Source organism: Channa argus, chromosome 11 (genome assembly GCF_033026475.1).
Source record: "Channa argus isolate prfri chromosome 11, Channa argus male v1.0, whole genome shotgun sequence".
Lineage (NCBI taxonomy): Eukaryota > Metazoa > Chordata > Actinopteri > Anabantiformes > Channidae > Channa > Channa argus.
Window position 1 is genome coordinate 10,133,566 of NC_090207.1, and position 144,179 is coordinate 10,277,744.

General features: G+C 40.2%; 1 protein-coding gene and 1 long non-coding RNA gene across 3 annotated transcripts; one reads left to right on the forward strand and one right to left on the reverse strand.

Annotated features, from left to right (window-relative positions):
* Positions 1 to 18,940: 18,940 nt before the first annotated feature.
* On the reverse strand, positions 18,941 to 20,446 carry LOC137136290 (uncharacterized). The gene is made up of 3 exons (XR_010915571.1): positions 20,266 to 20,446; positions 19,420 to 20,128; positions 18,941 to 19,243 (listed from the first exon to the last, which is right to left on the reverse strand). It is a non-coding gene; the product is annotated as an uncharacterized lncRNA (long non-coding RNA).
* A 185-nt stretch (positions 20,447 to 20,631) lies between these two features.
* efna5b (ephrin-A5b) lies at positions 20,632 to 110,095 on the forward strand. Of its 2 annotated transcripts, XM_067521514.1 has the most exons (5): positions 20,639 to 21,779; positions 90,919 to 91,211; positions 103,634 to 103,699; positions 104,113 to 104,193; positions 105,594 to 110,095. In XM_067521514.1, exons 1-5 carry the CDS (start codon positions 21,655 to 21,657, stop codon positions 105,716 to 105,718), a joined length of 690 nt encoding a protein of 229 aa, XP_067377615.1. In that variant the 5' UTR covers positions 20,639 to 21,654; the 3' UTR covers positions 105,719 to 110,095. The 2 variants fall into 2 exon arrangements, with proteins under 2 accessions (XP_067377616.1, XP_067377615.1); XM_067521515.1 differs by lacking the exon at positions 104,113 to 104,193 and having other exon boundaries at positions 20,632 to 21,779.
* Positions 110,096 to 144,179: the final 34,084 nt, after the last annotated feature.

The window sequence follows — 144,179 nt, forward strand, 5'->3', positions numbered from 1 at the left end:
CTCCTGACTCAGTGTATTTCTCAGTTCATAAAGAAGCTCCCGTTTGGCTCACTGTGGGTTTGCTTGTCCCTCTATTTTTGTGGATAAATGACTGATATATCCATTACAACACCTACCACTTAATTTGTTTCTTTCTTTTTTATTGTTCGTTTTACAAATATTACCCACCTTCCATATAGCTGGCATAAGCTCGTGGCTTCTCTTTTACTGGCTTGTGAGAACATGCTTTCAAACCAATAGAAGGTGTGGACACAGCTTGGCTCGCCTGGAAGCACTCAGCAGCCAGGTTGCTACATCAGCTTAGTTGAATTTAAAGATATTTATTGTTGTTTAGTTCAGATCTGAATATATGCTTATGATATTTACTGTAAGGCTGTGATATTTCTCCTGTGGTGGCGTATAATCAATACCTTCTAAATAAACCTGAGTAGTGTTTCGGCTCAGGCGGCTGTTTGTTACGATGTCGTTCAGTTGGGTCTGTGAGTGTTTAAAAGGTCTGATGGAGAGTCATTTATCCAGCCATTTTAGACAGCCACCAACTCGCCTATATGAAATAGCATCTCAATAGCTTGTTATCGACTCTCACGGTGTTTTATCATTTATTTTGATAAGTGGAATAAAATTTTGGATGCCGGCCACGCTGCCATTACCCACTGAGCTATAGTGGAGTAGACCAATGTGAGTGTATGTGCACACTCAGGCTTGTGTAGGATATATCTGTGCATAAAGGTCGGAAACAAGAGAAAGATGGCATTAATGTTCACATGTTATCTTTCTGCTTGGGGGGACAAACAGACTGGAAGCCTATGAGGTAAGTGGTATGCAGCCTGTGACGGGGCACAGAAGACAGCGAGGCCTGACTGGATCCTTTAAAGATGTTATTAATGGCCATGGGCACACACACACACACACACACACACACACACACTGTTTGCAATGCATAACTCAATAGTAAGCCTCTTTCTGTGTTCTGTCAGAAGAGATGGGGAGCAGAAAGCAGAACAGGGTGACTTTATAATCCCTGCTGTATTTATACTCCACCCTACTGATTTCTGCACTTCCCACCCTTTCTTCTTTTTTTCCTTCTACTTCTTCATCATGTCTCCTTACCCATCTCCTATATACACAAATCTGATCTTAGCTTCAAAACCCTAACCATTTTTTAATGTTCTTATTTCACAATCTGATTTTATTATTCCATCATATCTCCTCCTTTTCCATCATCTTCTTCTAGAGACTGTCGTTTCTTGTTTTTATTCCATTGTTTCCTTCTTCCTTTTTTTGCCCCTTGCCTTTCTCAAAGTTTTAGGGGAAGCAAAGAGCAGTGACCTCTTTCCTTTTCTCTGCCTGGTAGGTTTCTAACTAAACACAATACTTGTTTTTTCCATCTGGCCTTGTTCTGTCTTCCATTGTTTCTTGTTTGTTTAAAATGTAGTATTTTTTCATATATTACAGTTCACCAGTAGCCAAGAACATATTCACACACATACTGTATGTCTGCTTGCATGCAATTATACTATACTTGCACTGACCAACGTGCAGATAAAAGGAGCAAGAAAAAGGAAAGGCGATGCAAGCAGTCCCAGCTGGAGTGTATGAATGCTGACTGGGAAGGTGAAGGGAGGTCTTTTCTCAGAGTAGCCTGTGCCAATTCCTCCACTGCAGAGGACACACCCCCTAAACTTTAGGGATGAGGAAGAAAAAACAGAAAAAAAGTGCAAATAAAAGAAATCATTGATTTAGACACAGAAATCCCCCCCAAAAGTTTCAAGACGCCTCTACACAAAACACTGGTTTGTGTGCATGTTTAAAAAGAAATGATTTCATGTTGCAATCCATGCAATCCTCACCATCGCCATGTCACAGTACTCTGCGCTGTGTTTTGGAGTTCACGCCATCTTTGATTTTGATCAGCTCTGAAGCTGTCCCAGTAGACATGAGTGTAAATCAGTGGTGAGGAACACCCTGAGGCTCAGGTGTACCTTAAAACCAGTGACAAAGAAACATTTTGAAAACATTGAATACGTTTTTCAGAGGCCTATAATTATTTTTATACTGCCTTAGTGTATTCATTTTAAGCTGAACACAGAAGTCTGTTTTTTTTCTCTTTCTCCTCTGAGACCCTGGATACTTCTGGTTATTTTGCTTTACATCTTATGGTACAGTAGCATTGTGTTTCTGCTAGATTAGAGGGTTTTATTCTTTCATTTGGCAAATATATTTACATTTTATGAATCTGGACACAAGTCTAAACTTCCAGAGTCTGAGCTGTTCTTTTCGCTCCACATGAGTAGAGACCCATCTGGAATTCAAGATGGGCTAAGGTACGTTCATGATTACAATGAATGTAACACCATTTGTTTTTATAGCCTGCACCACTGTACTCTCTTCATTAAAAAAACAAGTTTAACAAATTCCTCCTGGTATACACTTAATTACTGGCTTTGAAAGTGGCTATAAAACCACCTGAAAGCATCAAAGCACCACAGTAGCACTGCGTTGTTGTTACAACTTGGAGAATATTAGCACGATATTAAACTGACATGCTGGCTTAGAGACAACAGATAGAAGTCCCAGAACCACTGTACTTTGTGAAACAGTACATCCTCTCCTATTTGTGTGATTTAGACTATAATGATTCGTGTACATGCACATGCACTATGAGTACATGATGGCACACCAACACGTTTTAAGACACTTCAGAGTTTCTTCAGCCCAATGAATCCGGACAACCATTGACTGTCATTAGTCATCAACAAGTTCAATGCTGGCATTGGGTGAGAAAGAAAAATATGCATCAATGGCAATAGACACATTACTCTTTGTCCCTTATCATTTTTTACGATCTCATTTTCTGCCTTATTGATTTCTCATGTCTCTCGCTCTCTTACAGTCTCTCACGCTGTCTCCCTCCTCCTCCTAACACCACACAGAGGCACAGACAACTTAGACAACTTGTAAACTCAGATAAGGAGGCTGAAAGCACATCTCACTTTGACATATATAGGGTCATTTTTACAACCGGTTTATACAATCTTCGCCCTTTTGCTCCTTTTCTTTATTTCTTCTCCCAACAGGCTCGCAAATGGGATGGCAACTTTTAAATGTGGAGTTACATGTGATAGAGATAGGTCACACGCGAGTCCATCACGGCAATTTGACATTTGTGTGTGTGCATGTGTGTGAATGTAAAGTTAGGAGGTGTTTAAAGTTGGGCAAGCTGCTGTCATAAACATCGCAGAAGACACAAATGCCCTGTGGATCCCAGAACACCCCACTCAACACACGGTTTTATTGAACAGTCCTCTCTCCAGTTTGCACTTTCTCGTCTCAGTATGTGCAAGGGCAAGAAGAAAAGAGACAGACGATGAGAAAGAGAAGCAGGGAGATTTACACATCTGTAGAGTAACGGTGTAACAAGCACTTAAGCTTGGGCATGCAGGCGTGGCCTTCTCTCATTAACTTTAATAAAACACTCCCCTAGTCAATGCCCCAGGTTGTAAAACTCGTTCAGTTAATACTCTGCAGCTCCAGTGTTGTAGTATATCTCCTAACTTTTCCCCCCAAAACACAAATTCCCATGCCCTAATGATGTTTACTCATTTTTTGGTCCAAGCATGATCCATTAACCAATTTGATATTAAAGTGATTTCAAATGGTATTTTATTGTATGGCAGCATTTGTTTTGCACGTGTATTCAAAAACATTAAAAAAAAAGACAAACAACAAGAACTTACAGTTCAGACATTAAGCTGACTTTTTCAAACATGTCTGTGCCCAGCATGTTGTCTGGTATGATGAAGAAGGAGGTAAAGATCGGAAATTGAAAAGTTACAAAGGAAATGGGGAGATATAGAAGGTAAAAAGGAGAGGACGACATAAGTAATGACATAAGAGGAAGGTAGATAATGGATTAAGCAGGCTGAAAATGAAAGGCAGAGGTACAATAAGAAAAAGGAAATTATGTTTGAAGTTTTGTCTAACCAGTATGTATATGTATAGTGGAATAGTAGAAATTTAGTGAAACAATGCTAAACACATAATTAATAAAAAAAAGCACGGGAGTATTTTTAGAGGCAAGGTAAAATACCACAGTGTTCTCAACATGCCAGTATTAATGAATGTGAACAACCTCAGGCTACTTACTGCTTAAACAGATGTTAATCACTTAATCAGATAAGAGACTTTGCTTTATAAAGTTTAATATATGGAGACACACACGTTCACATGCAGACATGCTGAGTGATGCAGTGGGGGAATAGCTGATTAAAATGCTGGGATGCGATGCAATCTCAATCTTTATTAAGATGTTGAAAGACACAAGACGTTAATCCACACACACACACTCTCAGTCACACATACAGTAGGGCCTGGCACAGGGATTTTGCTTAATGAAAGACTTCACCCAAATACCAGAATGGGGGAAGATAATACATCATAACAAGACACAAGGAAAGAATGACTGTGCACAAACATGTCTTTACAAAAAAGTACAAGCCTTAAAAGAAAAATATTATAAAGGACTTGTGGGTCTTTGGTGAGAATATGGTGGTGGGGATTTTTTGGCCCAAGAATAATGAACAAAATTCTTGCAGATGGAAGAGGCAGATGGTTTCATTTGTGATGGGCAGCCCAGGGCTGCCACAGTGCTTGATGGGGAATGGATATTACTCCATGGAGCCCAAGGCCCTTCCTGAGGATCGTGGCACAATGTCAGTCACATGCTGATAGACGGCCAGTTTAGCATGTGATCCTTTAATTGTTCTGGTTAGAATTCAGTGAGAGTCACTTGATCCGTCTTCTGTGTCTGAGGGGGTCAACCTGGCCACCTGCACTTGAAAACCTGTCACCACATGTGTTTAATACACGAAACCACTGCTCTTTTTATGTATAAATTAAACTTTTTAAAAATATATTTAATTTAACTTCATTTCATTTAACTTACCTATAACCATGTCTCATTGAATGTACACCTGTATACAAATAAACTGCAACACCAAAAGGCTCCTAGGAAATGCGACCAGATTCGATCTTCTATTAGCAAAATGGGAATATGTTGACAAGTGGCAATACGAAACATATCTGTAAAATGTTTATAAATTAAGTATGTTTATGCTACAATATCAGATTTTGCAGTAGAACTTGTGGTGACCACAGCATCATGGTTATGCCTTTAGGCATTCATCACTTGGTTGGGGTTAGGTATACGCCGTGGTCTGACCTAACACAGAAATCTGAAAGTCGCACACACTCAGACAGGATTTGCACGGAAACCATGGTCTCCAGTGTGACAGTATCTATTTATCTATGTCTAACAGTGTGTAATTTATTTCTTGTCATTGACTGAGTGTGGAAAACATGTGGGTCCCACTGGGTAAACCTCTGATTTTCCAGATCTGTTTAAATGCATTTGAATGTTCTGTGGGTTTAATCTGGGTAAGAGTGATGGGAAAACTGCAACAATAACAGGATCCATAAGGATATAACTGTACATGGCAGCACTAGCCAAGACAAACAAGCTAGAAATACTCTCTAAGATACTTGGATATGTGGGCAAAATGAGCAAAGTCATACAGTTGAGTGAAAAAGTTTGCATCCCTTTAGGTTGAAATCGCAAAAAGAGTTAATCAAAAACATAGTGATTAAGTCGTATTCAGTTTCCTCATCAACAGAAGTAACAGAAATTGTCAAGGTCTGTATAAAACAATATAATTTTTATTATTTTACAATAACTTTGTATCATTGCAAAAGGTTGCATTCCTTTTGATAAACCCTCTTGGTAATTAACTTTAATATGTAAAATCAGATGTGTACTTAATAAATGTAATGCTTGATGAGTGGCACCAGGTGTGTTACATTGGTCTTGCACTAACTTTGCAAGTGGGTCGATGTCTAGGGGTGGTTTAAAGCAGTTTGCCGAGAGCAACAGAAACAATGGGATCAGAAAAATCGCTTCATGAAGACCTTATAATGAAACTGGAAAGGGATATAAAAATATTTCAAAGCGTTTAGGGACACTAACTGTGAAGACCATAATCCAGAAATACAAGAAATGTGGATGCGCTAAGACTACGAAAAATTACTGAATGAGGCACTAGGAAACTTGTTTAGGAGCTAAATATGAAGCCAATGCAAAAAGTGTAGGACCTGAAAAATGACCTGAAAACAAACCCAATGGGTTTTTGAACAAGATTATGTGGTCTGATAAGTCCAAAGCACAGTTACGTGTGGCGAAAACAAGTTGCCTAAAAGGAAAAGAACTCCAACAGGAAAACATGGTGGAACTTTGTTGATATTTTGGGGTGTATGTCTGCATCAGGCACTGGAGTTCTGCATAAAGTGGAATTTAGGAGGAAGGAATAGTTGAAGCCCAATATCAGAAGATTATAAGGGAAAGGCTCCTACCATCAGTCAAAAAGTAAAAACTGAAGATGCAGTGGATCCTCGGGGGGGAACAAGGTGAATGTTTTACCATTGCCTCCCCAGTGCCCAGACGTAAATATCATTGAAAACCTGTAGATAGATTTGCAGAAGGCTGTCCGTGGCAGAGCAATCTGGTAGACCAGATACAATTATACCATGAAGGATGGGCTACAATTACAGCCTGAAAGGATACAAACACTCCTCAGTGGGTACCCAAAGAGGTTGGAGGATGTTATAAAAGCAAGCACATTTAATAAAGGGGATGTACACTTTTGCACTGATAACATTTCCATTGTTTAACTATAACTTTTTTATACATTCTTGACAATTTAGTTGAAGGAACATTTGCAGCTAAATAAGAATTCCAAATTATGTTTATGCAAAAGTTTGAAACTTACGAATGAACTAGATATGATCAGACAGATTTCACTTTCTGCCCCTTAAATATGCAGTGATTTTTCGGGAAAAAACTGTAAGCAACATTAGACTACCTGATAGAAGTAACTAAGTCCATTTATCACCTCTGTAAATACCACAACAGGACAGTGGAAACAGAGCTGCAGAAGTTCTCTAAAGGAGGGTGATTGTGTATTCACGGCCAGGTTAGAATTATCTTCATTCCCAAATCGCAGGATTATAGGGCCACATCTGGTGGCCATTCACTGGCTGCATATGTTCTAATCATGATGTGAAGAGTAATTACCATCATGGAGCTTTGTGAATGTGTGAAGAAAAGACAGCAGGGGCACGTTATTTTTTTTCATAACGCTCCACATTCCGGAGGGGCAGTTTAAAGAGTTAAGAATGACAGAATTTTGGAAATGTCACTTGATAAATGTCTCACAATGCCCAGATAATAAAAAGCAGCAGTTTTGTTATTTAGTTCTTTTTTTTGGGGGTGGGGGGGGTCTTTTTAGGTATATGTGACCGTGTGGAGCTGTATTTATAATGTGCGTATTGTTTTAATCAAGCATGAGTGTGGGGATTGTTTGGGGTGTTTGTGCCGGTGCAGATGTTTTTACGGTGCATAAGGGTGCACAGGTGTCAGGGTAATGGATTGACTGTGACAACCTTTTTCTGATACATGTGCATTGACTTAAGTTACAGAGTGTGTTTGCATATGTAAGATTTTGCCCCTTTACTTATGCTCCATTGTATTAATAAGTGTTTGGATCTAGGTCCACCTTAAGGTATCACAGTTAAAATCGAAGCCCCTAAAACTCCTCTTCCCTTCTCTCGTCTAATCTCCTTGACCTAACAGGGTCCAAAGCTGAGGATTTACTCTGACCACATCCTATCCCAAAAACCTGATTTAGCTTCTTTTTCTTGCTACGCCTGAGGAACACAGAGACAGACAGGCAGTGAAGTAGACACTGCGATAGAGCAAAGTATGTGTACATGAGTTAAGCTTTTCACTAGCAGTTTTTGACACGATGAATGAGACAAAGATGTAAAGTCAGGCCCAGTGGTTCCCTGGGAATCCTACAGCCAAGCCATAAAAATCTCCTCTCTTTTCACAACCAATCGTTAGCTTCATACACGCAGGCCCATCTATGCAACCAGACACATATATTTTAACAGCAGGTTCGATTGTGGAACAGAGGGAGGGTGGAGCTGGTGCAAAGTCGACTACATGGGACAGGTGAAAGTGTTTCGCTGACTGAAGTCAGTGTAGATTTTGTCTGTGTACGTTTGCAGGCAGAAATGTGTGTGTATGAGTGTGCGTACATTTACTGTTTGCTCATGTCTATTTGTGCATTTTCTGGAGGGGGGATATGTAAATGCATGTGTATGTTTGTGCATTTGCAGATTGTACGTGGGTGTACGCTCTGAGTATTTCATTTGTATAGGTTGTACCACCAGCTGGGTCAATTTCTATCTCTTTGCTTAATTAATGGTTTGCCTCAGGCACCACTGTGCAGGGAGCTCCGATCTGTCTGCTTCTGTCTGCAGCTTTTGCATTAGCCACACTGTGTGTACACACAAACAGTGTATTCCTCTGACATACACACATACCCCAACAGGTGCACAGATACTTTAGGAAGACAAGAAGAGCACAAAGAACAGCATCCCTAACATAGGATTATATGGTGACAGCAGTGAAACATCAGAAGGCATTTGTGTGAATTAATTGTCGGTTTGTGTCTTGCCTGGTTTCCTGCAGTTGCAGAATCCTCAGTAAACATCAGTCTCACAAACCAACATAGTTGCATAGCAAAAGTAGTTTGTAAGAAAAGATCAGAATTTAATGACATTTTTGGGGACTTAGATCACATCCTTCCATGTGACTTTGTGCTTTCCCATTAATGACCCTCCCTCATTGTCTAACCTTTCACCATTACTTGTTGGCCTGCCAAAACAATGACCTCTACCCCTCCATTTTCCCATTGCCACAAAACTCTCCTCAATCTGTCCTCTCCTATTCATCCATAGCTCTGTGATGCGGATGGAGCCCTTGTTGGGGTATTCATACATTCTGCCCTTGTAGGAGCCAGGCATTTGCTTCAGCATGAATGCAAAAAGCACCGGAGATCCCGGCTAAAGCACTCACACACACACACCGGAGATCCCATTGGTGTTCTTTTCCTAGCACAGTGTCACATGTATACAGACACATATGTTTAATTTATGATCAGAGAATTTCAAAGATGATCTGTTGACTCAGAATCAAGCTTTGTCCATTTCTTCCATGTATTTTGCCCCATTCTCTGTCTCTCTCCATTTTCTTATCCCCTTTATCTTACAAGTGCTGTCATGCCTACATGGTAGACCCTGAAAGAGTGAATACCCACACACACACGCAGCACACCCTCCTATACAGCAAGCACTTACAAACTGAACCATCACACAACGATTGCAGGACCCTCAGAGCACCAGGAAAATCCCCAGCTGATTCCAGTTAATACCACAAAAACAACATTAGACGTGGTGTGTTTGATGTGCCATTGTTTCACAGGCACAGAGAGCCTATCTGAAATATATTCTGTGTCAAGTCTGTAATGAAACAGGAGATAAATCCCTCTCAGGTTTGTCAGCATGCGATCTGTCTTGGCCTGGCCAAGAAATAGTGAGAGGAGAGCAGACAATTTGTGAAACAACTGATAAGCAATTGTAATAGATAGTGGTAATATTGTAGCAGGGTATTAGTGCTAGGCAATAATGAAAATATATGTGTTTTAATAAAATAGCTCATTGTATCTGTAACTGAGTAAAAAAGAGGTCAAAAAGTTCCTTCCTATGTGCCTTTGTGGAACAAGCCATTGGAATGAAACAGTAAACCAGGCTGTTTGTCATGCCCTTCCCAAACAACCCGTGAGCATTTTCTGATTCCAAAACACATTTGACCATTACAAAAATGTTTCTTATGGGCCTTTTCCAATCCCACAGTTAACATTTGGCTAAGGTTAAGCCACCTAATGCCATTGAGCTGAGCCTTGAGCAACAGCAACCACCCAAGCTGTGCTGTCCAGGTGCAGCTGTTTTCACCCAGAACTTGACGTCGAGGTAAAAGATTTGCTTTTTGCCAAAATAGCTCAAAATATGTCCGTATTTTACTGTGTATTTTTATTGATGAATATCCCTGCTAATAGAATTCTGACAACTGTGTGATAGTTTCTCAAAGCTGCTTCACAATGTTGGAAAACTCTTTTTTTTTTTTTTTCGCTTTTGAAAAAAAAAAAAAGCAGCAACTCAACACACTTCCAACGAGGCTATAAAGGATTCAGTAAACGGAGAAAAAAGAAAAGGCTGACACATGTAGTATGAAGTAGGAATCTAACTAAACTCCAAACCACAGACATTTGATGGCAGGCTGTTAGGAGCTGAACTCCGAGAACCTTTGGAAAACTGCACTTTTTCTGTAGGTGTAACCTGTGATAAGCTGATGGCTTGGTTTGAGGGTTGGCTCTGGTCAACTCTGCTACCAGCAAGGTCCAAAGCAGCAGTTCTTTGTGTGTTTTTTACTGTAATAGCAGAAACGAATGTACACGGGCATGTCATACAACTGAACCGGGAAGTGATCCCATTACTGTATCATATATGTTGCTGTAAATTATCAATTACCACGCACTATTGCGCTATTTGCATAATTAATTAGCGTTTTTCCTGAGGTAAGCTCTTTGTCTGTGTGTGTCTCACGCACCTTTCTCTTGCTTTCCTGCTCTTCCCTGTCTCCCTTTCACCACACGGCCTCGAGGCCTGCAGCGGCGTGCAAATCCATTGGAGAGCTGTCATTGTAGACTATGTTCCCACCTCACCAGTGGCAGGTGGTCCCATGTCCCGCCTGGGGCAAGAAAGAGCGTGAGAGAGAGACCAGTGAGATATTGCTGAGATAAGTTAACATACTTAATGGGTAGCTGACACTTAACAAGCAACTTGTGCTCTTTTATCTTGATTTATCTGTCTCCTTTCATTACGGCGTTTCTTTAAGATGTGAGAATGATTGACATGACAGGAGCCCTCAGACATGAAACATGCCACACAAATGTGTGATGTGAGGGTCCTTTACTCAATATATATTTAATGTAATGCATGTTACATTTATGCCTTGAGGAAAACATGATGGGATACAAAAAATGTTTGCTATTTGGTCCTGCATGAACTTGCAAACTACGTGAAACCCCCCTTTTTTTTTTTTTACAAAATGTATTATCTGGATTCTCACAATGTTTCATGGTCTAAAACATTTTCTTCTATAGATCATAAGAAACCAAATGAATACATGTATTTAATGATCTTGGATCTCTGTGCAAGGCTTTGTCACATGGATTCTTTGATGGAAATGTTAAATATCCTGTGGCCCCTGACCTAAGCATGAGTTTCTGATGGACACCAGATGTGTTGTTATGGAAGTATGCTAGCCTTTATGTGCATGCTGTGAATCATAAAGAGGTCTTCTTTTTTTCCTCTGTCTCCTGTTTTTGCAGCCATCATTCCCAGACAGGGTCATCAGTGTATTTTTAATCAGACCACCAAGTTTCCTCTTTAACACTGCTCTCATACTTGTCCACCCATGGTGATGTTAGCATTTGATTAGGCAGGGGAAAAAGGTAAATATTTAAAACAGAGAGGAGCAGGGTTGCACTATCATCTCTGTTTCCCCAGGGGGTTGATAATTAGCGGGCACTGCAACTTTTGATAACTGTCGCTGGAGTCACCAGCTGCAGTAGCACTTGAATCATCGCTTTTAACTGTTATGGGAGTCAAAAGGGCTAAAAACCAATCACACTATTTTTTTTGTTTTGTTTTTAATGGTGTGCGATTGAAATAAATAAGCCAATCAAAATTAATTTTATAACTACAAGAAAAAAGTGTGCTATATGTTTGGGTGTTTCTCGTTGTGTTTGGGAAAATGTCTAAAACCCTGTAATTATAACACCAATTTCTGATTTGAGCTCATTTTTGTTACAAACTCTTTAAACAATTTTTCATCCCACTTTTTAAATGAACAACAAATTAATTCAAAGTGCATCATGAAAGACTGTTTATGATGCAAATGATTTGGTGGGAAAGTTGCTGATTGGCACGGCAGCCCATTAGGCAATGGCATCCATTTGAGAGGTGAGTGAAAGACCTCTCTCTATCTGACAGATCTCTCTCCCCCCTCTCTCGCTCTCCTTCTGTACGCAACAGCATCTCAGCAGAGGCCAGGCTGGCTTGGCCTCTCTGTCAGCAAATGTCACTGCTAATTATGACAAGATCGTTGTTTCCTAACATGTCAGCGTTGGTGCTCTTAGGTGTGTTTGACTAGGTCGTACAGATGAATTGGGCTCCAACAACTCCGATGCTCGTAGGGGGTGCTGCATGAAGGTAATTGCTCCAATATCAAGAGCTGCAGGGATACATAGTGCTGACAAGTTGGTATTAGTCAAACATGGCAGTTCAGAGGGCGGCTCTCTGTTCTACTGACCCGCTGGCCAGCAGGTGTGGGAGTCTGGTGGGTGGATGTGTAACACTGATACTTATCACACATGGATAATCAGATTTTGTAATATGACAGTTGTGCCTTACTCAGCCTTTGGGAATGATTCAGAGTTTAGGGCTTGGTTGGGCCAAATCAAAACAGATTTTTCTTCCTGTGTCTGTGGTATGAACGTGCAGATAGCTTTTAAATTTTTTTGTCCACATTAGAAGAATACATTTCTTCCTCTACTCAATGCAGGCAAACACAGCTGTCTTGTTTTAATAATAACAAATACATTGAAAACATCACGTAAGAACAAACAATCAAAAAGTGCTACACATTCTGCTGAAGCATATGTCATAACCTGGACACATAAAATTTAAAGTTCAATTATAAAACGCTGACTAATTTTTCCCATTTTGAACAGATGTTTTTCGGTGAGAGCTCTGACTGCTTTGTGAGTGTTGTCCTGACTCCTCTGCTAACTTGGTTTTGCTGCCATAAAGCTTGAGGACAACAAATACGTATGTTCCACTGGTACTAATCATTGTAATTAAAGTGTCACACTGCAGTATTATAATGCCCACGCTATGATTAAATCCAAACACCAGTGACATTATTTTCCTGATGCATGTGTTTTGGAGGCCAGTTTGCTTGGACAGAACTTTAGTTTTTTGGAAGTCATTGAGATGGATGTGACATCTGGGGAGAAAGGGGAGTGACCTCATCATTTCCCTGGCTCATGTCATTTGGACAGGACTGATCAATGATGATGACATAATATTTCATAATGGACTGCAGAGAAAGTTGATGATGTCACAACACAGGTGTGATGGGCGAAACAGAAATTTGTAAGTCACAGCAAGAGGCCAAAACTTGGTGTGTACATTTAAAGTATGTGAACTGAATTGAGTCATATTTGCTTATAATACTGTATCTTCACTATTCCAAACAGTGTGCCAACACCATTCACTTCTCTATCAGATGAGATTCCACTAAACATTTTCCCTGAAGGAAAACACACCCTGAAGGTTTCCAACCCATAATTTTCAGAGGCTATATTTTCACGTCTCTGTGTCTATGATTATGCATGTGAAAATGGGAGCCCTTTTACTTCTACATGTGTTTCAGTGCGCACAAGCATTTAAACATGAATCTGTTCGGCATTGTAATGGGTTTGTGTGCATGCGTGTGCAAATGTGTAAGTGTGTTTGTGTGTGTTTCCTTCAGTTGTGTGAAATTATGTGCAAACACCACTGGCTGGAAATCAGATGTGAGTTTATCCTGAGATGTCTGTCATTCCTTCCATTAAAAAAAAAAAAGAAAAAAGAAAAACACTAAGAACATGAGAAGGAAATGGTCTATCTCAGTGACTGAGTGATATCTGGAGAGGGAGGATTACTGTGGCGTCAGGGGGATATGAAATATTTTCATATTCTTACAATGAAGAATTTATGACTGACATAATGGGGCCAAGATTCCCTAATAAATACACATAAAATGACATAATTTTGTTAAAGCTTGATGTTTGTAATAACACCTCTGGAAAGAAAAGTGGTCGCCCTGTAGTTGGAGACATTCTTGTATATGAACTGTGCATAACAAATACCTACTCATAAATACCTCAGGGCAAATCTCTTTGTTAATAGCCTGTCAGTGATATTCTCCGTGGCAATTGTATTTCTCATTATCAGGTATTCCTGTTGGGAGAAAATGATCTTAATTTGATCAGCGTCATAAGCCCTCTTGCAAGCTTGGATCTCAGCTTATCCTTTTATGCGCGGAATTACAAATGGCCCGATTAGAAAACTTTCCATAATGGCAGTGAGAATTAGTAGGCTAAGCATACACTAATACTATTGTACCCTCATCAATGATGTATAGCTGAACTCTTCAATGGTGGCCTTTTCCGCAGAGCAACACCCGCTGGAGAATGAGAAAGGAGGAACGACCGAAGAAGAGCAAGTACAATTTGAAAAGAAAATCAACCGGTATTATTATGAGATTAATGTTCTTTGGCTTGAACTGACACACAGCACTAGTATTGTGCTCCTTTGCTTTGAACAGGTCTGGTTATTAGCTTTGTCCTGGGCCTATGAATCTATATTTCCTTTCGACAGAAGACTCATAAAGGGACAGTGGAACATCAATTTCTTCCTGGGACTTCAAAGAGAGATGTGAGGCCCCGTAGAGCCGAATGACTGCTGTGTCGCACACTGTACCGAGGGATATCAAAGGCTTTTTTACATTCATTGCTATAATGAAAGACCAGAGAGCGTACAAAAGAGAACGCAATAGTTGCCCACCCTCTCTCCTCCCAGTGTTTTGGTCATGATTGTATGTAAGTATTACTTAGAGTTGAGGATAGCCTCTCCAAATTGAGGCCCTTATTGCAGAAGCCAGCTGAAGCACCATTCACATTAGGGAAGGGACAATGTGCTCATAATAACTATATCAGCGGAGTCCTGTCTTAATTCACTTTTATTACATCCATTCATAATGCTCTCATAATGATGAGATGGATCCCAGCCAAGGGATTTTCACAGTGTCACCTTTATTATCACATACTGTGATTTGTCATTTGCTCCTCTACAGGTCCCTGTAATGAGGATAAGTTATACTTCTCTGAATTAGATGTAAGGATAAAATGCCACCATGCTATGTATTCTTTATTATTATACCTCTATTCACCTATGGGACATATTACACTTAAGGGTAATAAACGGAAGGCGTTTGGTTTCAAACAGTAACAAGAAAAAAGTAACCCAACACAGCAGAAAATAGAATGTACACACACTGGTAGCACACAACTGGAGCTGATGTCATAAGTGCACAATGGGATAAAATATCACACAACATAATGCATCGAACATAGAGAAACGAAAAAACAAACCACATTAGTGCAGGCCAAATAAACATTTATACTACTGGGGCAGGGGGCTGTTTGTGGCTTTTGTCTGTGTTTCCGTGCAAGCCTTCCTTTATTTAACTGTGGACAGAATGGAAGGAGGAAAAAAAACAGACGACATGACTGTAACGCTGCTGAAAAACTGGGTGTAGGTCAGACATAAAACAGCTGTTTTCACACTAGATTTTCACACCCAGGGCTGATAACACCCAGCTAAAGAATGAAGAATGTTCTTATTAATACTTTATCAGCTAAGGGTATGTCCCCAGAACCTGGAAAAACAAGAGCATGTTGACGTTTTCCTTCATCCAAAAAAGTAAAACTGCATTTTGGAATATTAGTTTGTGATATATACTTAAGCCTTTTAAAGCAAAACTCTCTGAGACATATATGACAGGATACATGACCAGCACGAGTGTTATGTGTGTACACTGAGGCTTCCATATACATCACACACATGCATTCTTGCTCTTTGTAGTTTTGCGGACCTCTAATAGACTTTAGCTAAGTTAGAGGACACAAATGTCCACAAAGTTGGACATGTTGCTCGTTGTCATCACCAAACAATCGATGGTCCGGACATTCTGCTGTTCCTGCTGTTTTGCACCTCTTAGGACAACAGTCTCGTAAATGGATATGTCCCAGGCCCAGGTATCCTTGCTGTTGAGCACGTATAGGGATACCTGAACCTGAGGTGGTAGACCAGGGGTACTCATTTCAGGATCTGTTCAGGATATGCTCTGCTGTTTACCTGGATGAGGTGTGTTTAGTCTACTGCATGAAAATTCCTATACGAAATGAAATAGCTCCAATATAATGATCACATGATCAAGTTTACATGACTTGGTGTGATCTGGGAAAAACCTCAATGCTTTTTGCAGAAGCACAGTGACTTGTTTTTACGCTTCTCTACAGACTCAACAAAATAAATGTAACGTGTCAGTTGTCTAAATATATTAAGTATATCAATTTTAAACTTCTCCAAACCAAGACTGTTTTGAACAGGTCAAAAGCCATTAACAACTAAGTTTCATTTGCTTTTATGTAACCAAATCTTAACCGTGAAGGTCCTAGAATAATTTTCCTAATTGTAACATGGGTTTGGGTGATACTGTATATTTTGTTTTCTATCTTTTCCAGATCTCAACAGTCCTTTTCTGATGGTCTAAATAGACCTCATTTTCCAGTCCTTGTAAGTACATGTGCTACTCACAAGTGTAACTGCACAAGAACAAATGCATCTACAATCTCTTTCTGTTTGCTTCCTTGCACCTGCATGACCAAAGGCAAAGCCATCCTCACTGTATGTTCCTTCTTTCCCTCTGTGAATAGAAGGACCTTGGCTGTCCCCATTGAAAACAGGATTCCTCACTGAATAGGAAGCCCTTGTCCCTACGTCGCTCTGTCTACAGCACTGATGGTGTACTAATGGCAACATCAGTCCCCATCTGGTGTCCATCATTTGGATTCAGGGCAGGGCTTGTCCCAGCAGATACATCTGATTAGTCCCTCTCATCGATTTGTGCTGCCTCGTCATGACTTAGTCAACCCAAGGTGTCTCTTCTATGATATGCTGTCTCCCCGTGATTTCGTTTGCCAACGCTCTAAGTGCATTGAGTGTGACAATAAAATCTTTAATCTAATATGCATCCTAAAGAGGGAGGCAGGGGAGAATAAAGACTGAGTGAGGGAGCAAGACAGAGACGGGAGGTAACGTCCTCCACGAGCTCGGATGTAATAGTTTGTTTCAAGTTCATAGATATACAGGAGACATACGTACGCTGCCACACTTGCTTTTAGATTCAGGCTAATTAAAGGGAACAGCTGAAAGGAAAAGAACATGAAGATGTAGCATTGAATGCTTTGTTTGACAGTCCCCTTGTCAAATGATGAATATAGACGGGTACAGGTGCTTATATGTCCTTTTGCATAAAGAAGAATTATGATTATTATCCACGGACGTTTCTCGTCTGTGCTCCAAAGAGGTGAAATCCCATTTTTTCTTCATATGTAACCCAGTCTAATCTGTGTTTGCAGTTGGAAGCATGTGATAGTGTGAGTGGCGTTACAGGGCACAATGTATGCACTGTGCTCTCAGTAATTCTAACTGACAGGGATCCTGTTGCCTGGCTTATGAGTGAGCATCACATTTATGAATGTGTGAGCTGTATATCAATGCTATTTGTAGCTACATTGTCTGAATAGATCATTACACAGATCTCCAGAACACTGCCTGATCTACTGTATCCCAGTGCTGCTCTGTATCTCTGTAAACAGACACACTATTAGGGAAATGCTGTATCTTGCAGTGAATAGTAATGTGCTGTAAAAGTCTAAGGATACTTTATAGAAATCTGATGATGACGGAGGATGATTTTAAAGGTGTCTTGAGAGCAGATTTAATGTTTCCTTTTTATGGTTTATGGTATTAAAAGCAACCCATTATACCTGTATGGTGCCACTTTGTCTGTATCTATCCAGCGGTTTAGTTTTATATGTCTTTTGATGTAGGAGCCGATCATGATTTATTAATGAAGATCACACATGTAAAGGCAATGGATTCAAATTCAGAAAATATGATTGTACACATAGGTTTAATTAATACTTGGTGGAACGCACAGATATTTCCATGGGAATCGTTCAAAGTGTCCCTTTTGCTTTTCATGTCCATAATTGGCTGTTTGCATGCCTGACCTGCCATGTTGACACCAGACACACTGAGCCACATTCTCACATCTTTTTAATGAGTCCGTGTTATGATGCGGTCTCTAATTGTCCTGTTGGCAAAAGAACAATAACATAAAAGGTGTGAAGCCCCTACCCGGTAAGTGAGTCAGTCAGTCAGCCTTCCAATTTAACCCTGCTGTGACCCTGACTGTTTGGTGTAAGAGGAGGGAAATCTTGGGCTTGAAGCCAGACACTTGTCATTTTGGCCAGAATGACTTCTATATATCAAACTGAATCTCCTGATGGAACCAGTTTTCCTGCATCAAAAAGGCATTACTAGAATCATGACCAAAATTGAACTGGACAATAAAAGCTCAAAGTTAAATAGTTTTTCGGGAGAATGATGAGGCTGCAATTAAATTAGTTATTTATGTGCACTTTTGAGGGAGTAGAAAAGATGGAAGGGGATGAAAAATAGGAGAAATTAGAGTGTGAGAGTCACAATTTTCATCCCTGATCACTGATGGTATTCTTTCCTCCTCTCTAATCAGCCAAATAGAGAAACAAACCCAGCATTTTGGAAATAGAGTTCAAGCCATCTTTGCACCCCTCCGCTGGAACATGTGGATGGGGTGAGGGAGAAAATAGCCCCACATGAGAAGTAATCAAGGCAGCCCGCTATGATGGTGACAGCAGGTTAAGAAGGGGATGGGGAGAGAGAGCTCTGTTTCTATGCCAGAGAAAATGAAAGCAGCTGGGGATATACGGTGTGCGCACTAGTCAGTCAAATATACTTGTTACCAAATGTGTTTTTGTATGGAGTGTGTGTGTGAGAGAGAGAGAGAGAGAGAGAGAGAGAGACCAAGAGACAGATGGAACGCAGCAGGAGAAAAATGCAGTCAGGCTGTACACTGAGTGTGAAAACAGTCATGTTCACTGACCTCCAGGCTGACCTCCAGGCTGACCCCCCCCCCCCCCCCCCCACACACACACACACACACACACACACACACACACACACACACACACACACTCCGGGTATTTGATAGCGTCCTTTCTGTATTTGTGGGTGCCCACCACACACACACACAAACACACACGCACAAATAAAACCTGAGAAATTGTGTTTATATGATAAAGCCAGCTTGTGTGATTGCAGCTAAATTGCCCTTCTGTCTGTTTGTGACAGCTGTAAGAGAATGGCCCTGAGTTAACACTAGTGGAAGGGGAGAGGCCAAGAGGATTATCTTAAAATATTAGCTGCCCTCTCACCCCCTCCTCACTCCTTGTGTCTTCCCTCTTTCTTTCTTCTCTCCTCCTGTATCCTTGAAGACAAACAGCACCTGTTGCAAACACACAGCGGGCAATTAACTGCATCTGATTTGTTGACATTACAAGGATAAAAACATTAATGCAACAGTTCAAGTCTTTCTTGCTATATGTGCTAAATGCATTTATGGCTCAGACACATTACAGATAAAACAACATTATTAAATCATACAAAAATGTCTTCACTTACCTCTTTAGTATTGCCAGTGTTTAGGTTTGATTTATACATTTATATTACATGTCGTATCATTATCAGATTGCTCTTTCATGGCCAACTGCTTCTATTTACACTGCCATTAGGAAGTTTTCTTCTTCAGATTTTGGGAAATGTCTCTCAGTACTGTTGCTGTACATGGCATGTGAGCACAGGAGACACCCCTCACTTTAGCACAGACACTTCTAACAGGCCTAAATATATAGAAATAATTCGACATACTATATGGGCAGGACACTGCAAGTTCCCCGCCAGGCGATCTGTGTCCAAATGAATTCATGCCACAGTTCTTTTCTTCAGGGAGTTCCCACCTGAATTTGGGCCTGCTGCTCATTTCCTAAAGTTTCATAAATCCTCGTTGAGGGCACTTGTCTGATTTAAGGCGACGACAGACGCGGTTCCTTTGGCGCACTCGAACTTGGATTTGTCCCCGGTTGAGTCAGCTATCCCGCCTGCTCGCCACAGCGGGGCGTCCGGGCGCTGGAGCGGCGCCTTGAACCCCTTTCAGTCCGCTCCCCGCCACAGGCTGTCCTGTCTAATTTCTCCGGAGCCTGCATGGCCATCATCTCTCAGCATTACGCTATCACACAGAGGGCTGTGAGGCATCACCATCCTCCGCCTCTCACTACTCCTACGGCTGTGGGATAGATGTGACCTTTCTGCAGTTGGATTCCTTACACTTAGGCTATACATTAAATAAGAAAATCAAGAAAAATGCAATATTGTAATAAACATGAACCACACACAACTTTAACAATTTAGTGGAAAAACGTTTTTTCATTCCTGTATTTAGATTAATAATATTTTTATGTAGCCTGTTACCTCATGCAGGCCTCTTTCCTGTTACTAGAGAAAGAACACATTCACAAATGAGTTGAACTGAACCAAGAGAGTAACTGGAGCCACGGTCTTCTTTGGTCCGCTGCGCCCGTTTGCATGTAATTAAATAGCGCTGCGCGCACTTATCAAACAGATCTGATAGTAGAGCACCTAAAAGCCGTCCCTGTCCTGTGCACCTCTTCCCCGTCCCTTTCCACTTCTACCTCTGTAATTGAATTAGCTCTGTTTTAGGCTGGGGAGGGGCTTGGCTTTGTTCGAGTGACGCCCATTCAAATAATTTCAAACCAATGGGACTATCCCCCGCTCCTCCGTAACCAAACCCACTCTCTCAGTCGGCGTCTGAAGCTGCCTGCCTGCCTTTGCCCTCACCTTCCTGCGAGTCCCGGCGTTTTGAAACCCCAAACACAACAAAAGAGGAAGACTACATATTGCGCGCATAGGAGAACGCAAGGTTTTTTCAATTACTGCACGTTGCACGATGGCGCATATATGAGGAGGACACTTTGGGATGCGGACATAAACACTCTCTACGGAGAGAAGCGCATGAGAACACACAACGCTGTCCGTCCTCTCCGACACCGAGAAGGACTCCTCCCCACCACCACCGCCGTGACACCCCCGGTAAATCGCTGAGAAAGGATAAGAATTTTTTTTTGTTTACGCTGGAGATGAAAGAACGAGACTAACGTTGCCTTTCATCTACCAGCGTCTTACTGACTGTGCGGCTTTAAAAAGTTGCCAGGAGAACATGGATATCTGACGTGCGCCACACGGCGTCATTGGACACATTGAGTCTCTCTCTCTTTTCACCATCACATCTTGGACTGACTAATCCCCCCGTGCTTTGGGTTTGTAGTAAGAAGTGTGCAGCAGTTGTCATTTGCCCTGTCACAGCCCAGATGCGGTAGCTCCGTGCCGAAGGGGAACACTATCACACGACTGTGTTGCGCATTTGTATGTGCTGATCTCACTGCTTGTGCATTAGAGGGCGAGATATATTGTGTCAGTCCATCGCGGATTTTTCCACCAGATCTGACATCTGACATGAAAAAGACTATGATTCATCTGGAGCATCGCCCTGCATCGGAGAGAAAACACAGTGACGCCTTGGTTTTGTAACTTTACATTTCAGTCAGCCTGAACAAGTGCCATCTCAAATATCCACTTGCCTGGTCACACTTTCGCTTTTCCCCCCCGAGTGTTCTATGTTGTGCGCATTTGTATTTGTTTAGCATTGACAAACTGCGCCAGAAACACGCGGCCACATGTGAATGAGACTGCTCACCTGTCCCGGTTGAAGCGCCCGTAGAACTCGACTGACTGACCGACACCGAAGAGGAATAGCCTGCGTGCCGAAGTTTTGCTGTAGTGATGCTGCAAGTGGAAATGGTCCTCTTTGTCTGCCTGGTGCTGTTGATGTGTGTTTTTAGCCAGGAGCCCAGCTCCAAAGTGGTAGCCGACCGCTACGCCGTCTTCTGGAACCGGACCAACACCAAGTAAGTGGCCTCACACCGGGCGGGTTTACCGCGGCGATGCTCCGTCTCCCCGCGTTTGCATTAACACGGGCTTCGCAGGTTTGCTGGACCACGTCGGTGTTTATGCTCCGCAGTGAGGGCATAATGCCAGTAGCCTACCTGTAGGTACAGGGAACCGTGGTGTGACAGGTTACTGTGTTTAATTTTCTTTAAATAGGTACGTTGTTAGACCCGAGGACACCATCGATCAAAACCGTGACAAACAAGGCCCGGACCTAAATTAATCATATGGTGGTTGCATCGCCTTTACCTGCTGTCAGTAGGCTGTTGCCCAGATAACTTATTTCTCAGTTTTTATAGGAAATTATTCAGCTGTAGATACAGAAACACAACTGTAGAAGGTTACAAAACCTGTTGTATTATCCTGTGGTGTTTCTCTGTCCGGCGGGCTCAGACGGGGTATTTGCACGACCCCACTGGATCCATTAGATCCTGTATCTAACTCATCTAAAGAATAAAGAAATCCACATCAGCACAAAGTCCATTTGCCTACCAAATGTGGCCGATCGTTTCCTCACTTTAGTCACTGCTGCGTAAAGACTTGATTTGGAGAAGTTGTGTGCAGGCCAAACGGCTCAGACCTGTGTAGGTGAGGAGGGCAGCGTATGTGTGTTTAGGGTTCGTACTGTGGGGCTTCATCACCAGAGACTGGCGATATGAAATGTAGCCAGTAACAGTATAAGGTATCAGTCAATACTAAACAACTGCTCCGCGAAATTCAGTACAGTTACCATAATGTAATTTATGGGCATAAAGCGGCCTCAGCACTTTTAAAAGTACCTAAAGGAGTACTTCAGGAGTACTTCAGGAGTATTACAGAAGAGCAGTGAAAGAGGAATTGTAGAAAATGACAAAGTGACTTTTCAGGGACAGTTTTAAGTTTTGTTTTTTTTTAACGTTGAATATTATGGTGAGGTTTAACTCAGTTTGTTAGCATTTATGACACAAAGTTTTTTTTAATAATTCTTCAAATACTCGGTTTCTGAAATGTTTTAAATTAAATGTTTTTTTTAATTTAATGTAATTTGGATACTTGACATTTGAAGAAAACTGTTCTAAAGTTAAAACAAAAACAAAAAACAAGTATAAATGTATTTTTTGTAAATGAATTCTTGAACATAAAAGCTACTGTAACTGTGAAAGCACTAAATTCCACAAAAGTGTAGTGGTTGTGCAGTATACATCACACCAATTTACTCTTTCAAAACTTTTAAACTTTGTTTTAAAAAATATGGATGTTTCATATTCTAAAATTTGGTAGTCAAATGGACTTTGTGCTGATGTTTTCTTAAATGAAATTTTCCTATTTGTCTTAGATGGGTGTAAACTCGCTCAAACGTTTCGAGACACGTTGTCCTGACCTCATTGAACAAAAACATGTAAATTCATCCAGTTAATTTAAATATTTCTGGATTAAATACAAGTTGTAGGAATAAGCCGTGTAAAGTCTAGGCTTTTCACTTTTTATTTATAATAATACAAAAACACTTTGCAATGATCTCTTGTGAAGAGAGGATTTTATGTGCTGTAGGCTCATATGGGCCACGCTAGGACTTCAGCAAAGTTACTATAGAAGTTTCTCAGATGTGCAACAATCCTGCATGCAAACTCATCCCTGCCTGGACAACTTCGAGTCAACCTGATTTTTCTGTGCTCATGTTTGTCGAGACAGCATTTTCCACTAAAAGTCCCTTATGGAGTTGGACTGTACAGCTTTGTGTGGAGCTTATTAAGTCTAAAGACTGCTGGTGGAGTTTACAGAGATCTTTCACTCAACTGGTAACGGCATTTAGTATTTGTTGAATAAAATCCTCGGCTTACCCTCTGAGTGAACACAAAGCCATTAATAGCAAATGCTGAATTTGTTTCACAACTATTTATGTTCAGTTTGTAGTTTGGGAAAACATGATTTATTGCTTGAAGCAATTAGTGGTCAGGGAACCAAACAGGAGGGCTGACTGTAAGCTGTCTGCTGAAGTCAGGGCCAGGCTAGCAGGGTGCAGAGATTCTCAGTCTGATATACAGTAGACCATGACTGTCGTGGTCTTGGTCTTTACTCTGATTTGCCCTGGCTGTTTGTTTATGGACCGCTTTCTTCAGTAGAGGAAAACACAATTTTGAGTTAAATCTAGATTTTGGCTGTTGATAGACATACTTTCATTAGACTGTGCTTTTTTTTCTTTTTTTCAACAAAAAAGTTTTGACTTGACTGGCTGCTCAGTTAACTTGATATCTTCCAGATGTGCTGACAAGTTTTCTCAGTTTCAGTGGAGAAGAAAAAAAAGTAGTGTTAGAAAAAAAAAAGGTGGATATTTAAGAAAAATCTACTGTTAATCTCAGATCTAACGCTGTAGGAGAAACAGAGAGGGAGCAAACAGGAGCTTTATGATTTACTAGTGTACATCTCTCTTTGGGTCCCCCGGTAAAAGCTGAGAAATAGATAGTTTCCCGAGCCTCATCTGTTTTTTGCAGCTCTGACTTGCCCGAGGAAAGGAAACAGGTTTTCACTGAGGCTGTAATGCTGCTAACACCAGTCAGTCTGTTCTACTTACTCTAAATAGAGTTTGTTTGACTCTCACCCCTGCAGGGCTGAGGCAGAAAGCCAGAAAGGTAACATAGCAGCAGAGTGGGTGAGGTAGCAAACTCATCTTATTGATGACTCAGTTAATAAATATTGAGTCCCTTTCTTCATGCATTACTGTAGAAAGCTGGTGGTTACTGAAATGTAACTTGCCCACGTCTGCCTTTGTTCTGAGGCTTCACAGTCGCACCGAAAGCACGGCTGTGTCAAGAATCCACTCCGTCAGTTTCCCGTGCACACTAACAGTCATCTTTTAGCCAACGTTACTAAAGTGTTACTTCATGACGGCAATAAATGTGAACTGGTAATGTAATTTGTTAAACATATTAGCAGTTATTTTCCTCTGTTTTGACTCTACTTTTTTTTCCCGTTTTGATCTGAAGACATTTATTCAGGACTAGTTTGCCTTTTTCACCGTAGTAAAGCGCAGCTTCCACAGTGTTGAAAAAAATTCCACAGCTAGATAATCCCCCACTATAAAACTGTAGTTTGAGTTTGATTTAGTCCCAAAATCTGCATGGTTTATGATTCTTTAGTTAGATGTTTTATATCAGTGTTTGCTGTATATTATTCCTCGCTCACTTCATCACAGAAAGAAATGAAAGCTTTGACACGAAACTCCTAAAACTAAACTAAAATCAGTTTTACTTACAAAATTTGTCCCTTTTTGCGGGTTGTATAATTGCAATGAATTAGAAGTTGAAAAAACAAAAAATGGCTTTTAGTGATGTGGAGAAGTTGCCAGCAGTGAAACGCATAAAAAGGACAATGGCTAGAAACTCAAGGACACGCTTCTGCTGTTTGAGACACTGGTAGACACAACATCGTTGTGTAAACACTTTCATAGATTAGACTGTCTGTTCTATCAAATAGATTATTTCAGATATGTTTTTTAGTGTTTGAAATTGAACTTTTTGATGGCAATAATGTTAATGTAGGATAGAGTTTCTCCTATCTGGTTTTCCAGTAGTAAGAAATAAAAGCAAATGGTAGATTAGCGTGGAATCGGTTTCCCGTATCTTAATTTTATCTTAGTGGTGCCACAGTTGTTTCTGCTGGGTGTTTGTGTTGTTGGTGATTTGGAGTGGGGCTGAGGGGGATTTCCTGCCTGTTTGTTGGCTTCAAACTGCTGCTGTGTCTAAAACTTACAGTTTGAGATTAGAAACTTACTGATTTCTTTCTGTCTTTCTTTTTTAATTCTTAAAACCACTTTTATCTTCTCTTTTGTTTACCTGTGGTTCTGTCTCTTCAACAAATGCACACATCCTTTAATTTTTTTTTTCTGCCCCTGCTTCAATTTTCTCAGAGTGCTTTCTTCATGGTGCTTAAATTTACATTTAGCATTTTATGCAATAAAAAGTTCTTTTGAGTGCCAGTTTGAGCAGTGTAGTGAGTCTTTGAGTTGCATATGTCCTTAGAGGGTTCTTGAACTTGAAATGGCTCAAAATACAGGGACATTTCTCGCTGCCCTCTGCTATCTCCTGACTGTCTTTGCTTGTGAGTATTTATTCTAATGAGGGGACAGACTGCAGCTCTAATGATGTCTCAGCTGTAATGCCCGAGACGGCCCTTCCCTTCCTTTTTCCCCCCTCTGCCCTTTCTTCTTCCCCATATCCCTCCCTGCCTCCGTTCCGTGTTGCCTCTCAGCGCGCTGTCTCTCCCCGTCTGTTTCTCTCTCCCTCCCTCCCCTCCCGTTCTCCCGCTTGCTCCCTCTCTGTCTCTCCTTGCTGGGCACAGAAAATGAATGAATACAATTAGATATTTCAGGAGTCCCTCCACGGTTGATGGTGGAGAAAGACGCGCAGAGGTCGGGCACACTGTGAGAGGAGCTCAGGGAGAGGTCACACACATACTGCGAGGAATAACGAAGCAGAAAGTTGGCCTGTGAATGACAAACTAGTAACTAGAACTCTCCTTGAAGTGTTATTAACATAAACAGTTTGATGCGGTTGTGGTCATGCAAGTTGTTCAAGGTGATTTGTATTTAGCTGCATAATTTGTAGCTCAACAAACGTCCTGGAAAACATTTTCCTCACATTCTGCTTCGCGTTTTAGTTTTAAAATTTTTATTCTTACACTGTTCTGTAACCGGAGGAACACATACAGAATTTTTCTTGGTGGTATTTCTTTCTTTTGTTGCAGCCATGTCTGGCTTGTCTTTGTCTGGGCATGTTGTTGTATTTGGATGCAAAGTAAAAAATGAGGTCACCCTCGTTCAGACTTATAGATACCAGAATAATTAATAACCTTCTCTCTTGGACTCCACATTACCTGTCACAGACCAGTAGGGCATGAATAAAAGTCTCGTGTGTGCATGTAAGGGCTATGTGTGTGTGTGCGCAAATGTTGGTTGTACACTAACAAAGACACATGCATGGAGGTGGAAAGTTCGTCCAAACGCCCATCTGTCTCTAATAGATGTGAAAATTATATGTTACTATGTGAACATTTATTTATAATTAAGATTATGAAAACCTGTAATTTTTAAAATCACATTTATATTGCCTTTGATTGCTAAAGTGGGTAATTTTTAACCCCATGCTAGTTGTTCCTGTCCATGTAGTTGTTTTTACTGAGGGCTGATTAGTTCCCGTTAATGACCCCTTGCTCTGTCATTCTTTTATGCCTGTGGCACTGGCAAGCACGAGCACCAGCTAAGCTATACGAACAGCAAGGGTAGAGAGCACAAAGACAGGGCCCATGTTTGTGGGACCTGACGGAAAACCAGCAAACTGTAATCATGGTGTTGCGCGATGTAATACTTGCATTAGGCTTAAATAGCACTCTGTATTTTCTCAGCAGACCTGTAAATGCACTTTCCATTTAAATTAGATTTTTTTTTCGCTATTAAGTAGAAAATGAGCCCAGCAGGCAGTAGTCAATGCTTAGTCAATGTGCTTGGCAGAGCAGCTGTTTTTCAGCGTGCGTAGGAAGAGGGGGAGGACTCTTGGCTGTGACCCTTGTGGAGCTGCTATGTGGCGGACAGAAGCAGCCCTGTCGCTGGGGGTGCCTGGTGGTCAGGCTGTATTTGAATATGCTAATTCCACAGAAATAAAGGCAGCCTAAAACTGAGAAAAAATATTTATTGATTATAAAAATATGCATTATTGATTTAATTATGTTTTTATTAATATAATACATTTTGTATTGAGTTTGTTTTTGTAAAAAAAAATGCATTCAAAACTTTTAAAAAAATCTGCCTTAATCTGCTTAATTTTGAATAATTAATTCAGTTTTTTGACCTTGCGTTCGGGTGATTTGTTCACCCAACATAAGAAACCCTGTGTTTGCTCATGATTAGATTAATATTACTTGGTCTCACAAAGGTTGGCAGTGTTAAGTTCATACTAAGAACCTTAAAAATACCACCATCAATTTAAATGTTACGTTATCCAGCAAAGACCGGACAGGATCTTTGATTACGCTGACCGAATTGCACGATATTGAACTGCAGCCCAATTTCAGTTATACATGATTCCCTGCCTTGCCTGGGGAACCAGATTTTGATGTCCAGGTTTTTGTTTTCAGAGTAGTCACTCCAAGGTCAGATGGAGCGCTGAAAAACTGCTATCAGTAGAGCGATCTGTCTTTTAGCCCTCATTCAACCCGTGACTTTCAAGGGAACACTCTTTCCAGCTCTGCTCCAAAGCAATAAAGTATTAACCTGCTTATGCAACACCCACATTTGCAGAGCTTGACATTACACTTATATTTTACTCTGAAATGACACAAATAATGTTTCCTTTTTTTTTGCTAGCTAGTTGCCTTTTTACCAGATGCATGTGTTTGTTTTTTCAGGGACCAATTTCTTTCTCTATCCCTGTTCTCACTGTCTCAGTTTCCCTTAAAAATTCAAAGCCGTGGAAAGTTTTTCCCCAACTGTTTCTTTATTTTTCCTAAAGTTACTTTATGCCACCCCAGAGAAACTCTGGGAACATATCTGGTGGCCCAAATTTGTATTTTTACTGGGAACACCTGAGTAAATTTGTAGTTAATATGAACACAGGCAGAGAAAAATGTTGTTGTTAATTTAGCTTCTTACAAGGAAAAGCTTCTGTTTCTTTTTAAGGTCCCAAAAAGAAGTGACTAACAGAAATATAGGTTTGTTGGGGGTTCAATACGTTTCGAAACACCACGTCAGCCTTATAGGTCCTCGTACTTGGCTGAAAATGGCGCTTCCATATCCTACTTCAGCTCTTCTGCTCTCCTCTGTAAGATGGAGGCTTAGAAGCAGCTGTTACTGTAGTAACGCTTGGTTAATCTATCACCCCTCACCAGACAGGGGCGCTACTGAGAGAGCTCTGATAACCTCTTGTGCCCTCTGTCCTCAAATGAAAGCATTACCAATGTACAGATGGAGTGAAGGCTACACACCTTTGCTTGTTTTAAACCGGCTCTTTCTGTCCTGGTTGATTTGACCTCGTTAAACTCATTTACTGTTCAGGTCATATTCTATTTACAGGAACTACACCAGGATGTGAAGCTAAAACAACTGATGCGTATAATTTTTCTTTCTTCACTTTCGGTCGCTGCTGTTGTACTGGAAAATGTGACGGGAATGATTGAGACTGTTCGCATTTTAGCAGACACATTTTCCACAGATAATTTCTTTCATGGTAGGCTGGCTTCGGACCTTCGACCACTGTTATTCCTTATTTAACTTGGGGGGCTGTGGGGGAGTGACTGGATGTTTTTCTAGCTGGGCAGCAGTGTGGAGAATAGATCCCAGAAGAGAACACATCTCCAGCTTGTGAATAAAGACCTAATTGATGGGTTGTAGCCAGTTGTAAATGACTCATGAGGTAATTCGTCTTCGTAGACAGACTGAGAAACGCTCAGAGGGACTCTACATTTATGTGGTCTGTTTTCCCTTTGAAACTGAGGTTAATCTGCTTGGTTTATTTCCAACATCCCCATCCCAAGATACAAATATTAGTTACAAAAAGTGGCTTTTAGCCAGATTGCTATCACTTCCTCACCTGCAAGTGACCTCCGCGTGGCTTACATGGTTTCTCATACTTCCGTTTGGTGTTTCTTTGCCTGCATTTGCACATGAATAAGTGGGGTGAAAAGCACTAATTGATTCTCGCGCCTCATTTTTAATTTGAACACCTCTGTAAAGTCCACTGCTGTGACAGTTTAACACAAACATAAATAGAAATAAACAAACGGTCCAACAATTTTGCTTTCATGTCTTCAGTCTACTGCTGTGGTAAGATGTGCCAATAATAAGCTAGCCACATTACTCTGTTTCAACTGAGAGTAGACAAAAATACTAGCAGCCCCCCCAAAAAGCTGGCCGGTGAGTCTGAAAGACGGCCATTGTTCTGCTCTGTCTGTCCACCCCACATAGCCGGGGCTGAAAGTAATGCATGGGCTTTAAACAGAGGGAGAAAAAAAATGGAGGGCAAAGGAGAGGAGCGAAAGAGAATGTGTGAATGGCTGGAGGGAAGGGGAGCGTGCACCGCTGAAGTTGTACTGCGCTTTCAGCAAAAGAGAAAAAAGTGAGGAGGAGAGAAGTATAGTGCAAGCGCTAGACACCAAGGGAGAGGCTTATAGTAGCCAGGAGTGACACAGGGTGTGGAAAAGGAGAGGTGACAGCTTCCCTCATTTCCAACTAGCCTTAACCTCGCTCTCTCATCTGTCTCCCTCCATGCCGTCCAGCTCATCAGCCCCTCCCCTTCGTGTCTGTTCTAGCTGAGGTTTAAAGATGCATGTGGCTTGCTGTCTGTCACTCTCTGGACTGGCTAGTAATAGTTCTCTAGGGGAAAGGCTCCAGGTCTTCACCCTAAGGAGGTGTCGTATTTGCGGTCCGGGCTTAGTGACACCATGTTTATTTTCTACAGCGGCAGAAGTAAACCTGCTCAGGTTTAGACCCCTGCTTTTTTTTAATTTTTTTTTTCCTGTGACACTGAAGACCCCCACACACAGCGCTATGTTTGCTCGAGGTTGATGGTGTGCATCTTAGTCTTAACTATGGTGACATTTCACACTGTGCCCTTGAAAGTGCATTTTCCACTCATATACATGTATGACAGTTGGAATATCAGAGGAGTTGTGTAATGTTGCAGCTTAATGAAGGGTTTTATTCCAAAATGTTATATAGTATCTGCTGTAAAGACACATTTCTACAATTGTTTTGAGAAGTAGATCTACTTTGTAAAATGATGTGTTCATTTGACAGATTTTGTGGATAATTATGCATGATTGTATTTCAATCGGTGGAAATTTCATTTTGCAACAAATCTCTTCATATTTGTCTTTGACTCAGCTTGTCTCTCTGGCTGCATCACTTTGAAGAATTGGGATCTAATAAGGCTAAGTGAACAAAAATGTAACGTACAATGAAAATGAAGTTCAGATCTATCGTACTGTAAATTAAAGAAAAGTCTCAGGTTAAAAGGGAAAAATAACTGATCCCAACTTCAAAATCTACTACGGCATGAAACGCTCTTTTTCAGATCTACTCTCCTGGCTCCAAGTCTTTTATTAGGTAACAGATGTTTGTCTGATCTGAGCTCTAAAGAAATCGAAAATTAAGCAGATAATAAATCATGATTAAAAATGTGTAACACATAACTAAATCTGACATCTTCAGTCAATGTGGGTTTGATGTTAAGATAAGTAAGTGTTATGTGTTTGTGAGTATCCATGTACGTGTGGGCATGTCTGTGTTTGTTGGCAACTCATCCACATATACGTACGTGTGTGTGTGTGTGTGTGTGTGTGTGCGCTCTCACGGTTATCCTGAGCCGACCTCTGCTTTAATGAAGCAGCAGAAACACACAGCCTTTACTATAGCGAAGCACAGCACCATTCTTGACCCAATTCTCTGAGCCTGCTCCTTTGAGAACTGCTTGATAGTTTTCCCATTTTGTGAAGTTGCGTTGTGTTTGTGTGTACGTGCATGTATGTGAATGTCCGTCTTTGTTTATGTGTAGTGCTTGGCATTTCTATGTGAAACTGCAGACAGTATTTTTTTATTTTTTTCGTTCTCCCCTGAAGGGAAAATGATTGATCCTGGAATGTGTGATAAATCCCATCTTCAACCTCTGCTCTCATCTGAGTCCAGCTTCGACTAGTCTGGCCTGCTCCAAACATTATCCCACATAACCAAATATGACACCGCAAAGAACCTAGATGGACAAATGCACGCAGACACACATACACACCCCTCTTGTTTGGAAGGGCAGTTCATTATTTCTTTAGTGAGGTTCAAGTTGCCTGAGATGTGATATTTATTCTACGTGTTTATTTTCTTCCTCTAAATCAGTGAAACGTCCAGCCTTGGAGAGCAGCAGCCTTTGAACCACTGCCTATCCCATGACTGCGGCCCTGGGTATTAACCCAGAGCCACTGAGAGGCTTAAAAAGCCATCAGCTCATTGTCCAGAGACACAAAAACCCCCTTCCTCTAAAATCCCCCTCATCCTTCTCTTTTTTTTCTCCTTCCCTTCTTTCTTAAGAATGCCTTGAGCTGGCCTCTGCTGGCATTCATATTAATCAGTTTTAAGGGTCTAATGAGATAAGTGAGACTGAAGGGGAGTCCCCAAAGTGGCCTAAGCCCCCTGGATAAACAGAGGTGATGAGCGCTGCCTATGGCTACATCCTTAGGAGTGTGTGTTTTCCTCCAGCATAGTCATGCATACAAAAGTTTCTAATGCCCTTAATCTTATTGATGAGCTTTAAGAACCAAAACATCAAAAAACTGGATTTATTGAAGAGAAAGTCCTCACCTCGCCTTGCAAATGGGGAGGGGATGATGAAATGATGTGTTGATTTTGCTTTAGTTTTTTTAGCTCGGTAAACTATTGCATCTTTTCCTTAATAGCTTGACATTGTCTTTTGTCTTAATCCCGTCACCCAGCTCATGCCCTGGAATATAGGCCAGTCAGTTACCTCCCACTCCCCTCCTGCTGTATTGTCCTCTCTTTCTTTATCCTCCCTCCTGTCTCTGGGAATAACATACCTTAGACTGTACTGTCCCTGTCCTCAGCTAAAGGGGTCCTGCTGAGGTGACCCGGCATGCCCGCTGGCAGCATTAAGCTCAATGTTGTGGCTGCAGCACATGATTGACAGTTGCCTAAACTCAATTTCTCTATGCCTATTTTCCCTTTGTTATAAAACATGAACCATCCTGACTCCTTTTCATTTCTTCACATGCTCTCAACTGCTAGATGAAGTGTGTGTTGAAACGTAGCAGCCAAGCCAAGCACAGGTGGCACCAGCCAGAACCCAAGAAGGAAATGGTAGCAGCGTCTGTATAATATTTTTGTTTCTAAATGTCTAGTATTAGACATTTAAAAAAACCCCATTAATAATTAAGTCAACTGTGATTAAAGCTCACAAGGAAATGTAAAAGGTGTCTGTAGTTTTTTTTTACTTGAATAAAGTAAAAGCGAGGCAGGATGGGAACAATACAAAAAATTGAATCTTTTGTCAAAGATTATACTAAAAAAGTGGGAAAATCTAAACTTTCTAATTAATTTTTTTTCTGGTCTCATTAAAAAAACGCATTCTTGGATCAGAGAAAGCCTTAAAATGTATTTCCCACACTGAGGGTCCGGTTGAACTTTACAGCAGAACTACTGGAGTAGCTGTGAGGCGGGACAAGTCCTCAGAGAGTTGAGTTTCACCTGCTGTTCTGTTCCTCAGGGCCGCGGGACTCCACGACCGGAGACATTCCAGCCAGGATTAGAGCGGGCATGGCAAACGGAAGCACAAATAAGAGGGGGTGAAGGAGCGTGTTGTTTTGTTTTTTTTTTCCCCAGAAAGGGAACAGAATTTGGCCTGGGTCTTTTACAATGAATATTCATTGGCCTGTTTAAAGTGGAACCAGTATTTTGGAAAAAATTCTGTTAATTAATTTTGGATTCCTTTTTGCATTGAAAACAAATTTTTTGATAGTATATAAACATACATACATTTATACAAACATTAATTGAAAATGAAAAAAAATCATAATTATAGAATTATAATATTACAAGAATAACTGCTGTTTTGACATTTGATTATTGTGCATAATTTATAGATTAGAGCAAAAGCTCTCTAAAATTAATTTATTTTTGTGCGCAAGTATTTCTTTTTCATAGAATACTTACATCACACTTTCATGTTTATTCTTTCTTTAATTCAATATTCATTCATAAGGATTTGACAATTTCCAGACTTTAAATTGTATCTTAGCTAATGATGAAGACTTGACTTCTGTTCAACTTTACCTTCTAAGGAAAAGCCTGACAATTTGCAGATGTTTTTGCGGTAATATTTTTTATGAGATACAGTGCTGAAGTAGATTATTAGCCTGTGGGAAAACAGATGCATCACATTTCTCGTATTGGATTAGACGCTGTGCTTGGCTTTGGGTGGAGTGATGAAATATTCATTACGGTTTGTGATCTCAAAGTACTGTAGAGTAGCACTTGCAAACCTTTGCACGCAATTCATGAAAAATGAAGTCAAGGTAGACATGTTTTGTGCATGAAGGTGATGGAAAGTTGTCTGCTTGCCTGGTTTTCTACAACCTTAATCAAAAACATTCTTGATGGCTGGTATGACTACACATTTCCTACACGTGAGTTTGTTGTTTTTGTCCACTTTGTCAAGATTTATGATTTTTCTTTTGTACTTTTCGAAGTTGTTTAAATGAATGAGTCCCGGAGTTTTCGTGTTCACACACTGACAGGTGCCAGTTGTCGTGTCTGTGACAGTCTGTGAGTGACATTAGCTTCATAGTTGCTTTAATAATGCAGTAGCCACACGTTTTATGTCCTCTCCAGCTCTCCATCCCCTCATTTCTCTGGGATGTAGAGTGCTGTCCTTACATCAAGACCAGGTTAGATTGTGTCTGCCGTCATATATTAGCAGCAAAGCCTTCCTGCCTGTATCACTGCTAAGAGGAACATGGCACGAAGATGGCTGAATTATTCACACTCATAATCGGCCTTTATGTCCCGCTGCCAAGCCTGGCCCCACTGTTATTCTAGTGCATAATTGATAGTGCTCAGAAGTGGAAAAGTTAGAATAGCAGAAGTAATGCGAAGCGAAAGTGTAGTGAGGCAGCGCAAGACGGGGAGAAGGGAAATGGTGGGGTAGTGAGGGGGACAGAGGGATGGAGGTGGGGCTCTATAGGAGTTTTTACACTGAGCTTGTGTTAGCCTTTACGGGGCTTAGTCCGAGCTAGCGTGAGGATCGCGTGTGTAGGCCAGCCAGACTAGTCTGGAGGGGGAGAGGAGAGGGGGGATAAGAGAGGGATGAAAGAAGGTGGGAGGGAGAGGAGATGGGGATCCAGCGTAACAAGGCCCGACGCTGAGCTGGTCTAGAATGTGGTCTGTTTCCCCCCTCAATGTTCCTCTGGGGCTCCACTGTGGGCAAATGTATTTAAAAATCGAACAGAATCTGATTATGGAATGAAAACTTTTAGTTTTGTCTTTTAATGTACTGGGAATGAGTAATAATACTGCTCTGTTATCTTAACAGTACTTGTCTTCATCAGTTTGGTTTTGGTTTGGACCTAATCCAGCAAGTTCTTTTTCCACTACCTGCTTGCTCAGTAAAAAAGGCACTGCCATCACATTACAACCATATGATACGGTAATCAATAAGCAGGAACCTCCACAGAAGACCAGAGGCTGGCTCTAGTCCAGTAGTTAAGAGGGTATCTACTGAGAAATGAGTTTGTTGGCCTTAAAATGTTTCACAACAAGAATCCACTTTTGGAAATAAGAAAAATGTTCTGTTGTTCAGTATTTATCTTAATGAACTTGCTATTGCACATCTTCACTTTACCTAACCACTTACATTTTTTGGTTTGATCTGGTTTGATTTCTGTCAGAAATTTATTTTTGCTTTCTCACAGTTCCTGTTCTGTTTTCTGCCCTGTCCTTGGTGAGCATTGTGAATTGAATGAAACACTGTTCCATGGAAGTTTGAAAGTCTCAGGTGAAGGTGTTAACACAGCCCCCAGGTGTAGTCTATTTAACACCTCTCTGACCCCTAACAAAGCCTTGCTAACTGCTGCCTAGCTCTGCCTTTTGTGTTCCTTAACAAAGCCCTTTAGCTGCTAATAACACTACAGCACTGCTAGTGTCAAGTGAAACCTGAGATAAGGTCCACATCAGAGAGTTGGTGGGAACTGTTTAATCCACTTCTCGAAACCAAACCAACACACAACAGGCAGGGATCATGTTTGGCAAAGTTGGCCCGCTTTGATGAATGGATCGGATGGTGTGAGCAGGAGGAACCGGGATGATGGAAAATACAAAGGCGGCTGAATGCTGGTAGTTTGTTTTACAAAGTTATGAAAGAGAACATCTGGAGAATAAGACAGGGAGTTGTACACATTGTGCATTAATGCACACAGACACACACAATAGCATTTTTATATTTCCTTATTATGATGATGCATTCTCCTCTAATCAAGAGTAAAGAAAAATAAATTATGAGCTCCATTAGTACAATTTTGGATGCCTGTTAATATCCTAGCCATGCTTGATCGCAAAAAAACAAATATTTACAGATTTTTTTTTGTTTTTGAAAACATATTTCTTTTTCACTCTCCACCTCTTTTATTTTCGCAAAGATGGTCTGATACATCTTTCAGCAATAGACACATCTATCATTTCAGCAAAAGCTCTACATCCAAGCTATATATTTTTTTTGTCAACATCGCTTTTGCAATATATTAGAAAGTATCTTTCACTGGAGTCGCTACAATGTGGCCATAAAGCCGCCGAGTGGAAACATTAGCAGCGATATGTCTCAGAAACTCATAAACCCAATTTACGAGTGCACTTAAGGCCCATACACCTACTGGAGCCATTCTATAAAGATGCAGACAGAGATTGCACCAAACCTTTCCCAATTACCCACATTTAAAAGTAATAAATGTGGATCGATAAGTGATAGAGAGCCTGTTAATCTCAGCCTTACCCAGTTATTTCCAATTTAGACCCTCCATTTCAAACTAAAATTGCAGCATTTACAAGCTTACTATTGATTTGTTTTATTGTTTTCTTCCTACAGGATAAATGATGCATTGAGCTGTTTGCACACCTAGTTCCCCAGAATGGAAGTTTTTATCTTTTTTTTTTGTAGTGTGTAAATTCTTAAGAGACTTGCCTTTATCTTGTTAAAAGAGAAATTGCGAGGAGCAGAATGCTTTTTTTGTTGCAATTATTCTTTTTACAACAATTCATTTTTAGATATCCCATATGAGAAAAGAGTTTTAATTAAAGGAAAACCAATAATCAACACTTCAGTACTACTTAACAACGCTGCTTCTCTGGCGCATGGAAAAAGTAGCGGCAGTCCCCTGTGAAAAACATTTCTTGGTCATCCACTAGGATATGTGCATAGGCCAATATGCCAAGTGGAGCTCATACGCTTATTTATTTACAGCTTGGCCCAGCGAGCCAGTGCTGAAACGCTATCGGCATTAGCAGGTATGGATTAGACCCTTTTCTGTCTCACTGTGAAGCTAATTGAGGGAATCCTCCACCTACAGTGGATAGGGACTGTCTCAGATCCGCTTGCAGAGCACTATAGCTTCACTTTTAATTTAAGGTGATGGTTTCTGACTCGGCAATTGATGTATGAATGATGTGGTGTTATTTGCTTGTCTTAGCTTATCATCACGGATTAATGTCTCGGCACTTACGTTATTACAGTATGAGTTGTTTATATCTCAGTGGTAATTTCACTTTTTTCTATTTGTTTCCTTTAATCTCATAGAGAGAAAGAATTACTTTGGCACATGCTGATCTCCAAGTGGAATTGTATGTTATTGTATCTCCTGTGTTGCAAACTTTCACATATCTGGACACCAAATAATTCCTCTCCCTCCGGCTTTGTTTTCTCTGTGTCTCTGCCGGTCTTTTAATTGTGAAGATTCCCTGTGTTTTATAGCCTAGTAATGATTTTATAGCAGGCTGTTTTATACCACTGTCCAAACCTGCAGCCTGAGGAAGATTTAGTGTGTTACTGATGTTGGGTAGTGCGCTCTAATTGGAAGGTCAGGGGGACATGTTTCTGAGTAGCAGGAGATCACCTGCATACTGCAGATTTAAAGGTTATCCAAACCCACCCACAGACATAAAGACGTAATTTCTCTGTTATTATATTAGCCTTCCGTATTGAGAATAATGCATCAAGAACCGATTAAACAAGAGTATTTTAAAAATGAGACAGTGCCTTGCTTTAAAGCATAATTTATATTACATGATAGAAAATAACTTGTCTTTTTACAAAGTTCCAAGAGTACAGATGAAAATATGCTTGTTTCATTCTTTAATTAGTTTTAAATGAGATCACAGTACAGAAGTTTCTTCCTCACGCACAAGGAGAATCTTACTTTGGTAGATGCATACTGTGCTATTGTTCAATTTTTAGACTTAAGTGAGTGAGTCCCATTGTTTGACCAAAGGACGTGTTTTTTTTTTTTTTTTTTCCCCCTTCCAGTTGTGGCATTTCTTAAGCACAGCTGCCTCTGGTCCTGTATGGCATGCCAGGAGTTAACCACACTGTAGGCTTGGCTCGAAGGCTGAGACGTCTGTGTGCTGAACTCTGTGTGTCTGAGGGGCTCCGTTTCTGCATTTCGTGCCTCATCTCGTGTCTATTTACCAGCCCGTCTCTCACGCCTGCCTGGTCCCAAGTTGTTGATGGGGTTTGTGTGAAGGGTGGAGTGAGGAGGGCGTGGGTTGGGGTGTAGGGTGGCGGCTGGTAGATAAGCGGTCGATGTTTGGCTTATGCTGTCGATGTAGGTCGGATCACGTGGTGAGCCCGCAAAAATATCTCCCTGGACGATTCTTGACACGCAATGTTTTGAGCTCTACACCCTCACACAGAGGTTGTACACACACACACACACACACACACACACACACACACACACACGTTTGACATTTGGATTTGACATCAGAAAACCAGTATTTTACAGGGTTCCAACCTGATTGGAGCAGACGCGTGTGAGCTATGTTGTGCACCTGTCTGGATACGTACCTGCTTGTGTGTGCTGTTGTGTGTTCTGTGTGTATGTATTTGTGTGTGTGTGCATCCAAGTGTGGCTCAGTGCCTTTCCACCCACTCTTGGTAGCAATACAGTTATTGACAACAGAAGTAAAGGTGAAGGCTCTGCAGACAAAGAGGCAGAATGTGCTGACCAGTGCATCCAGCGACAAAAGGAGTGAGGTGTGTGGGCTGAGGTGAGGGCGCAGAGAAAGCAGATCTACCATAAACAGCCTGGCTCAAATGAACCGACTTGGCTTGCTGACCAACACTCATCTGTTTTATTTCTTTTCTTCTTGTCTTTCCCTCTTTCTTCCTTTGTCTCTTTTTGTCTCCTCTTTTTCAGAGAGCTGCCTGCCATTAAAGCAAAGGGAATTGATTTCTTCTATTTAAAACCCCTCTGCCATCGTCTGCCCCCCACAGACCAAATCAATACCGTATCTACATGTACACTGGATAAAACACAATACACACACTATAACAGTGTCACAGCGGGAGTCGGCTATTCGCCAGTGTCCTCTTGTTCGTTCATCCTTGTATCTGTTTTCTCGGGCTACTGTGCACCGTTCCTCAACCCCCTTTCCATCCCACCATCCTCTACCGTATTTCTTGATTGTTTTATTCACTCTACATGCCCCATCTCCTTCTTTTCCTCCTTTCCTCATCAGAGAGAGGATGTAATGCAGAAAGGTGAGAAAGTTAAGAGATTGAGATGCTACAGTGCCTCTTCTCATGTGTCTCTCCTCCATCTCGGGATGCCAAGTAATGAGAGTCTGAATGCGAGTCATATCAGTTCTAATGGGGTCAGCGAGAGTGAATACGCACAACAGAGCAGGAAACTCACCAGAGTGTATGTTTATGTGCATTTCTCTCTGTGTGCATGAAGGTAACACTTTACTGTATGTGCAGTCTTCTTTGCTTTTACCCTTTCTTTGTCTGCAGTCAAGTCATATCCTGAGAGAAAACAGTACCCGGTGAGCACATGTAGACACACACCCACACACACACACACTCAGAAAAACAGCTACAGAGATTGACTGACACACATTGACACGCCTTATTCATACCTGTCCCTTTTCCTCTCTGCTGCATCATTTCTTGACTTTATTCAGTGATTCTGTAGGGCTGCATTGGGAGCTGTCAGGCCCAGTGTGGAGCTTGGCGTTTCCTCCAGCTCCCCTCTCTGATGACAAATGACCTGTGTCTCTAAATCAGACTCTGGGAGCCGCTGTGGGGGCGGGGTGAGGGAGGGTTTAATAGTGTAAAGTGCCCGGTTATATGAACTGAATTTAAAGAAGGTACTAGTGGAAGGCAGTAAGGGGAAAAAAATACGACACGTAGAGATAGAATCACCCTTGTCAATGAGAAATGGACCCTCTGAAGTGACGTGGACATCATTCACTTTTCTGTTTATTCAGGAACCTTTATTTTGTATTACAACATGCAATCTGTTTTTTTTCCTCTTATTTTTTTTTTAACCATGAGTTATGTAGTGATGACATCAACTGTATTCTCAGTTGACCAAACATGTAGTTACACAAATATTTTTCAGGTGACACTACAGAGACACACCCTATATGTGTGTACAGTAGACACAAATAAATACACACACCTATTGAACACTAAAGAGCTCATCACGGCACAGTGCTTTGAGAACTTTACTGTGTGCTCCAATGTGCTTCTGCAATTTCTACAAAGCCCTTTGGATATTCATGACAAGACTACAATAGCCTCCCGTTAGACATTCGGCTCAAGGAAAAATAACTCCAAAACTGACAGGGTGGTATTGCTGAATAATTTAGGCCTATTAGAATAGCTGCTGATTAGAGATGCTATTATTTCTGTGTATTACTGAGTAAATGGTCTCTGATTCACTGCTTGACACAGGACAGGGCAACCCAACGGGGGCTAGTGTGACTAACAGTTTCTCTTTGTTCACGCCAAGGATTTTCATCAAATGCCTAATTCATTCCACATGGTTCCCTATTCCTTTTCACATGTAGGTACAGACGCAGATTGGACCTGCGCACATCCAGAGCATGAGCAGTCATGTACATGTACAACACAGACTAAGACAAACATTTACATCCATATGCAGGCGTTCAACCTTAACCACTGGCTCCTGTGTGGCTCTACCTTCCAGGGTCAGTTGCTCAGTGTTGGATCTTGCTGAATCAGACTGTCTTGGCAGCATCAGCATAGGGGGCTTCAGTGGACAGACACCAGGCTAAGCTGTAGACTTTTTGGCATTTTTTTGGGGGGGGTACAGATGTGTCAGAGCATCCATTAGATTAGTCCACTTTATGCTGTTTCCAACCAGCATGGATGCTTTTACTGCGTTCTTCACGTATATTTCACAAGGGCAGACAGATTGGCCCAGCAGTTAGAGAGCTGGTGCTATAAACAAGAGGTCACACATCTGTCAGCCACTGTTTAGCACTGAGTGCCCATGATGCTGTACCCTCACCTCCTCATTCATTGTAATTAGTCCCAGATACAATTGTCAGCTTAAATAGTAAATTTTGTGACAGATTGTATATGGCAGCAATTCCATGACAAAATGTTTTCAGTGATTTGATTTTTCACCCCGAGAATTAAATTAGTAGCAAAGTAAATTAACATCGGACTTAAAGCGTCAGTTCACCCAAATTATATTGTTTTCTTAATTACCTTTTGTTGTATCTTATGCTGACAGCTCAGGTTTTAGTTGTTTTAAGATATATCAGAAATATCTATTTCTAAACATAGTGCATAAATGCGTAAACCCATCAATAGTTTTCTTAGGCAACATTTCTCTGCTTAAGAGGTTCAGATCAATATGTGCTGATTTTATTCTGTATTCAAAGTGGCACACACACCTTGGAAGGAAATTTTAATTTGCTCTCATTGGAGGCTGAAATTTCAAAGATGTATATTTAAAACCATGGACAAATGCCACTAGAGGGTGGTGCTAGAGTCTGAACTGACCCTTGGCATGTGTGTGTGTGTCAGCCACTGTGTTTTACATGTTTGAATGCACCAGCCGTGTGTGTGTTTGCGGCTGCTCTTTTGAAAGAGCAAATGCATTGGTGGTTGATGAGTGTGTGAGCACCACTTAGGGCCCTTAGCTCCCGCTGTGCCCTCAGGGGGGTTGGGTCGCCCTCCGTAGATTAGACACCATCTGTTGGCTGGCACTTGACAAACGCTTGCCTTACTGCACCCACACACACACTGACAACCTTACTCACAACCTACACATCTGTTGTACCATTCACCCTTTTCTATTTTATTCACCCCTTTGCTTCTTCTAAACTTTTCTACCGTTGTCTTCTAAACTTCTTTTTCTTCCATTTTCCTATCTTCATTTCAGGTCTTTGACTTTTAACTCTTCTTGTTTATTTGTTCTTTTCGTTATTTCTTTCCCCCTCGCTTCCTCATGTTGCTCTACTCTATATGCAGTTTATCTTCCTCCCTCAAATATCTTCTTCCTTCTCTCTCTCCTGTCTGGCAGGGGTGTTTGGGTGTGAAAGACTGTCATTAAAGAGATGCCCCCCTCTCCTGCTGGGAGTAATCATCTATGAAAGAGGGCACATTAATGTTACCACAGCTACCACTGTTGGCTGTGAGTGTGTGTGTGTGTGTGTGTGTGTGTGTGTGTCGTTGTCTGAGGGGCCCATGATGCCAACATGGCCCACTTTGTTCCACCCAGCACTCCCCCTTCACACACTCACCAAATCCTCCCTCAAGGTCACAGCCGCCCAGACCAGACTCTCTTTTTCCATGCTTGTGTGTGTGTGTGTGTGTGTGTGGTGTGTGTATCTATGTCTCAGTCTGTTGCTGATCCCATGACTCTTTCTTGTACCTTTATGAATAGGGCTCATTCTCTGCTGAATAACACACATATTTTTCAAATCCCATTTGTGAAATTGAACTTAATAATCCACAAACCAATTTCACAGGAATTGATGCCGAACTTAAACACGTGTAAACTTGGGTCAGTGGAGTGTGTGTGTATTTTTGTTAGCAAGTGAGTGCACAATCCCTTTTTTTGTGTCAGCATTGTTTGTGTTTAGATCGCGTGTGTGTGTGTGTGTGTGTGTGTGTGTGTGTGTGTGTGTGTGTGTGTGTGTGTTCCTCGCCATGTGTGGCATCTGTGTTTCATCCTGCCTCCTCGGGTTCGGTGCTCTCTGGCTATTCTGAAGGTCAGAGATGACACCAGGAGAGGGGTCAGTCATCACTGCCACCCCTCCATCTACACCTCTTTCCATCATTCCATCTCCACATCTCTCCATCTTTCCTTTCATGTATTCTCATCTCCCTCTTCTGTGGCTCTTGGTATGTGGACTTTATTAAATTTTCCTCTGGGTGGGTGATGGAGAAGACAGGAAGGGATCAGGAAAGTCATCCCCTCTTTGCTGCTTTCATCTGTCCCTCCTTTTTCATTCTCATGAGGGGACTCTGGTTGTTGGTTCCTTGCGGTGAAAAGGTAGCCCAGAAACCTCTGCCCTTTTTGGGCACGGTGCCTTATGGCCACTCCCTGATTCCAAAAAAAAGAGAGAGAGAGATCTCACTCCTTGCCATCTTTTTTTTTAATGGTTTAAGCCTGACAGAAAGGTAAAAACTATGTCCTGCAGTTCTCCTCATTCCGTCAATCTTCCTTAATCAATAGAAATTAAGAAACGTGCTTTGCAACAGCAAAATAAGATTCAGCTGGGAATTACCTTGCAAATTCACTTAGTTGGATCATGAGCTCTTCTTTTAATGAGTGGTCAACACTTCTTGTTCTGTAGATGCAGACACATTTCTAAATAGGCAAGTTAGAGACGCATGCGAATGAGAACGAGTGTGTGTGTTTGTGTCTTTTTGTTTCAGGGTTAATAAGGACTATATATTTATAAAGCGGTTACAGCTCTTTATAAGCTCATTAATGTACTTTCTTCTCTCCTTATCTATGATAAAGATTTGATCCCCTTGTGGTCAGATCATAAGGTTTTACATTTTTGTGTGTGTTTGCACACTTGAGCTAAAGACCAGGAGACTTGGGGGATTAGACATGAAAAGGGAGAATAATTGAGAATGTAATAGAATATTATGTAAAGGAAATAGAAATGGAGACCAGTGACGCTCAGTGAATTTGAATATAAGGATATCTGAGATGCATATATATCTGTAAGATTTTTTTTCTTTCATTCACATCTATTTTTTGTATTATTTTTTTGGCTGTTATGAATCGCACAGTGGTCTGCCCTCGGGCTTCCTGGTTCACACGGTCTCTGTTACAGCTGGGGAATCAAATGAGGTAATTTACTACGCAGAATGGTCAATTTCCCTTTTTGCTTAATGCTAGTTTGTTTATTGGCAGGGATTCATAATGATTATTTCTTAAGGCCAAATACTGCATTATGCTATAAGAAACATGCCGTCAATGACAGACTAATGGTGCTAAGGTTTTAGAAGAAGACAAAAAAAAGACAACCTTTATAAACGTTGCACATACATGTTGCAATAAAATTAATTCTCTGCATTTAACCCATCCCCCTGCGCAGGGCAGCCACCGTGTTTCCCTTAGGAACACACCTGGTGGATAGGGTGGGATTTGATCCCGCCAACTTCTGCATCCCATCCTACTTCTCTACCCATTGAGCCTCCAGGCTGCCAACCTCTCCACCTTTCACCATGAATACAGTAAAACGTAGCACTTCCCGATATGGGTGTGGATGTTTGATCAAAATTTCTTGTATCACTTCCCTGGATAAAGTAGTTCATCCTGAGAATTTCTACTTGCAGGCTGTTCAATCTTGGACTGCACAGCAATTCATTTGAAAGGAAAACGAGATGGTTAGTCAAACATAGGGAGGACATTTCTTCATGTGCTGTGTTTCTTCCACTGTTTTGCATAATAGGTTTTTTTATGCAAGGGATGTGAATACGACCAGACCATGTATTTGCTTAATGTTAGCATCTAGAGGTCACAATAACAAATACCAATCCCAGTACAGTAGAGATACTGTGTCACAACCAGTGTTGGTCCATAACGTATTACTATTGACTCTCCGTTCGTCTTTCAGACCCTAACCTTTCAGAAAGTACAAGTAATAAGAAAACTGAGTAATTCAACAAGTTACATTTGACAGAGTAACAACTAATGAGAAATATTTAACTTTTCTTGGGTAATGAGCCAAAGACTGGTCTGAACAGGTATCATGATTGTACCCAGTGGGTAATTTGTTCAAAAATTCCCAAAAGGGTTTATGACAGATAAATTATTCCTCCTTGTTTTATTCTCAACTCTGCAGCCAACACAGCACGATTTATAATTTGTGTTAACAAGAGAGATGCCAGCCTCCTTTCATCCATCCTCAAATTGTGCCTCTCTCTGCTTCTGCCCCTGTCACCCTGCTGATTATACCTGACAGTTCCTCCTTCTCATCGTCAGAGATGACAAAGTGTTTCTTCTGTGCTCCCAGAGTCTCATCCCTCACCCACGGATGGCCCGGATCACAGTAGGAGCAGATATAAGACCAGGGAGGAGATCCGTCACAACTCCCCTTTGTACCTGGGACTAATTTTTCAGCTCCTGGATGGGCGAGTGTGTGGCATCTCTTAGCGGTAAATGTGATTTATCCACTAAGCTGTTGGTTAGTGGTGGCCACCGTGGCTTTAGGAGCAGCCAGACGCACAATTAACACTGATTTATCTGCAAGATCAACTGTTGGACTGAATCAGCAGTGATAATAATGAAGACGCGTCTATACCAAGTAGGGTCAAGTTTCTGTGTTCAAGTCAATTTCTGCTCATGTTGAAAAGACAATCAGCTCTGTTTTTTGATTGAATTTGAAATTTTATATGTGAGTGAAAGAATTAAATAGATAATAATAGAATTTAAAAAAAAAGTTAAGAGAAAAAAAAAAATAAGGGTTAATACCAACTCATAGATTTTACTCACTCACTCACCTTGTGAGCATGATGCTCTAATGGTATTAAATATAATCACGCTCTATTTATATTCACAACACTGCTTTCTTTTTCTTGGGAGCCCTAATGGGAGGAAAAGCTCAGCCACATAATTTAACACAACGCTAAGCTAATACAAAACATTGTAGGCAGCAAAGACAGACATTTAGCAGCACAGTATTAGACAGGATTAGGATGATTCAGTGTTGAAAGCAGGCGCCGGAGATGACAGCTTTAGCCACACGTTTCACTAGGTGTCATTTAATACTGCTCCACTGCTGAGCAAAAATTAATTCACTCATGATGACTTGTGCTCTTTTCATTTGCTTTATTTATATATTTACCATTGCTGCATTTGTTCCCCTGTCTCCTTTTTTGCATTCCTCACAATTGTAATGGATTTATTTTTTTCCAGTCTCTTTTCCAATGTGGCAGCAATCAGAATGCCACCAATTTGGAAGAAAATTAGTCCATTTCATCTCTGTAATTATTGACATGAGGGGAGGAAGAGTGTGTCTGAAACACTCACACATGCCCATTACTGTTTTTTTTTTTCTGCCTGTAGAGGCTTGCTCTATCAACAGGTTTGTTAAGAAACTGACATGATTTACTATCAGACAGCTTACCTCATGTCAAATAGTTTACATGTGTATGCAAGTGAAACTGTGAGTCAGATTAGGAGACGAATAGAAGATCTAGCAAGCACACAAAACGGTTTTCTCCTGGAAAATATTATAGCATGCCATAATTCATCATGATCCAGAGTCTCACTATGACAGAAAACATAGTTTTTCATACCCCGCCCTCCTCTCTTTGAATGTTGGTGTGGAAAAGGTCCATTTTGTGGTTGGGGACTTGGGGAAAAGCTCCCTTGGGAAAGGATGTGAGGAGAGGGAGGGGTGAAGGGGCTAGGTCTTATCCTAATCTACCTCCAATCTGGTGATGTGTGAGGAAATGCTGAAAGCAGTCACTGGCTGGAGGTTAGGTCACGTCCCCAATGTAAACCCACAACATTCTTCAACCTCTAATGGCGTATTGCATTCATGCCACCTCTTGTGCGTGTGCATGCATGTGTGTCCATGTGCATTTTCACACTTCTACCATATTAACTAATATTTCCACTGTGTGTGTGTGTGTTTGTGTGTGTAGCATAAGGAGCGAGAGTCTCTGAAGGCTCTGGGTTTATGCTAAGACCCTCATAAAGGATTGCGATTGTGGGCGATTGTGTGAAAATGTGTTTATGTATGTCTGCATGGGGCGCCGACAGGGCTCTGTCTAGGGGTGGGTTTTAATTCCAAGTGGACGTGCGAGGGCAGGAAGGGTGAAAAGTGTGTGTATGTGGGGTGTGTGGGGGCGTCAGAGGTACTCCATAGATGCAGTGTGTAAAATGGTTATTGTAGCGTAATCAGCGCGGTGACCTGAGCCAGAGTTAATATTGAAGAGTTTGACCTTTTCTGTTGGCGGGAGATGAAGAGTGCCCTCGATCCCCTGTGGCTTTATGCGAGCGTCCTTTCAACGCCACGATGCTTCACATGCACAAACATAATGGACTCATGTGTGCAGGCATCGTTAGTCTTCTCTCAATATGCCAAACGTATAGTAAGGAAAAAAATGCAGGAGGAAACAGGTCATCTAAACAAGTTATTGTTTTGTTGAAGAACTACACTTAATTTATTGTTTATTACATGTTGTTTCATTTGCATTTGACAAACCTGCCCAGTCACACCTGCCTTTGCCCAGGGGAAATATCTGCATACTCTGGTATCACAGAAAAGGCAGCATTGCTAGTAACTGCTTCACTTATCTCACTCATCCTTACGCTTCTCCACTTTTCTGATTCGGTTATTCTCTGACTTCATCTGCTTATATAACCCCCTATGCTCTCTGCCATAGTCTCACCTCCTAAATCCTCCCAGTAGTATTAAATTTGTGTTTATACTTCCAGCCTTCCTCCCCCGTGTCTCCCATGTCCCCAAGGAAACATCCAAAGCACAGAGCCCCAGGTAGGGAGCCCCAGGCTGGGCTTGTAGCTGCCATGGGAGCCCTCAAAGGGATTTGCAAGCTCTAGAGATTGCGTTGCACAAGGTCATATTTTTCAGCAGAGAGAAATGCATGAGAGCGGGTATGAATTCAGCTAAGACAGAGACAGGAAAAAAGAGTAGAAATTCAGGGAATTGAGTTGTTTGCTAGTTTACGTTTAGGATCCTAAATACTTTAAATCTATACTTTCTGTATGGAAAGGCAAAGGGTCTTGACATGTATGCCATACACTGGCTCTGTGAACCCCTGCCTCCCATTTGTCCGACAGGGCGAGAACAATTGTTCACAGTGGTATCTGAGGCCCAGTCTTGGTCTTTGCTTTGTACAGGGATAAGATGATGTCCCATGCTAGGAACAAAGCTGGATAATTTACTCCCTTCAGTGGCAATAGCGTGGCTCATGTGGCCTGTTGGACAGAAGCAGCTTCCTGTGCACACATGTACTATACACATGAATGCACCGACAGGCATAATCAAGCTCACACACACGGGTGGAAATGCAAACAAAAAGTCTCCCACAGTTCCATGCTTGCTTCTTTTGATTGAACGAAAACAGTGTGTGAGTAAATGTAAGCTGTGTGTCATTTGTGTCTCTTTGGCTGCATGGCGTGTCGTCGCTGATCTGCTGAGTGCTTTTCAGTAGCTGAACATATACACCCTGTAATCTTCTCTGCTTTGTTATACGGCCTAGGTGTAAACTTTCAGCTGTGATGGACAACTTTACAATAGACAGGCTTTTCCCTTTCCTAATCTCTGTGCTTAATGAAAGACCACACTTAACAGTGAGAAACATGCTCTGTTGGAGATGAAATATACAGTATCCTGATGTTAATAATCTCAATGTTTGTCTCCTAAATCGAGGCGTTCTCTTTGTCCAGTATACTGTAAGTACAAAATGAATCACAAATGTTCACTTTGATGCTCGAAATATGAAGCTTTTTATCTCTAGCCACCATGTGAACCTTAAAATGAGGAAGAAAAATCTGATCTTACCTGCCTGCTGTACTGAGGGGGAAAAGAGGCCCTATTTAGTATTCAATTCAGTGTTACAATTACTCATGAGAGCTTTCAACCTTTTATCTTACAAATTGAATTGATTTGTTTGTGAGAAAATAACAGAACAAAAAAAAAAGTTTTCAGCATAATGTACTTGAATCTGTGACTCAGCTTATGAAGCAAGCCTCTCAAACGCTCACTGGGTTACTGAGCTTGTGCTTAGCGTGGGTCATTCACATCAGTCATTCTCAGATGGCCAGAGTAGCAATGTACTGTGCGCTAATTGTTTTCTGCTTAATATGCTACATCAATCAGGACTAATTATGACATTGTTTCAGCACTCAGGGTTGTTTCAGCAAACAACACTAAGTGAGTGAGAGAGCGGGGAGAGATGGGAAACAAAGACAGATGCAGTCAGCGGTTACTCCATAAGTAGAGCAGAACACAAATACAAATGCAAGTGAAGATGTGCGGTGTATATCTGCATTCTGTGTAGTTCTTCAAACCTCAGAGGAATCCCTGTGTTATAATGAGTCTGGTAGTATGTTGAAGCAAAATTTTTTGCCTTTTTCCTTAATAGTGCTTTCTCTCCAGGATGAAAATTGGCACTTTAATGCACGGTTTTTATAAAGCAGCGTCATCTTAACAGGAGGTCCAGTGATATTGCAAGATACTAAAATGCAAAGCGCACATTTAAACAGTGGCTTAGCAACCGCTTTTTGTGACTCTTCCTCTCAAATGTGGTGGTTAATTTTTAATAGCTGTCGCATTAATGCCTTTAAGGATTGATGACCTCAGGAATTAATTTTAATGAGTTCCTATCACACAGTAGTAGAACCTCTTGTTATGCTGAATTACCGTCAGATATTGTGACAAACCAGGTTATCAAAATATTATTTCTATTGTTAAAGAGACTTTTAAGTATACACACCTGCCCGCCTTTCCATGTACATGCTCTCACACACATCTTGACTCCTGGTTGTTGCCAAGTGCCTGGGACTGGGGCCCTCTGGCTTGTGAGGCTTTTTAATGGACCTCCAGACAGTCCATTTCCATTGTGTGGGGAGGACAACCCTGGTGAATGCAGCAAATTAATCACATTTGGACCCGGATTGGCTGCCACTTCTCAGTGTGAGCCCCTTTCCTAAGGTGCAACTAGAAGGACTAGAAGGGTCAGACAAGCACAAAATGGAGGACTGAGGGAAGAACAGGGGGAGCGCTTTAGTTTAACCCTCAAGTGAAAGAGGAACAAGGCTGTCATTTTGTGTTCTAGCATGGCCTCTTTCATGCTCCTGCTGGCATTCCTGCAGCATTTGTAGGAATAGGTCTGTGTGTCTTTGTGCATTTGCTTGAGTGTGTGTGTTTGCATGCGTGTAGGCAGAGACGGAGAGCGCTCTAGTTGTTTTGTTGTGGCAAAGGTCAGCTTGTAGTGCCAGCTGGAGAGAGGCCTGTGAGGCCCACTGGATAGGCAGGTTTGGAAAGAAGGCGAGAGAATGAATGAAAAGTGGGTGGAGATGGTGTTAACTGCGGGGTTGAAGAGGAGTGTAGGAAATGATGCAGAGGCAGGTAGCTATCTGGCGGGCAGACACCATATGCCTTGTGGGATATTTAGAAGAAAAGTCTGTTTTTTTTGTTTTTGTTTTTATGACTTGAGGCTGATTGAGGGTAATGTGAGAGTGAGGAGCGCTGGATGAAGGAGATGGAGGGTGGAGAGTTTAATGAACAAAGAGAGGTGAAAGCATGGAGAAGAGGAGAAAAATGGGCTAAGAAGTAAGAGAAACCCCTGGCTCACTGTAGCCCCTGTTCAGTATGCATCCCCACTGTTGGGATGATAGTGGGGGCAGAAGAAGGCCATTGTTCCTCTTGGATCTTCCTCTCCATTGAAAGGGAGATGGCTGGAAGAAAGAAAAGAAGAAGGCAAGAGACAGAAAAAGGGTTAGGGTGTGGGGCTGACCCGTGACCCACCCCGACCCAGAGACACCCGCCACAACCAGGGCTTTTGTCAGAGTATGGAGCTCTGTGCGACCTCCACCATGTAAAATCGAACCCCTACAATCCCTCTTTCCCACTCGGAGCCACTCGAATGTGACAAGGTCAGGGTTCAATCATTGTCAGGGGCCCAGGGCAGTCAAATAGAACTGGGAAGAGGCATATTGCATATGCTCTTGCATGTGAACGTGTGTATGTGTTTATATGCTTGTGTGAGTAGTTGTTAAAAATCTGTGGTCATGTAATGTAATAAAGGGGTGGGTTTAAAAGAACAGCTCTCCCAGGGTTTTAAAGTGGTTAAAGTCGAGCCAGTTTTATGTTCATTTCAACACTCTTTCAGTCCTTTTCTACCTGTGTATTTATATTTCTACTTTGGTTTCAGTGTATGGAAAGAGCCAAGCTACAGTAAGCATTTACTATTCATGAGGATGGAAAACTTTGAAAAGAAAAATTCTATTGAATCTTTAATAGAGGCCGACAAAGTTTTGTATTTTCATAACTGCGGCGCTTGGTGATATCAGCTGTTACCTTACCAGGATAATGAGACATATACATTCATACAATATTTCTCATTCTTTGTTTCTTTACCCCTCGATACCCCACTTTATTCTCTGTTTAGTCTTTCATCATTCATATATCATAGTTTATATGCAATGGAGAGCCCATATACTACTGAGAAATCACAGGAGCTTGACTGTTTCCATGTGTTGGGTTTTATTGCCAGTTTCCTGCTTCACTAATGTGGATTTTATCAACTCAGCATGTGCATATAGATGTTTGAGAGAAAAGTAACATTTTACTTTTTGAACATTCCCAACCAAAGTCACTGTTGGTGCTCGAGCTTTAGAAATGTCTTTAAATTGTGAACACTAGAAACCCTGGATCTCTCTCTCTCTCTTCCTTGAACACACACCCACACACGCGCATTCACGCTCCCCACATTCACAGTTGAGAATATAATGCTTTTGGGATAAAATAAATCACCACAAGATCACATGCACCCGTCTTCAACTCCCTGGCACAGTTTCCACCAATATAAATGAATTTCATAGACTTGGCCAGTAACTAAAAAAACATATATTAACATTTTCCTCTATATTTCTTGCTTGTCAAATGAACTGGGGCGGTGGAGGGAGGGGGGGGGGGGGTATACAGCTGGTAAAACTTTTTGACCAATTCATGCTACTAGAGAGAAGCATTTAAAGCTACAGTAAGTGGTATGGAGAGCAGGAAAAGGGAGAGTGAGAAGAGCTAAATGTGGAAAACATGAGGGTGCTGGCACAAATGCAGGCAGTCAAGCATTGGGGCATTAAGAAAGGGATGGTTTGACATGGCTCTGTCAAACCAGTGTAATTACTAAACACCCCAAATTACATACCCTCATTTAGATGTACCCTATCATTTACTACTATCCACATAGAGCTCTTTTTACTCCTTCCCTCCGTCCTGCTCATTTGTGCTCTCTCTTCCCTTTTTATCTCTGTTTTTTTTTCCCTCACTTTTTTCCCCATTTATGTCCTCCCCATTTCTCCACCTGTTGTTCTTCTGAGGCCTGCTGGACCCTCGTGAGCGCCCCCGGTGTTTTTAAAAAAATTCATTTCCAAGTAGGCTACAGCTTTTTTCTGTTGAACGTTAACACATTTATATATGTGAAGCTCCTTCATGCAAAAAGACTGGTTGGTGTTCAATTCTCTGAGTGGAAAAGACGTGTGACCATGATCTCTGACACTAATGGCAGCGTGGACTGAGCGTTACCAAGGAATTTGGTAAACAATGATCAAGGCAGAGGCCTTGAATAGCAACAGACATCATCTGTCCGTCCAAGATACACTGAAGCAATACTTTCTCCACATGTTAAATTCAAAGTTACTGTGGGAGCGAGGCCTTGTTGTCAGAACATTTATTTACATTAGTGCCTTGACAGTGAGTGAAACATCAGTTCCACAGGTTCAGGCTCTAACATTTCCACAGGCATATTGGAGACAGCCATATGTTTAGAAAGCAGGAACTACATTTGAGGCTAGATTTTACACGCTTGTGTATGTACTAGCATATTTTTAAGTGTCTTAATGTGCATATGTGGTGAAGGGTGTGTGCTTGTATTAATCCCCTGTTCTGATTACAGTCTTTTAAATTTGCTTGTATTGGCACCAAATGTGGCATAGGCAGACACCAAAGCCCCCACCACAGACTAAATACCAAGCTGAAATGCCTATATCCAGTGTCCCTCAGCCTCACCCACAACACACACATAGGTTTCCTGTTTGGCTTTCAGTGTGTACCTTTTTTGATTGAGTTCAAACCACTTGCCATGCTGTCTCACTATCTGCGGTGTCTCATTGTGTTTGGGGAAAAAGAAGCACTTAAGAACATGTCCTGTTCCAACTTTTTGTGACTGTTTGCGTGGCTTGAGACCTTGTGGCTAGATCAGGCTGTCAGGGCTCTTAGTACCATATCTCTGCTGTGGCAGCACACTGATGATGTCATAAACCTGCTCCAGCCCCTCTACATCACGGTTGACATTTTCACGGCTGACGGGACTTCGAATGGGCCAAGCACTTCACATCAAGGAAGGGATTACTGCTCTCGTAACTCACACATGCGTACACACACACACAGTCTAACACCTACTCACAAGAAGTAAATGCTAAAGGACACCTGCCCATCGTGCATGTCTGAGGTAGTGTGTGTCATTTCCAATAAGACATTTGGGGTTTTCAGGGTCGAGGAGTCTGCGCTTACTTGGTCTCCGTGGTGATAATCGCTAGGTGCTGCCCCTGATTTATAGTCCTATCAATGGCCACGGAAACTATCAGCAGAGCGATGCAGATGAGCGGAGAGGTAACGAGATGAAAAACGACGTGAGCAACGAGGAAGTGCAAGAGAAGGAGCTGTGATCAATAGGAGGGAGTGGTGTCCATTTGGGTAATGGACAGAGGATCATAAGTGGACAGGGTCAGAAGCAGTTTCATTATCCACTCTATTCGGATCTCTTGTGCATCTGTCTTGTGTGCATGCAGGTATATGCATGAGTGCTTGTGCATGTTTGAATGCAAGTGTGTGCGTGGGCCTTAAGTACACACTGGTATCTAGACAGGTTTTGAGTCAGCTCCATTATTTTGCCCATCAGCTTTTTTTTTCTCATCTCGGCCACGTTAAGTGAATTAGAACTGAAAGAGAAGAGGCTGATTAGACAGCCGGTGTGAGAAGCTGACACAACTTTAAAAGGAACATTAAGTTGGTGTTTATCGAACGTCCACAAAATAATAATCATACACTTGATCCGTGTGCCCAATTTGATTACCTTGCTTGAACTCTCACAACTTGATCATACACGCACACAGCATGTCAAGCACCACATCTGCACTACTTCTCCTAGAATCTCTGAATTCTGTTTACTTTCCATGTGCTTTTGGTTTTTTCAGGTGCACACCAGTGTTTGCCTGTTTTCTTTTTTTTTTTTTGAAGAAGAAACAGGTTAAATTTCCACGCCACCTAGGAGAACCCCATCTTTCTGTAGCATACACTATCTGGTCCGACCTTATGCAGCAATCCTTTGAAGTGTATTTGCATTGTGACTGTCTGCCATGTGCTCTTTCCCCCTCTCGTCTCTACTCCTTCTTCTCTTCTTCATTCTATCTCCTCTTTGTTACCTTTTTATATTCATTTATCCACGTATGGCACTGACTCTCCTTACCTTTTCTGTCTCCCTATTTGTCTTGCTACCCTTTCCTACATTTTATCAATTTCTCTTCTCACTCCCTCTTTTCATTCCTTTTCTGCCTCTGAGCTGAAAATGGACTTAAATGGATGAGGTCATGGAGAGCTGTCAACACTGTGATCATATGGCTGCTACCGTCTCTGCTAACAGCTGAGGATGTGCTCCCAGTGGCAAATCAGTGTTTTGTAATCTCAGGAGAATCAAAGGCTCAGGAGAAAATTGTGAGGAATTTGCTGAAAACGAGGACCCGCTGATCGACAAGCATACAGTAAAAAGGGACAGTAGGTGAGGGAAACTTATAGTGGTCAAAAAAAGGTCAGCCCGTTGGAATTATCTGCTTCTAAGTCTAATCTTGTCCTGCTGTTTATCTGTGCTACAATTAGGGACAGACACAATGCGTTTTAACTAATACACACACACACACACACAAACACACAGTTCGTAGGTAGTAGAAAATAGCTGGTGTGTCAGTTGTTTTTTTTTCTAGAGTGACTTTTCAACACATACAGACACATCAGAGAGAGCTTGTGAGAAGGTGTTGATGTGATCTCACACACCCCCATACATACATAGACAAGCAGACATAAACTTTTCTGTCTCCTGAGGGATTTCCCTTTCCCCCAAGAAGAATGTAGGGAAAGATTTTCTGGCACATAGGACCAACCTGACATATACTATAAACTCCCTTGATGTTTTTAAGCGTGTCTGCCTCTCTGAGGGAATCCACTGCTCCGGCCGTGTTTTGTTTCTCTTCCACAAACCTCTTCCCTAAACGAATTTTAACAGCCAGTTGAAGACTGGATGCAGTCACAATGCTAAGCTAATGCTCATCAGCTTATTGGCTGATTGTGATAACAAATGTTTTGGCACTTTCAGTCAGACAGTTCATTGAATCTCTCAGCTCTTCATTCATCCCTTTGGTTCTTACTTGACATACACTGCTGTTGCTGACAGTATCCACTACCCTATCCTCTAATCCATTTCCCAATGAAACACTATACTTGCCATGGCAGTGCATGTCTCTGGAAGTTATGTAATCCATATGTCAATAATAAGTGTTCGCTTTATTGTCTTCTCTTACTCGTGGGTGGTGCGTTAAACCTTTAGCATGCAGCTGGATTAATGCAGCAAGTACCCTAGATACCAGAGTCTGTGCTGTCAAATATAACAATATACACAGTGTGCCTAACTAAGCCACCAAGAACACAGTAAACTCTGGATACAAATGGCAACATGTATACACAGAGAAGGGACCTGTTTCACACCATTTCTTAACACCACTTTATTAGCCAAAGGTCAACATTAGCAACCAGTAGTGAAAAATCTCACAGTTTGGTGCCAACTTGTTGACTTGTTCGCACCTTTGTGGGAGTTGATTGTGAAAAAAGAAGGAAGGATAGATCCCGATTGTGAACTGCATGTAAAAATAGCCTCCAGGTATTTAGACAAACTAGCCTTCGCTGATGGCTTTCACAAAACATGTGGCTCCTAGTAAGATGCGAACAGTCTTTATGTCACCAGGTTCATGCAGAGCCGCCTCAGGCTAAAGTTGTTTACTCAGGGGCGCCAATGGCTGATGGCTAACAGCATGTGTGTGCCGGTACACCCAGTGTGGATGAGGTGCATCTGCTTTTTAATGTCCTCCTCTTCTGAACACTCCACACACACACACACACACACACACACACACACACACACACACACACACACACACACAGTCTCTTTGTCTAGATGGTTATAAATGGCTGGGTGTGTGGTGCCTGCAAGCTGTCATTAGGAAGCCATTAGGAGCATGCAGGGGAAGGACAAAATAAAACTGAAACATGCATCTGAGCTCATCTTGGATCAGCTGCAGTACATCTTCCTCCACTTTCTTTATCCTCCCATCCTTTAGCAGACTTGAGGTGCTTGGCTAATGCCTATAACACCTCCCCTCAACTGCCTTGGGCCCCTGGTACTGCTGTCAGACAGAAAAGAATACAGAGAGGAGGGGCCGTAGGTGACTAGATGGGAGGAGAGTGAAGGCAGATGAGGATGGAAATCTGACAGAGCAAAATGATACTGATATTGGATACTAGAATGCTGTAGGGAGAAAAAGCAGGTAAAAAGAACAAGACAGAATAGAGGAAAAAAGAGAGTAAGGTTGAAAAATATAGGCCCTTCGGAATTCACAACTGCCCCTTGTGTGACACAAAAGAGGAGATTGGAGGAGAATTGATGAAAATCAATAGTCTGACTTTCTTTTCCTCCTCTTCAAATTTCCCTTAATCTTTCCACAACATACAGGAGAAACCCTTTAGAGTAATTTCTCCCTTGTACTGGCTCCCTCATTCTTTCCAGGTTCATCCCTCTTCTTTTTTGGCCCTCTGTCCTCTCTCGTTTTCTCAGATAGTAAGATAGAAAGTAATAGGACACTAAACAGATACCCTGAATCGGGGTAAAATAGAAAGAAAGGAAGAAGAACATAAGAGAGAGAGAGGGATAGAGGGATAGAGAGAGAGAGAGGAGTAAATAAAAAGCTTGTGAATAGCTACTTGAAGCGTGGACACAGTCTCCTAGCAACCGGGACCAGCTATGCATTTCTTCTCTCTTTGTTTGATTTCCTTTAAAAGACTGAAAGGGAAAATACACTTTGATTAGGAGAAAGGCAGTGGGGTTTTGTTCTCTATGGTCCAGAAAAGGGACAACAACAAGGATTTAGTATACTTCTTAGAAGGCTGGTGATATAGGGGATGAGGAAAGGAGGGGAGGGAGTGAATGGACTGGTGGTAGATTGTGTACTAATACACGGAAAAAAAGGTTGAAAAGTGAAGAAAAGGGTTGGCCTGAAACCAGGACATGAGGACACACCCTGTTATAGGAGAGGAGTTGGACCTGTCTTTGGATGATGTGAGGGCTGAGGCACAGCAAAGGAATGTAGGCCAAACCGTTAACCAGAACAGACATTTTGGAATGAGGGGACAATGAGAAAAGGGTGGAGGTATAAGCAGAGTGAGAAATGTCATCTGATTCAACTGAGCTTGAAGCTCACAAGACTATGTCAAGCCACTGGTAGCAGATAACAACCACAATGAGAGAATGCAGTAGGTGGAAGGGTTGGACTGAGAAATAAGTTCCCAAGAGGCAGAGCAGGAAAATGACAGAAGGGAAGGTGGAGGTAAGAGTGGATGATGGATGAGAGGAAAGCAGTTAGGTAAAGGAAGTATATAGGCAAGAAAAGGCAGCCGGTTTTATTATACTGTATGTGCTTTTCCTGATATGCATCACACACTGGGACATGTTGCACAAACATAGGTAAAATGAAATGGTGGCAGGCAAATCAGCCACTGTGCTGCTGTGGCTTCACTCCAAAACAACCATAATCAATCTGTTCCCAGCAAAATGAAAAATAAATCTTTTATCTTTCCCTTTGCATGTTGACAAAAACCAGAGTGTCCAAAAAGGAAAATTAGGATAAATGACTGTGCTTGCATGTGCATATTTCCGCAGTTGTGTTTTAGTTGCACGCCTTTGTATTTGCCTGCATGTACACATTGTACTATACAAATGTGTACATGCAGGTGTATTAAGTTTTGTTACAATAGCACTTTCTGTAATACAAACTGTGGGGGGAAGGAACTCATCTGGGACACCGCAAGCTCAGAGATCAGAAGAAAACCATCTGTATATATGAGTAAGCTTATGTGTAATCGCTTTGTGTGTTCAAGAATTCTTCTCATCCAACATTAGGGAATAAGGTAGAGAAGTGAAAGAGTGTTTCCAAGGAGAACAATAGATAATAGGATCAGAAATATACTGTAAACAACAGTTAATAAATACAGGATAGTTTTTGGAATAACTACAAGTACAGAGTCCAAAATTACATAGCAAAAACAGCTCACTATAAATAACACTTAATATCCCTTTGTCATTGTTTACCAGGCATATGCCACATGTTGATGAAGATGGTGAATACAGTTGGCATGGAATGGGGGGTAGACAGGAAGAGAAGGAGGGGGATCAAAGTAGGAGAGATTAAATAATATCTCAAAATTGACTTGGTGGTGCCACCCTTGACTTAAGATAATTAACATCCCCACGTACAGACAGAGAGAAAACAGTGACTTGGCAGATGGATCTGAGGAAGCCAAATGAGAGACAGTCACTCATGTGTGGTGTCGCCTGTGTACGTGAACCTTTTACATCGGTGTGTTTATTGAACTTGTTTGATTGGAAGCTGCTTGTCCAAAAAGAGATAATGATTATGAAATGACAGTGCCACCACCGGTATGTCCGATGTATAAAAAAATATAGATACCTTGCTGAAAGACTTGCATAAAAAAAAATCTCAACAGGACTGCATGTTATATGGTTTCAGCATTATCACTGGGATGTTTGCATGCACAATATTGACCTTGCAGGACACGTGATGTCCACTGAGTCAAATTAACGAAACTGTATGTAATTATTTTTTGTTAAAAAAAAAAAAAGGTTTGGACCAAAAACAGTTACTGTGTGGACAGTACTGTCATGCTGAGTTACCCAGTGTATTAAACTTCCCAATTTCTGACCTATTTATGTGTTTGGCGTGATGAAATCAGCTGTGCAGTCAATGTTGTGCATGCATGCGCTACAAAAGAGCAATTCATTGAATGTGCCCATTTTTCCTGTGAAGGCTCAATTAAAAGTTTCTATTTATATCCAAAGAAAGCGAGCGTGAGTGTTGTTAACACATACAGTGAATGTGATCAGCAAATGCTTTGTTTACTCAATGTGTGTCCCTACGCCCTTCGCTCAGGTGTTCAAGGACTGTGCAGAGCATAGGTCATTTGTGTTTTATCCACAAAAGTCACCCCAGTCATTCTAGAACAATCAGTTCATACTAAAGCTTTGAGCTTTCAAATCGTCTATTGAAAATTGCTGTATGTTTCATATTTTAAGATGATTTACTTTAATGAAAGAAAAAGTATTGTGTAGTTTTTTTGTTTATATTATGCAGCCCTAAATCTCAGTCAAGAATTATATTTATGCTTTCCAATATTTACTCAGGTTGACAGATTTGACCTTAAACATACAAAAAGCCTCTGTTAATTTTTGTTGTTGTCGATGTTGAAGATAGACAGTCTAATCCTCTGTCCTAATTAAACACATTCAAAATGCAGCCACACACACTGCTGTGGTTGGCCTTGTCAAGTGTAGGCACCATGTATATAATTCACAAATATGTCAATGTGTCAGTGTGCTCTCGTGTTGGTGTTTTGGGGGCGGATGGAGCCAGCCAAAGACACAGAAAAGAATGAAGATGAGAGCAGGGTGCATTCCTGTGTAATAGCAAGCCGGCCTGCCAATCCTTGTTCTTGTTTACTGTAAACACCCTCATGCCAATCATTCTATCTCCCTTCCCTGACTCCAACTTAGTGTTTTGCCCTGGGCAACTTTCAAAATTTGCATTGAAGCTTGCACTTAACATTGCAGGAACATTTGTTGATGCATGCAGGCACAACACTACATGTATACGCACACAGAAAGTTTTCTCTTTAATTCCATGCCAACCGTTTTTGAAGTCTAAGCAGGAACAAGGAAGGACTGATGATCTGTGGCACTACTTCTATATGCACAATCTTTGCCAGCAGAAAGTCACCTAATCAGTGGCCTAGAGGACATAACCGTCTGTCTACCTGTCCTGCCATGTACCAAGTATCAACCTGTCTACCAGCTGGCCCAGCAGTTCTATTGTGTGTACTTGGATAATTTCAAGGTGTTGGTGTGCTGCCTTGAAGTGGGAGACAGTTTCCTGACAGGTAGACCAAGCATGCTGGAGGGCATGGCAAAGAAGGGAGGCATTGTTTGACCAGATGTATGTAGAGAGGAGGGGGTGAGAGGGAGAAAAAGAAAGCAGAAGGGAAGAGTTTGAGCGTAAGAGCACAGTAGAAAGATTAGTGTGACAGATTTGTCTGTGACGCACACTGCTCTTCAGGCTTCAGGATGGTGGTCGATCCAGCATGATGATGAACCATGATGGCTCAACACAGGGCCCAGTAGCCGCTCGAGGCTGCTCTCACTACAGCTGAATGAAAGGAGGGGAAACAGCCCCCGGCTGTGAACCAACACAGAGCCAAGACGGAGAGAGGACACTTGGGGCATTTGTTTATTTATTTCCTCCCATATGCTGTATCCTCTGCAATGCTACAGTGAGTCAGCTCAATGAGGCATAAGGTGAATGCTCCATCAACTCTCTGAGGATGGGCGGTCGTTTCTGCCTCAAGAGCAGCTTACTCAAACTTCCAACATAGAAAGTGGTCTTTTGGTTAGGAAAGCTTTTTTTTGTGTTGCAATGTAGGCCAGTGGACTTTAGTTGCCCTTTTTACTCACTGTCAAGTGCTCCCTCCACAACAAAAAACTGAGGCAGAATAAATAAAGAGTAGCAAGCACAGTGAGCCACAATGGTTGTCTTTGACACAATTTTAACCTAACAGGCAATTAATATGGCAACAGATGGACCAAAGCTACATTTATATACATGTTCATTTGTTTTGGGCTTGTCTCATCCCAGCTTGTTCACACGTTAATTATAATCTCTTGTGTTGCGCAGTGTGTGGCCCTGAAAGACAGCCATGACTTGAGAAACTGTTACAATGACATCTCATTACTGAATGTTCTTCTTTGTGTGCGTTTACACCATATGGAAAGTATGGAACTAAATGGGCCAAAGAAGGTTTTTACTGGTTTTACTTCCAAAATAGCTTCAACCTCTTTTCATTTAAATTGAAGTTGATGCTGCTGGGTTCACTAAGAACACATTAATATGGTCAGCAAAGGCGATGCGTTGCCATCTTAGAACGGATTTCCACCCTGTGGCTCCCCATTATGAGGACTATACTCAGGGGAAAAAGGGCTACCACTTTTCATTCCATCTACTAACACATTCATTCATTTGATCATCTGATGTATGCAAAAAAGCCGTATCACAATATTAACCAAATTGTGATTAATCTTTCCATTGTGGAATCTTTTCATCCTAGATTTTTTTTTTCCCCTTTCAGAATCAAATTTCTGACACCATGGCTTGCTAACATATTGTGACATATTTTGGAGGCACTGTCTTGAATCTTGGATGCAGGAGTTAGCTGAGAGCAAGGAAATGCACCAAATGCATCAAATAACCAATGTGGTTTTTTCCCCTGGTTTTCGAAGATTATTTTATTCTCCTCTCCATGGAGGTTGTCTGTCTCTACTACTGCTTTAAATACAGGCATAGAGTTTTATATAAGCCCTTAAGGCTGCACGCAACATTTCAAATCCAGTCAGGATTAACAAATTAACTATCAACTTTGTCAGTTGTATTTCATATGTTGCCTTGTGCACTATATTCTCCACTCCACCTTCATTTCCCCTGTCATTTCCTACTGAGTTTAAGGAAATAACACTGGTGTTCTTTTTACTCACAAAGACAAAAGTGCCATTCATTCCCTTCAGAGATATTAAAATCAAGCTATGGATTGAAGTGGTCCCCACTTGTAATCACAAAAACCTCACACCGTATAGGTATTATGGAGGCTGCAGAGCTCCCAGGTTGTGAAGCAGGAAACAGAATAAAGCTTCCTCAGAAACGCTTCTAATAGGAATTGTGGCAAGACAAAATGAATTCCCATCACCTAAATTGAATTAGCCTGTGTCCAATCACAACCCAATATGGAAATAGAAACTGATTTTAAGAGAGAACCATGTGAAAGTAACATATGGAAAATGAAGGGGGAGACATCCAGCCAGTGTTACACGGCGGCAGTGTAACTGCTTTGAAAGGGAAACAGTTACATGTTCACACAGCGTTCTGGTACTTTCAGATGTGAATATAATGTATGTAATGTGTCTGTGTGCGCCTGCGTGTGTGTGTGTGCATTTGAGAGTGAGTGAGTGCTTAAGGAGCATGAGCATGTACATATGTGAAGCTAATGAACAGTAATTTCATTTAGAAAGCAGTTAGATGGGAGGTGCAATCAGGCATCCCATTTCAAAACTCTTATCCCCCTAGGTCTCTCTCTCGCTCTCACTCTCTCTCACTCACACTCACACACACACACACACACACACACACACACACACACGGACACGGACATGCACTGCGGCTCTAAACGCATACAGAATAAATGTCTCCTGGCTGCTATCTAGCTATCTAATTATTCCTTTTTTCATTAAATGGGTAAATCAGATTCTAATTAGCTAGGCTGTCATTCACTGGCCTGGGTGCTAGAGATGGTGAGCACGTATTGGACAGTAGTACTTTTTGTGTGTGTGGGGGGCATATGCTCTCCTCTCTGTCCCTAGGGCAAGGTAGAGGTCTCTGGTAATTACTTTTGTTGCACCAGGAAAGAATGCTGGTAGAGAGCAGGAAGGAAGCCAGCAAGAACCAATCAGGTGTTAGACCTTTGATTAAAGCTTTTTCAGACGTATCAATATGCACAGCTCTGCAGGCAGATGTGGAGGAGTGTCTTTACTCAAATTAATAATAAGCATTTGTAGAACATCTAGAAAATAACTAATACAGATCATGTGTTAAGAATTGTTGCATGTTCCTGTATGTGTGAAATCCTGTATTTTGCCAGTTTGTGAACAGCTATCCCAATTTGCTGTGCTTTGTTGTAGTTTAGGTAGCGGGTAAAAGAGCCATCGACATCAAAGGAAATAAAGCAGGAAAGAGGTTTGTGTAACATTAACCATAGCTCCTCTGACTAATTGGCCCTCAAGAGATTTACTGTTGGAGGAGGACACCTTCTTCTCATTCCTGTCCTGTTGCAGGAATACCATTACTCTGCCTGTTACTAGAAGTGGGAACCCACTAGGCTTTGGCCATTAAGTCCGTGTATTTCAGTGCATCTAAGTATGTTTGCAAGACTGCTTGGAGGGAGATTTTATGTGTGACGGCATCCCCCTGTGTGATAGGATGCAGCACCGCTGTTTGTCCAAACCCCTTGTGAATTAGTTGAATTGATGTAAAACACTTGAGAAATTAGTATCTCTCCCAGATAAGATAAACATCAACTCATCAGGAATTCCAGCCTGGCACGGCTGAACAAGCCTGCCAAAGTTTCCCATCACCGAACCACGTGTAGAATGTCAATGTCCCTGACTACTGATTCTGATTCTAATCCTAACCCAGGGCCCTTCGCTCTGGGGACCTACTAAAGATTTGTTTGGGAGGCTTTTGAAATTTGCAGGACCTTTGCATTTGGCTCCTTGCTTTGTGCTTTTCTGCTGTTCTAGGTTTTAATTGCTATTGGGAGAGGAAGAGAGAGGCTTTGTGCCGTTTCAGAGTGTCTATGCATTTTTGCCGAGTGAGTGAGTGAGAGAGGTGGGTTTCCATTTATGTATATTTAAATTTAAAAATAATACTTCACCAATTTTCAACTTGCTCTCTATGGCTTAAGTTAGGGTGTAAATGTACATTAATGCTTTTAAACTTCCCTTTAGACTAAATTATATTAAAATATTCCTCTGCTTCTAGCTCAAAAACACCTCCAGATGACATCACTCAGAGGAGTTTTTCATCATTAGGAGTTTACATGATGTCATCTGGGGGAGCTCTTGAAAAGGAGGTTGACCATGATTAGAAACATAATCTGAACTGAAGGTTCCTCCAAGTGATATCATCTGGAGGCGTTTGGGAGCTAGAAGTAGAGAGATATTTAAAATAGGGCAGTCAATGGGAAGTTTTATGTACTTTCGAAATCTGTGAAGGTTTCCTATAAACAATTTCAGTAATCATTATTCAAAAATGTTTCATTACTTAAACAGTCTACATTACTTAGATTACATTGGCTTCACTAAGATATTTGACTCGAACTAACATAAATATATAAAGTTTTCATTTGGGCCACACCCACTGCACCACATTGTTAGCTGATTAGCTGAAGCTCTCGGCTTGTCTGGACATGACTAGCTAACATAACTTACTGCCACATTCTCTTCCCTTTTTCCATCTCTTTGGTCTGTATCTTAATAAAGGCATCTTCTCCTCAGAACATTGTAAACCATCATGCAAGAATTTTTCAACTAACGTGTTCATATGTCAAAATTTCAAGCTTATTAATTTTCAGATGATTACTTATAATTGTCAGAACCTTTTTATGAAAATTAATTTTTCTCACCACCTGACTGTTTTGTAAAATTTCTCCAACAGGTGCAGCTATGAGTTCATGTTAAACAAAAACGGTCTCTTCAAACTAAATAAAGTAAGAGAGGTAGAAATGGGCTGATTTTTTTTTTTTTTAGTAGTAGCTTAGCTTACAGTATGTTCTCAAGTTTTCTTGCCAAAAGTGAGGCAATCTACTTATTGACTTCTTTTACAAGTAGAGATACTGAGATTTACAGTATAACACTGTAAAACACTGAAGCCGCAAGGTCAATGTGGATGATGAAATGCAGAGAATAATGGATGGACACGTACTTTCTTCTACTGATAAATTAACATTGGTTTGCACCAGGGGGAACAACGAGAAGATGCATCTGTACTATACAAAGCACTTGATCCCTTTATGACCCACACAGATTGAGTTCAGATAGCAACACCTACACCTGGTACACCACTGTACATACTGTGACTGCTTGTGTTTGAATCGAGGACACTGTATCTGTATAGCACAGTGGTTGACCGCAATCCAACACAAAGTCTGGATATGATTCAAAGCCTGCAGGGAAGAGAGGAACGAACAAGAAATACGGGGTGTTGTTGAGGACCACAGTCGTGATTTTGAAAAGGGCTCTTTAGAAAACAAGGAATGAGTGATTATGTGAATAGTTAAAGGCTTACAGTATATTTAAAGTTATTTGTTGACTTGTTCAAGCTGCGATTTTAGTTCAAAGCACAGGCGTTTAGCATATTTAGTGATGTTTTTTTCCCTATATAAGCAGTGTGTCATTAAGCTACCCAGATGAATCATTGTATGCAAAGAAAAACAAGAAACGTCTGTCTGCAGTGCCTGTTGCTCACTTCTCACATAGATGTCGTTGCTCTTTTGTTTTTGTTTTTTGTAATCGTGGATATGAAGTGTGTTTTTGTGAAGTTGTAGCTCAAATGTTATGGAGAATAAGAATTTGAGAATATGAAGGAAAAGTCTTCCCCCCCAATCTTTTTTTCATTCATTTTTAGGGATTATTTTCTTAAAATTATGTTTTGACAAACAGGAGAAAAAAACCCTTTCTCTATCTCCTCTGCTGTGTTTATTTCTGTGTCTCTGTCCACTCCTCTCTCTCTCAGATCTGCGTGGGTGTTCTGATAGTCAAGCCGGCTCACAACATCTGGGCACTGTTGGAAAATACACTGTTATTTCAGCAATTAGGCTTAAAAACAAATAGAATACCTTTGGTTTGTGCTTGCCAGTCTCCATATATAAATGCCAATGGAGACAAAAACAAGCCCTAATCTCGGTCACACCACACAAGCAAGCGCAGGTCATGCAGGCACATAATGACAGTCACTGTTTGTGTTTTTCCATCCATTTTTCATGGCCAATTAGGTGAAAAGAGAGCATGTCTCACCGAAACCTCAGCTATGGCAGGGAATCTCAGGCTTTAGAGGATGCAGACAGAGGCTCCTACGTGAGCAGTGAGTGTAGTAGATCAGGGTGCATGTGCGATTATCATGTATGCGTGATTCTGTGCATCTCTCAGGAACAGTCTGTCACTGTTTGTGTTGTGTAAATGTGTGTGGTTGGAAAGCTATACGTAGACCTCTGCAGCGTACAGTAAAGTTTCATCAGTTTTGGACTTGCACATCAATCACAGCAGATTAGCTGACACCTCTCTTACCCATACTGCTCTGCTCTCTGCCTGCAGGACCTGACTGATAGGTGGGTGCCAGAAAAACAACACACACACTCACCTGATGGCAAACAGAAACACAAGGTTTTTCTCACTTATGCAGACACACACACAAACACACATTTGTCCTCCTACCCTGCTTATTTTCTTTTTCTCTCTTTGTTTTTCCCTTACCCTTACCAACTCAATATATTTTGTGCCCAGTCATTGGATCAGCCTTTTTTCATGTATATTTCTCGTGGCTTGCTTGTGTGTATGTTTAAATCTTTGCTTCCATATCTGGTGTCTTGTGTATATATTTCACTGATTGTCGTCTTTCTCGGCGGTGGCTCAACGCCCACTGGGCTCAGTATCACATTGATCAAATGCTCAGCACTCAGATCACCGATGATAGGAGCTCCAGATTACAGTTTGCTCTGGACCATCGACCATTTCAGCCCAGAGGCTGTGCCCAGCTGGGACTGACAGGGTGATGGATGCAGTAGATGGACAGGTAGTTTATAATTAAGGATGTGGGCGTTATCATTGGCTCCAATATAAATTTGCACTATAACATGAACGTTTGTCCTCATGATTCGCTTGTCCTGCCAAGAAAGATTCTCTCTCAATAGTCTCTTGCAAAGAGTTATTCATGACTGGCCTGCACTAGGGAATTGTATTGCACTGGTTTTGTTTTTTCCAAAAACAATTTTCTTCCTTTTTTTTGACATGTAGGAGAAGAAATGGAAAGTTCTGCAAATGATGAGGAACTAGTGATCATAACAAAGAACAAAAACAGGAAGAGTCTTAAGACAGGACAATCTAGCTCTTACCTGCAAAACCTCTACTTTCTGGTTCTAAAGGAGCCAAAATGATGACTGGTTTTGTTCATCTGAATGTTGTGACACTTCAGACAATAACTGATCTCAGGGTACCAAATTAAAAAGCACAGTGATAAGTCCTCTTTACTTGTGTGTTATTAACAACAGTTGGCACATTTTTAGTAATTCTCACAAATGTGCATTTTCCCTGAAATTCTCACACACACACGCATACATATACATCTTAGCCTAGACTTAAAATATCATGTTTTTTTAATATATACATGATATTTTAAGTCTAGGCTTAAAACCTACCTCTTTGATAAAGCTTATAGTCATGCTGCTATAGGCTTAGACTGCTGGGGGACCCACCCCCTGATGCACTGAACTCCTTTCCTCCTCTCATCCCTGTCTCCTCCCCTCTAACCGCACATTTGTCACCACTGTATGACATTAACTTTGTGTGTTGTTTCTCCGGTAGTTGTCTGTCTTCTTCTTTTTCTCCCTCTCTGTCTCTTTCGGCAGGTGTCCCCGGCTTTGGGGCTGTGTGTTTTCCAGTGTGCAGCTATTGGTCTAACCAACTTGCCCAGTGTTTGGTTGTTGCTTCTTGTTGCTCTTTTCTTTTCTCTCTTCACTTTCCAGTCACCCCAACCGGTCAAGGCAGATGGCCGCCCACCCTGAGCCTGGTTCTGCTGGAGGTTTCTTCCGTTAAAAGGAGTTTTTCTTCTCCACTGTTGCCTAGGGCTTGCTCAATGGGGAATTGTTGGCTTTTCTCTATATATCTTTATAGTTTTGACTTTATTCTGTAAAGTGCCCCCCTGAGATGACTTTGTTGTGAATTGGCGCTATATAAATAAAGTTGAATTTAATTGAAACAAGGCCAATCATAATGTAATATCCCTGCACAATATGTTGTCTTCAGTAGCTTGAATCATATTCTTTTATTAAAAAAAAAATGAGCTCATGTACACACCTGTAGACTGTGCATGCTATTGTGTCTGACTTGGTTCACTCGACCAGTCATATCAGCTCCTGGGACCAGCTAAATTTGGCAGACCACACAGGGTGAGGATATGTGTCAGCACTACGTGTGTGTGTGTGTGTGTGTGTGTGTGTGTGCGCCTTTGTGCATTTTTGTGAGACTACACCCTGCCTTTTCTTGATTAATGGAGTGTGAAGGGATTATGCTGATTCAGTTCATAACTGGGGCATGGTAACACAGTCATTACACAGGTGAGTGTTAGTGTGTTCCTGTGTGTGTGTGTGTGTGTGTGTGTGTGTGTGTGTGTGTATATGCGTCCTTGCATGGCTGTTTTTCCTTACGCAGGCAGGTGAATAGCGATGGTGGAACAGTGTAAACGTAGTAGTCCTTTTGTCCTCTGTGCCAAAGGCAAACATGGCAGAGAGCTCTCACTAATCCCTCCTCTCGCCTTATCTAAACTACACCTGATAGCAAAGGAGAGGAGAAGAAAGGAAGGTGAGAGGTGGGAACTCATAGCAAAGGACAGTAGTTTAGAAGAAAAAGGATGGTAAATGAAGAACGTATACATGGGAGGAAGAGTGGGATGACACGCTGATAGACAAGGATTAACGATATAAGGGGTTTGAAAATGGAGACGGAGACAAATTTAAAAAAAAAACAAAAAACTCCTGACTGAAAGAAGTTATGTAATAATTCCATTACTGATTTTAAAATGAAACTATTACTAAAACGTTAGTTTTATTTGCAATATCATGTTTCACAATCCCAAACAAAAATTCCTAAATCAGTACAATGAATAAAGGTATAATAGAGCTTAAGCTTAAGATCTGTTTTTAGGTTAAAACTGTTGGACAGATGATTCTTGGTGTTTATCACTGACGTCAAAGTGGGTGGTGGAGTTGTGCTGGAATGTATTCATGCAAGAATGAGGTTTTGTGCAGGTTTTATTAATGTTGTGGCTGATTGGTGTGTGTGTGTGTATTTGTCTATCCTTATATAGTTTGAAGTGCAAATATTTCTACACTGCTAGTATTTCTAAATCACATTAGCAACAGAACTAAAGTTAAAATATCCATCCTAAAAGTACTTTACTAAAAGTAAATGTAGATAATGCAGATCTACTACAACTCATGTCTTGTCACTTACCTAAATCTAGAACATGAAACACTTGCAAACACTGCTGTCAACACAGTAACACAGATGAGAGCAGGTTTTATTCTTGTAAATCAACAGAATGAGGAAAAAATGTGAATCACTGTGTAGAACAAGATGAGTTGAGAAGGCTGGGTAAATATTGCTAGATTTCTTGCCAATTTCTTGAACCAGTTAAGTGTGACATTCCCTTTTGTTTGAGTGATGCTATGATGTGGGATTTTCTCAGCTGCTGTGATAAGGCTTCAGTCAAATGCAAAAGCAGTCACGTTAGCTTGAACAGAGGGTACAGCGTGGAAATCTTTGACAACATTATTGATGTTTTCAGCCTGATCTAAATTACTATGTAGGGCTTTGCTGTTTTGTGTTGTATTGTTTTCCCATTCAAAGTGCTAACCTGCTCCCTGCTGCCGCAGACACAACCCGCTATAACAGTGTGTTCCTGGAGGCTGCTGAAAGCTACGGAGTAGCAGAGGATGGACAGAATGGAAGGAAAGGCAAATGATTAGTTGGATGATGCAGATCGTTGTTGGAGAGAACACAAAGGATATTTGTCTTCGTTCCTCTCCCTTCTCTGCTTTTGTGGCGCTCATCTCTGTGCGTGTGTGTTCATCTGTGCGTGTGTGTTCATCTGTGCGTGTGTGTTCATCTGTGCGTGTGTGTTCATCTGTGCGTGTGTGTTCATCTGTGTGTGTTCACTCAGAGCCAAATGCCAGTTGCATGTGTTTAAAACAGGAGATGCTCATGAGTATTTTACACAGATCCGCACCTGCACACAGCCGCACAAACCAAGCATGTGGAAATTAGACAGACAGACACCCTCTCTCTCAAACAGTTTGAGTGTTTATGTGGAATCCAATAAAGATGGTCCCAGCTGTCTCTCTGTCCTCTATGTCCCCACACCCGTCTTGCATCGATTGACATGAGTGATGTTTCTGTGTGTTATAAAACACTTTTTTTCTCTTGGGCTTATGACAATATTCCTCTACAGTTTGTTTTTGTTTTTAAAACAATAGTATCATCCCAAGTTCAGGTGGGCAAACGCATGCTTTAAATATTGGCTGAGGTAGGAAACATCACGCCTGACCCCAAAAAACAAAATTAATACTATACATGCCCTTTAAAGGGACATGAACCCATAGGCTGCACATTTACAATTGTGAGCCGTGTCTTCAACTAACCTTATGCTTAGTGTGCTGTTGTCAAGGTTTAAATTATGTTCAGCACAAAGGAAATTCAATTGTTATTGTTTGGTCATTTGCATGAATGTGTGTTTCGCCTTTCCTTAAGGGTTTTTTTTTTTGCTTTGTCTGTGTGTGTGTGTGTGTGTGTGTGTGTGTGTGTGTGTGTGTGTGTGTGTGTGTGTGTGTGTGTGTGTGTGTGTGTGTGTGTGTGTGTGTGTGTGTGTGTGTGTGTGTGTGTGTGTGTGTGTGTGTGTGTGTGTGTGTGTGTGCGTGCGTGCGTGCGTGCGTGCGTGCGTGCGTGCGTGCGTGCGTGCGTGCGTGCGTGCGTGCGTGTGTGTGTATGTATATGATGAAGTGCTAAGCAATGAGTTGATTGGCCATATGTCTGCACAAATGAGCTCTTTATTTAATAAGGCCGGTGATCTAAATTGTCATTACTGTCAACATTAACTGTGGTCCTCCCTGCCAGATGGTATTTGGTAATATATCACCACCATGAGCTCTCTCAGATTACTTTTTACTACATCACTACATGATGAATCCATCCCAGTTTCAGTTCCTTTTCCGTTTACAGTCATTTTTTCCCCCTTAAATGACTCCTAAATTCCCATTCAGGCATTATTGTGATTGTAGATGTTGTAGCTTATAGCTTTCGTCAATGTCATGTTTATTTTTTGGATCACGTTTGAGTTTTTTAAACTTCACTTTTAGTTATGCTCAGGACCTGTGTTGGAGCCTGCAGAGTAACTAGTAACTAAAATATAGGGTGTAGTTGTACAATGTGTCCTTCAGAATAAATTACAGCTGCAGACGTAATTATTAATTAACAAAATCGCCTGTTAACATAGTTCTTATGAAGACTATTAGATTAAGTGTATTTACATGCAATTAACAACAAGATATACAGTCTGTCAGCATCTTGATCTGAGCTATAATGTTTCATTATAGCATCACCCGGCATAATTTCTACCTTGATGTTGGCCGAGTGATAATGCACTGCTGACAATACAAAAGCCCACTGCTGAAAATGTCAGCCATGTTTGTTAATGATTGAGATGTCCCAGACGAGGTCAGGAGCATGCTAAGGCAATTAAACTCGGGTGCGTTTGTCCTATAACAGCATTGTCTGGCGGGCACTTAAACAAGAGGACATTTGCTTGCTAAAATAAACTTTCTTGATACCTTTGGGCTAAATGCCTGTTTGTGCAATTACAAGTAAAAATCCTTAACAAATTGCTTCCTCCAACATTGCCCTCTGTCACTCTGTACTGCAAATCTCTTAGAAACCACAGCCAGCAGAGCTTCCCACTGTGCGTCCCTTTGCCTTTGCATTATGACAGTAGCATTATGGCAGTAGGAGGAGGATGGAAGGAGGAGGCGTAAGTGAGATATAATGACAGGGAAAAGCGTGACAAAGTGGAAAGGCAGAGTGTGAAGTAGAGATACACACTCAGACTGGAACAGTTACAATAAATGAATGAATGGATGGACAGATGTGCGGAGTTTGGGGGGGTGGGGGGGGGTGGGGGGGGGGACGGGACAGAATAGGAGGAAAACACTGAATCCTACACGACAGTGAGTGTGTCTGGTGGGCTGCTCAGCTAGATCACAAGGTTTTGCTCCTGTCACTGCTGTTGTGAGTGTAGGTGCATATACATTGGTGCAGTGTGCTTGTCATATGCATTGCACTGAACAGCGCACTATATTTTTTGTCTTTTGTTTTTCAAATGTACTTTTCAATTGGACTCACTCAGTGTCTGCTTAGACTTTTTTGTTTTCTTTTGTACGTCTTTGTCCGGTCTCTACCCCTCTGTGCCTTGCATTTTGGCCATACTTTTCTATCACTGGTCTGCCAGTAAAGCTTCACTCAGTGGAACAGAACTGAAAACAAAAGGAGAGACTCCAACCCAGCTTCCTTTTTTGCTGTCAGGGCGATACTTCAGCTGCTTATCACCCTGCCAGAGGAGTTTATTCTTAGATTGTTGGCTGGGATCAATTTGGGGATTTAAAAACATATCACTAAAAAAAGGAACAAATCTTCTCTTTGGGAGAGGAAAAGTGAAAAGAACATGTCTAATAAACCACGTCAGAGTAATAACAAATTCAACCACAGAATAGAAATCAGTTGAAGCGGAGACATGCTGTGGGCTTGGCAGTTTGGCACAGTGTGCCTTTAATACAGAATGCTGAAAAACTCCAGAGACAATACAAAAGTGCTTGCTCACTGTGTATATAGTTTTTGTAATGACGACATTCAGTCCTTTTTTTTGTTTTTAAATAGAATTGCATGTGGTGACCATGTACTGTACAATTTACTGTTCAATTTGTGCTGGAGAAAATTAGGAACTTTTTTGCTTTTCATGGGTTTTTGACTGTCTATCTCTTTCCCTCCCTGCCTTCATCTCTCTCTGTCTGTCTGTTGCTCGATGATGGAGGTTAAGTGTTCAGGTTAATTGCAGCCCTAAGTGGAGCCCCCATTGCAGCTAAAGAGGGAATTTTCACACCATCCTTAATGTCCTTCACTCTTTCTCTTATGCCATCATCTGTCCTCTATTGTTTCCAAGTGACCCGTAGGGAAACACGGTGGGCCACTTCACATCTCTGCCTGTTCCTGTCCTGCTCTCTCTCCCTCCCTCCTGCACAAAGTTACGGGCACATTTGCAGTGATATATGTGTGTTTTCTAAAGCTGGTGAATATTTGGAAAATATTCAGAATTGCACACAAAGGTATTTCATTACTGTTGTTTACCGTACTTTGACAGTGAGAACTGGAGTAAAATCTTCATAGCTTACCATTAAATGTGTGAGGTGCAACAACACACAACAGCCCATTCTTTCTCTTCTTGATGTCTGCTTCTCTTGTTTTTTCCCTCTCATCTGTCACCCCTCATGTGCTGCCAAAAGACAGCCAGGAGGCAGGGAACAGGAGTGGAGTAATAACAGGGAGGAAAGGAAGGAAAATGACAGAAAGGGAGCTATGGGGAGGGAAGGGGAAGCTCTGTGTAATAATTGTGCAATAGAGGAGAGTTTAGAAAAGTACAGAGTGGTGTTCACCTGCTGCTGTGGCCTTTCAGAGAGCTCAGGTGTGGCTCCAGATGTTGTTAAATGTTGAATTATATTGGGAAAAGAACATTCTATATAATTCATAACAGTGATTTAGTGAGAGATTAGATGCAAAAATGTCATTAGGAAATGCTACTTTCAAGTTGACACAATGCACCATTCCATTAGGCCCACCCGCTTATCCTGATCCTGGGGATCACATGGGGGGAGCCTGGCTGACAGAGGATTAGAGGTGTGGTTCACCTCAGATAGAGACCATTCACCCTCACATTCACACACAATTTGGAGCTGCCAGGTGATAAAATCTCCGATTTTTTTTCACTGTGAGAGGAAACTCATCTAAAGCAGATTTAAACTTTGAATCTTTCTGCTATGAGGTGACGGTGCTAACCACGCCACATTGGTTGCCAGTTTGATCCAAAACTAGAAATGTTTCTGTAAATGTGCCAATGTGGAATTGACTTTTTTTTTTTCTCTCATTGAAGTGGTTTCTTGCCACCTGATTGACTTTCCTGTAAAACACACATTTAACTAAAGTGTTTTATGAAGACTAATTAGTGCTGCCCCTACTTAAGATGATCGGACACCAGTGGGATTGCCAAACAGATATCTGGCTGTGGCTTTATTCTTTTGTTTTGGTCTGAAGTCTGAAGTGTGCTGCTGTGCTTTTGGAAAGATTTTCTTCAGATTTATCGGTAGGATGAACAGCATCCCTTCTCTCTCTTTGTTTCTCTGTCACTTGGTGCTTACTGTCATTCTACTTCACTTTCTGTTGGTCTTTATTTGCTTGTGTTTTTTACTCCATCTCTGCACGGACTTCCCCCCTCTCTCTCTCCTCTCTAATTCTATTCATGAGAGGTGCACAGTCCATCATTCTGTCTCCCTATATCTCTGTCTGCCCTTCATTTTCTCTACACCTTTCTGCACTGAAGCGAGATGGAGGGAGGGAGAAAGAATCAGAGGGAGAGATGGACAGATTAGGTGACAGTGATAAGCGATCGATCTCGAGGCCAAACAGCCCAGGGAGGATCTCCCGACCCCCTCCCTCTCTTTCTCAGTCTCTCTCCCCTCACTGCCACTCTGTTCTTCATTTTTCCACTATCCCCTCCTCTGCTCTGCTTCCCTCTCTTCTTTCTCTCTAACCTTTGTTCCCTTCAAACTGACAAGGGTGCATTAAGGATCCACTTTGTGTGTGTATAAGTGCATGTAAGTGTGTGTCTGCGTGTGTAAGTGTACGCACACTTTTGCCTGTCGGACTAGTTGATAAGTCATGAAGGATGGCTCCCTAAGGTGCCCCTAAAGAGCTTTTAGTGGCTTTCGATCACACACACATGCATGCACACAAACACACACAGGCCTCATTAGAGTTTTTCACAAGCACAAAGCACTGGGTTGGTGATTGTGGGGCCTGGTTGTAATGCATGTCTGTTCCTTTCTGTATACTGCTTTTGGACACTGTTGCTTTTCTGTGCAAACCCATGTGCATAGCAGCACCGCAGTGGTCCTCGTCCATCTTCCCCCTCTGTTGTCACACCCACCTCACGTCATTCCCCTCTGTCTCAGAATGTGCCCGCCGCAGCATATTGTCCTAACGAGGTTGTATATTGATCAAGTGATGCTCTTTGTTCTGGACGTCTAAATGGACATTCAGCCACTCTCACCAGGCCGTTATGGGGGCTGTTATGGCTTTGGCCTGATTACAATAGAAGCACTTAAAATGCTCAAGGCATGATGTTTTATGCAAAAGCACACTCAGCTTCAGAAGTGTACGTCTGCTATATTTCAGCATCTCCTAAGTGTATGCATTCCACTGTGTTTCATCAATGCTCACTGGTCGTTGGCCATCGCTGCGTTTTTATTGTGAGAGTGTATTTGTTTAAAGAACATGCTAATGTTCAATATCCACACAGCTCAAATGGATGGAGGGTATATAAATACAATTTCTGTTTGCGATTTACTCAGTCTCTCGCTTATCTGTACATGTTTAAAATTCCCGTTTGTACAGTGTGTGTTTGCGCACATGCATACATGTTCAAATGTGGTGCTTGCCCTGCGCCGATTTAATTTGAGGCCAATCAACTGTGACCAGGATGCATGTGGAAATATTACCCACAATCCCTTTCACTAAATCCTCGTTTTTCTTCCCTTCACTGCCTCCATCACCACACCACTACCCCATCCTGGTGATAAATAAGCTTTTCCAACCAATCATTTCCTCTGCTGTTTATTCATGAGTCAGTCACTTCAAATATTTTACCATTCATTGGGAAGCATATTGAATCAAGGTGCATGAATTATGAAAGTGCTTATAAAATTTAATAATGATATGAATAGTGCTGCTTTATGAGTTGACCACCATTAACAACAGTGATTTACCCTTATATTTGTTAATTAAATACCATAATCACTATTGTTAAAAATATGTTGCACTTTTACTTGAGTAATGAGTTTATGTACTTTTAGCAGATCTGCACATAGTTTATCACATTTTGCTGTTTGGAGCAGACTGCTCACAGGGGTCATGGTGACTCGTATCCAGTGGTAATGTTATAGTGTGTGTGTGTGTGTGAGTGAGAGAATGAGAGAGAGAGATATAATATGTTACGTCCGCCAGAAAGTTTAACAGCAGCCTGAACTTTTGTAGTTTTTTCTTAATACTGATCGCTTCTGGTATTACATTAATCCACTGACCTCTTCTAAGATGGTCAGTTAGATACCAACATATACTTTTATTATAGTACTTTAATAATTGCCTTCCCTTTTCCTGTTTTACCTGTTACCTTTTGCCATTCTTACTCTTTGATAATCCTATTGTTACCTTGCAACTCTGATATTCTTAGAAATCTTAGGCTTTATTCATGACAGAAATACAAAGTTTGCCTTGGGCCAAGTCATCTTTTTATTTTCCTTATCTCGGTCTCTCTTTATGCTCACTCCCTAAATATTTATCCAATGTTTCTTTTTTCCTGTAATAGAAACAAAGATCAGCAGTATTTATGGGAATTTGTTTTTTGTCTTTGTGTTTAAAAAAAAAAAAGAAAAAAAAAAGACTCCTCAGTGGAAAATGAAGGTGGGGGATATGCCTGCATTTGTTAACAGCTGTGTAATGTCAGAAACTGTAAAACATGCAGGTGAGGGTGTGAGTAGAGCTTAGTGTATGAAATGATTTGTGTTAGAATTGATCCCAAACACCTGTGGGAGGTTTCAGCCAACCCTACTAAGTCTAGACTGTTGACCTGATATGGACCAACTTCTCACATACACACTCGCAAACATACAGACACTTGACTAATGCTTCAACTGGGACATCTCACCCAGGCATCTGTGTCTGCGTGTGTGTTCGTGATGAAGGGGCCCCTGCTGTGCCCTGATGGGGACATCAATACCAAGCAGTTTAGGCTTTCGACACACCAGAATCAGAGTGTGGAGAGAGAGCAGCAGGTGGAGTAAGAGACAGACACACACACACTAATATTGGATAGGCTGTTCATGGTGGTACAAAGGTAAATATAATCAATATAATTCTGCTGTAGTTTACATTAATTTATTGTTGTGACCCAACAAGATTTATGGTAACATGATATTATATTACACGTGGTCCTGGTTTTAGTAGTTATGTAACAACTGGACCCTCTGTAATAATGCAAATTGTTAGTAATTTTGTTGCGTCTTGCAGTACTCAGCCATGGTATGTGGTGAACGTGCAGTCTGATGTGTTGAAGCAGGAGCCCCTGACAGCCAGCTCAGGTCAGAGGATGAGATGAAGCAGACAGCTGGGGAGGAGTGTACGTTCAGGGATGGATGGAGGCAAGGATAGAAGGCATTCTCCAACTGCGCTAACTTTAGACCACACATGTCTGGAAACCTCCAAAAACCTGTCCACAGCGTGTCACCACTTGCTTCCATAAAACCCCTTTTGTGTGTGTGCATTTGTGGGCCCCTTATATTGGAGAGCATTTCTCTATTTGCCTTAACGAAAGTGCACAAATAAACAGCACAATGGGGCCAAAACCTCTGCTAGTACAACAAATCTTGTTTATGTGTTGAAATGTCATTTTCTTTGCAGAAGCTTATTGTTTCAGCTTCCTGTTCTGAAAGTAAGTTCAAAAGTTCATGAACTCACAGTTGGAAGCGTGAACAGAATATAGCTTGTACCCACCAAGACATGACCTTATAGACCTTGTTTTAGTGCCAAAACCTTCTGCTTCCCCCACAGGGAAACTCAACTAGGCCAATTAGTTTGAATGCAGAACTAGTTTTGTTTCTACAAGAATCAATCAAAATGTCTATTATCAGAGAAATGATTTGGGAAGGAATTGATGTGTGTGGGTGTGTGCATATTTTTAGATAAGTGGAAAGAGAATACTTGCACACAAAGGTAACAAATGGATGTTCATTGCTGCTCACTGTATGCAAATATGGGAATGAGAAACAAATATCTTTATTAACAGACAAACACAACACAAGTGCACATAGCTACACACATACAGGAAAACTTTAACACAAATTGCCTGCAGCCCACTCTCCGGGACACCAGAACAAAGGCCCACCGAGCATCTTTTAGCTTGTTCGACGTGACACAAAGCCCCACTGAACTGACAGAGTTCCTGCTCCGTCAAACTGGGTCCTTTAAACGGGGCTGAGTTGGGATCAAAAGCAAGGACGCGACGGACTGCTCCCACTTTGCTCGGTTTGATCCTATTAGCTGCTCTTTCCCTCTTCTAGAGAGAAACACAAACGTTTCCACCATCCATATGTATTCAAGTATTCAACACCAGGCGCCTTTGTGACTAAGAAACCTTGTCAATATGTCCTTTTAATGTGGTGGTCATTCATTCTGGGGAGATTTTTAGATCTCTGTGATGCATCGGTTTAGCTGCTTTCGAATACGGAGAGAGACTGCAACACATTTTAATTATCACAAAAAATTACCAAGTAAGGCTCTTTAGAAATGTATAAACTAGGTGTTGTAAAGATTTTTATCTTCTTAATTTATTTTTTGTTTATGTAATTTATGGTACACATGCACCAGATACATCGATCAGGCATAACATTAGGACCACCTGTGCATTAAATTGCAGGCTGTGTGTACCACAGCAGTGAACAAGGTTTGTCTGCAATAAGGACCAAAAAAATGCAGCCAATCCAAGGCCTCAGTAATGTGATACATTTATAATTAGAGCCATACAAGGATAACTGCAAAGGGGCCCTGAACTATACAGTTTAACGTTAGAGGGATTGGTGTGAGCACATGCATGTTGTGCAGATTTGTAAGTGTGTCCATGCTCATATCTATATTTTATTGTAACCTTTGTTGCCCAATATAACGGAGGCATTACCCACAGTAAGACACACAAGTGGCCCGACAGTCCACTTAACCCCCTGCCAGAGACCTTGTCAGCTTCTCCATGGGAGTCTGACCCTGAAGGCCCTGAAAAATGCTTTGTTCATACCAAACACACACACAGCATTAATAAAGACACATACATGAATGTTTAGCTGAGGAGCTAAAGGACCATATAGCTTTTAAAAAAGGCATGAGGAAATAGCAGAAGTTACAGCAACTGTTACTACTGACAGCCTTATCTCATTCATATATATATATATATATATATATATATATATATATATATATATATATATATATAATATTTATATTTTACAAGCACGAATTCTGACAATTCTCTTTCTGGTTTCTCTGATCTACAGAATTTGCTGCATTTTTGTGTATTATAATTGTATTATATGGGGGGGGCGATGAACTGTTGGTCAGAAAGAAAAATTTGCAAGACGAAGACATCAAAAACATAGGAACTAGTTCTTTACAAACTAGAGGTGAATTTTCACAAGCAATTTTCTCGCACTTCATAACAATTGTTTTGCTTGGTGAGAAGTCTCATTTCAACATGGTCTGATGTTTTGGGGTAAACTTGTTGTCAGCCAACGGTGCATAGTTGAAATATGCAAAATCATGTTTGTACTGGACGAGATTAGAAGCGTGTATCACACAGACTGATCACCATCTAGTGTTGTTAGTGTCAGTGTTTCACTCATGTTGCAGCACCGTTGTCAAATGCAACCAAATGAGATTTTACCTCAGACACACGGCCAGGCCCCTTCTAAGTTGATAGTCTCCCTTAAATTGCTCCACTGCTTCTTTAAATGTGATGCCAGCAGCACTAACAACTCCTCAAACTGTCCCACACACTAAAGTATGTCGGAAAATGAAAATGACTGAGCTGAAACTCCTACATTAACAAGTGAAGTTCAAACAGAGACATGTTTCTAAAAACACAAACAAAATGTAGAAACTTTATTCATTAAAATACTGTTTTGACTCAGAACATAACCAATATACATCATTACATTTTCAAAAAAATTAAATACAATTTAAATCTTTTTGCAGTTTAGTTGCGCAGGAATATAACTTTTTAGGAAACAAGGTTCTCCCCATGGAAACCTGCTCTTAAAACACTTGTTTTTTTTTTATGATCAGCAGATGTTCTGGCAATTACCTCTGCAGCCACATCAACCACCATGCCCTGTCTGCCAGATCTTCAGCTCAATAATAAATCCATAACACTGAGGACATTGAGGAATTGATTGTTCTTAAAAGTTATGATTGTACTTAAAAGTTTGTATGTGAGTGCAGTGCAGCATCTCTAACATAGGTTTTCACTGCTCGGATGAAAGCATGTATTTGGCTGTTACAAACCCTGGTTTTAAAATTCAAAACTTGATTTGAATAACTGCCCAGATGATAGCCATCAGGAAATATTGCTTGTTTTTCTGTTATCTGATGGGTGTCTCAACACTGTCTCCCAAGGCAAGGTATTGTGTAGGATACAGTATGACTAAGACAGGTGTACACTGTCTAGACTGAGGCAGATAATAGTTGGGGCAAAACATGACATGATGTGACAAAACATGTCAGCACATAATGTAAGCAGTTGGCACAAGCATTTATTTTAAAAAAAATGAGTAAAGAAGTAATAATAAGTAATAGAATAAAAACTGGCAGTTAAACTTCAAGTCTTTCTCAGTCTATTGAGCAACACAGAACAAGTGAATGAGCTGATTTCTACGTCATTATTATATTATAGGTAGAGTTTGGATCATGGGATGCTTTCCTCTAATGTAAGATGCCAATGTTGTAATGCTCTTCACTACACAGCCCACTTGTATTGCCCTAAGACAGTAATTAGTGTAAAAAGGAATGACTGAGGCATTGTCTCATTATGTGAACAAGCTAAACGCATTAAAAACTTTGTAACTTTTACAAGGAGCAGAGGTTTGGGTAAACTAGAAGTCAAATGACAGAATATAGGGCATAAAGGGGAAACAATTTTTTTTTTTTGGAGTACCTTTTACTTTAAATGTAGATGATGTTCTTAGGACTTTGACTCAATTATTGTGTTTATGGTCTTCTACCACTGTACACAGAGGGTATCACATTTAGCCTGTCTAGCTGCAGACTGCTCAGAGTGGCCATGCTGACCCTTGTCCTCCAAGACCTTTAACGTTGTGGCTGACTGGTGTAACTCAGTGGGATGGGTGGTGGAAGCCTAACAAAACATTTCCAAACATGATTTAATCAGAAATAATCTGGTGAGGCTCACACAATATGAAACTATCCAGGACTATTTGAGATTGAAATCAGGGAATGTTCTTAGAATATGAAATTTAAGATGCGGGAGGAAGACTTAGTATAAAAGAAATGCAAACTTCTCATTTAACAACACTTTTTACATCCTGAAGATTCCCAACTGCACCTTGCGTACCTCTTTATACCATAAGCAGCTACTGTATACAATTGTATATATAGCAAATTTATACATTTTATAAAAAGTGGCAGTAAGCCAGAATGATCCAGGTACATACTGTACACAATTGCAATGACGGGGTCGGGGCTATAAAAATGAATAATCTTCTCTATAAAGTGTTATAATGTCACATTGCATTACAGCCTGTACAGTAATGAATCACCTAGATGAGAAGAAAAAAACCTGGTATATCTGATGCATTTTCCTTCACTGTGTGACATTTTATTTTTTATGTGAACCTCAAAAGAACAGCAAGCACTCAATTATTATCATCTTTGTCTTGGTAAAATTTAAGTCAGATTTGATTCTGTTTCTTTGAGCAATAGATGCTTGATGACTATACCCTTTGATCCTATCAGAATAAATGGGTTATTTTTGCTGTAGAGTTTTCTCTCTTGATAAGAGGAATCCCTTAAGGATGGAGGGTTTTCACATGACAACAGTGATTTATTAACATGCACAACTATAGCTACAATCTGTCAGTAGGGTAATTACATCCCACAGATAAACATAACTGCTACCATTTGGCTTCCCATGGCAATCGCTTTAAGTGTTACATACCCAACATGGCCTCACAAACGCGCACACACGCTACACATGCACGCAGGCATACATGCAGTAGAGTATTGTAGCTTACATGCTGTGGTTTGTGAACTGTGAAAGGGGGAAGGATTTATGAAAGCAGTGACATTATAACATCCTGACATGGATAGCTCCATGGCAACCTACCTTGAAGGTCAGTGTGTGTTGGCCCATGTGCATTTAGTGTATGGATATACAGTACAGTATGTACAGGGATGCAATAATTGTGTGTGTATAAAGCTGTGATGCAAGTCTTAATGATCACTGCAATGAGTGCAAATGCAGTCATGCTGAGATGAAACAAGCAAGACACACACGTGTGTGTGTGTCTTCTTTTCATCCTTGGTGCTATGTTTTCTTCTACCCACGTCTACTCTCTCTTTTTATGGTCCCCTCCATGTTTTGCAGCTTTTAAACCTTCATACATGCCTTTCTTCTTTTTCTCTCCTCCCACTCTCCATCTCTCCAGCCTCTCCCACATGGTATGCTTCCTTAATTTTTTTGTGTGTGTGTGTCCATCTCTGCCCTTTTTTGCCAGTTTTCCTACTCATTTCACTCCCCCATCCATCTGCTGATCATTTGTCCTGAGAGACAGAGTGAGGCAGGGAGAGAGAGGGGGTTTACAAAGCAACATAAGTAGAAAAGTGGACTGACATTCTTTTATAAAGTGCCAAATACAGGTGGGCCACAGGTTGTAGTTGAAAACACATGCTGTCTCTGTATTTCTGTCTCTTGTTTAGATACATCAGGACATACGTATAGTCTTTAAAGGACAACACAAAAGAATATTTTGATCATTGATACTAATACATTTTTCACAAAAATACAAAAGAAAATGCCCGTTCAATATAGCTCCGGAAGAAAGTGGCAAAGCCAGATTACATGATGCATTGACCCATTCAAATGAGCTGCTTTGTTATGCACCTGATAGAGGTTAAAGGTCATGTGTGCAGAAGTAGTTCAGCTATTAAAAAGCCTTCCTTTTCTACTCTTGTTATTTACAGCTTTATTATGTAGTATATTATTCAAAACATACTTGTATTACTGTATGTTTAAATTAGATTTAGACCCAATGAAAGATGTGAAAAAATCCTGGATGTAAATTTAATATAAAGGAGCAGAGCATTCCATTCTCCACACTTGAGTTTTTGCCTTTCTAACACTAAAACATTGTCTCCAGAGTTCAGTAATGTTCCCAAAAGTATGATTTACTCTACCTATAATTGTAATACATTTGAAAAGACTGTTTGGGTTTTACTTCAAGTCTGCAGCACCAGGGCCATTATGCAGTGCACCTAAAGTATTCTTTAGAGTAGTGTGTGAAGTTATAGAAATGGTGCACATTTTAATTTCGTCAATCCAGTGCCTGCTTAATCCGCTTTGAAGAGAATGTTTAGAGCATTTTAAGGTTGCAATGGGGACATTATCAAATGTCACCTACAGTTTATAAATGCAAACTTGCACCTGGGAATGTTTTCTCATGTCTGTATTTACATTTAAAATCGTACCAACGTGTTCATTATTTCACTTATTCTTATGCAAGCAATTACATAGCAAATTTTAGCAGCCATGTGGGCTGTTTGTGTTTATCTACCGTAACCTCATGGAACTTATTCACTGTTAGCTTGCTGTTCGAGGCTTGGTCCAAGTAATAGAACAAAGAGAATGAATGTTTAACTTTGCCCCTACTATATACATTTTACAATCTCGTTCTTATACACTCACAATAGGAAGACATGTTACACAGCTTGGAGCTATTTCATTGCCGCTGTTCTGTCTCAGCTGCCAAATACCATGCCACTATAAAACAATGACTTATGATTAATAGCAAACATGTCTTCCCATTCAATGATGTAAGGCTGTTAATTGTAACTAAATGCCCATGTGTGACTGTGCATACACTCACGTGGATCTATAAGCATGTATACACCCACTGTGATCTCAGTAAACATGTCAGAGCATACGGTATTTACAAAGGAATTGAAGTGGTTTTGGGGCAGCAATGATTCAGGAGAATGGCCCCAGGGTCTGACAGGATGTTGGGGGATGTGTCATTTTTCCCTAACTCCCTTGGTGACGAGTAGAGACATAAAGAAGCCCTTTTACACACCGAGAGATGTACACAGATCCACATACACACACACTCAGCTATTCACTCACATATATAGCCTACACACATCAGCGTTATACACTCATAAAAAATGGTTGTTTGGCAGTGTAGTGAGTAGATGAGCTCAGAGGAAGGATCTGTCTGTCTTTCTCTTTTCCTCTGTTTTGGACTTGAGCTGCAGCATGCTGATGCAGACTATATCAAACCCTGCGTCTCGCTTTTTCACTCAGCACAAAGAGCGGAACAAGAACTTATCTGTCACTGCTCTTAATTCATTGTCTCCCTGGGGCAAAACGAGCGCTGACAGACATAAATGGCAGAAATGAATATTGTAAGATCACAGTCAAGGGTGGCGGGTGGTGTTGGGGAAGGTGGGGGTGAAAGATGGAGAGATATGGATGAGTGTGCGGGACAGACAGAAGTGTAGGAGACTAGATGTGAGAAGGAGGAATAAAGGAATGCATGGGTACGTCCCATGTCCCTCACTGCTGACAGCCAGTATATTATACTGGGCTAACCACCTGCTCTGAGCCTGGAGTACACCCTCCATAAAGCTACAACAGATGGACACAGTAAAATGCACCATGACCAGCAGCTACACACTGTATGTGTGTGCGCGCGCACCTTATACTGCAGAAATGCCGTATAAACTATTTAAATATGTCTACATTCACATACCCCCCCACCAATGTCCCAAAGGCAATACCAATATGTGATACACTATAGGTCTGATGTCTCCATGTCTCTCCAAACCCCTCCCAGTGCTGTAAACTTATCAGCCAGTTAACCAGCAAGGAATGTAGCTGTCAACTCATAACAAGCAGCACTCACATGTTCTTCGTCTGACTTCATTGCTCTCTCCTTGTCCTTCTCTCTACCTCTGCACTGGGGGTTGCATCACCTTTCTTCACAGTATCATTTTCTTTAGGTTTGTAAAGCATCTAAGACGGTGGTATAACAAAATCAGAGTGCAGCACGAACGTGAAACAAGATCTTAGATCATAGAGAGAGAGGAGCTCCGGTTTATTAAAACATGGGTCTTACTTTCACAGTTTTGGCCATCACTCATGTTAATGATATTTGTAACACCAAGTAATATGCTGCTATACTAAAACTAAATCTGACAGTGCAAACAATGCAAATTGTGAAGATACTGTGGTGCAAACCCCCTAGTCAGCTATTTTGGGAGAAAACAAGGGGGTAAACCGTAAAATCACTTTCCAAAATGCCCATACACACCAACTTTCTGCTTCATCCATTACTGTACTAACCACACTGGGAACACACATGGTTCCACTGAGGGATTATTCCTAATATTTCAGCTGGTTTAGATACTCTGGCTTAACCTGTCTAAACAAGTGTGTTTCCTGACACCATCAGATTTGACATTCAATCTATTTGTGTTCAAGCCAAGGTTCCACGGTTCATGGGGCTGTTAGGCTGGTAGAAAATAGTCTGTTGTGTGTTATGACCTGCAATATGAGTATCCCAGAAGGTGGTATTGTCTTTTTTTGCCAGTCTCTCAGACAAAAAGAAAAATGTTTTCCATCTGCAGATCCCAAAGAAAAGAATTGCTGAACTGGTGAGGATTTATTTTCATTGTAGAGGGGAAATATTGGATGTAGTTATGTTTTCACCTCTCTCCACTACACTCCATAATAATCAGTAATAACAAAGTGAATACCTCTGGATAGAAGGCGAGGTCCTTTTTTTGACTAGTTTTAAGAACAAGAATGATCAATTCCAACATTCTCTCCAACATTCTCTCCTCCTCCCTTCTGCTTCTCTTTGTCTTTCAGCCCCCCCCCCAATCCTCTGACCCCAAACCAATTATCTATAATTAGACAACTGCAGAAACTACATTATATAGACAAGCCTGAGACGTTATTGTATGTGTTGAAAGGTCCTTCGCATGTATTCTTTAGTCAGAGTTCACTCAGAGTTCATCTCCTCTTGGCTCTCCTTATTTTCCCTCCGGACCAAAATCAACAAATGATCTTTTACGTTAGAAATATACACACATATACAGCACACACACCAAGATACAGAAAAAGGTTGAGAAAAAACAATCACAGATTTGCCTTTTAGGGTCCCAGTGCAGTTCTAATTTCTAGGTTACTGTGATTTGATTTACCAGGCACTGGAACATTGCCTGAGGATATTGAATTGAAAATATATCAGATGTATGAATTTCAACAGGAATAGGTGAAATAATGTAAATAGATCTGATTTTGGGTCACAAACAGGACTGGGCCGTGAAAGGAACTCAGGCAGGTGGAAAAATCAAGAGAGACAAAGGCTAGAAGCAAGGAAATGCAAAGAACAGAAAAAGAGGGACAGGCAAGAATGAGCTTTTAAACTAAGGTAGATGTGGCTTTAGACTTTATAATGCATGTAGCTTTCAGCAGTATCTAAGTGCTACAGTGTTGACAGCTTGTCAAAGACTCTGCAACAAAGAACATGAAGCAGGAGTGTTTCAGGTGTCTCATTTTGAGTTACAAGTTCACTATCTTCACACTTTGGTTGGACAAATGATGGATTCACACAGTCAAAATGTTGCCATCAAAGTGACTCTGGTGACGAGCTCATATACTGTATGCTGCTTTATCCAGAGATGCCCTGAGGTTTAGCCTTGAGAAGTGCATTTTGTCTAGTATGGTGCAGCTATGTCATATTATGTTGTTGCGATAACATAGCAGACAGAAAAGGAGAAATGATGAGCTAATTTTCTATCATTAAACAAGCAAAACATTTCATACAGATTATTTAGTTTTATGTATTTAATCCCCTGATGTGGTGGGTTAGTTATCACCTCTCATTCTGGGTCAACCCTTTAGGCAGTGATACAGCATTGTCCTGCTACAGCCCCACACTGAAAAGTTCTTTCTATTGAATCTTTCTTATTCAACTTGTTAGATGACTTGGATTGCTCTCTTGGATTGTGCTTTTACCTGCTGTTGAGCTTTCAACCTCTTGCTCTCCTCCTTTTCTCTGTCTTTCTCTTTCATTCAGGTTAGCTATCTGTCCCTGTCCTCCTTGCTTTGTGTCTGCAGCCACCAGTGCACAGCTCAGAGAAGTGGCTGATGGGAGTTCATTGCGCACTGTGTGTGCGTGTGCAAAAGCCCTGTGCATGCAGTTGTGTGTTTGTCTCTCTGAGTGTGTGTGTGTGCCCGAGTGTATGCACACCAATGTCAGTGGGCTGTGTAATTGAAATGGAAATGAGCCAATCAGCGACTGCAGTGGTGTGCCGCCTTACCCTGCATTCTCTTCACTGTTGCACCTCTTCCAAACTCTCTCTCTCTCAGTTTGTGACACGACATTTGTGTGGACAAGTTTCTGTGTATGTTTGTGCTGACAGTACTTGGCCCTTCAGTTTCAGCCCTGAGGGCCTGAGGAGGTGGTGTGAAAATGTAATCAGTTAGTAATAAAGATTATCTCCCCCTCTCTCACTCACTTACTCATTTGCTCTCTCTCTCTCTCTCTCTCTCTCTCTTCCCCCCCCCCCCCCCCCCACCCACATTCACACACACACACTGTGTACAGCTGATTTCTCTGACTTCTTGTTGTGACCCACAGCTCACTGGGACAGCTGTGGCATAACAAAGACATGTAATTATCACCATTTGACAATTAGCCGGCCATCCAACTTTGCTCCTTAATTACCTATTTTACTGCTAGAAGGCCTCAGCTGCCACTCTCTGCTGTGACTCCGGTCTCACAAGAATGGAAAAGATTGTTTCTCATGATGTTGCCAGAAGTACGTAGTAAAATACAGGGGAGTAATTATGGCGGTTGGGTGGAGTTAGTGCATGTGTGTGGCAACTGAGGGCAGAGAGGAGGTACTCGGTGCCAACTCCGTCTGGAAACCTTATGATAGGATTTGTATTTTCTTTTTCTTCTGTTTTGCACAGATCTTAGAAACGTTAGTAGAATTGTTTGATTTTGTAGTGTTTAATTATAACACAGTGACTTAAACAACCATATTTTTGTCATCTCACAGTTAATTGACCCTCACGTTTAAAAAGTATTTTAAACACAAATGTATTTATTTAAACCATAAACAAACTGTTTATATCTAACAAAACTAGATACATAGCACTAGTGACACCTTTGCTTGCCCACTTTGTTTTGTACCTTGTAGTGGCATCAGAAAGAAAGAAAGGATAAAATATGACTTTAGTGAATTATCATTTAACTGCTTGTTTATAGATTTTCCTTGGTTTTTAATGATGAATTATTCTTGTTGCACATTCCACACACAAAATTTTATTTGCATTTTCTTTTTTGCAGCCTGGATTAGTTGACCCTGCAGTATGTTTGCACTTACTCACTTCTATTGACTCCAGTGTTACTGTACCACCTCTCTAGCCTATATTTCACTCTTTGGGATTCTAACAGAGCAGAGCCTTGATTTACATTCCATTGGCGCAACCTCTTGGTGCGCCAATGGAATGGTGCTTCCTCTGTGTATCCACTGTGTATCGTACACAGAGGCTGGCGCATGTCTGAGCAGCACATGTCCATTTTGTGGCTAGGAATGCTTTTCCTTTCACCTCAAAATTGGTGACCGTTTATAGAACAGAAGCAGTCGATTAAGGCTGCCATTGCTAATAACAAGACACCAGCCGCATCTAAAATTCCCTCAATACAAGAGTTTTTATAAGGACAATAGATACCGCTTTCTACAAAACACACAAAGTCTTCCAGGATACATCTTGTTGACGATCCTGCGAATAGGCTTGGAGACAATTTACACCTTTGGCTGTACACACAGCCATGTAATAAACATACACTTTAGTAGTATTTCCTTTAATGTTAAATGTGTGGTTGGAAACTCCTGCAAAGTGTTGGATTGCCTGAGAGCCTGGAAATACTATCCACAGTATTCAGTCTTGCTGCCTCTTTTTGTTTTCCCTCTCCCTCTTTTGGAACCAAGTCCTTTCTCTCTCCCTCCCTGTCTATTTCTCACCCTCACTCTCTTTCTCACTCAGTGCCATTAGCAGCTTCTGGCTGTCTCACTACTGTTCCTTTGCCAATGTGCCAGGGAGCTCACTGAACTGATAACACAAACCTAATGTATGTGCGTGAGTGTGTATGCACTTGGATTTGTGTAGTGGGTGTGTGTGTGCGTGCGTGTTTGACTGTTACATGTTACAAATGCTTATCCTGTCCCTTTTTTATGTGCTCACTCACCCAAACATCCTCTACTTCATTTGCAGTCAGGGCCACGAGCCACTATTCTGCCTGCTGAGGCAGGGAGAGAAGGGCAGTCGAAACATCTCTCTCTCTCACTCACACACACTCACTCTCACACACACACACACAGATTCTGTTGCCAGTGAATGGGAGGATGTGACCATTAAGTCAGTGACATTTTAAAGCAGTGAGGGAGAGGCATGCCTCTTTCTGAATCTCCACATACATGTTTTAAATGAGATGTGACAGATGAGCTACTCCACGCCTTGGTTTAAACACCCTCACATTGGTATTTCCCAAACATGGGTAACCACAGAACAGCATTTCACATTAGCTATGCTCATACAAACACGTATAAAAAACAGTGGACACACACGATCACATTAATAAGAAACGACCGTCGTTGGATTTGTCGCTTGATGGTTACATTAATCATTTGATTATACCAATCGGAATTAACCGGCAAGCTGCCAACACCAGATTTTGCACAAATTGCCATCTAAACTTCCAAACAAAAGGTCTGGTTTGCATTGTGATTATTCTATCTAGTTGACGTAGTAAACACAGTTTAACAGGGTTTTCAGTACATAAACGGTGATTATATCTTAGAAAATCTTTCTTTTAAGAATGACAAGTCAATCATTACATTGAAATAATAAGCAGAATAGATGTAGTGTTTGGAATAGAGAAAGCAAATAAGTAGGTAGAAACTGACTGTCAGTAGAAAGACAAATAGCAAAAGAGACATTTGTCAATTATTCTGCAGCACAGTGAAGTATTCTCACCAGAATCTGAAGATTTCTGAGATATTCAGTGCCAATCAATGACAATCAAATTTTACTAAATATATTTATATATTTTTAAACCAACAAAAATAAGATCTTTAAAAATATTGTTTTTTAGGATTTAACAGACATTGTTTACATTAGAGCAACAGAAAAGGTTGCATGGCAAGAGAAAGGTCACCATGCAGATTGAGTAATGCAGTAGTACGTTAATCCTGGGGCTCCAGAATCCTCAGGATGAATTTATTTTAGCCTGTTATACGCTTTGCCCCTTGTGGGACTTGAAGAGCCCCTCCTGTAGGACAGCAGTGGCATTCTTTAATTAAAAGTTTTGTCAAACTCTTGTCAGGTTGTGCTCTTACAACATTAAGACTGAGGCTCAATTATAAACTCACACCACCTGGCTTCAGGGTGAAATGAGTCAGTAGCACCAGCTGTGTGTGTGTTTGTGCAACTCTGTGGTTTGCATCGTCAAGCTTCAACCCTGCAGTATGTTTGTTCTAAATTGAGGGCATCCTTAGCACATTTACAGGTGTTCAGTGTTTTTTCTTTTCTTTTCTGTGAAGCCCCCAGCTACCCCAGGGTCACACAATCCTAGAACTAACCAGAAAATCACCACAGCCATTACTCTTTAATTTTGGTATCTGTGAAAATCTCACAGGTGAGACACCTATTTTGTGAGCAACAGAGTAGAAACTGTGGAAGAGTGTGTGTAGACAGATGTGAGCTTGTGATAGTGTGTGTGTGTGTGTGTGTCCTGTTGCTGAATCCGCCTGTATGTATTGAACCCCTGTGACCCTATGTAGCCCGGTCTAGACTATTGCAGCCATAAAGATGTCTCACTGCACAGCCCTCAGAGACAGCAAGGCTCTGTAGTTCTCCTATCATGACATTTACTGTCTGTACCATTCGCTTTCCCCATCATCATTTCTTTTTTTTCTTGGTGGCAGGGGAAAAAAATTAAATAAATGTTAATTTTTATTTTTGTTTGTGTTTTTTTGGGGGGAGAGATACTTGTTTGCTATCATTTAGCAGGCAGATGTGTTTTTGTGTGATTAAATACGAGTTGCAATGATAGATTTATAGGTAATAAATTTACTGAAGCAAGAGGCAGACAGTGCAGGTGCTTGTAGATTTTCTGCACAGCATTGAAACAGTGCTGAGAGATCCAACCTGTATTCTTTATGCATGTGCTGAATTCAAAACAAATTTTGTCCATAGTAACTGAAGTGGTTTTGATACATCAACATAGTTTATAGTTTAAGATTATTTGTGAACTTTTTTTCATACCCTAAAAATCAATCTGGTTTATTTTAATATTTCATATATATCAAAAAAGTGACCCTATCTCTTATCTTCTGATAGGTTCCATCGTGGGGACTACCACATTGATGTGTGCATAAATGACTATCTGGATGTCTACTGTCCTCACTATGAAGACACAGTGCCTGAGGAGAGGACGGAGCGCTACGTTCTCTACATGGTCAACTATGATGGCTACAGCACATGTGACCACACTGCCAAGGGCTTCAAACGCTGGGAGTGCAACAGACCGCACTCCCCAAATGGACCGCTCAAGTTTTCAGAGAAGTTCCAGCTCTTCACTCCCTTCTCCCTGGGCTTTGAATTCAGACCGGGCAGAGAATATTACTACATATGTGAGTACACCTCATGATTGCACTGCACATAGTATAGTATATACAAATGGATGTGTGACAGAAAATGCCAACTTCAAATGTTTTAGTAAGGCGTTATGCCGTATAACTTAGAACTGCTTCACTACCTCTTGGCACTGATTCGCAAAGTCTGTGGAGCTCTGCTGGAGCCACTATTCATAAATATATTCCCTCATTTGGTGTTTTAAAGATTGAGTTGGCTGTCAAAACATTACAGCCTGAAAATGCGTAGGTTGTTGAAATCAGGTGACATTTCACTTCCACATCCATCAACTCGACAATGGTTATTCCATTGGTGTTGTATGTTAGATATTAAAACTTCTATGGTATATTTAGCATATTTCAAATCTGCACAGAAACCTATGCACTCTCAGGGAAATATGAAGCTAAATAACTTTCATGAAATACAAAATGGCTCTTTTCTGACCTAATGGTTTTTCTTTTAAACAAACAGAACAAGAGAGACACATACACTGTCACCCATATTTTCGCAACTTCACTACAGAGCAAGGAGAGTGGCATTAGTGATCCGAACAGACGCTTTCGTGTTCTACTTTAAGCCAACCTTTTCACACTGCTCTCATCACTCGTCAAAAACTCTTCCCTAAAATGGCAATGGAATTCATGGGGGAGTTAAATTGAGACAGTTTAAAAGTTATAGCTCTCTTCCCCCGTATCCTTCAAAAACATGGAGTGCCCTCCATGTTATACTCCTATTCAGCTCGTGTTAGATGTTAAGTTGCCGGCTTCTTGGCGTAGGAACTGAGCCTAACGGGGTTCATCTGAAGTTAAAGCCCCTGGGAAATTCGGTTTTATCAAAGCAAGGTGATAGAGCTGAATTGAGTTGAGTTGAGTTTGTCCTCCCACTACAGACTATATCCACACGGGACACGGAGGAGTCGGTGTCAACAGGCCATTCACTGCCACTCGCTCAAAACACATTTGTTACAGCAATATGCTGAGATCTATCTATCTATCCATCTAAAAAAAAAAAAACTTTGTATCTGTTTATCTGTAAAATTTGACCCGTGGTAGTATTGCAGCTCTAGGTGGCTGTCAAACCCCTGTGTCTTTATGTTTCCTCCTCAGAGACGGGAGCTCTACATACTGAGATCTGTTTTCTGAATTGGCACCTTTTTATGAAGCAGTTAACCTGACAGCCAGCCAAGACTTCGGTTCTTTATTCATGTAACATGTTTCGCTCTCTCTCTCTCTCTCTCTCTCCCCCCTCTACTCCGTTATAGTTTAGAGACTGGGGTAAAAAATGTAACAAAATGAAAATCAAGACTGCTCTTTCCATGGTTAATAGGTGGTTTCTCTCTCAAGCTTGTCCACAAAACAAATAGCCTGGAATCCTTTCTACAGGGCTTTCAGCAACCAGGTGTCTGACTATTTGTCTATTAAGAAGTAACCACATTTCCTTTGCTTTTATGGACAATTTGCATTGTCAGCCATAAGATATGAGATGAGGGAAAAAATGGAAATCTCTCAAGTTGGAAGCGTAGATGGGGGTTAGCAAAGGGTTATACAATTCATCCCCTACCTCGAGTCTCTATTTCTAACTCCTTTTTGCCATTTCTGTTGAGAGATGCTTGTCCTAAGGGCTGGATTAAATTACACTGCGACCGACAAGGCTACCATGAAACACATCCATTCTGCTGCAGCACGCCATATTGGTTTAGTTGCCCGCGGCTTCATTGGCTATTGAATGATTTTAGTGTATAGCTACTGTGGTGTATATTAAAGTCATCTACCACGAAGTCATCTGATACGTGAGTTCCCACTGCCATCGTGTCAAACCTGAATGTCCATAAGTAGCCGAGGGGCAGCTGATGGATAGGACGGTGTCTTTAGTGGACAGCATGTCAGGATTGAGAGAATTAGTTACACGTATACACAGCACTGGTTTCTATTGTTACCATCCCAGTGAGACTTTTCTATGGTCAACCACTAGAAACATACAGGACGTTTTAACTTTGCATTGACTTGCCATACATCATTTTATAAATAGTTAAAGGTTTCAAGTCAGGAAAATGTAAACATACTTTAAATAAAATCACCAAAGGAATACCTTTAAAAGAATATAACCTCATTACTGTAATTTTCCTGGGGATTGACTCAACCATTGTTATAAAGGTTCCAGAAATACAATGGTGAAAAATAAATTAATAACCCTGGCTCACTCATGATTATATCTAATCTTTTATGTCCAATACCTTTATAAGAGCTGAACTAAATGCAACGGATGATTGCAACACAGGAACAAAAAACCTTCCCTTATCTTGTTTGTACATGAGGAAAAGGTCAATGACCTGTGGTCATTTGGGCTGGAGTAAACTATTCAGGCTGTTTTTATAAAGGTTTTACTTACCTTGTGTAGTATATGCCTGAATGCACAGTTCATTTACTTAAACTGCTGCTGGTTTGTTTTGCCTGAACTTTGTTTTCTGGAAATTCCTACCTGTTGAATGTATTGGAGCGTTGTTGTAAGAAGGAAAGTTAGCCCCTCTGTGAAAACATGCATGTTGTCAAGAATCTGTCTGGCTAAAGTGATCTTGAGAAAGACAATTGTAAAACTCCCCTTTTATTTTAAGTTGAAAAATATCCATATAAACATAGCAGATAAAGTCCAGCGTCAAGAAAAGTAACATTACTTTGAGGAATATTGAGTAACCACGGTCATAGCTTACAAAATACAACCAGGCAAAGCATAGAAAAATAATGTTTGTATCCAGAAACAATAAACCTGACAGGAATGCATGCGTTATTTCTGCAGCCAACACTGTGTGGGGCAGGAAAGATCATAACAACCTTTACTGCAGTCGTTTCCTGTCTGTTTTGTCATTAGGAAATCCAAAGCTTAGTGATTTTTATTTTTTTAAACTGGTATAAGCAGTTTGTCAGTGTCTGATAACACCACACTGGCTTAATGGAGTGAAGGCATTGCTTAGCTCTTTTTAATGATAATGATAATGGTTTGGACCCAGGTTGATTTCTGAGATGTGGATGCCTATTGAACTATGAAACAGTTTTGATGATATTTAACTTAAGTCTGTTTTTATGACAGCAGCTTGCCAACAACTTTGTGTTAATATCCAGTCTCATTATTCTCGCTAATGAGAATAAAGACTGTTGTCAGATTTGAAGTTATCAATGTGTACTGCTGTGCAGTCATGGGTAAACACTGATTAAGCTTTAGACGCATTCTGCATCTTTTTAAGAACACTTCACTTGATTTACTACATGTACCACTAAATAAATACACTACATAGGGCAATTTCCCTTGATTTTCAGACTATTGTGATGTGACTTGAATGAACAGTGAAATAACTTGTCAATTTTAAGGAAATCTACCACTTAAAACTGTCCTTCAAGTAAAGTCAGATTTGTAGTTTTACTAAAGCCGCAGTGATCCCTAAGAAGGGTATTTCTTTTGCCTTAACTGAAATGAAATATTTTAGTAATAACTGTCATTTAGGGTCTTGGATGTGGAGATGAAAGACTTAAGTGGCCTTACCTGCTCAGTTGCACAACCTGAATTTAACCAGGTTTTCTGCAGGAATTATTAAATGTTCATGTTATCATTTCTTACTGCAACAGAAATGTTAAAGCAACCCAGAACAAACATTTAAAACAAACACTAATTCATAACTCATGGCTTTCCATTTTTAAAAGAAAGTCATATGCTTCAACAGAGAAAAGACATTTCTCCTACACTGAAAGACTTGATCATATCTGAAGTTCAGCACAAAGGCAGTGATCAGACATTGCCCTTGTACCCTATTTGCCTACATTGCGTGAGTGCGTAGTGTAGCGTGGCTAAGAGAGAAAACTGTATGCATCATTACCTTCTGCAGCTGGCTATACTGAGCCACCTGCACTAGGCAGATATGTCAGTGCATCTTGAGGGAGAGGTCACTATTAATGAGCGCATGAGGCAGAGGTTAGCAACAGTTACTGTGAACAGGCTCTTGTACCTGAGACATAACAGTAAATCTTCTAGAAAAATTAAAGGAAAATGTTATTTCTTTAGAGCATTTTGCGTCTATCTTGCTTTTGCCACCTTATTTAGAGTAATCATTGTTACGCTACAAACAGAACAGCATTTATAAACTGTATATGAATATATACATAATAATTTTTTCTTCTTCTCTAATAATTTTCTCCAGCCAAATGACCTAATGGATGTGGTATAAAAAAAAAAAAAAACCTGCCCTCAGTGACATGACTGATTAGCTTTCTTCTTTGCAGATGAAAATTAAGATGTCAAATTATATTCCTGTAGAGAAAATGCCCTCTAATGGTCTTTTCACCCTATGAGTTTGATGCGGGTTGAGAGTTGATTTGTTACATCTCTGATAAAATTAGAGAGAGGAGACAGGGTTCTGCTGTCATCTGCTTCAACAACAAAAACAGCTTAATCAAAGCTAGCAGGATGGGGGAAATTTACTCAAATGGAGGTCGTAATTCTTTTTTCTCTTTCTGAAGCAGGTAATTGAAGACTAGAAGAAAACTAGAGTCAGTCAGGAGCCAGGACTTTTTCTCAGAAAACACCCAGATGCGTTTTCTTTACAGGGCAATATAAGACAGAAATAAAGAATTAAATAAAGAATAGATTATAGAAATGTATCCGATTCAGGGACATGCAGGGAGAAATGTAACTCCAACAGAATATGCAAACAGTTCAGCGAAATGCACTATTAGCAGTGAGTGAGTTTGGAAACCTCTATGAAAGACAGAAAGAATAAAAACACAGGGGGAGCACTGCATGGGTCAGAGTTCACCATGCATTCACGGTTTAAGTGAAATCCATCTCACAGAATGCTGACACAAGCACGTTTCTAATATGGACACAATCCACAGTCTTGTGTTTGAGTGATTTTAATCTGAAAAGGGCAGAAATCCAATATCAGTGGCAGCTCACTGCAAGAAATAGGTGACTAGAGTTATGGTGTTTTTAGGCACGTAAGATATGTGGCCGATAAGAAACTTGCGTGGTGTGATCATGCAGTGGCATATTGGCAGCAGAAATAAAGTGCAGTTTTCTTGCTGCCTGACTTGCTCACCTATATGAACTGGAACTGCTCCTCACAGTAAACACAATCAATAATACCTTTGCATCTCACTTGTGGTTGGAGTTATTTTATAGATACTTTTGAGATTCATATTGCAAGAAAGAAGGATATTACAGTCACACAGTGTGTCCTAAGGTGATTCTCTGCCTGATGTCAAATAAACATTTGCTAAATGCCCAGCAAAACCCAGAGGATGGATGGATGATTCCACCCATGTTAGATTAGAAAATGAAAAACATTCTGTGAGGCTCACTGTATGCCTGTGGGCCAATATGCAAACACAACACAAGACTAAGATTAATCGTAAATACCAAGCTAACATGCAAGAAGCCCCTTTGATATTCATAAGGCTTTTCCACAAGATTTCATAAGGTTTTATTTAACTGCACTGGACTGCTCTATGAACACAAAGCTTAAACATATTCTCCAAAACGTAGACTATAACTGTCATGTGATTGATCATAAATCCTATGATGCAAAAGGCGTCTTCGAGACGCTCTCGAGGGTGGAAAGGAGTAGACCTAGTAGAGCAGGCAGCAGCAGGAAAATGACATTAATGGACAAATAAAATAGAGGCAAGGGGACAGTGTAAGTATGATGGTCTGTATTTTGTTACAGGTATGGGAGGGTTGCTAATAATGATAAAGAGCCAGTGCTGTTCCATTTGGTAAGGAGGGAACCTGCATATGGACACTATCATAACTCAGGCCTTTCATTCATTCACGTGAAAAATCAACCCTGTCATCAGCATTCAGAAATGATCCGACAACATGGAATAATGTGACAGCAACCTACACATGCATGAATAGACATACAGAAAAGCCACACAGATGCATGCTGTCTGGAATGCATTACCATAATCCTGATAGATGGACAAACCGCCACCTCCACCTCCCCTGGTTAGTACATCATTCCTTGTCTCCCCTTTTCATCTAGTCTCTTTTTTGGATTTTAGGACTTTCTAACAACGTCTGCCCCTGTGTCTCTAGATCTCACTAGATACTTGCCAAGTATGCATTTTATAAAGATGAGCAACAATAAAACTGAATTTATGAGTGAGGAAACATTGCAAATGCAGCAACTCCTTTACAGGGTACGAGGGATGTCACTAGATGATTTATTGATTATGAAAATTATATGTATTATATGTGATGGCCTTGACACTGTCAAGATGTCAGCCCAGCTGAACAGCTATGTGGAATTATAGATCAGCATATTGAACAGCACTCATCACCACCAAAAATCATCAAAACACCACATAAGGGAATATCCTTTGGCATTCACAAATGGTGCAAAATCTTGCCAAGATGCACTGAAGCCATTCTGGCAAACTGTGGTGGCCTAACTAACACATTACTAAGACACTTTATTTTGGCATTTTATAAATCTGCCTTTCATCTCATGAAACACATGTTGCAAAAATGGCAAAAAAAAAAAAAAAGTAATTTTGTCCACTGCCTTTTGAGCTGAACCAGTGACACAAGAATAAAACCTGTTAAATGTCAGTCCATGACAAGCTTATTGGAGTTTCAATGGTCCGCTATTTAAAAATAAATTGAAAACAGTCAGCCAGCGAGCCCACTGATCAGACTTGGCTAATAACAGACCATCATCTAAGTCATGGCACACTTGTTGACAGCCCATGGAATGCAAAGCAAGGTTGAAAAGTCTCTGATCAAATCTGAATTTGACTGCCAATAAAGTAGTCATCACTTAGCCTGCCAAAAAACAAAACAAAATGCTGCAAAAAACTAAGACATCAAATGAAAAGTAGAGGAAGGGAGGGCTCAGACTCAAAAGGGACAAGATTTGTCTGAACAACTGTCATCATGGGTGGATTATTAAAATTATAGGACATTTTACCCTTGGCCATTAAACAATTAACCCAAATATTATTAACCCAGTGCATTAGTCATTATGTTTAATTAATTATTGTTCATTTATTTGTTATTTTACATTCTTGTCTACTGCAACACACACACAAGTCTGCACACAGTTTTTCTCATTTATTCAGTGGGTGTAAACTTAGACCCTAACAGGAATATTATGATTCTGTGTGATACGCTAAGTGCAATAATGAAACATTATTATGTGTAGTGATTTATTATTTTGCGAGTGCTTTAAAAGCTAAGATTAGTAAATCACCAAGTTTATTGTAATTTGATTACGAAGACATGAATGAGTTAATGAAATTCGAGGGTTTTCAATCACTTTCAGTCACTTACTTTTCATTTTCAAGAACACGCCATAATTTGTTAGGACATTATTATGTGTTCGATCACAAAATTATGATGCTTGATATATGCTGACATACTAGAGAAGGAAAATAATTCTATCCCCACATTACTGGATTGATAAACAACAGTGTGAGGAAGCTAGTGCAACGTATAATTAGGCATTATTGATTTTAACTCATTCCTCCCCTTCACGTATATATTTCCCCCCCCAACTTCTTTCTTTATTACTTGTGACCTTGTTACCCTGGCACAAGTGGCTTGAGGAAAGACTTATTCTCACATTTGGTGCAGGCTAAAATATACCAGAAATGAGCAAAAGGCCAGCTATCACCAGGGGAGACAGTTTATGTTCCCTCTGCTGCTTAAATCCACGTCGTCCTCTTTCACGGATCCTCCCAGCTCCCTCGTTCCCTCCTATTGTGTGTTCGCTCTAGTAGCATCTGGTTAATGGGCCTCTTCAGTGAATAGTCTCTTACATCTTCTTACACACACACACACACACACACACACACACACTTTGTGTGGACACAAACATTCTTTATCTGCTGCTCTGTACTTTTTTTAAAAATATTTTTCCTATTTGAGTTGTAATATTTAGCAAGGACATTTTGTGAATGGCACACAGTAATTATTTGTATCAGTGCATACAGTACACATCTTTTATTTTATGAAGGTTCATACAGTGTGCATGCTATTGGAGGAATTAAAGGACGCCATTACTGATATTCAACTTGCTTCTTTTAGATCTGGGTAGTACATGTAAATACATGCCATTAAACTTCTCTCTGACTTCCCTATATTAAAATATCTCCCTACTTCTTGCTGTAAAATGCCTCCAGATGACATCAATTGGAGGAACCTTCATTTTACATTACGTTATATTGTTGCACGTATTATGGAGTTTGCAATCATGGTCAACCTGCTTTTCCAGAGATCCTACAGATGACATCATATACTCCTAATGATGAAGAACTCCCTTGTGTGAGGTCATCTGGAGGAGTTTTTTCAGCTAGAAGAAGAAAAATATTTTAATAAAGGGAGTATTGTAACTCAGAGAGAAGTTTAAAAACATTAATGTATATATACACCTTTAACTAAAGCCATAGAAAGCAAGTTGAAAGTTGGTGAAGTCGCCCTTTAAGTAGATTATTGCAGACAGTTAGTTCATATGATCTACCAGGGGGCTCATGTTAATATTTTCTCGCTCTCTCTCTATACATCTGGAACTCACTCAAGTCTCTTAACTTACAGAAGGATAAACTTAAATTTAAGTTCAGTTGATTTAGATTTGACCGATTCCATACCCTGAAACAAAACTTAATGAATCCCCAAATGCCTTGTGGCTGCAAACTGTCTAATTCGGTTCAGTAGATGGAAATATGCAGAGAACTCAGTATAAAGGTTCAAGGAAGTACTGCTGTGTATTTGTCCAGGTTCTTTGTGTGTGCTCTCTCTCAGACACTGGTTTATGTAGACTCTTGGACTTCTTGGGCCTAAACTCTGTCTAAGTTTGTACAGTAAAAGCCATGAGTAATCCCACTAAAAAAAACAACAAGGAAAGCAGGCCAGTTTTAAATGGTGGACACAGCATTACAGGACATTCAGTTTAACCCGTCCCATCCTAACAAATAGGCAAGGATCAAAGGATTAGAGCACCATTATTAAAGCCAGCTGGAGACTTGATGCAGACCAGAGACTTGCTAATATGATGCTACTGTAATAATATATTTTCTCATGAGGGCAAGCTTTGGCCTTTGTCTGAAACCGAACGAATGATTTATAGTAATAAACTGTCTCATATAAAAAGTCAGTTGGAAGTCACAGTAGGAAGACAGTTGGTTGTCAAAGTAGGTTTAAATGGGTGCACCAAAAGTCCAGATATTGGCAAAGGTTCACAGACTATGAGAAAACCCTAGATGTCACTCGACATAATGTTAAAAGAAATAAAGACTCCTGTTGCACTCGGTCACATCGTTTTTTTTTTTGCTGAGCTAATCTGCCTCCTAAATTATATTATCTACTGCATTCAGCAAATGTAACCTTTGCTTTTAGCTTCCTGTCATACCAGACACGTAGTTTCATGTCCTCATGTCTCGAATGTGCTGTTGATTCTTGCATTGAAAGGCATAAGAAATGTGTTATCCAGATAACATTACAGTTGCAATAAAGCTTGGCTCGGGCTGTGATTGAAACAATGCTGTGCCTAAGCCGCACTGAGCCCACCTGTTTGTTCTTCCGTAATTGGATTCTGCTTCATTCCATTCGCCATAATGCTGATGCATAATGCAGTGTACTGAGGGGACCAGCCATTACCAGCCAGGGGACAAGGCTTGGAGGAGTAACCTGACCTCACCGCCGCCATCAACCCCCTCCAACTCCCACTGTCCCTAGGACATCTTTTCAGGCCCACTGTCCTTCAAAGCAGCCACTCGCTCAGGCTGGATGGATTGATGGTTGAGGCCGTGGGCCTGATGGGAACCAGAATAGCAGGTGTTGATGTTACAGCCTACAACAACAATAAGCGGGCCCTCTGCAGCATGTTAATCCAAAATAAACAGCCGCTGGCGTGGACGGTTAGAGCTAGGGTGGATGGATCCTCATCAAACACAGAATGAAGAGCTGCTGCTAAGAAAGGAATGTGAAGCCAAAGCTTAATCTTTCCTTTGTTGTAAAGAATGTTCAACAACACATCTCAGTCAGACACAGCAAGTCAACACTGTGGACACATCCAGGCTCAGTTAAACTTATTAAGTTCACTTATCTCACATCATCAGAGCCCATGTGTATATATAGCGTAAAACCCCCAGACATAAAAGGAGTGGTAATATTTCCTTAAGCTGTAAATATTAAGTTCAATAGTTGTGTACAAAAATTGTTATATATAAATATACTTTGGCCAATGCACAATTGTGATCTCTTTGCTCTTGTGCCTTTTGTCCATGATTTTGTCTTGCGTAGGATGTGGACACAGTATCAACATCATAACAGCTTCACAAACTGCCATCATGTCAGAGACTCCCACATGCTCTTTGCCATTTTCATCAGGGCCATACTTCCCTCATGATCAGCTGCCTTCGCTAAGTGGCTGGTGTCGATGGCTGTGACTCAGCTCTGCCCACTACAATAATGAAGACATCTAGAGAATGGTGTGTGTGTGTGTTGAAAAGGGGAGCTTAAAGTAGTGGTGGAAAAAAGTGCACCACTAAGAAGTGTGACATAAATTGTGTGGGTACTGGTGTGTATATGTGACTGAGTGGGTGAGCGACGGTGGCCAGGGTTCATTAGCGTGTCATCAGCTGCCTCCACACCGAAATAATAAGGCCCTCTCTCGGTCCTTCTTGTACTTTCCTCCCCCCTGCATCTGCAGAATATGAACTCAGATGTATAAAAAGAGCATCTGATCTCGAGTCACCTCTCTTGTACAGTGACACATGACTTAGAGAAATGGATCACAGGCGATGAAGCAACAACATTCAAATGGTAACAAATGGTAACAGCGAGAGAGAGAGAGAGAGAGAGAGAGAAAGATTTGCATAATAAAAATATCTGAAAGTGTATGCAGGGTACATTTGATTAAAAAAAAACTGGCATCAGGGGCAGAAAGCATGCCAAATGAAATGGTCTTCCATCGTTTCTGACCCATTTTCCATAGTTATTAGTCAATAATTCTCTTAATGAACACATCCTCTGGCTACAGGGGCAAGTCATTCCTCTTTTCACTGCCTAAACATGAAAAAAGAAGCTGGGATATTGATTGTAAAAATACGTACAGAGACAGATGTAAGTTGTGCGGGCAGGGAGAGATTTGAGTATTGTAAAAAAACAGTTTTTTTTTTAAAGAAAGTAGAGCGACACAACCAGATAGAAATCTGAGCACACACGGACACTTGTGTATGTGCTCTAAATAGGATGAAGGCAAGTCAGTTGAGCATTGATTAATGGGTATGGCCATGCTGACGGACAAGAAGAGGGAGTGACTCAACTGGGAGAGAAGGAAGGGAGGGGTTAGGTAAAGGTTCACTAGAGAGGAGCTGACGGATCCCAAATGGTACCCTTTGGAAATGCTTGGCTTCATTGCATCAGCTGTGGAACGATCCATAGTAGACATAAAATGATGCCCGTAAGACAGTTTAGCAGACAATATGGTCCCTCTGGAACTGGATGTGAAACTAGAAATGAAAACTATTAACAGTAAATAGCATTAATACGTCACCTTAGTGGAAAAAGCCTATTCTATTCTCTATTTGATATGAGGTCCTGTACATCACAACATATATTTTTACTATGTGTACTCCTGCCATGATGGATGAACACAGTATGCGATCATCATGCTTCAACTGATATGGGTTTGACCCCTATCTCCGTCTACAGGAGACAGCACCTGGTACCTCACCACAGCGCCATTAGTGGTCAACCACACACACGCTTCGCACATGAGATATTTTTAGGGGATGATATAACCTCTATGGCAGCTAACGCTCAGAGATTCACACCCCATGGACTTGACAGGAAGGGATCCATTTCCTGACAGCAACCGCAAGCCATCCACACATGCAGTACACACGGTTAATCCTCAGTGTCTGAGCTGCTATCTTTCGTACAGTGTATTTTTGTAGGATTTTTATACTTAAAAACACAAACTATACTGGTAAAGTATTTGCACAATATGGCATCATGCAGTATTTAGGGTTTTTTTGTTTTTCAAATCAAAATCATGCAAACTGCTTGATCTCTTACCAAGCTGCTGCCAGTGGTTGAATCTAAAAAGCAACTGCGAGCATAGAGCGCCATTCTCCCCAGAGAATTTCCAAGCACATCTGTAAATACTTTCTAGCCATAATTCTACAAGAGTGATCACTAAACTCCACAAAATCCATTAAGGAATTAAAGAGTAAACATTGGCTACATTAGCTATCTTGTGTGTGTGTGTGTGTGTTTGAAGAAACAATCACAGTTTTGAGGTTTATCAACAGGAAAAATGGATTCTTAATAAATCGAGTGGGAACTAGTTTTTGATTGTTTAACACTTGTAATAGATGCACTATTACATTATTGCCGTCTTTACCTACAATGTCTGTTGTCTGTTTTTCAGCCTCCACCATCTCTGAGAATGGAAAGAAAACATGCCTGAAGCTCAAAGTTTTCGTCCGACCATCAAGTAAGTGTTTGCATGCAACTCAAAGCTTTGTAATGGAGATTGTTGAAGTACACATTTTGGATTGAAAATCAAAACAATTTAAGTCTACTTTACTGGTTACTTCACTACCTCCTCAATTACCTTTTGCTCACTGTCCAGCATACCCTTTTCATTTATCACACAAGTGCTTTACGTGATAAGAAACTGTTTTTGGTTTTTTTGTTTGTTTTTTTCTCCTTTTTGAAAACATGAAAGGGATGATAGATGATCACATCTAATGAATTCCAGGTCACTTCATACCTCATCTGAATGTTGCCATGAGCTTGGTTGCTTGGGATGTTTAATTTCAGGGCTGAGAGGGGGGCTTCAAATGTCACTAACCTATTTGGCCTATACCTCTAATGATTTCTCATTCTCCCTATTTTCTGTTATAGACAGCTGTGTGAAAACTATAGGCGTACATGACCGTGTTTTTGATGTAAACGACAAAGTAGACAATACATTAGAACCACGAGGTTAGTATGGCTTCCTGCTTTTTTGATTCTCCATACATCTGTACGTGACTTTTGTTTTGTGCCTCTTTTCCTTTAGTGCTGAAAGCTGATCTGTCCTTCTGTGTGCCTGAAGCTTCTCTTAAACCGATTCTTCGTTCTCTTTTGCAGGCTATACATTTGTTTATGTAATGACGGTTTACTATTAGCTTAAACTGCATGTATATATAGAGTATGTGTGTTTATATATGCTGCACAGTGTATATAATAAAATATGCATACTGTATATATCAGTCATAGATGTGCATGTTTTATATTTTCAGTTCTAAAACATTTTTGACTAATTCAACACAGACCATCACATCTGAATGTCATGCTCCAGATATTTTACCAAACATTCTCCCCCACTGTTGTACATCATTCACTCAAGTATTGTAATTAATACGACCAAGGTAAAAAACTAATATAATATGTATAGATAATATAATGTAAAATACTGTTACGAGTAAACGGCATTTAATAATTTGTTTGCGCACACACACACACACACACACCCACCCACGAGAAAACTTTTTTTTTTTTTTGTCTCCGTGGCTAAACTAGTCACTGAAATGAAACATGGTCAATCCTTGGTCTGAAACAAGACAAAAAAACTCATGAAAACAAACTTTCATGACGGCATTAATAACACATTTCCAAAATATTATTAAAAAAAAAATACATTCAAATCAGAAGACTGTGACATTGCCTAAATTTAAAGCTGTCCTCTGCTCACTGTGTCAGTGAGATTATCAACTGCCATCAACACACTAGGCCATTTCCTACAGGGCATCTGTGATCTTCTTTTACCATAATTTCTCATACCCATTTACTTACTTACTTACTAACCTGTCATCATTATAACAACCTCTCACCTTGCATGCTTCTTTTGGCTCTCTCTCACACACACACACACACACACACACACACACACACACACACACACACACGTGTATGTGTGTTATGTAACTGCCGGGTCCTCTGTTCTGCATGGTTCAGCTACTTTCCCATGGTGCAACGGGCACATGGCTGCTCTCAGATACCAATGCCACTGCCAGATAGACACAGGAGGCACCTCCGCTGGGAGATGAGCTCAAAATGTTTCTGAGGATGAGAGCAGAAACATTATATAGCAACTGAAGTTCATATGGCAACTCAGAATCCACTATTAAAGCTTTAAATGTTAAATGTCTTACAATTGCCAACACAGGCCCAAACATCTCAGTTATGCAGTTTGTCATCAGTAGCCAGGTTACAGCTTTGTAGGTCACAATACAAAAGCACAAAGTAATTGCTTAAGGTTCTGCTTGGTCTCTTATGCATTGTTACAAAAGTATTCTATACCAAAAACAGCAATTCACCTTGTTTCTTTTTCTGTCCCTTAGATGATACCAGCCATGAAACAGCTGAGCCTTCCCGAAGTGAAACAAATGCTGCACCACACCCGCACAAGACAAGTCCACTCTTGGCTTTGATGGTGGTCTGCTTAGCAGCACTACTCACTTTATAGCGCCTCCCTCTGTCCTGGAGGGCATTTACACCTAGCGTGGCCTGAATCTGCCCAACGCTGCAGGGAAGGGGCGGGATTTTTCGCAGCACGTTTGCTTGATTGGGCATCAGAACAGGCTTCTCAAAGAACCCTCTATTTTTTTTTCCTGAAAAAAAATATTTAAGTGGTCTGTCTGTGAATGAAAAAAGTTGATGTTGGAAGTGGGAGAGACAGTTAAACCTTCAACTAAGATGCCAAATCTCCTTTTTTGACACTTGGTGATTCTTATTTTCCCGTGACTTTTGACATCCCTTTGCATTACATTTATGCCATTGCAGCACTGACGTTTGCAAACACACACACACGCACACTTACATTCACTGCTTACAAAGTCAAATACAACAGTGTACATGGCTGTACACTAACAGTTAATAGCATTAGGGTTTTTACCAAGTTGTAAACAGTAGCAGCATTACATAGTAGAAAAGTAAAGATTCTAGGTCTTAGCCGTCAGTGTACATATAGAAATAAACTGCTGTCCCGAGACCTCTCAAGAAGCCTTTCAAATAATTTTTAGTTCAAGTTCTGCTGGGTCATGAGAGGTGGGTGTTTGTCCCCCTTTTCCTGGGGGGTGCAGTTCTATGTTGAACGATAAAGATGCATGAAAAGGACACAAATGGTTTTAAGCAGAGGTGAGCCTGGAAATGCATACATGGCATGCACTTTACTTCTCGGATCGTCAGACTGTGCTGGTTTAAAGATAGTGCCGAATTTTCTTTTGGTTAAAAAGTGAGTGCATAGGTGGATAAACTACTTAGAGGTTGAGTGAATGTAGAATCTATGGAAGTAGGAGCCAACTTTTTCCTTGTCCTCCTTTGTGTAGATCATGCTCAGTGAAACACCTTTCAAAGCCTTTGGTTCACTCTAACTCACAAAACAGCTACATTGAAACTTTTTCACCAGATGCTTTATGAACTGCTAATGAGATCAAGGATCAATATATTTTGAAAGTTGATCACACAATTTCACGGCAACAGTCACTGTCATTTCATGCAATGTTAACTGAATTGGGTAGCGATTGTTGTCTCTGCTCTGTTTGAGTATTAGTCAATATTAACACACCAATAAACATTTGCATCCACCGCTTTTCCCTCACTATTGATTGCTAAAGTTGTTTAAGAAAAAAGATTTACAGCTAAATTCACAGCACTTTATTTCTTTCATTTAAACAGTAAGTTATTTCACTTTGCTAATTGTCTCCAAAAATGATTTCCATGCTGCAGACACTGTAAACACTGTGTTTTGTGCTATCTGACACCTAAATGAGAACAGCAGAAGTCCTTAAAAAGACACTTTACTCCATAGTACAATTTTTTTCACCCTGTCCCTTAAATATAACTACAGCTTTAACTCTTGTATAAAATATTAGTTTTGCTGGTTCTCACATTCAGTTGAGCGAATCATTTACTGTACCAGTACTGCTGCACTGCTCCAATTCACTAAAAACACACTGTGTCAACAGAGAACTCTGTTTAATTGAAGGCAGTACACAGTTCTGTTTAGTCTAGCCAGGTTTATGTTGGCACATACCTTCAGAGGAATCCACTGTGTTATAATGATATTCAGCTTCTATTGATGCAAATGGTGAGTTAGCATAATGAAAGCTATTATATGCTTTCTCCAAACAGAAGGGGCTTGTTTCTTAGTTTCCAAGGAAGTATGAGCAGATAGAGAAATTAACTGTGTTAAAGCTGACTTCCTTTTAGAGCCAGGTTCTGTATGAGAAATAGAACACCAACTGGTTTGGAAAGACAGACAGAAAGAGAGAAATAAAGCAAAAAAAGGAGCACAGGAATGATTGTGTGTCCACCTTCTGCTCCTAGTGTTACTGGTTTAAGTGACTCTTTAATGGGGTTCAAAATGACAGGCATGTGGACCCCATGTTGTGGCAAGGGGAGTTATTTCTGGTATTAAAAATAGATGGTGGAAGGCTTGGGGGGTCTCGGGAGGGGGGTGTAGATTTCCACTGTGTGTGTGTGTGTTGGGAGGGTTTAAGGCACCAATGACCTTGCAGTTTGAAAGAATTGTTGAGTGAAGTAGACATGAAGGAAAGGAAAGGTGCACACACAGAGAAAGACATGGGAGGTAGCTAAAGGTAGTGTGACTACAGTGTCTATCAAAACAAACCAAGACAAAACAACTAAAAATCCATGCAACACTACTGGAAAAAACAACTGATTCATTGAAAAACACATTGTTCAGTACTATTCAGTCTCACAAGGCATGCACTGCTTGGCTTTGTTTTCATTTATATGGTTGCCTTTTTTATTTCCCCAAGAAAGCCTTTGCCATTTCTTTTGCGCTACGGTAACAATGCTATTACAGTGGAATAGCAGCTCAGCTATGGGGGGGTAATAGGAGACAAGGCCATTTAATGAGGTACTAATTTTCAGCAGAAACACCACAGGGATTAAGCACTGCATAACACTCAAAATGGATGCTTGTCAGCAGATTAACACTAGACTTTTATCAGAAACCAGCTTCATATGTACTCTCTTATAATTACCAATACTACTATTTGTCATTATTGCTATTATTACCATAGTTTATTCAGTACACACCTTAATCTGGGAAATGAGGATCAACTTATCAACTGGATACCGTGTATCCTGAGGTAGTCAACCATAAAACATTTAGTGTTAGGTTAGTATCTGTTTTGTACCTTTCTGGAGGACAAAAGAAAAGAAAAAAAGGATACACACCATTGTTAAAACTGTATAATTATTATTATTGTTATGATGATGATTATGATTATTATTAGGAAAACTTCTTGATGTAAATAGTGTTTGATATTAAAGTATTAATTTGGTTCTTACGTCTTTTCTAAAAAATAAACACGGTATTATCTCTGGGTTTTGCGGAGTGTGTACTGTCCTCAAACAATGCATTGTGTGCTTTGATCCCCAATGCCGAATGAAACTTTGAGCTAATATGAAGGGGGAAATCTGTGGGAGTTGTACACACACACACACACACACACACACACACACACACGTGTACAGAAGGCTGGACATTAGCCAACAAGTGGCTCACCTGATACATGTTTCAATCCACTTCACCATCACGGTCACAAAAGGATCCTGCCTTGGAAAGAGACAATTGGGACTTGATGGACGGCTTATTTGTACTTTTATTGCCTTCAGTGTTTTAAAGCATGTTGGTCAGCTCAAGGATCTGCCATGAGTGAACTGTTGGCTTTTTAATGGAAGGATCTTGCCAGTTTCATTATGTGGCATGCGCATGAACTTGATGACATGTTTAAAAAAAAAAAACAAACAAACAAAAAAACAAAAATGTTTCAAAAAGACTTTTCTTTTGCTCTTATTTTATTTTTCTTTAAGACGTATTAGATTTTCTGATCACTTTCATGTGTGTTTTTGCATCCCCTTTGAGTGATGTCATTAAGGTGTGTAGTTACAGATGACAATTGTACATAACACAAACCATTGTGAAGTTACAGTGGGGGTCGGTCATTTTGTAGGTCAAAAGCAATTTTTAGTTTTCATTTCCTGAGATGGTTTCTGTAACCATCTACTAAATTCATCCCATGTAGCTGCAGTTTGTCTCTTCTGGCTATTCATCCTCTTTCTGCTCTCCCAAGAGGAGGCATTTATTCTAGGAGTGTATACATCAATGTGTGCAAGTTTTTTAATGTGTGGAAAAAAATGTGTGAGACCTTTGAGTTTGTGTGTATATGTGTCTCATTTGCTGTTGCCGCAGTGAATGGGAAGCGGCAACCCTCTTTGGCAACGAAGAGTGTTTCCCATGCCTTAGCCCTTCAGCCTCTACCCCAGCAGCCACGTCTGTGTACAAGATGCTTTCTACCATTGTGCTTTTACACAGAACGGCTGCTGGCGTCGAAGAGACTACAACAGGGCCCTTCACTTCCTCTCCCTTTTTAACAACCCTGAATCACTTGTCCCTATGGTAGACATTAGTCCTGGGCACAGTTCAAGGATTAGTGCAACCCCTACACTAAATCCTAAACTGGATTGTTAGAAGGGCAAAACCTATCATCGATCCAGGTTCTGTGCTTATGGGCAAAGCCTCTGGTCATCAGCTCCCCTCTTGCTGATGAGCCACTTGTTCATTTTGTGCACCTGTCCTGTCCCATTTTTCTTGTGCTCGTACGTATAACCTCCATCACACCGTGTGCTCTCCTTCCCTCACCTATGAACCCCGCTCCCACTTTGCCATCAGTGGGGGATATTTCCAACCTGCTCTTTTACAGTATATAGACGACAACAACAAAAATTTGACAAAAAAGATCTGTATTTGTATATACACGTGTCTGAGCAACTATGAGTAATACAATAAAACAGAAATACATTGCTTTCATGATTGTGCAATTGTTTTTTCTTTTCGTTAACGCATTTACAAAAAACCCAACTTTGGTCATGGTGCTAGTTTTGTAATGAGAATCACTGTCAGTCTTGTCACAGCATTAAGATTGTTTAAACCGCATTAAACATCCCCACTGTCACTAACACAGAAAATTAACATACTCCTTTGACACTCCAGCAGAATCATGTCTCATGATGTTCCAAATTGGATGCTATCACCATGTAACACACACAGTCTACCCTCATTTGTTTCTCCCTAGCTGTGCCCCTGCCTAGGTGTCTACAAAGTGGAATCACACTCTCTAAAGACAGATTGAGAGAAGCACCATCCATCAGGATCAGAATAAGACCTTAAAACCTCCTTTCACTTCGGTTGGGCACTAATGAGGGCACCTAATAACCTTCTGCTGGACCCCATCAGCGCCATTTAGCTTCACCCTCCATTATCTCTGGTAATTAGACTGAAAGCCAACAAGCCCTGAGGACCAGAGGGGGAAAAAAGGCCCCCTGATATGCCAATTGGAACCCCAGCGATATGATGAACATCAGTGAAATTTGGCCTAACATATATAACTACTCTTATATTTATTTTTTTTATATATAAATAAATAACATTAAAAAAAAATTCTTGGATTCTTGAAGGTAAGTTATACTGCCAAAAATGTATTAAACGCTTTTTTCCCAGCTAGTGAAGATTAAGCAGACATTGCTCTGTAGGCAGAACTAAAACGTGTTGACGCAAAGACATGAAATCTCATCCGGGATGCAACCCTCTCCATCTCATCCTTTTACAAAGCTGCTACTTTTCTTAAGCATCAGAAGAAGAAATGCTTTATGTATGAACACACTTGACATGATGAGCCAATTAGTGTCAAGTTGTTCTTCCTGGTGATATTATCAAAGAAAGGCTCTGGAGATGCAGGTGTGTGTGTCTATGAAGACCAATAAAGACAAATCACTGTGCCTGATCATTAAATCTGGGGTAATGATAGCTTTATGTTAAGATGTGTCCCAGATGTACCATTAAGCTATGAACACAGTCAAGGTTTGTGACCAGTGGTGAGTGAGAGGATGGCATGGGATAAGATGGCGTTGATGTCACAGCTCAGATGGAATCATGAATGTGACTGTTTTGCCTGTGACTGTTTCTCTTTCTGCCAGTGTAGTTTTCTGATAGAAGAAATGTTATCTTAACACAATAACAACGCAACTGACAGCTCTGAAGAGGCCACTTTAGTGAAAGGCTTTTGAAGGCATCATTCTCAAGTCAGCTGGCTCCATTTTTTGGGTGCACGGTGTTCAGTTTCCATGTGAACAATCAGTTTGATTGACAGCTCTGAATGATGTCTTCAGTTAATCGCTCCAGTGGTGTGAAAAGGTCATAAATCACCCAATTACGTTGGCCCGCTTTATGAATAGATATTTTTGGGGGAATATTTAAAATGCCTCCGAGGCATATCAACTTAGTCAACCCCATATTTATTGGAAGGGAGTTGAGGGGGGTGGTAAGTAACTGATAAGCTGAATACATTTTAGAGTCTTAGTCTGTGGATTGTCACTGTGCTACTGGGTTAGAAAGTTGGTCTTGAATTCAAGGTCAGGATTTACGATTTATGACAGTTCTGACATGTTTCACAAAGCAAGTTCAGAAAAATGAATAGCAATTATTAGAGAGAAGTGAAAATAAAAAAGGGGAAAATATATGAACAAAGCCATCAATACAAAAAGATGTGTGAACAAAGTCATCAATAAAAATATCATTTGAAACACCTTGCCTGTCAAAGCAAGTGCAATGTGTCCTCACTCACATATTGGATCAACACCCGTCCAAATAAAATGTCCTAATTACTTTTACTGTACTTTCAGCTCTTTGTCTTGCAATAAGTTGCAGGCGGTAGTTTCCACTGATCAAATAAAGTGTAATAAACTGCCTTGAGGATCTACGTACTAAGAACATCATATCTTAAACAATAAGACTAATAGCTGTATGTTACAAAGAGGTTAAAGGTCTTTAATGGATTTTAAATACAGTATATTGGCACTATATGTAATGAACTATCAGTGTACATTGACCAGGGTTTCTTTCTCTCTTTCTAGACTTTTTATACATCTTAGATATGCTACACTCAGCTCAGGTGGAGGTTACTGTGATGTGTTTCACGCAGGTCAATTTCTTTTACCAATGCCCCTCACATGCTAACCTTCTAGGCTCAGAGATGAGGGGCTATAGCCAATCCAGAGGAGGATTATGGGAAGATGTGATGCTACTGCAAAATATCAACTTCAAGGCAGATGAGGCAGAGATTAAAGGAAGTAGTGGTGAAAGGTGAGGGCTGCGTGTGTATGTTTTATTTATGTTTTCATGTCTCATGCCATTTTAAATCTTACCTACAAAATATGGCTTTTCTTATGTAAATACATTGTTTCAGCATTGTGTGTGTGGGCAGTTGGATGCTGTGATGAGCCATGAAAACAGCGGGTTTTCACACAGTTTTTCACACTATTCTGATGTGTTACGCTAAGCGTTCACACATGCAGAAATTAAGATTTTCTCATTTCAAGTGACAGCTAATATCACAAGATAGTGTGAGGGGAAAAAAAACCTGTATCCCAAAAGTTTTACTATGAAACCAGGAGAACAATGGTTAAACTGTGCGATTGTGAACAATTGGTAGCTTATTTCAAACCAATACACAGAATTAGCTGCATTCAAACAAATTAGTTTGCAAAGTGTGAAATAGTTGATAAAGTGTAGGTAAGTGCTGATTTGTTAATAACATCAATTTAAAGGGTTGATACGTGTTTCCATTAAGGGAGAAGATATTGTTTTGCTTATTTAGTAGTGTAGACACGTGAAAAACTGCAGTGACTAAAGTGGAGTTTATTTTTGTAGAACTGACACTCTTACAATGCGGAAATCAGATATCAAAGTCAGAATTATATCCTCCATGTCTACTGGTTTCCTCCCTCAGAGAATGGATGAGTGATATTTGTGGTGCTGTGGAATTTGAGCACACCAATTTACCAGATTTGCCAGAGGGGAGAGGGCCTTGGTCATCGCCTGAGCAGCTCGTTCCACTCAGAGTAAGTGTGCTATTGAAATGAGAATATTTCCTGCCAGTGCCCATTGAATGAATGCGGCAAAAGCAATGACAGGGATATTACACCGACAAGCCAACACTAGATCATAGAAAAGTCGTTGCCTTGAGGTCATAAATTTGATTCTAATGATTTTGTCATCCTGTTAAAACAATAACTTTCAATCCCAGTCTCCTTCTTATGCCTCCATAACCTTTGATTTATGCTTTTAATTTTTTGATGGCAAGAAATAGTTTGACACTTGCACCAGTATGATGCTGATGGGATGAAATACTGTCACAATTCATTTTCATTTTTGGGATTAATTAGTTTACTTTAAAATGTCATTCATCATTACTGGCGTGGGTGAAATGTAGAGACTAGTGAGAGCAGGAGACTTGGCGAGCAACTGCTACAGTATGCTTTACAGTTGGCTTCCTGGGAAATAAACAACGGCTGCATTATTCATGAAGCTCGCCATAACTTTAATCTGATTCTTAATTCAAGACTTTCCTTCTCGGACAATTCATCACATCACTCTTTTACAATTCTTTTTAAGCCCACATCTCTGCAAATGTGTCTTCAGGTGGATTATCACTCCTGCTGTTGATAACATTATACTGTATTTCAAATGAGAAGGCAGCATGTCTGAGATCAGATAGGCACACAGCACGATTTAGTGTTCCAGCTTTTCATTACTCCAGTTTTACACTTAGGTTTCGGTCTGAAATAATACATCAAGACAATGAAAACATAAATCTGCCACTTCATCAAGAGTCAGTATGAATCTAGAACACTTCTAATCAGTCACCTTATAATCACATGTTTTAATATTTCATATTTTATACATATGTATTTGTTTATATTTAATGGAAAGCCCCTGCACTGGACATGATGTGAACATTAGGCATTAGACATCAAAGGCCAAAATTATCTAAATAATTTTAGATTTCTGTGCGCACAGTGTGCTGAATACGATGTAATGTGTTGGCTAGTTAAAATATTTCATCAAATATTACAATTAGCTACTGAGATTCTTTAAAGAATGAGCCTAAACACATGTAAGAGTCCCCATACAATTAAGACCTGTTTTACATACTCAGGTTATTTGTGTATTTATATCAACAAACAGCAGTACAACATATTGTATACGGGCATATTTCATATTTAAATACTACTTTACACTATATAATTACAGCAGCTGATAATCTATATACATAAGTGACATAGTTCGACCCCCAAAGTAGATATCCTTTAATTTAAACATACCTCTTATGGTAATACAGTCTGAAATATGCTTTAAGAATCATTTTTAGTATTGGTCTTATAAAATGTCAGTATTCTAAAATACTTTACTGAATAACATTAATTAAGGTAAAACGCAAAACAGACAACTACTTGTTTTGATGCACCATGGAAGTAAATTTATTTATCTTAAATTGGCAGAGTGAACACACGGTATGGGAAATAACTATGTTTCCTCTTAGCTCAGTATTCATAGCAAAAGCCCAAGGCTATGGCAATATTTCCAAAGATCATGCAAATGACCTCTCTAACGTCTGCCTCTATCTGTTCCTTCCTGCTGTCCTGTTTTTTTCACCTACACACATAACAGCATGTGCAGATGCACTCTCCTTCTCTCACATACACAGAATGAATTGCAGGAAATATATTTTCCAATATTAGCTTCTCATTTTATTTATAATATTTTTTCAGAAAGGCTTTGGTAGAACTATATATTGGTAAGAACTTTGCTAGGAACATTATAGTTACATGGAACAACCAAATTTGGTAGTTTACTGGTTAACAACTTATGCTCAAGACAAGCAAATATTAAACTGGCTTTCTCAGAGTTTAGACCCATACATGACTGGCACCATTGCTGACCCCTGACTTTTTTTAGTCTGGCTGCTAAGGCCTCCTGTAGGGACAGACATAAATGACAGGGGTCAAAAGTTCAACATTCAAATTTGAAGTTCAATTTCTACTGACACATTTACTGCCACAGTAAAGTAAATGAACTGTCGTAATTGATGTCACATTCACTAGGTCAGGGGTCTGCAACACGTCACTCGTGAACTACCAGTAGCTCGCAACCACTTTCCAAGTAGCTCGCCAAAGATTCAATGAATCCTACATAATGATCTAACACGAGTACTAATACAACAGGAACCTAGTACAACAGTAAAGTCATTTACCAGGAGAGGTGTGATAAGTTTATATATAAGTACAGTAATTCAGTCTACTTGCTGTAGATACTGATATCACAGCACAAATTGTGAAGTCATGCACTAACAGCTAAATACATAGAGTTTACATTTTTATTACAGGATGCTGGAGTATCTTATCTTGCTAGGCTGTTTCAATGTTGACAAAGACAGATCCAGCATAGATATGCACAATGTTTTAGGCAATTTAAATGTACTGGCAACTTGGTAGGTAAGGCTGATGAAACCAGTGGCAAGGAAAAGGCTACACTATTTACATCACTTGTACCACTGAGAGAGCTAAGATTATTTAAATATCCCTGGAGATGGTCCTTAACAACATATATTACATAATTATTTGATGTACAATATATATAATGAGCAGAAATAATGTGGGTCTATGCACTGCATGAGAAGACTAAGAGAGCAATTTCAGCTAAAACTCTTGTAAAGCAACTGCCATTTTCACTGGGTCCCGTCCTGCTGTTGTGGGTATTTAATTATTAGCATTTTACATCTGGATGCTCTTGCAATCCTCTACGCAGGTTGTTGAAACAGAGCAATTACGGGATCATATCACATCATGCTGCATTATTTAGTTTACTGAAAGCCCTACTCATGTCGAGTGGCTTGTGTACGCAAACGGAGTGTGTATAACAAACATTTTAATAGCCTGTCTTGTGTTCTGTATGATGGTAAATTAAAAAAAGAGTAAAAGTCAGAAACTTTTGTACAAGTAGTCGTTTTACAGTGATGAAAATTTAACCCAGCTATACAGTAGAAAAGAGCAACTGTGAGAGAAAGAGTGAGAGAACACAGAAAGACCGAGGAAAGATGAGCAGATGTTATCTGACAGGTGCAGTAGGCCCAGCTTGGTGTGTGGGCACCAGATATGACAGGGATTTTGCATACACTGTGTGAGCTAATGCTGCGCACTTCAGTACCTGTCATGATTATAACCTTCTGGTCAGATACAGAAGTTTGGGGTGGGACGTAGGAGGATTAGTCATGTCGCTGTTTCACAATCCTGATGTACTGTGATCACACCGACAAGGGCACCTGAACAACTTTGACTGACCTGGTTTGCACTGTAAAAAAAATATATAAAATAAAATCCTTGCTGACGAGATGTGCTGTGTTTTCTATAAAGCCTTTTATAAATGTATTTGTTCTTCATGATGAAGTTCTTATGTAGTGATGCTTATAAGCTTTCAGCTTTTCATGTGACTCATCTGAGTAAAATCAGCATAAGAGTTGATTTGTTTCAATGTGTCAACACCACAAAATTCTCTTTGCTGTTGGAGCTGCATTTTATTCTGTTTAACCTGCTGCACCCCTTTTCCATTAGCCTGTCAACAGAGTGGCGAGCTTTGCTTGTATGTGTTGATTTAGTGTAATTATTGAAAATGGAACGATGACTGGCAGATGTTCATTTTTGGGATTAGTGTTTATTTGGCACTTGGTGTAAGTGTCGGTATCCCTCTTCTGCCCAGTTATATAAATATACTAGGCAGACAGACCCCCTTGGCAGAGGGTGATGACCAGCAGCAACAGGGTCAAGGACAAAGGAGAGCCAAGCTAGATAGAGAAAATTAAATTAGACAACCCACCTGGAATGAAGCTGTTGAGTGAAGTGCATTTGCACCCTTGTATACACACACACACACACGCGCGCGCACACACACAAGTATATTAGATTTTGCACACTCAAAGCCTGTGTGTGTTTAAGCTTTTGAGTGGGCGGTTGAGAAAGAGCTGGGATGGTTGTGGGTTCAGTGGGTAGGTGGATGATGACAGAGCAAAGTTGTACAGTGTGATATTTTTTAAGTAGGCAGGTGGGCACCTCTTAGGTAGGCTTAGCTACTAATTCCAAATAAAAGCTCTGTGAACAGCGGTAATGTCTGGCTGAAACCACAAACACATAGTAGGATGTGAGGCTGTAGTACAGTATGTGAATACAATCATAGCCATGATATTTAAAGGATAAACCTTCAAAAATATCAACCAAGAAAATTGGTTGAAACAATGTTTGTATTTACTTCAAATGGAAAAATACTGATTTCCTTCTAATGTAGTAATTGTCCTTTCAGCTTATCCCGTGAGTTCAGGGTCACCACAGCGGATCATTGTCCTCATGTTGATTTGGCACAGTTTTTACGCCTGATGCCCTTCCTGACGCAACCCTCCCCAATTTCTACTGGGTTTGGACCGGCACTGCACAGCTGGGGAGAGGAAAGAGCTTTTAGGGGTTCAGTGTCTTGCCCAGAGACACTTTGACATACAGCCAGGGACGGGGAATAAAAGAAAGAAAGAATAAAAAATAAAATAAAAATAAAAAATAAAGAATCAGAGCGAACAACGTCCTCTAATCTTTTTGGCACTCTCCGTTTTACAGGTCCACATATTTTTTCCATTGCATCTTCCCTCTAAAGAGTTTTTTTAAAAATGTGTGTATTTTGGTAATACAGAGAAAGTTTAAGTTTAATTTCCGACATGTTTAAACATGATTGATTTTTAGCTGGAATTCCACTTTTCCCACATATGTTGTATGCTTCATTGTAGACACCTTTTATTTAATGACTAAAGGATTCTCTTGGTTACACAAATTAACTGGGATAAATTAATTCAATTTGTACCATACCTGTGGTGATCCCAAAAAAACTTAAGCCCCCAGTGGCTAAACAACTACAACTGGAATTCAGTCAAACAGCAGGTGACAAGCAACAAAGTATGAATGTTATGGATGAAATGTTTGTCTTTCAGACCCTACTCCTTTGGAAAACTAATAACGAGTAATGAAACAGTTTTTGAGAGGGAGTAATATGAGAAATAATATTATTCTGAACAGAGTAACAAGTAATATATTGTATTTTCCGAATAACACGGTTTTAATATATGAAAGAAATATGACATAAAATTGTAGCACCAATGCCAAGATCTGTTTCATGTAGTCATTTCTCTCTTACATGTAGTGCTGAAACAACACTCTAAACAAGCCAATAACCAGTTTTCTATGTTTTTGCCCCCTTAGATGGTCACTGGATAGCACTGTAATTAAGTCAAGCCTGTATGGCCCTCAATGTTCAGTGAAATTGAACAAGCTTATTGTCATTGTACTGCATTGTAGCAGGACGTTCTGCTGAAAGCTGTGTAATATGGATTCTAAACATCATAGCTTGCCTTTAGTCAACTTGATCAGGCTCCAGGCTGATTTTGGACCCTGATAAGATACTTATATTAATTACTTTCTCGGAATTTCAGTTGCTCTTATAGATTTCTCTTATTTCACCATTGCATGGTGATACTCTTTTAACCCATTATTTATTTCAGATGGGACAAATATACTGAAGTGTGATAATAATAAATTTAATAAAAATGATAACCCTAACCCTATCCAATTGACTACAAGTAAGTTCAAATAACCCATATGCCATACTAATCACACATACCTGTGAGATCTAATTATTGAAACCATTTGCTCTTTCCAACTGCCATGTGTTTAAATATTAATTTGATGGATAATAAGTGTATTTGTGCCGAAAGTGTAAAGGCAAAGTGCCCTTAGATATAATTTTTCCCACAACACCTATAACGCTGTTTAGTTGTAGGGTTGTCTGTGATCCCACTGTCCTAACAGATTTGATCAGAATTACATCACTGGACAAGTTTATAAGACAGCTTTGATTTTTCTATGCAAGAATGCAAGGAATATAAGAACAAGAAGATAGTAAAAAGTAAAATTGAGAGAATGGGCGTGGGGTCCCTTAAATTTAGCATGCACAGGCTTTTCTGTGGTGTGCATGAACAGAAATTGTGACTAAAATGTAACTCACCTGGGAAAGATTTAAAGTATTGTGTCAAAGTGTGACAAAAAGAAAAGCCTCCCTGGATCTCAGCACATTGCAGTGGCACACATCACCCACACCAGCAGTAGAGATAATGCTGTGATACTGTTAAAAAAGCCAGCATTGTGGTTCATCTTGGAAGCCAGAGCGACAATGGAAACTCTCAATGAAGTGTTTAAACACATGTTTTGGGCTGAGCTAGATGCAGATGCCTGTGTGGGGTATAATCACAAACAGTTGAGTCTTAAAAAGGACTAAGCCTGAAAGGATTACAGTGAAATAATCACTTTATGTGCACCATTACTGAGCGTATACAGAAAGAAATAAAGTCACAAAGTGTTTTTGTTCCCGCTTTATTTGGGGCCTAACAGCTGATACACATTGGAATTTCCATCTCCAGATAATGGTGTTTTCACTTCATTTATTTCTATCTTTGCCACTTAGAGTAATGTAACCCTTTAGTCTTCAAATAATGCCCATTAAGCATGCAACATTTCCAGTCAAACAAGTGGGGAAAATCCCCTGATGAAGATGGATCGCCCAGCTGACAACTTAAGACAGAAAGGGATGCAGATAGTGTCGTTTTACAGACAGCTAAAAGCGAATATTTCACTCTAAATGTAGTCACGAAAGGAGCTGGTTAATCAGGGGTGCGCAGAGAAATTAATTGTTCATTTATCCATTTTCTGCACCCACTTATTGGGGTTCACAGGTGGCATGGAGCAGATCCAGCATACACTGGGATAAAGGCTGGAAAATATCGTGAACAGATTGCCAGTCCACCACCTGGAAGATATCCATGTGAAGATGGAAGAACATACAAACTGCACTCTGAGATTTGGACACAGAACATTCTAGCTGTGCGGCGATCCTGCTCACCATTTATAGGAGCCACCTTGTTGCCTACAAGGACAAGATATTGACATTCCATTGGCAACCACAGTCTGCAGTCATTTCAAACTGTATAATTGGACACTTTTGTATCTAGCCTTTGTGACATTTGTTTAAATTGCTTGGTCATGGGCTGTTATTTAGCAACAGCATAAAATATGGAAACATAGCTTAATTGTTTATCACAGCATTGTGCATTTGAACAACGCAAGCTTGAAAATGACAATAAAAATGTAATAAAGAAATCTGGCTAAAGATGTGTTCAGGTTCAGAAAGAATAAAATACATTTTGTAGAAAAATGTAAGCATGTAGTGTGCCCAAACATGGATAAAAAATAAATCATTGCACCACTACATCAAACTAAGCTTGCTCATTTGTACATAGTAGTTTGGAAAATAGGTGTGAAATAAGTAAAATAAGTAAGATAAAGTGCTTTATTACATAAAAGGTGTAGAACAAAATTGCATCAAATGGGGAGTTAGTCCTGAGCCACTATGGGCTAACCTGACCTGGTCCTCAACACACGTTTTTAGCTATGGGAGAAACCTACGCAAACAAGGGGAGAACATGCGTCTGTCCAATCAAGGGATTGAACCCAGGACCCAACACCTTCTTGCTGTGAGGTAAGAGTGCTAACCACTCTAGACTGTGCTTTTCCTTGATATAGATGACGACATGGCAATGTGAAAGCTAGATTTACAGCATGGTGCTTTAAAAAGCTGTTTGATCTATTGAAAATAATCGTAATCTCTTCCCTCAGTCTGTAGACAGGAATCTGTCTACAGATCCACTAAGTGCAGAGAATGCAAAGTTCAACCTCACTTGAGTGACAGATGGCTATTTCCATACACAACAAGAACTTATACCAATATTGACCTTTTATAATCTCATCCATAGTGGCTTTGTTTTTGTTGAAATTTAAAAAGTTCATGTAACCCTGTGTGAGTCTGATCTTAAACCAAATATAAATACCACAGTGAGATGAGAATTTCTGTATGCAACAGTAACCCAGTCAGTGTACGACAAAGCCACGGCATCTTGAGATCTAACTGCATCAACTTAAAACCACTCTTCTTAAATAGCTGGGTCAAGAACAGATCTTTGTCTGTACACAAACATTGTGATACAGTGGGAAAGCACCTATTGACCCCTAGCAACAGAGGTTATATTTAGGGGTCATGTGTTCAAACTGCCGTTCCCATAAATGCAATAAAAATCTGAATCCAAAATTCCAGTGGAAGCAGTTTGAGTTCCATTTAAACCATGTTGCTAAATCTACAAAATATGGGAAAAAACACCCAAAAACCAAGCTCTCTTGGCAAGCAATTACTTGCAGTGATGAAACATGCAAAATTTAAACAGATTAGGACACTCTCTCACAACAACATATGTGCCTGCCTAAACACATCCAGAAATAAACACATACTATATACTCATGCACATGTGTTTCCCACAGCAGAGAGCAACTGACACTTCATCAGCTTAGATTAACAGGATGGTCAAACATGGTTGAAACTCCCTCTGTAGTATGTCTGCATTAAAACCCGTTTTCATGTGTGTGTCTGTGGGTGTATGTCTGAGTATGAGATTTACTGTAGCTAGGCCCAATCTTCTATGTCATTCAGAAGGAAAGTGATGTGTCTATATGTGGATAATAAGCTCCTTTGGGGGAGAACTCTCTCCCACTGTGGACCACAAACTAGTCTTTTACTTCAGATGATACACTTCACCCAGGGAACTTCCCCCCCACTTTTCTGATCTCAATTATATTCCTCTCATATTGTTTTGTGACTTTATATTTGGTGCTGTTACCATGGCAGTAATGTGGGTCCTATTAGAACACACTCATAAGATAGAATCTACTTTCCATGTCATTGCAAAAAGCTTTCAGCCTGTACCAAGCTTTACTCCGAGCATTAAACAGCCCTGCAAATAACTAAAAACCTAGGCCTGGCCATAAAAGCATACACGGCCTCCTTCTGCTTAAAAATGTCTTTCCCAGTTGCTTCTTGCTTAAAACCACTTCAACTGCTTTCAGGCTGGTTCTCTTAAAGCCCTGCTAAGTACCACTAATTGAGGTGTGTAGAGTTTTTTTCCCCCCAGTGCACTGAAGCCCCTCAACACTTGTCCAGCTCCCACTCCACACAGGCACACAAACAGTACACAAGTGCATTTACATTTGAAATCTCTGTCTCTCCCTTTCGGCCTGTTCTGGACATGCTGTGCCTTTATTTTGTTTAATTGTTATGATCATCTCCTCATTCTCCTCATCTAACGTCACACAGCAAAGCTTTTGTTGTAGATCCACTCCCAATATTGCTATGCTATCTCTTTGCCTTCACCTCGTGTGCATCTTTTGAATGCAAATCTAATAAATTACAAACAAAAAGGTATAGAGTCAAACACCCAGAAAGGTCAATATCCTGCATTGCAATTTATTTCAGGCTTCATGAAGCAAGCTAATTCATCGTTCTTTCTGCCTAAACCAAGAGGAAGTGTGTGTGGAATTCCAGTGACATGAATGAAATTGCAGGTTCTCTCTTCCCTTCTGGGAAAGAGGCCACAGAATCCCCAGTTCAGAGCAAAATTGTGTTTTCTGGCTTTTCTGGGACATTCACCTGGTGGCACGCTCAGGGCCAGGCAGTCACACATCAGTACTGCCGCCATCATACTCACTTTTTTATAGGGTCTGGAAGAACGAGATGGGATTTTGCAATCACATCACTGTGCTGAATACATCCCCACAAAATGAGAGCATTACCAAAGCAAGGGAAAAACATTTCTTTTGGCTTCTTTTTCTTCACAGAACATGTCCTCATTTAGAAGTTGCAACTTTTTCCTCATGTTTAATCTCTAGTAGCAGTATCACCAAACCAAAACATTTTTGTTTATAATATGGAAGTGTGTTCAGTTTATCAATGAAAAATATGCCAATGGAATTTACTGACAATATAGTTACTACATGGTCTGTATGAGATAAGGTGGTTCTTGTTTTTGCCTGCTCTCTGATGCATAATCCCTGTCTCATGGTTGAAAAAAAATCATCAATTTTGCTGTAGGGTAATAGATAACAATGCACTTATTACTGAACACATTTGCCCTCACACACACTTCAATCATGGTCAATTTGGTGTTTCACATCCTGATTTCTAATGCTCCAAATTAATCAAATGACACACTGGAACTATTATCATTGGAGTTGCGCATGATTGATCACAGATTTTTTTTTCCTCCTCTTTTTCACTGAATTTTTTACTCTCAGAATTAATAGTGCACTGTCATAATTCTCTGTTCGCACATGCAGCATAGCGCATTGTGTACCAGAAGCCAAATAAGATATCATACACTTGTCATGGCTACAAAGTCTCTCGACCTCAGTGTTAACTGATGTGGTTGGCTGAACTAGTTCACATGATCACTTTTCATTATTCCTCTCTAGCTAGATCTGTAACAGATTAGAAATAAATTAACTCCATTCATCATACATCTTTTAGATGGGCTGTGAAATAAATCAGCAGCTGTATGTGGTGGATTAGCCTTGGTGTGGCAGAATTGCACTCCTCTCACTTGCATAAACATTAATTAACAGCTAACAGCTGTACAAAAACATTTTTTAATGCTGTTGTTTTGTGACCTTCACACAACCAATACACTGCGTCTGTGATGAAATATGACGGAAGTTGAATGATGATTACTTCATGATTCTCTATTTAGCATGCAGTGGAGACTATTACCAATTTTTAAGTTGTAATTTCAAAAATAACCTTGTAAACTTTCACACCTATGTGATACACAGTAGCATTAGGACTACAAACAAGGAGTATTCCAGTCACACATTAAAATGTTGAGGCAATTTGGCAGTATTTTTATATCCTTAGTGCCCTCTGGCTTATCCAACAACCTTAATATTGGTGTTTTGGCACAGTTTCTCCCCACAGATGCAGTGCCCTGAGCCAGGTCAGACTAGTAGACTAACAGTGAGTGAAGCTGGTTTGCACATCATTAGGTCAATGATCACTTATTATCTGTCCTGCCAACTATAACAAGAAGTGTGGTGGTCTGCTAACTCTTTTGCTTCAACCCAGAAGAAGAAAAGTCAATCTGAAGAGGTTTATATTACAAAATGACATTATATCATTACATTAATGCATATACATGCTTTTATACACTGATTTTGGAATTTAATTTTGCCAGAATAGTCAAAGAATACTCATGTAGAAAATCTAATCTCTCTCACACAGATCTATCCAAATGAATTTACGAAGGAAACAAGAGGCTTTGCTGATTTGCTTATGTAAAAAGTTATTGAACTTTTGAAAACTGCAAGTCTCTGTGGAAGAGCGCTGATGGTTTCCTTGCACTGTATCTGGTTACAGACCTTTAAATTGTGCACTTAAAATGTCTCCTGTAACTAGCGCCCTCCTTCCATTATGGTGAACCCTGAGTTGTTTTCTTGTGTGAAGCAGGGCACAAGGGAAGGCATTTTGCCCCTCCATATCATTTGCACAGTTTAAAAGAGTGGCCATTAGGTTTAATGAATACCATATTTTATCAATTAGAAAACCCCCCATGTGGTGGGAGTGTGTGTTTAAGTTGAAAGGTAAGAGGAAGTTGCTTCGCACCACAGGAAGTAATCATGCTTGTGAGTGATAGCCAGGATGTGAAAGAGTTGCAGAAATTCTGTTTTCACAGAAACTGTAGCAGTGGGGGGTTAAAATTTCATACAGTATGTGCCTTCCTCTCACCTCCTTCTTTGCTGTGTAAATTGTGAGTAAGTGCTCATTAGATAATGTGGTCCAGTGGTTCACTGTTGGTGTAATTGGCTGTTAGGCCATCAGCCCCTCCTCTTATAGACATTAATTTAATCAATGGTCTAGTGTAAGCCTATACCAACCTTAATGTTTAAAGTAATTGTGTCAGTGTGCTCTCCCACAGACATTATCCATCCAAAGTGTGTCCTCAAACTGAAATTCCACCTTGAATACAGTTAGTCAAGGGCACTGAACTCAAGCAAACACTTGTGGCTAATGGAAAATTATTTGAGCAATTACCACAGAGGTCACTGTGAAAATGATAATGGGAGAGTAAGTTGGAAAAAACAAAACAAAAAATACAAAAATTGCTAATTTTATTATTTTGCCGCTAAAAAAATTTAATGTTTATGAAACCTGACTGAGTGTGTAATGTAATTAAATGCAGTTTTAGAAACATGTAAAACTACTGTAGTTCATAGCTGAATTACAGTGCACCAGTTGAATTAAGTTGGACTTTGTGTACTGCTGGAGCTTAGCGGTGTTTATCACTTTGGGTTTATCCCAAGCCCCCCTCTCTGTATGTCCTGCCGTCCTTCATAGCGTCACAGACCAGTGGCAAGGAACTAAATAATAACATTTCACAGTTTCACTATGGGGCGCCATCTAAGGCCTGTAGCACTGTCACATGATATCACTCTTGCTGGGCAGAAGGCTAGTGTGGGCTTTAAGAATGTGTGTGTAAGTGTGTGCATCTGTCTAAGAGCTTGTGTATGTGAAATTGCACTCTATGTGCTTGAATGTCACAGAGTACAATATTACGATGACTGAGAGGCTATAACCTTCATCAGGTTTGTAAAGGTAAAACATGTGTTTCCAGGGGAAGCTAACGTTCCACTCAGATTTACAGGGGGGAAATGACATATCCCCTTTCTGACAAGGAGTGTTAAAAAGCGAAATGGGGATAGATGCTGAGACAAAACACACCTCTGGGGTACAACAGAATCATAAACCTGAACTTATAGAAGATGGAGACAGGCATCTAGAGAAATATAACACTGAAGCTAGTAAAATAGAGGGATGCAGGGTTTTAAATACCACAAAATAAGATGAATACATTAAAATTACCAACACAGAAAATCCACTGCTTTACAACAAATTAAATGCCTTGGCATATTTCCAAAGCAAAGCTGTCTTAATTATTTGAAATGCACCCTGCACCCCCATTAGTCAAATGGTGCAAAAGTTATTGCCACTTATTTTGACAGCACATTTCATAGTTTAATTGGTCATTGGCCACTATACCATCTACTTCACTGCAGCATTTCAGTACATTGTTCATTGTCCCTCAAATAATATAGCTGTTCAGTAAATAAACATGATAGTTACTTGGAAAAAAAAAAAAAAACATGCTGCTTAACCGTTCCACAGTTTGTCAAACATGATCCTATTCAGTTTAACTGCTCAGTCCCTGAAATATTGTCCCTAATCCACACTTACACATTGCAACTTGTCAAAGTACAAACATTTTTCCTGTCAAAGTATTTCCTTCCACTAAACCAGTGAGTATGTATTTCTCAGCACCTGAAAGATTGAGATGCTTGTCATATTCATTCTAGGCCAAATCACATGTCTGTTTGAAATGGCTGCTGAGTGCTAGTGAAGGATGCCTTTCAACAGACAGGGGGATTTCCAGCAGCCTGAGGAGGAATAGTCCCCGGGAGCAAAAGTGGAGGGGATAAATGAGGAGAAGGAAAAGACAGGAAGAGGGGAACTGAGCCCAGAGTGGCCCAGTTGCTAAACAACCATGGGGATTCTGGTCTATGCTGTGGCTCTCAACACATCCATCTTGACCTGAGGCAGGCAAGAGATTGGTTTCTGTTAACAGTACTCTAATGTCAAAACATCGAGAAGCGTGCAACAAGAACACCACCAATGACAGTATTTGAATCCATAAGCTGATATTTCAGCAGATGACATTGATTATCGCATGCTGACAGGCAGACGTGGTGATATTGATCATTGAAACATTTCCCTTTTCATGTGGGATGACCAAGCGTGTCCAAAAACAACTGCGCAAATTCAGCCTAAGTGTTTTCTGATGACCAATAGATTTGGGCAAATAAACAGAGAATGTTGGTACAAGTCTAACTGTCCATGATAGTGTCCAAAATCTTCGACAAGAATGCAAACCACAGCAGTGTGAACCAGAGCCAAGCTTGGCGGAAAGCTGGGAAACAGGCTGAAATGAGTTCACATCAGTTCAATCCAGTTGATTAGAAATAGCAAACATCCTTCAACGAGAAACACTGAAATTGTTTTATATACTGCCAATTGTTTTTGTAATACGTGCGTAATGTAATTGTGTGTGTGCTTACGTTTGTATCGGCAAATCTGTCTACGCACTGTGGCTAGCCCTATGGGCGCACAATAGCCTACAGTGATAAGGCAGATTGTACACTCTGAAGATTAGATGTGTTATCTTTTATTTAGATTTCTGGTATAGTATAGTCATAAAGCAAAAAAGTATTTACAGTACACATTAAAGTTGCAGTCTATTGTTTCTCATTTTCTTTTAAGTTTTTGTTTCCTAAAGTCGTCGTTCTTATTATTTTTACTCTGTAGGTTTTCTGCATTTAGAGGAAGAAATATAAAAGCAGTCACTTTTCCTATTTTATACACATTGAGGTGTTACACTACACTAATGTATGCTTCTGTTTTTCCCTTTGTGGTAAATAACATCACTCTATGCATTTAATGAAACTTCCCTTTCCCCCCTTCCTTCTCTCATATTTTTCCATAAATTGTCAGAGACCTGGATGCACACCAGCTTCAAGGCCTGGAAATGAGTGTATTTTTACTGGCTGAGACACTGTCCAGAAGATATTAGCCGTGTAGGAAATGTGCTGAATATTACGGGCCCCACTATCCGGGGCCAAGAAAGACAGTTGGTGTAAACCCCAGACTGCCGCGCGGCTGCTATCTCTCAAAATGTCAAAGCGTTGGTCTCTAATACCTCTTTTCCACTGAGCCAGTTCCAGGGCTGGTTTGGAGCCAGTGCCTACTTCAGAACCAGTTCTGTAAGTTTCAACAGCAAAAGAACTGGCTCTGGCCCAGGACAACTGGTTTCAGAGTAGCACCATCTCTTTGCTGGTCTAGAACCAGGGGCTGTGGAAAAGGAAAGCGGTTGTTAACAGGTTTCACCATTCAACCAGCTCTGAACTGTCTTTAGCACCAGCCCTGCAATAGTCCCAAAAAAAGGAGTATTAATATGCTCTGTTGTGCTCTGGCTCCCGGTTGGACCAGGCAACCAGGCAAGCTTACAGGATGGCTGTCCAGCTTCCTTAGTCATAGTGGTAATTAAATGTGATTCGGGACTGACGGGTCATGTCTGATACCCAGCACGGTCTAAGGGAAGGGTTTAGGTAAGGCACATTAGAGAAGGCCTGAGTGCTTTGCCAGAATCACACACCACTGCTGCTTTCATTAGCACCTTTAAAAAAAAACTTGGCTTGTTGAGATCCTGTCCCAGATTCCTATTCAAATGCTAAAACAATGGCTATTGTTTGAGCAATAGCAACATGGTGTGATTATATGTGTGTATGTGCACGCATCTCTGCATGTGCCCATCTTTCACATAAGTCCAGATGTGAAATAACAACATTTGCCTGCCACAAACATTTGAAGGCTCCCTGACAAATGAATTCAGATTCAAGATATTTATGATCCCATAAATGGGATTATTTTGAAGTAATCCATTTTCATGAAGAATAAAATAGAGCCAGGCGTTAATCACCAGACTTGCAAGTTTTTAACTCCACATTACTCACATGCTGAGCAAATGAGCCTTAAAATGTGCTTGACTGGTATTCCAACAGTTACATGTAGTTTCCTGATCTGCAGTGTCATGTGGGACTGTGGCTAATGATCCTAAGGGGAGAACACAATGAAAGGCAATTTGTACCATCTCATTATGCCCCTCATTCATTATTATAGTCCAGCTAATTTACACTTTATGGCATATTTTTGCTGTGTTTTTAGAGGAGAAGGCATTTAGGACAGGGTTCTACAGTGTTGACAAGAATTGTCTAACCACTGGGCTCAACCACAACAGCTAAAAAGTGGTAAAGAGGACAAATCCCCCTGTAAGGGAGGGAGGAAAAAATAATATAACTCACATGAACAGCCACATTAAAATAATTCAGCTTGGTCTCATAAGGTCATGTAACAGAACATTATAACTCTTAAATGTGTCTCTTTGTAATCCCTAACAGAGCACAAAAAAAAAACATTAAGTGCTTTTGGCTACGTGCACAGTGCTGAAATTCTAACATCCTACAATCACGTCTCCTGTAATTCGTCTATGAGTGCTCGAGAACTCTATAGACTATGGTGGGTTCAAAGTTCAGTCTCCACTCAGGCCAAAGAAAGTAAACATCATGCCAAGAAGTGTGTGGTGTAATCCAAATCCCACACTCACAGCCTGCTTTTGCTAATTTAGTGAGATGAGGTTCAATGAAATGTGAATGTAAATGATAAATGTTTTGTGTAAAGTATCTTGTAAGATCAGTGATCATTTTGGATTCTGTCTTAATACAATAGATAATTTCTACATTAAAGAGAGCTGCAATATATTAGTCACTGGCCCTTCGTATGGCTGATACAAAGTGTAAAAACACAATGGGAAAAGAAAATAAGCTAAAGAGACTTATGAAAAAGTATCGCCTGTTCTACCAAAATGAAAATGAAAAAGGAGAATTGAATGAATCTCTCAGAGTTTATATCCTAGCTATAAATGCTAAGTGAGAGTTGCCAGTGCTTGGCAGGCAGCTATCAAAGATTGGCCTATCCATCCAGCAGCAGCAGCAGCAATAACTAAACGTGAATGAGCTGATGGACCAGATAACACACACACACGGTTCTGTTAGATGCTCTTTACCAGCGCAGACACTCTCATTTAGCACATGACCTTAAATTTCATACCTGCTTAGTAACAGCAAAAAATGTGGTATCTCTTAATCTAATGACATTTCTGAAGGATCAGTGCTGATTTCTTCGGGAGATCTGAATATGCCTTCTACCACAGCAAAATAAGTTTGAGACCAGATGCAGTAAAAATGGAGAAATAAGTGCTTTTCCATTTTGTGTACAATTTGACATCTCATGCCAGATCTTCAGATAGAATATGGCTTGACAAGTGCCTTTTGCTATACACAAAGCATGTTCTTGGCCTCTATCTGAGAAGCAGCTCTTCCCAAATGCTCTCTACGACACAAAGATACAAGATTACACAGCTGCATGTCAGACTCATTGTCCTTCGTTAACAAGTCTAATTTGTGCCTCATTCTGTCTTCCAGCTCTTCCAAGATCTCAGACAATCATTCTGGCCCCCACTGGGGTTGGAAGAATCATCACGCTGGCATCCATATTTGCACCATCTGTGGTGGAGAGAGCTGTGTGGTTATGGATCAGTCACACACAGTCAAACACAGAAATGTACAAAAAAGTAAAAATTAAATAAAAAATGTAATAAAGAAAGAAATTATGAATAAAGATTTAAATACACATACACACACACGTACGTACACACACATACATACATACACACACAAACTACTGTATGTTGATACATTCCCAGAATCCCTTAACTAATTTGAGCTAAAAACCACAAAAATTAGATAGTATTTTCTGATGTAGCCTAAGTGAGTGATTTGCCATATCAACGTCAACTGCTGATTGTGAAATAGGCAGTTGATAAATCATGATAACGGTAAGCTTGAGCACCAAACAGCTGCTCAGACACCCCGCTTTAGCAGTGGAGGAGGTTAATGCTGACATATAGCTAGTGTATAAGTATCACCTCATACATCTCTTGCACTTTTGCTTAACACTCAAAAGAAAAAAAAATTCTTGTAACACTTTAGGACAGATTCATTTGTTCACAGACTTCTACAGTCTCCCACTGTAATAAAACCAACAAATGTATGTTATCATGAAAGCTGAAGGGAGTTACTGATCCCCTCCCTCGCCCTGCAGTCAGGATGAGTGAAATGGTCCGTCGGTAGTTAGAGGGCTGCATTAGTGAGCATATTTGAATTTAACTGTATGTATTACAATAAAACAAATGGAACAGACGACCACCGTTTGGATGGATGATCCAAGTCACTGGCTGTTGATCACTGAGATGTTTTCCCACTAGATTCGAATGTCCACTTATTTACTCAGTTTGCTTCCAAAACAGATAAAACGCCATGGATCTAACTGTGCATGCTGAATTAAGCCATAATGCAGAAACAGATTTAGCTGTGTTACAGCTTTCTCTAGCTGGGCTCAAGGGGACAAACTGGCATGGAGATAAGTTAGTCTACAGCTGCCTATGTTTGGTTGGTGGCTGTGTGTGTGTTTCCCAGGCTGTTGAATGCTTGTCTGATGCTGACGATCACTGCCAACCTGTCACCACAGTCCGATTTGTTTGCCACATCCCAGTATTTAACAATAAAGCACCACCACGAGGCCACCTCATACACAAATCTAAACGTTGTCTGCTCCCACTAGTATATGTGAGCCTCTCTCAGCAAATCTTGGAAGGCCTTATTCTCTGTCTTGCTGAACAATCATCAATTATTCTCCTTTTTGCATGCATTCCTCATCCAAGTGTGATGTTGTTTCTGCAGTAGTCATTTCTTTACCTCAAGCTGAGCAGAAGCGCAGTTATAATACAGCTCTGGGATACTGCAACTTTTATTTCCTGCTTTCTCATGCAGCAGCCAGCGGAGCAATGTCTCTCTGTATTTTTTTAACTGTGCTCATGAAAGCAAAGGCAGATATTAAAGAGGGAATTAAACAAGCTCCTCTCTGCGGTTATTCCATTACAAATAACTTGTAGGCAGCCAAATTGAAAACATCTCACCCAGTTTTAACGTGACAGAGAAGGACTGATAACAACCAACAATGCATTTATTTTGGGAACACCCAAATCTGCATCTGCATGCGTGTGTGCGTGTGCGCATTGCGCATTGCTATCTGGCAGACCTCACGCTGTGGGAAACGGTAGCGAGTCACCTGAATATTTGTCCAGGGACATAGTATGTGTGGCGACTGATAAAGCTCCTTAGAAAGAGAAGCACGTGGGATATGGAGGGCATCACCAAAGGCGCGAAGATCACAATCACCGAGAGCAAGCAGCCAGGGCGTTGAAATAAGGGCCTCTTGAGACAAGGGGTGGAGAAAAGTAGACCTGTGTTTTTATATGTAGGTTAGGTGGCAGACAAACTGTTAGCCAGACCATGAGAGTGAGCCAGGATTGTCGGGGTTGTGACTCTGCTCTAACAGCAGTTTAGACGGAGAGATGAGGAAAAATGTGAGATTGTGCAGAAGAGTCGAGGCAATCAGACAAGTGGGATTTTACTCACAAAAAAAGCAAGAAAGAAAATATTCAAGAAGTCTATGAGGCATGAGACTAGACCAACAAAAAAAACCTTATTGTACAGACACAATGAGTCCCCCCTTGTCTTTCATGATATTTTGGGTTTTTTTCTCTGTAAGTTATGTGACAACATGATTCTTTGCTCTTTTTATCTTTAGTGTGGCTGTCTTGAGCTTTAACTTTACACTGGAGATGTCAAAACAATTAATTGTCATGCTCGAGGACGAGGCAGTGGAAATAGTCTTCTCTGGGATCAGGGTGTGATGTCAGGCTGCACAGGGCTCTCAACCAATCAGGGCTGAGAAACTACTGAGGGGTCAGTTCTGGGGGAAATACTCTAAATGGAGCTGAATGGACACATGAGTGAAAGACATTCATTCAGTTCCAGAGATAGAAAAGTTCAAAGAATTAAGAAACAAGAGTGGAGACAGAAAGCCTAAGATTCATTAAAGAAAGAAAGAACACGATGCATCAACTATAAGTTTCTGCACTGTTTTATTCACATCTTAATGGCAAGTTATCACCGCGCGGGTACATTTTTTCGTAAGAAAATATGATTTATGTCCCCTTTTATATGCTAGAATGAGCATACAAATTAGCATTCTGACCTTACTCTTCTCTGTACTCTGTGGGAGCAATCACAGCTCAATTAAACCCCAGCCATGCAGATAAAAATTGTCCCAAATAGCTGGTGACCAGTAGTGGCAGTCAGTTTAATAGGCAACTTTTTGAAGGTGTCATGTAAGTTGCAGTATACAACCAAATAGCTTTAATGAAATATGCAAATTTTGATTAGAAACCTGATGATGCTGCACCATCATTAACCTTGATATTTCAAAATGTTTAGAGGCTAGCAAAGTGCATTTGTAACGTTTTCCTTTCTCAGCTTTCTCCCTCTGTGTGTCTGTAATAGTGCTGTGTGAGTGGTGTTAAGACCTTTAAGGATCATTGGCTTGTTCCTGTCAGAGAACTCTTGTAAACGTAGAACTGTTTTCCACAAGGTTGTCAATAATATTCAATGTGTGACTAAATACTCTGCTCACAATAACAAATGTATTTTTAAAAAATACACTGGGTCTAACGGTATACGTGAATCCTCCATGAATATAACATTTTCATGGTATATTATAATACATTTATTTTGATCACCACAATTTCACACATGCTCAGACCTGAGCTTAACCCATAAGACCTTAGGATCAGAACAAATGCTCCATGTTTAGAAGCCATGTGCATTAGATTTTTCTCCTCATGCATGTAAGCCAACACATGCTTTCCTATAAATAGATAAAGCATTTATTTTGAAATAAGCTAAACTCTGACATGCGGGAGCACTTTTCTGTCCATTTCTTTTAATTATATATAAATAAATAATTATATATATATATATATATATATATATATATATATATATATATATATATATATATATATATATATATATATATATATATATATATATATATATATATATATATATATATATATATATATATATATTGGTTTTTCTTTTTTAACAATGTTCTGCTATTTTTGCATTTAGCATAACACTTTGCATACATTAAATTTGTTTTGGAAGTGGATTAAAAAAACCCAACATTACTTTACTCCATGTCGCCCTCTTTTTCTTTCTGCCCTCCCTGCCTATATGCCCATCTGTTGAAATTAAGTTAGTATGTGTTCGTCTGTGTTTTTTGTGTGCATCCATATGCTTGTGGTTATGACTTGTGTGTTTTCTAATGTTACTAAGACTTTGCCAGGCATTTGAATAAAATACTGTGCTGATGTGGCAGCTTGGAGAGACAGACTCAAAGGAGGTAACCACAGAGTTTGAGACTACGACCTGAAAAGCAACGCAAGCTCATAACTATGTTGGTTGTTGAATATTATTCCAACTACTGTAAATCCATGCTCTCACCAGGGTTCTTGTTACAAAGCCTGTTCCTGATACATTAAATCAAACCAAACAGACACCCTCGGCTTTAAATGCACCTATCTCTATCTGAAAGCCACTAAAGTATGTGGATGCCAGAGGTTATGTGGTAATATGCTGTTTTCACTAGTTACCAGACAGAAGCCGGTTGGCAAACCCAGACCCGGTGTCCACTCCTGCACGCTAGTTGTGCGTCATCCATCCTTCCTAGCTCATTTCCCCTTACACCCTTTGTCTGATGCTTTCTCTCTCTCTCTCCCTCTCTCTCTCGCTCATGTGCCTTTTTTCTCCTCCAGCATTTGAGCGTTTCAGCTACCATTTAGGCCCCAGAAATATGACGTCTGGGGCTCTAATGATTTGCAGGCCGTAAGTGGAAATGCCCACCATGAATCATAAAAATGCATTTCCCCATTTCCATTATGGAGGAGACTACATGCTCACAGAGAGATTTACGCCATCATTGCTTTCTCATTCTCTGCTTCTTCTCCCTCGCATCCTCTGTGCCATGTTGACCATCTCCTCATTTCCATTCATCTTCCTGTTGCTAATTTCTATTCTCTATTTCTTGTATGTTAGTATCTGTGCCAGTAAAACTGAATATCTGAAAGACTTTGATGATCCCCTTAAGTTTTGTTGATGTTCTGATCTGATCTATCTATTTGTACCTCCCAGAGGGAGACACATTTTACTTTGAATGAAAGTAAGGCTACCGTGTTGGCTTAAAATGGGTGCAAGTGTGGTTATGTTACACTACAGCAATTATGGCATTTCTTTTTCGGTTTCTTTTTGAAACCTAAAACTGCAATACTTGTAGCATAACAAAAGGTTTTTATTTCAGTGTGTTTAGTCCTGGTACAAAATTTACATGCTAATTATCATCAAAAGCTCTATGGCTCTGCAAGTGATTTGGATGTGCATCCCAAGCACTGTTGTTTTTTTATATATATATATATATATATCATTTTGAATTCTGGACTAGAATTCTGTATGTTGTCGACTTTGTGCTCCCGGTATTTCTACATAAACCTTGAAACATTTGCAAGTGCTCCTACCATCAACATCAGGAAAATGCTCATAAATTAATATTACCAATTGTAAATTAAGATCAGTTGGGTTGGGTTAGAAGTTGCCATTGATTTGACAGTATGTGCAGAATCATAATGTGGGAGGTTTCTACATGAGAGAAAACAGGCTCCATTTTATAAGCATCGCCTTTGGCATATAAACCTGACTGGGAGCCAGACACTACACAGTGCATTTCAAATCATAAAGTCTCTTTATGTTATTATTCTCACACCCATCTAATCAGGATCATTGAATGAGACTGCATATGTAAGATTTTTTAAACAAAATATTAATTACAGTGCATTGTATCATTCATTTACTGGATATGAATATGCACTCAGGTTTTTATACATTTACGTCCCCATTTCTTCTGTCTCTCTCTTTCTCTGGATCTGTCACTCATTTGCTTTTCTCTCTGGTTCTTTTCATAGGTGATTATTTAGGAAACTGAAATATCATGCACAGTCAGTCCAGATGCAAGTGGAAGTGCTCCTTACAGAGTCAACTGGAGCTCTGATTCATTTTAAGACGAACTGTCAGACATACAACACCATAACACAATGCGTGGTTACCCAGCAACCAGTCAAAGTGAGTTAATTTTGTGGCTCCAGGTTGTCTTAGGGCAACTTGAAACATTCATACATTATATAAAAAGAAACTAAATCTAGGGGTGAATGCAACTTCTCTGTCCTAGCAGAAAACTGTGTGTATATACCTGAAACATATACATGTTATTTATAAAAGCATGTGTAAAAACTGAAGAATTTATTGGATAATATGTAAATTTTGCCAGTGTTCATAAGCTAAAACAATGAAGGCATGGCAGAGATAATTTATAGCAATTAATACAATGAGGAGACAAAAATCTCTTTTACTACTAACTACAGTTATAGCATAATCAAATATTAGTATTAAGTACCAAGCTATTGTTTTGGTTTTATCTTGTTAAACAGGGAAAAAAAAAAATTTTTCATCCTATTTTTATACACACTATAGTAACATGACACGTGGTACAAAAGCAAACAATATTTTGGTTATGTGTCATGTAAAGTGATGATAGGAGAGTTTAATATGTTACTGTAATTTGATCAAGTGGTAATTCTAAGTTAATTAAACATTCACAATATTGACACTGTTAAAAATTATTCCAGGGATAAAAATGAGAAGGTTTAATAAGGTTTCAATGAGAGGGAAATATGATGAGTAACAAGAATTAAATTCAGCAGCGTATGTTATGAGCAGGCGTCCTTCATTTTAAGAAAGTTGATTCTAATTGGGTACATTGAAAGCAGAGATTGAATCAATATGTTTTCAAAACACTAAAAATTAATCAAACAAAACTAGACATGCACAAAATTAAATTAAAAAAAGTGTTTTTTTAAATTGCCACTGGTAAATGATACCGTTTACAAAGTTGACTAAATTTCCCTATGAAATATAATCATTTTATATTCTCCAAAATATGATAATTTGAAAAAAAGTTAAAATTTGTGTATATAATACCATCACAACTACATCAGCAAATAGTGACCAGAGAAATAAAATGAAATCTAAAGGATCTGACATGCAACCAAGATGTACATGCAGTACATTTGTTGAAAAGATCACTGCACTTCTAGTACCTGGAACACAAAAAACAAAACGAAAAACATTCCTTGTTCCTCTAAGGTCAAAGTGAACCTTTGAGTATAGCCGGCCTCCTTCGTCTTTGCCAGGAAATGACTATAGTTCAAGTGGAAGTGCTTAACAGCTGGTAGCTGCGATCCATAAACAGAAGATGGAGGCCCTGATTGGAGCACCGCACTGTGCAACGTCAAGCTAAAGTTTCAGCCTTCTGCCTCAGAGTGTAAATCACACAGTGCAGGGAAACAGAAGCCAGATGGTTATTCGCCTCCCAGCTTTGTGTACAAGTGTGTGCACATGTGACTGCACGTTGTGTATGAAGAACGTTTATGTAGTATTTGTTCACGTTTAAATGCATGGGCTTACTAGGCATTGTGTATCAACATGTGTGCAACTATCTATTGCGTGTACATGCCTGGCTTTGTGTATGCACAAGTGCTTGGTAGACTATGATACATTCTATATGATAGAATTATCAGATACAGTAAAACAAAAGCTGAGATATCTGTGTTAGAGGGCAACTTCACCAATTTCTAACAAGCTTTCTATGGCTTTAGATTATAGTGTAAATGTACATGAATGCTTTTAAACTTCCCTCCAACTTCCCTATATTAAAATTTTTCTCTGCTTCTAGCTGAAAAACTCCTCCAGATGACACCAACAGGAGAAGTTTTTCCATCATTAGGAGTTCAGATGACATCACCTGATGAAGCTCTGGAATAGCAGGTTGACCTAGTGTGAGCAACAACATCATGATCTGAACTCTTAGTGATGTCATCTGGAGGCATTTTTCAGTCAGAAGTAGAGGGATCTTTTGATATAGGGAAGTCAAAAGGAAGCTTAACAGAATTTACGTGCATGTATTACCCAAACTAAAACCAAAAGAAGAAAGTTCAAAATCAGTGAAGTTATCCTTTAATGAAGGTTAGCTGACCACGGCACAAACAGAAGAACGATTATGAGATAAGAATTATATTGTACAATTAACCAAGGTTCAAAGCAGTCTAGTCCTAAAATGTCTTAAGTCTTTGGCAGAACTTAAAACGTGCTGATTAAATACAAAAGTGCACCAAAAACATGATTTTTCCATTACACACAGAGATGCAGATAAAAGAGATAAAGCGTGTGTGTGTGTGTGTGTGTGTGTGTGTGTGTGTGTGTGTGTGTGTGTGTGTGTGTGTGTGTGTGTGTGTGTGTGTGTGTGCACGCGTACACAATCACTTCTTTGTGACCACGAGACTGTGGACATTTTGATCAGCAGTGAGTCAACAGTACAACTTCACTTACAATTATCATTTATCGTGTGATCTTGCTGTGCTGAGGTTAAGGTTTATCCACAAAACTGACTTTTTGGGGGTTAGGAAAATGTAGTGATCAAGGTTAAAAGGACACCATCTTTGACTGATGACAGGAAATGAGAAGAAAACTGCAGTCACCCATGCCACAGTCAGATCTTCTTTGTTGCCCTATGATATCGAACCATTTCCTCTTTCCCTCCCAATGGATAGTAGTCATACTTATAAAAACTCACGCATATTAAATAAATGACACTGTTTTAAACAGTACATTACAACATCTTAAAACCCTATTTTGGAAGCCTTTAAAAATGTTACAAATCACATACCATGTGACCATGAGGTTTAGAATTTGGTCTGACCAAAAGAGATGTTCTTGGTGTAGATTCCAGTAGAAACAGGGTCAAAACATTTCTTAAACAACAAAAGAAAATAGAATAGAATTAAAAATGAGCCACCGAACCACCTGGGTAGGGAAGGAGATGTGATATTTATATTTAGTTGGGTCTAAAAAAGAAAGAGACTTGAAAATACACATAGGAATGTATGTTATATAACAGTGGTAATAGCAAAGCAATTATTATTATATATTATTTACTGGGTATCTGTTGACACAGTCCAATCCTATACTTAAATTTAAAGTAGCAAAATAGTACTGTCTTTGGTTAGCTGCTTTGGTGTAGCATTTGCGTGAGTACACGTGCACACACACTCACTCTGACGGCCAAAAAGAATTTAACAAATTTCAATACACACTTCAAAGTAAAATTGGACTGTTCCCTTCCCACACAATTAGCAATTGTTTTCAGCTCGTTCATAATATGACTCATTTAATGTACTGTAACAAGCATACAGTATGTCCACTTATACTCATTTAGAAGCGAAAAGGAAAGTGGTAAAAATGTCACATTTCTGCAAGTTTGTTGGTGCATTGTTCCCAACATAAGTAAAATATAATCTGCTCCGCTCCACTCTGTGTGTCGGAGAGCAGCTTACTCAGCAGAGAGGAGGGAATGAAGTAGAGAACCCCAGGGTATGATCTATATGCAGTACACTGACAGTAAACAAGGATCGGCATTTAACCAGCTTTCTTTTACCATAAACTGGTCCTAGGATTTGCTTGGGATATTTCCAATAATAACCACTTGATTAAAGTCTGGGAAAAACTATGGTCACAGTTAAGAAATCAATGTTAACTGAAGGCAGGAAAATTGAACACGCTTTAAAAATGGAAATGAAACAAAGTTTTGTGTATCCGCTTCAACTTCCTCTTAATTCTTTGAACCCACCTGACTTTCTTCTTGGTCTCTGGCTGACAAGAAACAGTTCTTGTGGCCATTACAAGGCTTTGTCACTTGAACATAAATGTTGTTCCAGAGCATTTGCTGAATCGATTGATGCTTTTGTTTTTCTTGGGAGGGCAGTTTCTTTGTTTCAGGATTAAGATTACAATGAGGTTCAGGATAAGGTTAATATTATTGATGAGTATTTTTAAGGGTAATGCCCAAGTTTAAATGTAGGGGACTGGAAATTGCTTTTTTCAGTGTTTTTCTTTTCTGTGTGCGTATGACTGCATGTGAGATTTATTATGATGCAGCATTTCAAGGATCTCAAGGATATGAGTGCTTAATGTTAAGGGTCTACTCCTGAGGGCAACAGCTTGTATAATAGCTAGCAGAGGTTAAACACAAAATGGTATAATGTGAATTATTTGCATTAGTCCTTTGACTCATATTTAATCATATTATAGCAAGAAAACCCCAAGCATTTGATGAATTCACTGCTCTCTCTGCTCAAACAGGACTTTTATTGAACTCTAATAGGCTGAGACAGCCACTGTATTGGCTGTTTAGCAGAGGGGCCACCTTGTCCGGTAGTATAGGGTGTGAAAGGAAAAGATGAATATTGAAGAGGAGAGGCAAAGATAATGCTTGTGATAGAGGGTGGGTAAAAGCTGACAGGACAGCCCAGTGGAGGGGAAACACACAACTGACAAGAATCCAGTCATCTGAGAAGAGTGAGGGGTATGGACACAGTATAGACCCAGAGGTGAGATCAATCAGCTTTAGAAAAGAAAAGAAAAAAAAAAAAACACAATCAATAGAAAGACTATTAAAAGGCTGTAGAAGCAAAATTCCTTTAGAGGCTTCGTATCTAAATATTTCACAGGTTTAATCACATTCTTTTCAATTACCTGAAATAAATTAATGCTGGGGACTTCAACTGAAAAAAAGAAAGGCAAATTAATATATAGAATCTAATTAAAACTGTGTGTACACATCTGAGATGGCTGGATAGAGGACTAAGAGGGTTTAAAGAAGTGAAGCTTATATTAGATCAAAAATCAATCCTCACAATTAGACACATGTAAGAATAGAATTCACTAAATTTTGACGTGTGATCCATTTCCTATCACATCTCCTTGTAAAAAATGCCTTGTTTAAAGGTATTTCTGTGTCAGCCGTGTTGCAGTGTGGAGATTCTCTCCTAAACCTGTGAGAAATCGCTGTCAGTAAAGGATAGTCCACTTTTACTACATCTCCAGGTCAGAAAGCATTCTTTAAAAACACATTTCCACCGAGTTTTGGTGCTTTGTCTGGAAGCCTCAGGGTGGTGTGAATTTGCCCATGGGCAATCTCTTCTCTCTTTGCTCTGGTGTGCTCGTCCGTCTCAATTTCCCTTTGACTGTACTACTCCTCTACTCCTGGCCCTCCTCTGACTCTCTTCCAGCTATTCTAACCCTCTCAGTGGAGACCGTCAAGCCAATCTGCTTCAGTGACACATTTACAGGATATGCAGGTTGAACTATGACCCATGATCCAGGCTGGCCCCAAACTGTCACATAATTTAAGGTAGCAAATAAATTAGCAGCAAAATACCTGTCAAACACCTGCTGGTGAAGATGTTGGGGAGTCTCCTCTTACCAAATAACAGCTGCTAAAGGAGACGAGAAAGAACATTTCCATTTGACCAGAAATCACTACTTAACAACCCCTTGCCTCTTTTTTACCACCCAGAGAATCTGTCAATATCATAACATATCATCTCTGCTTGGATGTGATTCAAATTGTAAGTGACACGTGAGCTGTCAAAGGCGCCATTCTCCATGGGACAAATAAGTTTACTGTTCATCTGAATTAATCAGTGTTGACAAGAGGAGAACTCCCATGGCCATATCCAGTCACGATGCATTGTTTGCTTCACCTCCTAATTGCTCTTGCTTGTGTAATTAGCTAATTGTAACCCAATATGATTTTAGATATGACGCTTTAATTTAGTGCAATGGAAGCAGTGTTGTTGGCATCTATGGAAAAAGTTCATGCAGATGATACAGCACACAGGGAGACGTTAAAACGCACAACTGTTATATAATCCTTCTAGTACACCATCAGCTGCTGTTGTTATTGATGAGGTCAGCTGCTCTAAGCCATTCAGAAGAAAATTGATGATTTCTAAAAACAGAAAGAAACTCTATACTATATTTCTAATAAGCCTAGAAACGGCTGTCTTTTATGCCTTTTTAAACAGACGACCAACCTTCAAACTCCACCCACCAGCTACCCGCAAAAATGAGGAGGAAAAGAAGAAGACTCACAGAGTGACAGGGTCATCACTTTAAAATAAGTGCTGTTATTATTTCTAATTAAAAGGAAAATCAACGTCTTTTGAATATTTAGCTTTCCAATGTACCTATATATCCTAGCTTTGTTTTAATGATGATATGAAAAAAAAAAAAAAAACCACCAGTCCCTGTGACTTAAAATTCTACCGACACTTGATTTCGTTCTGCCTGAGTGGCTCTACAGAAGCCTGCTGACTTTACATTGTTTGCAATAGATACCACCTGTTTATAGAAAACACATTAAAGCTCAAAATGAAAGGTAATATCCAATGACCTTTTTGATGGGACCTATCTACATTATTTAAGCTGAGCAAAGTCCAGATTTGATGCAAAATCGACTAAAGAATGCACCTGAGTCATGTTTTATTCATCTGGCTGCCTCATGAGCTGCAACCATCCAAAAACAAATGTTAGAAGGTTTTTATAGATATGGTGACTAAAGTTATTTTAAAAAGTAATAATAGTATTATAATGCCGACTGCACGCATAGGGCTGGGTCTTTAAGAAGGGAGCTCCAAAAACTCACAACAGTAAAAACAGATTGTGGTGAAGTAATATTTATGAAAAAATAAATAGCAAATTGGCACAATAAAAAAAAAAATGCAGCTAGTTTTTAAAAAACATATTTACATTTTCATTAAATTTGAATAAATAAATAATTGTATTTTACAAATTGTTTTGTTGATAAACTGTTGATAGTGATATGTTGAGTGAAATCTACATGAAGAAAAGCAAAGACACAAAACGTAATTGCACTGATTCAAACGAGTACATTTCTGTCAGAACTCATGTGTCACGCACTAATGCTAAAATGCATAAACACGTATAGCAGCAGCTGCAATTACATACCTTTTTGGTCACATTTTTCTTTCTCTGAATTGCATTGGGTTTTCACAGTATACATGTATTCATGATTATTTGGGGCATGACCTCCAAACCCCAAACAACAGGAGCGTGACATTTACCTAGACACTGGGAAACCACTTTCAGTTGTTAACTTGTATTGAGTGCCAGACTTGTCAATAGAAAATGGCTTGTGACAATATATTGCATAGCCAAACAATATTGACTAAATTGCAAACAAAGAATTTGTTGCTTAGGGTGGCAGGTGTGCAGTAATACATAATTTTTGAAAATATTACTTGACTTATTGAATGGAAGCCATACATAATGTATATTTCTTAAATGAAAATTACTTTACCTACATATTATGTACACAAAACACATATATTGATAAAAATAATTTTCAATACTTTTACTAAACACTTTATTATTTTGCATTAATTATTGTTTAAGTAAACTTCACTAACTTATTTTAAACATTTTACTTAATTACTTTTAACTTAAAATCTACTCAATTACATGTCAATTTGTTGCAATGTGTCTGTTTATTAATTATGATCACTCTTTTTTCCAAAGTTTGTTAGTGCAAATATTTATGCATTAAAAAAAAGCAATGATTAATGATTCACAGAGTTAAGACTGGCTATGACTGAGTGATACAGCACGCGTTCAAAAGGAATCTTTAAAATGCATTACCTAGTGCAGACATTTATAATGGGACAACAAGTAACTTGTCCAGAGCCTGAGTTACATGAAGCACTTTGTCATATGCAGACACAAGCCGTTATCTCCATCAGTAAGTCAGCCAGACGAATTGATATGCATTCTACTGTGACTAGCTGCTTATTGTTCTACAATGAAACCCCCTCCGGGCCCACACGGTCACTGTCTGCTCCATGTCATCCCCGACAGTCTGTAGAACATGTAATGATTTTCATCTCAGTTGCCTGGTTCTGTACGTCTTTAAGCTACTCTCAGAGGGGCCAAGCAACGTAACCTACCCCATATCCCTCCTGTCAGTCACAGTTATGACCAATCCATCATCTGCTGTATAATTACTGTGTACAGCTACCACTCTGTCTGTCACTGTAACTTTCACAATAAGGGCAAGCCCTGCACGTGTCTATCCTCAGACTGACTGCAGAAGTGATTAGAGCTGGAGACACGCAGGCCAACCTCATCAGTGACAAATTAAGACCTTTGAAACAGTATGAGGTGTATCAGCTCCAAGCTGGGTGCAGTGTAGGAGATTTTTTTCAAGTTTTTTCCTTTATTCTTCCAACTGTGTTGTATAATTTTGTTATTTTTGTGAATGTTATTCAAACCATTACATCACAGGAAAATAACTTTCAGTAGGACACAAAAAGTAGTATATCAATAGAAAGGTAGACAGACACAGAGGAGAGAGAGAGCGAGAGAGGCAGGAAAAGACTGTTTTGGCTGAGCAGTTGCCTCACATGAAGAGCGACATGCTGTGACCATATGCTAGTCCAGGTGGA

What these genes read in the sequence shown, in the direction of transcription:
- efna5b (XM_067521514.1), top strand. Translation starts at nt 21,655, where the DNA reads ATGCTGCAAGTGGAAATGGTCCTCTTTGTCTGCCTGGTGCTGTTGATG. An exon ending in AGTTTTCGTCCGACCATCAA is followed by an intron (nt 103,700 to 104,112) that starts GTAAGTGTTTGC and finishes TTTCTGTTATAG; the next exon opens with ACAGCTGTGTGAAAACTATA. An exon ending in CAATACATTAGAACCACGAG is followed by an intron (nt 104,194 to 105,593) that starts GTTAGTATGGCT and finishes TCTGTCCCTTAG; the next exon opens with ATGATACCAGCCATGAAACA.